At 35.9% G+C, this 144,179-nt stretch overlaps 1 protein-coding gene and 2 long non-coding RNA genes across 14 annotated transcripts in view; 2 read left to right on the forward strand and 1 right to left on the reverse strand.

Annotated features, from left to right (window-relative positions):
• Nucleotides 1–12,276: 12,276 nt before the first annotated feature.
• Nucleotides 12,277–76,365, forward strand: LOC144305726 (uncharacterized). 7 transcript variants are annotated; one of them, XR_013372790.1, is made up of 6 exons: nt 12,277–12,333; nt 13,269–13,312; nt 48,605–48,662; nt 50,058–51,186; nt 70,842–71,072; nt 75,684–76,365. It is a non-coding gene; the product is annotated as an uncharacterized LOC144305726 (long non-coding RNA). The 7 variants fall into 7 exon arrangements; XR_013372791.1 differs by having other exon boundaries at nt 70,842–70,964; nt 75,684–76,364; XR_013372792.1 differs by lacking the exon at nt 75,684–76,365 and adding an exon at nt 71,314–72,020.
• Nucleotides 76,366–92,356: 15,991 nt separating this feature from the next.
• Nucleotides 92,357–144,179, forward strand: part of ERBB4 (erb-b2 receptor tyrosine kinase 4) — a 1,106,505-nt gene continuing 1,054,682 nt past the window's right edge. For 3 of the 6 annotated variants that reach the window (XM_077885346.1, XM_077885344.1, XM_077885347.1), the window contains exon 1: nt 92,359–92,963. In XM_077885346.1, coding sequence (XP_077741472.1) covers nt 92,882–92,963 — 82 coding nt within the window. In that variant the 5' untranslated portion in view covers nt 92,359–92,881. Of the gene's footprint in view, nt 92,964–144,179 lie in introns of all 6 variants that reach the window. The other 3 variants (XM_077885343.1, XM_077885348.1, XM_077885345.1) reach the window with 2 other exon arrangements.
• LOC144305964 (uncharacterized) lies at nt 131,761–140,868 on the reverse strand. Its single transcript, XR_013372995.1, has 3 exons — nt 140,120–140,868; nt 139,661–139,835; nt 131,761–132,024 (listed from the first exon to the last, which is right to left on the reverse strand). It is a non-coding gene; the product is annotated as an uncharacterized LOC144305964 (long non-coding RNA).

Below are 144,179 nucleotides of genomic sequence, written 5' to 3' on the forward strand. Positions count from 1 at the left end.
TTTCCAAGTCTTTTGACATTTGCATTTCTGTTGTGTTTCTTTTAGCAGGCCACCTTAATGGAGTTTTTCCAAAGCAATTAAATTAGTTGTGTTTTTTTTCCCCCTAAATTCAATGGCTTTTAGTATATTCATAGAATTGCATGATTATTACTACAATGAATTTTAGGATATATTCAGTATTCCGAAAAGAATCCCATACCCTACAGCAGCCACCCCCATTTGTCTCTAAACACTTAGCTCTAGGCAACCACAGCTCTACTTTATATCTCTGTGGATTTACCTGTTTTGGATATTTCAGATAAATGAAATCATACATCCTGTGACTGTTGTGTCTGGCTTTTTCACTTAATGTAATGTTTTCAAAATTCATTCATATTGTCACAAATATCTGTACTGCATGCATTTTTGTGGCTGAACAATATTCCATTGTATGGATATACCATCTGCTATTTATCCATTTATTAGTTGGATTGTTTCTACATTTGACAGTTATGAATAATATTGCTGTGAGCATTTGTGTGAGTTTTTGTGTTAATTAGTTTTCAAAGAAGTAAGTCTTGCATTCTTATTTGTATAGTAGTTAACAGCATGCATGGGTTCTGGACTTAGATTGTATTCAGATCTGCAACTTTCTATCTATATGACTCAGGACAAGTTTCCTACTATCTTTGGGCCTTAGTTTGCTCATGTCTAAAGGGGGGATAATCACATCTACTTCAAGTTGTTGTTAAGTTATATAGTGTATAGAACAGTGCCAGGAACATAGCAACTGCTTTGTAAATAGTTGCTACTATTATTTATGTAATGATTATTAAATTATTTAATTCTAGTATCAGGTATACCTGGTATAACAAGGATTGGGAAGAAACACAGCTGATTCTTGATTAACTTAATTTGTGTGATCCCTACTAGATGGGATCAATGTGCAATGCACATTAGTCACTACTTTTTTTTTTTATTTATGATAGTCACACAGAGACAGAGAGAGAGAGAGGCAGAGACACAGGCAGAGGGAGAAGCAGGCTCCATGCACCAGGAGCCCGATGTGGGATTCGATCCCAGGTCTCTAGGATCGCGCCCTGGGCCAAAGGCAGGCGCTAAACCGCTGCGCCACCCAGGGATCCCCATTAGTCACTACTTTATAGAGGAAATGGAAATTGTTAATTAAAGTTAATCCAGTGGGTCACTTAAAGGAGGGCCAGTTGAGAAAGCTTCTACCATATTGAGATTTCTCACAAAGACAAGGTTAAAAATTAGGTCTTAGATAAAATTGCAGATGAATCCTTGCATTGCATCTTCATATACTTTATTATTTAATTTGGTTCTTCATTCAAAAAGGAAGGAAACATGCATTCAGGAAGGAATTGTATCTAGAAGCATCTAAGTTTCCTCATATTAAATAAGACCACTAATACCAACTACATCTATTTGAAAGATTGTTGTGAGGTTCAGTCAAGATGTGATGTGAAATCTGTCAGTGAACTGAAAATTACTTTTTTAACTTTTTTGGGGGAATAATTAGCAAATATAATTGTATACATGTAAAGTGTGCAACCTGGTGATTTGGTATACATATGCATATAGAATGATTACCAAGGTCAAGATAATTAACACATTCATCACCTCACGTAGCTAACGTAGATAACTTTGTGTGGTATATGGTGAGAATGCATAGGATCTACTGTCAGCCACATTCAAGTGTACAATATCATATTGTTAACTACATGGATAAATCTGGAGTACATTATGCTGAATTAAGCCAGAAAGAGAAGGACAAATATTGTATGGTATTTCTCATACATGGAATCTTAAAAAAAAAAAAAAAAAAGTGATATGGTATCTGGGTGGCTCAGTTGGTTAAGCATCTGACTCTTGATTTTGGCACAGATTGTGATATCCATCCGGGGCGTGGGATTGAGCTCCTTGTCAGACTCTGTGCTGTTGTGGAGCCTGCTTAAGACTCTCTCCCTCTCCCCACCAACCCCTGCTCACTCTCTCTTTTTCTAAAAAAATAAAAAGTGCTGATTTCATAGAATCAGAGAATAAAATGGTGGTTTCCAGGGGCTGAGGAGAGAGGGAGATATGGTGATCTAGGATACAGATTATCAATTATAAGAAGAATAAGTTCTGAGGTACAGCATGAGGACTGTAATAAATAATAAGATACTGTATATGTGAACTGAAAATTACTATTTGAGTTGTTTTTTGAATATTTGGGCATTTGTTTGATGTTTAAGTTATGTTTTGGTCATGAAAGCAGAAATAAGCCCTGGTATTATTTAGAAATAATAGAAAAGAAGTTTAATGTAGGGAACCTGGGAAGGGCAGAACGTGAGTGGAGCTCGACCAATAGTCTCAGCTGCCTGCAGCAACTAACATGGGTATTTTTTGGGAAGTTACCCAAAAGCCTTGGGCAAAACCTCATGAGCTCTCTGACTAGACCATACCTGCAGCAACTGCCACCTGAGAATAATACCTTCTCTTTCTCTCTCACCTTCCCCCTCTAACACAGGCTTCTTGCACCGAAGAACTCCAGCTCAGTCCTCCCTGGCAAAATAACCTGGAGATGTGGTTAGTAGGCTTTGTACCCCTGCAAGCTCAGAAGCCGGGGATGACACAGAATGTCATCAAGTAATTTTCATTTAGTGATTGGTGGTTTGATTTTGAAAATATTTCCACTAATGCTTTGTGCCTGATTATTATGCATGTTTTCCTATTTTTCTTGTAATGTGTGAATAGGTCAGAGTGCTAAAATGATGAGTGGGGAGCAAAGTTGTGGCTTCTAAGAACTGCATGTACATTTGAAAATTCCATTTGAGTGGCTTTTCTCCAAGATAATAGCTTAAAAGGTCAGTGTTTTTGGCTTAAGTGAGTGGAATCTTGCCCAATTTAGTGCCCACATAGAATTAAAAGAGATGTCACATAATTTTGAAGCATCTTGACATGAAACATTTTGAATGAGGCAAGAAAGAAAAAGTAGGAGGCTCATTTACAAGGCAAAGGGTGATCAGCTTACTGATAAGAATTTTATCTATATTTTGTAATTTATTTTAACATAATGTTTTTTTTAACATAATGTTTTTAAGAAGGTTTAAATTGATTAATAATACATTAAATTGATGTCTATAAAACTATATCTATTCATCTGTCTGTATATATTGGATAGACTTTTTTTCTCCTTCCCAGGATGGGCCAGGAAAAAGCCCAAAAGACTATTTGGTAGTTCTTGTCAAGGCAGAAGAAGAGATGCCAACTTTTTCAATATAAATCTATCCCTGGACTAATACGTAGTCAATGTCAATTGACTGTAGTCAATTTGGCAATGCCAGAACTCTAAGTGCCCTTGTGGGTCTTTTGACCTAAAAAGCCCAAGTTCATTTCAAGAGGAACTAGGAGAAACTGAATGACTCAGTCAGGGTGAGGCTGAGAGAAAGATCAGGAGGCCTGGGTGGATTGTAAAACAGAGCAGAAATATAGATACAAAACCATACAATGCCTTGTCCCAAAGAGTCACCTTTATACAGTGAAGGAGGGCACTAAACATCAACATATTACATATTTTTAAAGATATTTCCTAATTTTCTGACAAATTTTTAAAATATGGTTTAGTTCTATTAAACATTACTTTCTAAATAAAACTTTGTCCGAAACAGAACATTGATATTTACATGTTCAAAAAATCTAATATACATTGATTGTTTGAAAATTTGAAAAATTTTGAAATTTGAAAATTTGAAATCACATTCGCAAAATAAATGCATCTGTGTTCCTTAAATAGATGTATTCATTAGCGCCTTAGTCATATCTGTGTCATAGTAGAATGGAACAGCATGTATAATTTGTCATGCAGCTAACCTTGATTATTACAACCTGGTAGTACTACAACCAAGAGGCCAGCAGGCATTGCCGTCATCCTCCCACTATTCCAGATGAGGAGTCAGCTGTTCTAACCATTTGTGTCCAGGGGCCCTACCTACGGTCCTCTGAAGGAAAACATTAGTTATGTTGAATCTAGACAGATTTGGAAAAAGAGACCAGTTATTACTAGTTGTCTTTCAGGTTTATTTATGTATTAAAATAGGAACACATGAATGTCACCCAGTACTTGACAAAACCACATCTGTAGATGAGAGTACAAAGTAGAAACTTCCCAAACATGTTGTTACTCTGGCCAAATCTTAACTGGATTCAAGTGCTTGTTGCCTTATTTATTTGTGCAAATAAGGTGGGTCATAAGCAGGCAGACCAAGTATCTGGGTAGGAACATGAGAAAAGCCAGGTCCTCCAAACATAAGACAAAATTTAAATGTTAATTGTAAAGCCGATGCTTATTCATGGCTTACTGGGCACCTGGTACTACTCTAAACTCTTGACATATAGTTTAACTCTTTTAACCTCCACAGCAGTGCTATGAGGGATATACTACTGTTAACCCTCAGGTAAGGCACCAAGGACGCTTATTATTGTCCAAGTCACAGAATGAGTAAGTGGCAGAGCAGGAATTTAGATTCAAGCTGTCTGAATCTAAATCCGGGTTCAATCTCACCTCCTGAACGAAAGAATTAGATATTTAAGGAGAGAAGAAAAGTCATCTTGAAAAAAAAATAAGATCTTGATGGGACTAACAATTATCTTATAGCCTAGAATTATTTTAATTATCACCTTATCATGGATTTGCATAGGGAAAGCATTCATCTCTTCTGTGTTGGGATCTAGAGGTTTTTTTTTTAAGATTTTATTTATTTATTCATGAGACACACACACACACACACACACACACACACACAGAGGCAGAGACACAGGCAGAGGGAGAAGTAGGCTTCATGCAGGAGCCCGACACGGGACTCGGTCCCAGAACTTCAGGATCATACCCTGGGCCGGAGGCAGGTGCTAAACCGCTGAGCCACCCAGGGATTCCCGGATCTATAGTTTTCAATCTGATCTTGGACCTCACTCTTATGCTGTGAGGCCTTGGGCAAGTCTCTGAGCCTCAGTTTCTTGTTGTATATGAACAAGATGTAATAGGAGTGTCCTATAGTGGTGTTCAGAAGGAAAAATTTAAAATATTTGCACCATACTCTAGTAGAGTAGCACCTTACAAATACCGGACAAATGGTACCAATCATAGCCATTTACTGAGTAATTGTGAGGAGGTCAGCAATGCTCATATATTATCTCAAGGGACCATAGCTGAGACCATAGCTACCAAAAAGCACTATCAAATTTATTTAAGTTTGAATCCCCCTAATATGATTCAAATGTTCCTTTCTTTTTCCTGTTTTTTTTTTTTTTATTTGTTGGCAAGGTTTATTGCAAGACTTCTGAGTATCACAAAAGTATTTTACTTAATATACTTTTTAAAAAATTCCTAGATCTCTGACCCATAAGAAAGTAAAAGACAGTCCATCTGCACTTCAGAATAAAGAATAGAAACTTTGTGCTAGGAAGTACAAGTGGATAGTTTAATTCTTTCAGAATGTTTATGTCTGGTTTTCTTATTGTCTGGTTTCAAAAGGAATCTGTGGTTTAAGAATGAATATGTAGAAGTTTTGTTTTGTTTGAGTGATTTTAGTTTACAGTGAGATAAACATTTGATGAAAACAAATGCAGTTTTCGGAAGCACAGCTGACACACTTTCTTCCCAACCGATAGGTATAAATTAATGTAACAAAAGGCAATAATTTTTTAAGTCTTACATGAAATTGAGTTATCCAAACCTTGTTTCTTCTTGGAGTACCAGAAAAATCTATCTGCTATAATGCAAATAGTGCCCTGTCTTCTCCGCCAGCACCATTCTTAGAGCTTTGACATTTGAATTCGTAAGTTAGCTTTTATTTTTAACAGTTGTTGAAAATACACATTTTAAAATTCCAACAACTCAGAAGCAATTCCCCTTTTCCTAGCAATTGGCTGGTGGCATATAGTCCCATGGTTTTGCCTTCCTGTGAGCTGACATGATTTGGAAATGTTGTATATTGGGCAAAAGGAATTCCGTCATTTTTAATGGGTGAAGCCCCTGAGTGATCAGATCTAGAATATGCGCGTGAGAGCACATTTGTGTGTGTGCATAGACATAGGTACTTTCATTAAAGAAGCTAACTGTGTTGTTCAGCATCTGAAACAAGAAGATGTAAAAGCCAAAAGCTTTCACTATGAGCTTGTTGAGGATTCAGATGTAAATTATTTTACCTGGCAAAAGTTCATAAACTATAGATGGTATAGAACAAAAATCAGTCAAGAAAAGAATTACATTAAGCACCAGTGGCAGCACATTCAATTGCATTAGGATTGACAAGAGGGCTATCCTATGGTTTAATAAAGTACTCTCCAGGTGTCTGTGACCTCCGGGATGTATTTGCACAATGACTGCGGAGCAAGCACAAGACTGTGACAGTCCTTCATATTTGCATTAATGCCAAAGACTCTTAGGAGTTAATGAGAGGGAAACGTTAGAAAAAATTTCAAGGTCATTCTCATATATTTAGAGAAGTATTTATGTACAAGGTTATTTATTTAGCATGGGATTATATCTTAACCACAAGAGTACAGATGACCATGATTGATTTTTTTTTTCACGTCTCAGGTTTCCATTCGTCTTTCTTTTTATTTGTACTATATCAGAATTTCCATGAATACAGCATCTTTGCCCACCCCCCACCCTGCCATAGTTTTATTTTCTTTTAAACTGGAAGTAAATGGAAACACATATTTTTTTTTTCCTCTCAGAGTTTCCATTAGGTGATACACCTTGGATAATGAGGGTAAACATGAATAAATACTGTAATTGTCCTTAAAGAATTTTCCAATACACAGATGTGTGAATATGTCTCATGTTGGATAGTTTCATTCCATTAAATATAGTAGCCTGCTGAGTTTTCAGAGTTCATCATCCAGTGATGTATTTGTGTTTTCCTTTTAATTTTCTGATGGTATAAATTACATCAATCATTTTCCTAATAGTGAAAAATTCCTACATTCCCGGGAAAAACCTTACTTAGTCATGATGCACGATTTTATTAATACACCACTGGGTTCAACTTGCTGATTAGTAGCTATTCAGAATTTCTCATTAGTGACCATAAGTGAAATGAATCTACAGCTTCCCTTTTTGTAGTATTCTAAAATTAAATTAAGGTTCCAAAGTTTGTAAACTTAAGTATAGAGATGCTTTCAAAATGTTCCTGTGTTATAGAATGCTATCAAAATCATCTGTTCTTTGAAAGATTGACAGAACTTGATGGAATTCATCTAGATTCAGCATTTTTAATGCTAAAATAAGCCTTTTTAGTCTCTAAGTAGATCTTCTGAAGAACCCTAAGATCTCATTGAAATGCATTTCTTCACACTTTTGATTAACAAAAATTGACCCAAAACTTGAAATCATTGAGACCTGTCATTCATTGGAGAATAATTTGACTTTATTTTCTAAGTTGAATATTTTCGTGAATTGGACTTATCAGATTTCAAGAGGAACTAGTATAAACCAAAGAGGAGCCCTTGCATGTGTGCACTAGCAGACCTGGAGAATAATGTTCACAGCAGCACTGTTGGTAATAGCAAGAACTGGAAACAATCCAAATACTTAATGGGCGAATGAATATATAAACTGTAGTACATTCATTTTTATTATATAAAAGTGAAAATTAACACACAGAAACTTTGTGCATGAGTCTTAGTAATATTAGATTGAGTCCTATAGCAAGTACCAGAAGATTCCCTTTTGCAAAATGTTCACAAAAGTAAACAGTACTAGGCATACCTATTTAAGTAATGTCTATAAGTAAAATAAAAGCACAAAATTGAGAGTAGCAGTTATATATGTGCAAGAGAAGTGGCAAGAAGAGAAAGGAATAACACATAAATGTAATTGGTAATAGTCTAGATCTTAAGTTAGGTAGTGGCACTTAGGAATGTTCATTTTATTGGTCAAAAACAAATAAAATAATAAAATTAAATGAGAAGTCCATGCCTGACAATCATGTTTTATGAACAAAGTGTGAAGATTAATCCAGTGCTATGCACCCAAGATTTAATACGTATGTGTTTATATGTGTGTGAGTACATGTGTTATGTATATGTATGTCTCTTATTTCTTATAATAGTTCTGCCTCCATATAAGTCCCTTAATGTTGATCTTTTTTTTTTTTTTTCAGTGATGTTTTCTCCTTAATTACCTTTTGATCTTTCTTTGGCAACTTCTCTCAGAATGTGTGGGAAGCTTCAACACTGTTCTAAATCAGCTGTTGAAGTCTCTTAGAGAAAGATGGAAGATTTTTTTCTTTTTCTTTTCCTTTTATTTTTATTTATTTATCTTGTGTGTGTGTGGAGGGGAAGTCTAGCCATGCACATAGTTGAAGCATATTGGGAGACATCTCTTATTTTAAAGGCAAACAGGGCTCAACAAGACAGCTCTCCTCCATGGTTATCAAGTTAGTAGGAAATTACAATATCTTTGGAACTTTATACCAAGAACAAGCAGGACATGATCCCTCAATGCATCAAGGTGACCCATGTTGCTCAAAGAAATAACTTCCCAAAGCACTTGTGGAGTCTATTCTATATCAGAGCTCCAAAGGAAAGGCCAGATGTCTACAAATATATCTTTAGAGACTATACTGCATTCTAAGGCAGCTCTAATTTTTTTAGGGTTTTAAGTCAATGGTTTTAAACTTCAGTTGAGTGATAGAATCATCTGGAGGATGTTAAAAAAAAATTCCTGATGCACAGCCCTAACTCAGGCTGAATGGAATCAGAATTTTTAGGAGTGGAACCCAAGCATAATGGGTTCTAGATTTCCTCAAGTGATTCTAATGTTGAGACTACATTGATACCACAGCTTTAAGTGTAAGAAAGAACATAAGTAGGAGATTTAAAAATATCATCAAATCTCTGTACCCGCCCTCAAACTGTACTACTTTTTTTTTTTTAATTCTGGGCAGAGAATGATTCTATAATCATAGATATACTGGAGAGAAAAAGGAAATGAAAATGAGCTGGTCAAATTGATATAGAACATTTAAACAATTTCTTGCTAGAACAAGATTTCTATTGAACAGTTGAAGCCATCTTGCTGTCAGGGCACTGCGGATCCTGGCTGGAAGAATTTTAGTTCTCAGTGCTTCCACATTGTTTCATATTGGATTGTTTCATCTGATTACCTTATTGGCAACAATTACCACTTGGGTAACTCAGGGAATCTGATCAAGTTGAGTAATGGGAAAGTTCACACAAGGTTTTCTGCCTTCTTTCATTATTTTTCTTTTTCTCTCTTCCCTTCATTACCCCAGATCTGTTAGAGTTTAACTCTAATGATGAAATAGACACTCAGTACTTAGAGTTGACTTCTCCTTAACCACAAAAAGTTATTACAGTTCTGTTTGGGGACAAAATTTAAGCAATATGTCATTCACTGAATTGTGTTAATAGCAGTTACCATTTAGCAATGCTCATTGTGCATCACTGGACTTGGCGTGTTTATGTATATTGTCTCATAATTTTATGTAAAACTCTGTGAGGTCAATACTTTTCTCTCCATCGTAAAGATAGGGTGCTGGTGCTTAGGAAGGTTATGCAACTTGATCAAAATCAAACAGCTAATAGTGGAGAGACTACCTAAGATTTGGATCTAGGTTATCTTAACCCAATTCCCTTGCTTAAAATACTTAAACACTTCACTTAACTCCTTTTATTCTGTATGTAGAATTAGAATCTTCACTTGGGAAGGGACCTTAAAGATTTTCTTGCCTAACCTAATGCATAACTACTCTGTCTTTCAGCTCTTCTTGAACCTGCTGAAGGATGAGAACCTTACTTCATTCTGAGAGAGCTGCTTCCATTTTCAGAAAGTTCTACAGAGAATTACAGTTATTCAGTGCTGTACTGCTGTGGGTAGTGCCTGGTTCTACTCATAGATCTCTTATATAATTGTTTAATTTCTTGTAGAGAAGAGGTGTAGTAGCTAAGTCTGATGTATAAATATGAGGATTTTTTTCCAAGATTATTTATTTACTTATTCATGAAAGACATACAGAAGAAGAAGCAGAGACATAGGCAGAGGGAGAAGCAGGCTCCATACAGGGAGCCAGATGTGAGACTCGATCCCAGAACTCTGGGATCACACCCTGAACTGAAGGCAAACATTCAACCACTGAGCCACCAGATATTAGTCACAGTAAGGCATCTGACATTAAAATGTTGGTGAGGGTTAAATGAAACAATATATAAAAAATGCCCTGTACTTACATATTAGTTATAATATGTTATATATAAGTTACAAACTTAAAACTTATAAAACATGTTAGGATTATTCCATCAGAGCTCAAGTATTCCTTTAGCACTTTGGGGATTTCCCTCACCACCTCTTTCTGAAACCACAAAAATAAAACTTCAGATAAGTGAAAACTGGCTCTAAATAATGAACCCGTTTTAAGCTAGGCTTCTATTTCTGTCTCATCTTTAACCTTTGTCATCATTTGAGCTCTAAATATGCATGATCCACTTAGTCTTATTTATCGTCCATTTTTGTTATAGTCCTTTCAGGATACCAGCTTGTTTGGATGGCTCACGAGTATTGGTCCAAATGTTGACAGGTTTTGATTCGGGTTGTATTAGCTCTAAGTTCTGCAATCTGAAGCCAAGTGTTTCTGGGATCTGAGGCCCTAATGGTGTACTCTGACCTCACTGCCCCTGAGCACTTGACCTCTAAAATGTTCAAGGATAGTTATGTATGCCCTCTCTAGAATAAAGGGTACTAGTCCCATCAGTCAGTTCTTATATAGCTTAGTCCTTCCTAATCAGTGTCGTTTGTCAATGCCCAGATTTTATAGTCCAGAACTGCCCAAAATATTCACTATCATGAAAGTTAACGAATTCATTCTCTGTGTGACCTAATTTCCTCATCAGTTTTTTCTGTTCTCCATCTTGTGTGTATGTATGTAAAGAACTTTAGACCTTAACACAACTGTTGTCACTTAGATTTTCTTTTCCCAAATACCAGTATTTGAAGAATGCGGTTTCTCTATTTTTCTTTTCTTGGCTACTACTAAAAACAAGATGCGTTGGTTAAATATTTTCATGGTTCAAGGGGCCAACTCAAACTACCTTATAAGTTAAAAATAGGGATTGAATTTTGAGGGTCAGGAGAGATCATAGAAAGTATAGGAACCAAGGCAGCTCCAAGAACATCAGCAGTAGAAAATTATAGTATTTTCCTTAGAGTTTAGTTTCCCAGGGATTTGTTGACCCATTTCATGGTGATATAAATCTTACAAACTCTCTTTAGAATTTTGACAATTATTCCATTATTTTTGTACTTTATATGATAAATACATGGCTTTAAGTAAGATTTTTTGTTGTTTTGTTTTTCCATTCTGTGTATTAGTTGCAGTAGTGTCAGCCACTGTGAAGAGATTTCAAAAATTCAGTGAGTGTATTTCTCTTATATGAGATAGTTTGGGTCAGGCCTTCCGAGTAGTCAGGTGTCTCTACTCCATACAGTCATTCTATTTTTAATCACCCTTTAACACTGTATTGTTTTCTACAAGTTACAACATCAAAAATAGCCAAAAGCAGCATTCATGATTGATGTTTTAAAATCTTCAATTTTCTTTTTTAAGACATAAGGAGATCTTTACATTTCTATTTTTTTAGTTCTGAGTTAATTTGCCTTTCTTTCTAATAAATGAAAGACTATATACCGTCATTCTCCTGTCATCTCTTACACATATTTAATTTCTAGAGTTCTAGAAACATTTGAATATACTTGGTAAGAATAGGAATCAGATAAATTCAGCTTATAATTGGGTTGTCCATATATGCGTTTTCCAGTTCCTGACCTCTCACTTAGTGTTTAGCCTACACTCATTTGTCTCTGCCTCTATCATTCATAAACTTTGCTCTCACAGAGATTGCCAATGATACCAGTTTTGTAAAATCTAATGAACTTTGAAATTTTCATGTAACTAAATGTTTTATTACAGTTGACTACTCCATTCTTTTTAAAGCACTGTCTTACTTGGTATCCTTGATGTTACACTGTCCAGAATGTCATCTCCCTACTTGGATGCTCCTTGTTAGTCTTTATTAACTCCTGTTTTTTGTCCATTCTCTAAATACTGGAATTTTTCATCACTCAATCTAGAATACTCTTCTTTTCTTACTCTATATGCTCGTTCGCTTTAAATACCATTATCTATCTGAAACTCAGGTCTTAGATTCTGACGCTTTTCTGAGCTCTAGATATAGTTCTAATGGTTCTATATACTCTGAATGTCCACAGGCATATAAAACTCAATGTCCTGTCTGAAAACAACTTCTCCAGTTTTCCTCATATTAGTAAGTGACACCTGCACTGATTTATACTGGACATTCATTCAACAGTTATTTATTATTAAGTATCTGTTTTGTGCTAGGTGTTATTCTAGGTATGAACTTAATAGCACAAGAAAATCTTTACCTTTGTTCACATCCAAAAATCCATCATCAAATCCTGTCCAGTCCACTGCCAAAACTTTCTCAAATATATCTACTTTTTTTTTTTTTAAGATTTTATTTAGGGTTACCTGAGTGGTTCGTAGTTGAGCGTCTGCTTTTGGCTCGGGTCATGGTCCTGGGATCAAGTCCTTCATCAGGCTTCCTCAGAGAGTCTGCTTCTTTCTCTGCCTGTGTCTCTGCCTCTCTCTCTCTCTGTCTCTCATGAATAAATAAATAAAATCATTAAAAACTATTTATTTATTTATTTATTTATTTATTTATTTATTTATTTGAGAGAGAGAATAAGTGAAGAGAGAGCATAAGCAGGGAGAGGGCCAGAGGGAGAGGGAGAAGCAGATTCCCCACCAAGCAGGGAACCCAAAAAGGGATTCGATCCCAGGACCCTGGGATCATGACCTGAGCTGAAGGCAGATGCATAACTGACTGAGCCACCCAGGCACTCCTCAAATATATCTACATTTGTCTATCTCCACTGCTCCCTATCATAGTGTAAGTCACTCTGTATATTTGCTCATAGCACTTAGGAAAGTGGATTCCTCCCTACAATGCAGCAGGAGCCTCTTAGTGGCATCGCTGCTCCCATCCTTGCCATCCTCTTAGCCATTTCTACATAGAAGTCATAAAAATCATTGAAAATGTAAATAAATTCTATTGTTTAATGGTTCAAACCATATTTAAAATAAAATCCAGTATGTGTGTGTGTATGTGTGTGTATATAAATATGTGTGTGTGTGTGTGTGTGTGTATATATATATATATATTTTTTTTTTTACTAGGGGCAAGAAGAGTCTCTCTTTGCCTCTCTCAGTGCAGTTTTTCTGTGAGTATCATGCTCTAGCCACAAAAGTATTGTTGTCATTGTATTTTTGTTTTTGATTTTCCAGCCCTTTTTTCATTTCTTTTTCTGGGAAGCTCCAAATTTTCATCGATCTCATCTTCAATATTCACTTTTTTTTAGGGATGTTTTACCTGACTTCTTACTTATACTGTGTTCTTACTATATCTTATTCATTTCCTTCATAGTGACTACAAGAATTTATAATTGTATATTTATTTATATATTTATTTATAATCTCACCAACTAAACTATAAAATCCATGAGGGTAGAAATCTTCTCTGGTTTGTTTATTTTAGACCCAACTTTCAGCATAATGCCTGAAATATAGTAGTCATCCATTCTATATTGCTGAACAGATGAATGACTCATCTTAAGTAAATTTACAAAAATATCAAATTTTCTACAATCATCTAAAAAGAGGTTGTATTTATCCATGCTTCCTGTTTTTGTTTTTGTTTTTTTTTCCAAATTAAAATTTCATGGATCCCTGGGTGGCATAGCGGTTTAGCGCCTGCCTTTGGCCCAGGGCGCGATCCTGGAGATCCGGGATCGAATCCCACTCGGGCTCCCGGTGCATGGAGCCTGATTCTCCCTCTGCCTATGTCTCTGCCTCTCTCTCTCTCTCTCTCTCTCTGTGACTATCATAAATAAAAACAATAAAAAAAACAAATTAACATTTCAATCTTTATTTATGTAAGACTTTTAGAAACTATGGGTATAAATATTAAATCACCCAAGCCTGGGTGAAATTTGATTGAGAATACAGATTAAGGGAAACTGAATTTTTAAAGTCACTTTCTGAAGTTTAGATGGAAAGGATATTGGGCACTCATGAAAAAAATGATATATATACATATCAGTGTAGGTGCTCTGCTCACAGATTCATTTCCTATGAAACATAAGAGAGACAAACTTGGAGAATTACAAAGGAAGGAAAAATCCTAATCAAATAGAAACTGTTGTTCAAATAGAATATTAGCTAAAATGATCCAATCAGTTGCTTGAGCCAATTTTTTTTTTCTTTAAGCTATTCATGCCAGAACACAACCTTTCAGAGCATTAAGAATCCATATTACATTCCAAGTGTTTACCCAACAGATGGGAGGATTTGAAACATATTCCATGAAAATGGGATGAGGATAGTAAAGGTTACTGCTTAGTCACCAGTGTTAGCACAATTTACTCATAATGGGGCTATATTTCTCAGGATAAACATTATTTATTTGTATTCCAAGGCATGTTTGGCTGTTATATGAGTCAACCTAAAATAAGTTCAAATTGCTGGATCTTTGATTTCATCATTATTCAAGATTATACCATGGAATGCAACATAACATGCAGAAATTTTCCTAAATAGTACAAAAAGTAAAAAAACAAACAAACAAAAAAAACAAAACAAAAAAAACCCATCATGGAATAAATTAGACCCTAAGCTTTGTTTTCATATTTCTCTAATGACCTCAAATAATCAGAGTTTCATGTGGGTGATAAGTGATGCAGTTTTAGGTTTTCATTTAAAACAAAATCATTGGAACACCTGGGTGGCTCAGCAGTTGAGTGTCTGCCTTTGGCTCAGGGTGTGATCCTGGTCCTGTAATCGAGTTCTGCATTGCGCTCCCTGCAAGGAGCCTGCTTCTCCCTCTGCTTATGTCTCTGAGTCTCTGTGTCTCTCATGAATATATAATTAAAAATTTTTAAATATTATTGCCTGTCATTGTAAAACACAGTAGCAGATTCCATCTCAACACATCTCTGGCAAGGCTGGGCCAAGTTCCTTCCACAGTTGGGAGGAATTCCCCAATATGGCTGTCTCTTGGCTGCTCCAGGACAGGAGTGGGGTGGGGTAACCCCACTCCTGCCCAGGCACTTGGCTGCTAATGTCTTGCAATCGGATTTTGTGACCAAGTAGAATTTTTTTCCAGAAATGAAGTTGGGTTCGATATTAGGAAATCCGGTATATTCAACATATTAATAAACCTTATTCCTAAGGTCAGCATCTTATTTAATGGGAAAAAGACTGGTGGCATTTCCACTAACATAGAAGCAGGGATGCTATAGGAGTATTATGTTACCCCTGACACCCACTCTCCAGAACCTGCAGCTCCTCTGGCCTCCACCTAGTCCTGGCCTGGCACCAGGGTGTCCATGGAGCTCCAAACCCGAATCCCTGTGCCTCTCATCCCTACCAGCTGCTGGAGGTCCCCACAAGCTGCTGTGTCCATGCCCCATGCTTCCTGTTTTTAATTAATAATTCATCTTGAATATAATTCAATGCACAGTTGACCCTGGAACAACATGGGTTTGAACTGTGTGGTCTACTTACACATGGATTTTTTAAAAAATATTTTATTTAAATTCAGTTTGCCAGCATAGGATAACAGCCATTGATCATCTCGTTGTACACATGGATTTTTTACATTTACTGTAAGTGTGTTTTCTCTTCCTTATGATTTACTTAATGAAATCTTCTTTGCTCTAGCTTACATTATTGTAAGAATACAGTATGGAATATATGACGTACAAAGCGTGTATTAACTGTGTTTATTGCTTCTGGTCAATCATAGGCTATTAATAGGGTTTTGAGGAATCAAAAATTATAGATGGATTTTCAAATGTGTGGGAGTAGGTGTCCCTAACCCTCATGTTGTTCAAGGGTCAACTGTATAGCTTAGAGTAAAAATAATTTTAAAAGTGTAGAATAGTCAACCCCCCAGGAAAAAGGAGTGATGAGTTGACCGTAGGAAGACCCATGGACAAAGCATTGGACCCCTAGTGATGAGGCTTACTTGGTAGTTTTTGAACATCTCAGTCATTATGGCAGGCATAAGGGACCTAACTTCCTTTTCTTTTTTCCATCCACAGAAGTTTTTCAGTTGAATTGCTTGAGTTTCCAGTCATATAATTACGTCTTTTGAAATAATTTTGCTTTCTTTCCAATGTTCATAGTTCTGTTACCACACCCATCATTTCTGATTTATTAGAGAGTATTGACTTTCTTGAGTAACTAAACTCAGTCTCTAGAGATCCTATGATAAAACCAATTCCTTTAGGACATACTTCAGAATCATTTTTCCAACTACTTAATTGTAGCTTAAAAAAAAATCAAATCACATCTACCAAGTTTCCAGTCTTTGTTTAATATATGTTGATTAGTATAGTCTAAAACAAATGGGAAAGCACAGTTTCTATTTAGAACTTATAGTTTATGTGGTTACAATTTACTGTTTCAAATGGTCCATTTGAGTTTCATTGGCCTTTTTTATTTGTCAATTTGTTTAAGAACAGAATGATGGCTTCCTGGTGAAAGGAGAGAAGTAGTAAGGAAGTCTAATTTGTGAATTTCCAAGATAAAACCATTTTTTGATTCTAGAAAAAAAAAAGTGAATGGGAACAAATATACAGTAAATGACATATACTTCTTAAAATTAGAGATTACTAAAATTTCTTTTGAATAAAGAACACAGGAATGGGAGTATTTAAGGAAGACTGTCAATTTTTAAGAATGCTTAAACACTGACACCTTATACACACACACACACACACACACACACACACACACTCTCACAATTTGGCACCCAGGTGTCATTTTTCATTATGCAGGTGTGGCTGAAGTGATTGTCAACAGCACTGGCTTCCATCACTGCTTAACTAAATGGGCAATCTTTTCAGGTCTCCATCTGTTATTGGCAGGACTTTTCTTTCCCTGAAGGAAACATTTGCTTGAGATGATTAACCCTGTGTTTAGATACTTTTTGCCATTGAAATCTAAGTGCCACTGTAGGTCCCTAGCAGTTCAAGCTTTGTTATTTTAGACCTGGTCTCATACTTCTACTTACTTGGGATTTCTCTCATGAAGCTATGAACTTTGTTTACATATTTATCTTTTCCTTACCCTATAAAAACTTTAAGAGTAGTGACCACATTAGCTGCATCCTTGCATCCTCTTTAAGGCTTAATATGAGGTCTTATTTGCAGAACAAGCACAATAACATTTCTTTATTTGATTTTTTTTTCTGTACATATCTTGTCTCTGGAACTAGTTTCGTGATGACAAGGGCAGTGACTTACGTGGGTTAAAAAATGGTCTAAAGTTTCCTTTCACCCTTACAAAGTGGTTCCTATAAGACAAGAAGGGCTTCCAATATGTATGGCTATTTCCCATTAAAAATCCTGTACTGGGGATCCCTGGGTGGCGCAGCGGTTTAGCGCCTGCCTTTGGCCCAGGGCGCGATCCTGGAGACCCAGGATCAAATCCCACATCGGGCTCCCGGTGCATGGAGCCTGCTTCTCCCTCTGCCTATGTCTCTGCCTCTCTCTCTGTCTCTCTCTCTGCGACTATCATAAATAAATAAAAATTAAAAAAAAAAATCCTGTACTGGAGGTAATTTAACCTTTAGCCGTGCTACAGAAACTTACTTCCTCTGTTTACTCTTGCCGTGGATCCTGACCCACTGCCTTCTGCTCTCATTCCTTGGCCTGATGTGCTCTGATTTTTTCACTTTCAACCACAGTCCACTTGACCGAGTATTTATCTTTCTCAGTGCAGGCTAGCTTGAATTGTCATGCCTGAGCTGGAACGCTCTGGCACCACTACTGTGGCTTTCTCAGTCTTCACTCCTTGTCAGGGCTTCCTAGGCTAAGAGCTAATTAGTCTGACTCAGTCCCTGAGTCAACCACCCAATATGTGCTGATTGCCACAAAGTCAATATCCTTGCTTAACTCTACTAAGTAAATGGCATTCTCAGTGCTCCATTTTTCCTTTTGTCCCCAACCCTGCCTTGCACTGTTTTTTTGTGACACATTCCAGCAATTATTTAAAACACCAGCACCTAACATAATGCTATGTACTGAGAAGACATCCAATACATATTTATTTATTTATTTATTTATAAAAGATTTTATTTATTTATTCATGAGAGACACACAGAGAGAGAGGCAGAGACATAGAGGGAGAAGCAGGCTCCCTGCGGGGAGTCTGATGTGGGGCTCCTTCCCAGGACTCTGAGATCATGACCTCAGCCAGAGGCAGATGCTCAACCACTAAGTCACCCAGGTGCCCCAACATCCAATACATTTTAGATACAAAGAGGAAATGTTTACTCTAATGGTGTGGAGGCTGTTAGGGAAAAATCCTTCATCTCCCACCACTAAACTCCAAGGAATTTTTGTCATTCATCTGTGCTTTTTTGTGTGTGTGTGTGTGATAATTGTATTTACTTCCATTTTTGGTAAAAATTGGTTAGCTGTAACCTCCCCAAGCACACTTATAAATAATGGACATTATATTTAGAAGAATACATGGCAGAGTTGGAACCACCAGGCCATTTTTAGCAACGTGATTTTTGGGGGGGGAGCGTTTCCAGAAAACTCTGTAGTTAACCTGTCATTTTTTCAGCCAATTCTGCTCTCATAACTTCCATGGAAATATACTCTTGATAAATGAAGAAACATACTGTGTGGAGTGGGATTAGTGAGGGCTACTCTGATCACCCCAGGTCACGAAGAAACAGACCACTTACTCCATAGACTCTGGCAGAGCACCTGCTTATTCCAAAGTCAGCTTTTAGTATCATCCAGTACCTACATCCAGAGAGTTTTAAAATATACTGTGTGATGACCTCAAATTTGGATTTTGCCGAACCAGCATGAATTGGGATTGGTATTTCAAAAGTGATGCATTTGAGTCCCAGAAATTTGATGAAAACAAACCAACCCAGGGAGCTAAGGTCTCATGAGCATATAAGGCCTTTCTCCTTAAGAAAGGAAATGGTAGGGAGTAAAAACCAGAAAGAGAAAATTTAGAAGTAAAAATTGAAGGGACAGTGTCAGGTAGTTATATTGAGTTGATTACCCCACCATAGTCTGTTGATCCATTTCCCCAAGGGTTATTGTTTCTACTTGGTTTGGGTCAGCATTTCAGGACACTGTGATTCCCTTTCTGAAAAAAACAAAAAAAACCCGAAAAAACAACTAGAGAAAAATTAGCATTTTGCATCATGAAGGTAATGTTAGTGGTTCATCCAGCACTTGAAGTCATCCCAGGTCCAGGTAGTAGGACAGACAGTGGGGCAGCCTGTGGTTAGACTGTGTTTCTCTGAAGGACCTGGTCCAGTGATTGGTTTTTAAAAACTTTGGCATGAGTTTGTTATTCTGTAACATCACTCTTTTCATTCTTTCATTCTTTTTTCTTTTAAATTTTGTCAAGTTATTATAGATTCTTTTAGATCACATGTGCATCTCCTCTGAAATCTACCTTTCTTTGAACAAGTTATTGCCAATAGGACAGGGAGTGGTGAAATGCTTCTTGTTGTGGACAGGAAGGACACTGCTTCCGTCCTCATGTTCTTCTGCCTGGCATTTTTTTCTTCTGTACCATGTGTCCTAGCTTCTCAACTGTTTTTTTTTTTTTTTTTTTCTTCTCAACTGTTCTTAAAAGCAAGGAATCATCTGAGCTTTGCCCATCTCCAGCACTTCCTGCAAGGCCAGGCATCTTCCTGCAAAGACTTGCTGGTGCTCGGAACAGTTTTCTGATGGATCAGGGTCTCTGTTGCCTCTGGGATGCTGGCTTGGGCTTGGGCGTGGGGAGGGGGATCCTCACTCTTCTTGGATGCCTTTATTTTTACAACAGATTTGCAACATGTATAATCTCCTGCTGTGTAACTCCTGCCAGGAATGTGAATGGACAGTTTGTTGGCATGACAGTGGTATCACAAGGAGTTTCATGGTCCTCTTTTCCTTTTCTTATAGTGACCTGTTTAGTTCCTAGAACTCCAAATTCTGTATGTTCCAACAGAGGTAAGCCACTTCGAGGACATGTGTCAGTCTCCAAGTGCACCAACCCCCAAAGATGGATTTGTCTTCAAGAAACTTTCTTGCAAACCTGGGTTCCAGCACATGCAGAGGAGATTCTGGTTTCCCTCTCTGAGCTCCTGCTTCATGGTGCAACATATTGGCTCTCCTGCATGTTTGTGAGATAGGTAACTAGAATCCAAGTGACTTGAGACACAATTTTCTCCTTTCAAACTAATTTATTTGAGTGGAGTTCTATGTCCAGTGCTAACTTAAATGCACTAAACCTTAGTTAATCCTCTAGTAAAGAAAATGTTCAGAGAAGTATTTATTTTATATAACTACTACTTTCTTAACTTGGTTTTCTTCTTGATTTATCATTTTCATGGACAGATTGTTTTCCCTTTAGCCAATCCATTGATTTTTCATGTTTAATTTATCCACGGAGACACCACTAAGTTTGAGGGATGTTATTTCTTTTTGTTTGGTTCTGTTTATGGCACTATCAATGGCATTTGTTAGAAGGTTTTCTCTATCTAAAATTCACTTTCTGGGATCCCTGGGTGGCGCAGCGGTTTAGAGCCTGCCTTTGGCCCAGGGCGCGATCCTGGAGACCCGGGATCGAATCCCACGTCGGGCCCCGGTGCATGGAGCCTGCTTCTCCCTCTGCCTGTGTCTCTGCCTCTCTCTCTCTCTCTCTCTATCATAAATAAATAAAAAAAATTAAAAAAAAATTTTAAAATTCACTTTCTATCTTTGCCTACAGGGAAATCTTCTCCATATGTATTATAGAAGTTCTTCATATGAAGGGAGAAAATACCTAATTTGATTTGGAAGATTCCTTAGGAAATTGTGTCCATTGATTTATTGGGATCTTGCCAAATCCAGTCAATCAATGTTAATCACACATTGTAGTTATGAAGAGATTTGTTAAAGTTCTCCATTTTAAAGACTTTATAATCTAGGGACAATGACTTATCCAAATATCTATAATACAAACTATATTACATACTTCAGTTTATTTTTTTTTTTAGAAATTCTTTCATTTTTTTCTATTCCCATCTCTTAGAGACAATGTTGCCTTTAAAAAAATCTTACTCCTCAGTTTTTAGAGGAATATTATATGGAAGTTAATTTACATTAATAATAGTCTCTAAATTCAATTACTATTAATAATTTTGCCTGCATTTAGTTTTTAATTTCCTGTAATAGACTTTACTGTTTTCCAGAGTTATCAATCATTGGCATATTCTAAAATTTATACTTAGATATATAATGCCTATACACTAGTAAGGAAAAACTTGGGATTTGAAAACCAACTCTTTTGACTTAAAATTAGGTTTACCCACTTTACCATTGATACTTTTCGATGCTATATTATGCCCTAAATTAGTGGTCCTTGATATTTTTTTGGTAATACCTCCTTTTCTAATGTGATGCCAGTTTTGGAGGTTTTTTTTTCTCAAAACAAACAAACAAACAAACAAACAAAAAAACAGGGGCACCTGGATGGCTCAGTCAGTTAAGAATCTGATTCTTGGTTTAAGCTCAGGTCATGATCTCAGGGTTGTGGGATAGGGTCCATGCTGAAGGCAGAGTCTGCTTGGAATTCTCTGTCTCCTTCTCCCTCTGCCCCCATCCCTGCTTACACTATCTGTCTCTAAATAAATAAAAAAATTAAAAAATGCATATGTGAATATACACTTAGAATTTTGCATACAATTTCAGATGTGTTTGTAGACTCTCTAAAGCCCATCCATGAACTCTCTTGGAAGCTTTGCTATAAATTCATGTAATCAGCATCCTGAGAGGACAAAGTGGAGCCTGACATTAGAGAACGCATTGAATATTATTTGAATCACAAATCTTCCACATAAGTGCCAATGAAATAATGCTAAGAGATCAGGAATGAGATCAGTTTGAGATTTATAAGACAGGAGAAAGAAAGGAATAGTCAAAAGCCACACTAGAATTATTTGTAAAGGGATGTGACATGTGACACATTCTAGAGATGGTAAGAGAAGAGATTGTTTTTGAGAAGACAGATTTTTAAAGCAGTTTTTACTCTTATTGGTAATTCAGTATCCAATGTCGATATTAGTAACACAGCCCTGCATAAAGTGAAAAGGGGTTTTTTGATCATAAAAGAAGGCATTTAAAGCCCTCTGAATCAGTGAATCATTGAAACCTTTCAGAAGAGAGAGTTATAACTAGCAGAGCAGTAATAAAATTTCACTCTTATCAAAGCTTACCTTTGTTTAACATTTAATGTTCATTATGTATTACTATTTGAAGGATCATTGGATTTATTTAAGACATAAATACGACTAATTCAAAATTTATTCCACTACCCATGGATCTCATCACTACACACCCAAATTTCAAAGATTAATCACGCAAATAAAAAAAATCCACAATTTACCAGTAGCTTTTAAATATCACTTATAAGTCATAGCTTACATTGTCATATAGCTTCTGTATCAATAATGTAATTTTTTTCACTAGAATAATAGAATCCTCATGTTTTAAACTGTTTTCAATTTTATTAATTTTGATTTGGAAGCTTGAGGTGAATTTAAAGTATGAAAATTTACAGAAATTTATCAAATGCTCCTGATTTTAACCAAAGTATATGCAGATCTTCCATATAGAAATGACACTTAAACCAAGCTTTATAGGTTGTCATGACAACATGAATAGTATTCCTTGAGGAAGGATTTGAGCTTGATCATATTTGCAGTTGTCCTGGCAACATGACAATCTGACTTCATAAATGAGATGTCACTTACTTAGCCAGTTAAACAGGTTTTAAGTTGATTGGACTTCTGGTTTAGATGATTGGATATATATAATATATTATATATTTATATATAAATTTATTAATATTTATATAAACATATATATATTTAAGAAAAATGATCACTATTTTAAAAATAGATCCAAAAATATAACAGTAGAGGCTGAGAAGAGAGGTACATATCAAAGTAGGAAAAAAGATGTGAGAACGAGATTGGAAATGGAAGACAAGGAATAAGAGAAGGGAAAAAGGAAAAAAAGCTAATTAAATAGGGAAAAGGAGGGTGGTATTAATGAGTCAAAGAATTTCACTGTACCATCACTGGATAGGAAAGGTTAAATATGGGAGCAGAGGAGAGAGTTTCCATGGAAACATTAGGGCACCTTGACTTAACAAACAGGAGTGCCCCATTGTGTTTTAACTCTCTTGTTGTTATTGTCATTATTATCAGGAACATCAGATGGAATATCATTCTAGAATCACACCAGAAGCATTTACAGGTATCTGACAAAGGAGTTTTGAAGGAAACAGCTTCAAGCTAAATGGATTTGGTACAACAGAAAACAACTCTTTATACAATATCACTTTTACACATGGACAACTACAAATAAATCTCACATCAATCAGAGCAGTGGTGAATATAGATTTTAACTATAAATGGTAATAGTTACTGCTTCCAAACTACTCAGATATCCAGGTTGAAATATGAATTGAGTGATTTTACTTTCTTCAATGAGTATTTTTATATTACTGGAGAACTTTGATAAAATGAGACAAAAGTAAATGACAGTGTAGATTTCTGTTTGTGTATCTGTGTGTGTGTGTACACACGCACACAGATATGTGGGTAAAACTCTGCTGTCTTCATATGTTTTTATATTATGCCATACTTTTATTTTTTATTTTTATTTTATTTTTTTAAAGATTATTTGAGAAAAAGAAAGGGGGGGCGGCGATGAGCTGGGGGGAGGTGCAGAGGGAGAGGGAGAAGCAGACTCCTAGCTGAGCAGGGATCCCGATGCAGAACTCCATCCCAGGACCTTGAGATCATGACCTCCGCTTAAGGCAGACGCTTAACCAACTGACCCACCCAGGTGCCCCTACAATACCTCTTTCTGATGTGCATTATTATTTCCATTTTACAAGTGAGAACAAACAAAAAACAAAAACAAGAAACAAAACTTCAGAGGAAAAGTTATCCCTTGTGACACAGAAGGTGAGAGACAGACAAGGAATTCAATCAAACACAGGCCTCTGGACTCTAAAGTTTGTATACATTATGCTTTGGTAGGATACCTATGGAAGCTCTGTGATTTCATCTAGTTGTGGAGCTCATTAGTACAATTCTCTTTCAGAATTTTAACCCTCACCTCATTCCACCAGTCTTTATACCCATACATGCCTTGTCCGACATAGTGTCTTGGTAGGCAGCACAAACCCAGGCTGGATCTGAGCTGTTGTTGCCCGTGGTAACAGGCTGCCTCTGAGACTGGGTTCAGTTCAGATGTCAGATCACCCTGGAAACACACCGGGGAGACTTTGGAATTATTCATAATTACCACAAATTGAAAGTGATGAGAAAATTGGTGCTATTTCCCTATCAATCTCTAGAAAGATTATCATGCTATCTTCTTACTACCAGGTTTGGCTTTTTTTTTTTTTTTTTTTTTTTTAATTCTTACTGTGAACATTTCTTCCATAAGCATCAACATTAATTTTTGTTTTACAACAATCTTTGTTTTACAACACTCCAGTATGCCTCCAGTTATTTCAAGGTTTGCAGTAAAGTTCTTAATTTCCAAACAATATTAAATGTGGTTAAACTTTGCTTTAACTTTTCATTATGGAAGATCTCAAGCATATTAAATAGAGAAGAGTAATGAATCTCTGTGTACCTATTGATCCAGGCGTGTCAGTTATCAATAAATATCAAGTCTTATATCATTTATATTCTCTCCCACCCCTCCCTCATGCCCACCTAAGGAGTATTTTATAGCAAATGCAGCTATCGTCTCATGTGAGCTTGATTAAATTTTAGTTAAATTATAATGTCATAGGAACAATTGGACAAAGAAGAAAAATGAAGAAGAAAACATAGGAACAATACAAAAAAACTCAGCAAAAGGCAGTGAAACTTCTTGTTTTTATTTTGTTCCAAGGAGACAAAAGCCATGTATCTTTTATCCATTTTTATAACAATATTTATTTTTAAAGATTTTATTTATTTATTTCTGAGAATACACAGAGGAGAGAGAGAAGCAGAGACACAGGCAGAGGGAGAAGCAGGCACCATGCAAGGAGCCTGACGTGGGACTCGATCCTGGGTCTCCAGGATCAGGCCCCGGGCCCAAGGTGGCGCTAAACTGCTGCGCCACCCATGCTGCCCAATATTTATGGTTTTGATGATGACTATGATGATGATCACTTTGCTAAAATGTGTAGCAAATAATTCCTGAGTATTAGACACTGAGAGAGAGAGAATAGGTTGTAGCAATCCCCAGATGGTAAGAAACTGGAAATCAGTGATGAGTTTGCAATATAAAGCACTATTGTGTTTTCTATTACTGACCAAATCAAGGGAGCATTTTCTTAGTGTACTGGGGGAGATGTTTTTGGCAACAGAATATTTTTGTGTACTGTATATTATATTCATGACAATCTCTATAGTAGCCAAACAACTTTGGCATTAAAACTTCTGTTTTGTGACTGATAAAAGAGGTATTTTAGATTTATTTGCTTTTGTCTTTCTCATCAGTAACTACCAATAATAAAGCTGCAACTTTATAATGCTTCTTAATTATCAAGTTGTTGAAACACTTTTAATGTATTTCAGTAGTAATAAAAATACCCTATCTGCATTGCAGTTCTTACTTTGTAGGATATGTCTAAATATTTAAAAAATATTTCTGTTCTTAGTCATGCTGATGTATTGAAGACACATATAAATTGGTTAATAATTTGGCATATCAAAAAACCTAATAAGAAGATATTCAATATATTCATTGTTATTTTTTATAGTTCAGTTCAATTCCCAGTTTAAAATATCAGTGTTAAATCTGGACAAATTTATGCTTCATTAAAATCCAGTATTAATTTCAATGTTATGATAATATGAACCAACAGCTGTCCGTTCTTAGAAATGTACTAAACATGGGATCCCTGGATGGCTGGGCGGCGGTTTAGCGCCTGCTTTTGGCCTGGGAGTGATCCTGGAGACCCGGGATCGAGTCCCACATCAGGCTCCCTGCATGGAGCCTGCTTCTTTCTCTGCCTGTGTCTCTGCCTCTCTCTCTCTCTCTCTCTCTCTCTTTTCTCTGTCTCTCATGAATAAATAAATAAAATCTTTAAAAAAATGTGAACAAATCAGGCTGTACATCAGTTAGCCGATATAGAAAATAGCTTTTTTTTTTTTTTTTACATTTTATGGGAATTTTTCTAAATGCCTCAAATTCAATTCATAGTAATTATAATAGCTTTGGTTCAAAAGTAGTATCATTGATATTTGACTAAATATTTTGACTTTATAATTTAAAATGGCTTGTTCTAGATATGAACACATTCTATAATAAAAGTTTGTGTTTATCTTACAGCATTTTTATTTTAAGGATAATTTTATAAATCATATATGCACAACAGATAATTTGTATAAAGATAAATTAAGTAAAAATATATACAGTAACCCATGGATCTCAACCTGGGGCTCTCTTTTAGAATCACTTGGAGGGTTTATGAAAATACAGATCACTGGGCCCAACAACACAGTGTCAGTTTCAGGAGGTCTGTGGGGACCTCAGTATTTTCCTTTCTAATAAGTTTCCAGGTGCTGTTGATGTTGCTGGTCCAGAGACCACACTTTGAGAACTTCCACAGTAGACTAGTATATTCTAAGAATTGCAGGGTTAAAGTTGTAATAATTATGGAAAGGTCTTTTTAAAATGGGTTAATGCATGGGAAAAGATATAAAGACAAGGGTTGCCACTAATTCTAATACTTTCCCCAATCACCTCACTCCCTCTCTCTCCAGGGCTCTATTCCCCTCCTCTTCTCTTTATTACATATCTGTCCTCTTCTCAAACATTCCAAATCCCTTCATCTCTCCACACCCTTAGCTGATAATAATGCTTTAACTTTACCTGAGTTAATTAAGGAAATCAGAAGAGAACTTCATCCTCCTGCTACCATATTTACTAACTGGCTTACCCTTGGACTCATATATTTTAACTTTCATCTTGTTACAATCGATGTACTTTCCCTGTTCCAGTCTATGGCTAACCCCTTCACTTATATACTACACCTTACTCCCACCCCCCCACCCCCACAAGATTTTGCTCCCACACTTATTCTTGTCTCCTGATTTTCTTCTTATCTCACTTGCATTTCCTTCATAGTTTGCTTTGCTGAATTCTGCCCCCCCCCCTTTTTTTTTTTAATCAACCTCGGAGTTTAGACTGATTCCTAGATCCTAATAATGTACTAGGGCAGTTCACTTAGAGAAGAGAAGCATTTATCTCTTGGATCCCATCTGCATTAGTCAAAGGCTGCCCCGTGAATTCTCAACTCTCACTCACTCCAAGATGCAAGAGCTTGAGTGAGGAGTGGGTTACCTCAGGAGTTCCATGATGTGGTGTCAAAGAAGGCATTGAAGAAGGTAGATGGAGGCCCTCCCTCTGGGCCTGATGTGAGGTATGGTAAGGTTGCACCTGTGTTACAGACCTGTCCCTGCAGCAGTGGCTAGATAGAATGAGAAGTGAAGGTAAGAAGATTTGATCTGGTGCATGAAGGGAGTCCATTCCAGAACTATTCTATACAGACACTTCTGCTGGCTTTAATAAAAAAAAAAAAAAAAAGAAAGAAAGAAAGAAATTCTTCACAATTGATCCAGAGGCTGAGGCAGGGGCATTGATGATATCTGATACAGACAAACAGCCTACTTCATGCCATGCCTTGGTAAACTGTAAAAGCCCATTGTTCTCTTCAGAAATCTCTAACTAGCATCATATTAATTGTCACCCACAACTACCAATGAGTTAATTATTAGTCTTTATTGTACAAGTAAGACAGTTCTAATAGTTCACCTCTCTACAACCTGGAAATTAACTTCATTAAAGACCATTCACATTGTCATGTAACCCCTTTAAGGTTGTTAGGGGAGTTGAAAGAGTCTTCACAACTATATTTTTCTTTCTTTCTTGAGGTTCTCTCATAGTCAACATCCCCCCACAATTTAGAGTTCCAGTGTGAAGTTCAGAAATTACAACCTTCTCTCTCTTCCACTCAGAATCATTAGTAGTGCTCACATACTGAACCTATGTGAGAAGCATAACACACTGATACCATCTCATGCAGTTTTATAGAATCAATTAATATACTGCTTAGGAAAATGTGATGCTGGACTTTACTAACAGCCAAGGGAATGAAGGAAAATAACGGTAAGATACCTTTTCATATCCAACAGAATGGAAAATTTAATAATAATCATATTACCAACTACTGATGTTAGTGAAGATGAGAGGAAACAGGAACACTTACCTATTGCTGTTAGAGTATAAATTCCAAACACTTCAGAGAGCAATTTTACAACACAATAGCATAAAATGTTCATATTCTTGGGGCACCTGGGTGGCTCAATGATTGAGCATCTGCCTTTGGCTCAGGTCATGATCTTGGGGTCCTGGGATTGAGTCCAGAATCAGGATCCCCACAGAGACTCTGCTTCTCCCTCTGCCTATGTCTCTGCTTCTCTCTGTGTCTCTTGTGAATAAATAAATACAATCTTAAAAACAATATTCATATACTTAAACCCAGCATTTAATGATACTTAATATAGGGAGATATTCATATACTTAAACCCAGCAATTTCTCTTCTGGTGTCTATTTCTCACAGTTCTGGAGGCTGGAAAGTCCAAGATTAAGGTGCCAGCAGATCCAGTATCTGGTGAGAGACCTTTTCTTGGTTTGGAGATGATAGCCTTCTTGATCTATTCTCACATAGTGGAGACAGAGGCAAGCTCTTTGGTCTCTTCTTATAAAGGCACTAATCCCATCATTGGGGCTCCACCCTCCTGACTTCATCTAAATCTAATTGCCTCCCAAAGTTTACACCTCCAAATTTTATTGTTTTGGAGATTAGAGCTTCAACATGTGAAATTGGAAGGATATAAACATTCAGTCTATAGCACTCTCTGTATACTTTTCAATAAAAGTTCTCTATGGGAATACCTGGGTGGCGCAGCGGTTTGGCGCCTGCCTTTGGCCCAGGGCATGATCCTGGAGACCCGGGATCGGATCCCACGTCGGGCTCCCGGTGCATGGAGCCTGCTTCTCCCTCTGCCTGTGTCTCTGCCTCTCTCTCTCTCTCACTGTGTGCCTATCATTAAAAAAAAAAAAAAAAAAAGCTCTCTATGTATTTCACAAATACTATGTTTAGTTGCAAAAATATACAAACAATATAATTTATGTGTATGTGGTGGGGGTGCAGCAGAGGAAAGAAAGAGAAGAATAATGAGTGGAAGAAGAGGAGCACAAAAAGTCATACTAATCCCTATGGTAGATCCATAAGTGCCTACTGTATGATTTTGTTGTTTGTATGTTGATTTTTTCTTAATAAAAATATTTATTAAAAAAAACTTCATAATGCTAAGTTTACTTTTGCAAAATGGAAAAGGCTTCATTCATAAGTAGTTGGCTGCTATATTGCTACAGGGGTACAGATACTGATAGTTGCCAGAGGGAAGGTGAGTGGGTGAAGGGAAATGGGTGACGGGAAGTGGGAGATAGAGGCTTCCAGTTACAGGATGAATAAGCCATGGGGATAAAAGGCACAGCATAAGGAATACAGTCAGTGATATCGGGTAAATTGTGAGCATTCTGGTGGTGAACATAGCATAATGAGTAAACCTGTCAATAGCATAAGTTGTAAACCCAAATGGAACATTTCGTGTCAACTATACCAAAGGAAAAAAAAAGAAAAAAAAGTCTAAAGAGATCACTACTATAACACTATGTACATATGGTATTTGGGGCACTTAATTCTTTTATTTTATATATATGCTTATTCTAAATGTTCCCTTTCAAAGTTCAGGATAAGTTTCCCCTACTTTGCTGTCAGATGTTAAAACAGTGGGTGAGAATCACAGTTGGGGATCTTCTTCCCTTTTTTTTTTTTCCAAGATGCTGTGATATATCTCTCTGTTAGTTTTTTGTTAGGCCTGAAATGACAGAATGATTAGAGCACACCTTTCTTGGCTATAATTATATCAGACTTGTACTGTCTGAGGAGACTTAATGCACTGTGATTGGAGTTCACAGAACTCTACATTCATAGGATTGCTTAGTAGTATCCCTTATGTGCAGAACATTAGTCCAATTTTTGGAAGAACATCTAATTTCATGGTTACTTTTGAGGGGAGGAATAGTGAGTTGCCTCACTGTCTTTCCAATGTACTTATTTATTTTACCCAACTTGAGAATGTTTACATAAATCTTTGTATTCCTGGTTGAAATTTGAAAAATCATCTGCGAGTTTTATTCATTAGTTTTACAGTCACTCCCCTACCTGCCAAGAAAGTCTAGATGTCAAAATTATCTTTTGAAATATGAAATTTGAGAAGAGACTTAAATTATACTATAAGGACAAGGGAAGAAGGCAAATTGCCATTGTCAGGGTTCAATAATCACAGAAAAAGATTATTTGGCTAGGTAATTTTAAGCAAACAATGGTCTTTTAGTCTGGCTGAGAAGTTATAACTATCAGAATTAAGGAGGTGGGGGGCAGGGGAGACAACCCACCTGGAACAATGATCTGTGTCAAGAAGGCAGATAAAGAGAGTATTTTAGAGTTTTGTTAGTGTGGACAGGAAATTTTTTCTAGGAAGTCAATCTAAGTGTAAAATTTTGATTTCTATCTTTAGCAGCATAAAGCATAAAAATACATATGTACATACACACATGCACACACACACACGCTCACCACACTGGTCACCAGGGGACAAAAAAGTGGTGATCATGTTTGTATTTCCCTGGATAAAGTCATTATTCTTTGGTTTTGTTTCTTTTGCATGCTTATTTCTCCTGAGAGCTGTACTAGGCACACAGGAGAAAGACTTTGTCACCATATTTATTCAGTATTTAGTCTGAGTTTCCAAACTTCTCAAGGCCTTTTCATACTTTCTGGCACAGAAGTTATCTTTCAGTTCCCTAGGCAATGCTCCAAGTTCACTTCAACCACACAGGGATTTCTGATCCATTGCTCTGTCTCCTTTTCACTATCTATCCTGCCATCCTAGCCCCATTTCATTGCCTCACAAACCCCAAAACTAATTAAACCCATCTTTCTACTTGTTCTCCATCTGCATCTGAGCAGCTCTGTGTGGCCAAAGGACCACACATGGCTCCATGGACGGGTTATAGTTTAAAATGATCACAGATATGAGGCACGTCCTCAGTGGTGTGCAACAACTTCCCTGTTTCCCTCAGGTCAATTTAGTTCCGCAGCCAGTTATTTTACACCTTCTTTTTGATCCTTAAACTTCCAATATTCCTTCTTGCCTCCTTATTCTCAGCTCATTGTATTTGTTTGGGTTTTTTTCCACACTGAGAAAATACAGCAATCAAAAATAAGCTCTTTATTTTCCCACTTCTGTATCCACCTCCCCCCCCCCTTTTTTAAGATTTTATTTATTTATTCATGAGGCAGAGAGAGAGAGAGAGAGAGAGAGAGAGAAAGAGAGAGGCAGAAGCAGGCTCTTCTGCAGAGATCCTGATGTGGGACTTGATCCCAGGTCTCCAGGATCACACCCTGGGCTGAAGGCGGCGATAAACTGCTGAGCCACCTGGGCTGCCCTCCACCTCCCTTCTTACACCATTCTTTATACTCTGACTTCTTTTTGTAAGGAGATCTTTGACAATCCTATCAAAAGGCTCACCTTGACCCCATAATTCTAATTCTATCCCTTGTTTTATTTTTCCTCATGGTTATTATCATTATTTGGCAAATTGTGTATTTACAATGTACTCTACATGAATTCATCCACTTTGTCTATTTTATTTAGTGGCTTCTGCAACATATAATAAATGTTCAATAATATTTATTAGATGAAGAATGCAATGCTCTATTAACTTCATGGAATATCTACCCCAATTTGATTATTACTGACTCAAGGAGAAGGGTGTAGTGTGAGAATTAGGAAGTTCTCTTTTGCAACATGAGTCAGAACTTTGTTGATCCAAAATGTTCCACTAGCTCTTACTTAATGAATTTATTTTCCCCTTCACAGGCCAGTTCTTATTCACTTTATTCCCACTCTTGCCACAACATTCTGATGTTATACTTGATATATTATCTCCTGTTATGTAAATGCTTCACTCCATACATACATGCATAATTTCACGATGCTCAGCAAGCTTGACAACATTTTTGGTGTTGATTTTGTCTTTGATGAATATATGAAGGAAGCACATTATTTAAATATTAACATAATAAAGGGAACACCCTTATGTTAAAAGTCATTTCAGGCAATGATTACTTATACCTTATTTATTAATTAAGTGGGATGAATGTTAACCAAGGGGATTTATTTATTTTGTTGATAATTGATTTTTCTGGTAATTGAACAAAAATATGCCAAACAGAACATGAAACGTTTTTTCCATGATTGTGATTCTAAAGAGGTGTCTCATCCTTAATGGAGCAAAGATGAAAGAAGATGAAAGTCGCTCATGCTGCATAGCATTCCAAAAGTGTTCTTTTCCAATCTACTTATTGTCTTCTTTCCTTAGTGTATCCAGCCAGGACCCAAAATTTAGTGCTAAGTAAGTCATGGATCACAGGATGAATTACTTAATCTGGGCAAGTCCTTAAAGTCTTGGAAATGACCCTGGCATAGGAAAGCAGATTCTCAGCAAACGTCTAGGGAGTATATGAGATACTTAAAAGTCAAATAGTAGCCAGATACACTATGGGCTACTGAAATTCAAAGGCAGTAGTATCCATAAGCAGATGCCAAAGGTATCTCTGATGTCATTCTATTGCTCTACGTATATTTGGGTGTCATTAAGACTCCTTGCCATAGGAAAACAAAACAAATAGATAACTTAAAAATGCTAAGTAGTTTGAAAAAAGTACACCTTAGTCTGGTGTTTTTGGTTAAATTTTCTTCAGAACAAATTAAGAGCTAGGTTTTAGAACTTTTGCCACTTTTTATTTTTCCCAGTATAGTTTAGGGTTGGCATCTTCCAATGGATCTCTCCAAATGGGATTTTGTAGATTTGGCTTCCAGTCCCTCTTCTGCCACTCAAGGCAGCAGGACAGAGGATAACCTGGCCAGAGTCTTTGGACCAGTGATCTTTGGCCATGAGTAGCCTCCTCCATCCCAAAGAGTGCCATACAAAATGGCATGTGTTCAATGTTTTTCAGTGTGTTCTATGATATTAAAAAGGTTGGGAAACACCAGAATAAATTGGTTAATATGTTTATGCAAAAACAGATTTTAAATGCCTACTGTGGGAATTTGGGAACATAGAGGTGAATAAAACTCAACACCTTGACAGTCTGTGACACATCGTTTCTAGAATTCTGTCATGTATTTCTGTTACTTCAAAAAGACCAATTTTTGCCAAAAAGAAGTTTATCAAAGGAGGGAGTACAGTTGACTGAGTGTGGAAACTACAAAATATTGGGGCTTATGAGAGAAAATATTGGAGTTCTTGCTACAACTATTTATAATCATTTATCTCTTGAGGACACATGCCTGGTTTTGCTTTCCTTTTCTTGGCTGTCTTTCAAGCTGTTTCTTCACATTATTTTCATAAGGATTTTAAGTAAAAATTTTATTTGTATTGGGAGGAAAATTATGATTTTAATTATGAAATATAATCAGAAATTAATTCAAATGTAGGATGGCTCAATTCTGTACCAATGTCATTAAATATTGCAAATAAATTAAGTATCACAAAATACTTCTTAGGACAAAAACAAAAAAGTGAATGGGGTAATGACCTAATTGTTAAGATCATCCTTAACCATCTTCACTAAAATAGAAAACTATAGTTCTGTGTGTGTCCTCAGAGCCTCTATGTAACGTATTTAGCTATTCTTAGCCTTTTACTCCCTAAAAGAGAGTTCATTTATTGATACGATGCTTGGCAATCACAGCAGATACACAGGAATCATAAAATTTGGCAACAGATTGCAAAGTCTTAAATGAAAATATGGCCACTCTACTTGAACACAAGCTATTTCCAGACAATTAAAAGAGCACACATGTTTATATTTTACATACATCCATCAAAAATATTGAAAGCAACTTAAAGTAATTTTTTACAAAGTAACACTTTTTAACAATAAAAAAATAGGATTTAAATATGTATATTTTACTTAAAAATAATGAAATTATAGTTTTGAACATGAACTTCTTTTTCATGACAGTTCTGGGAGGTAAGTATTCTATTATACTATGTGTAGCAACAACATTCTCAAAAATAGATAGTGATAAACAGTATTTTCTTCCTCTTTTCATAGTTTGCTGTAAGATTCCTCACATATTTTGATCCTCTACTAAGTGGCAGTGATGTTGAATATATAGGATAAAACTGCTTAATGTCAGTGACACATTCATGAAAATCTAATACTCTGCACAATATACTACTGGTAGACTATTTCCCTTTTTATAAATATGTGAAATATTTTAATGTGTTACTTTGCTCACTCAAAGCCCTCAATCAGTGTTTTAAAATAAATAAGACAAAGTAAACTTGCCTATGTTTGAGGAACATACAATCCCATTAGGAAGTAAAATAATTAAACTATCAATTATTGATCACCAATCAATATGTTGATTCTCACGCAGTTGTTTATGTGGGTAGAAACATAGTATATATTCACTTTGTTGACACATGTCTATTTTCAAAAGTTCTTCATGTGATTCTGATGGCCTAACAATTGTATTTAGAAAGTAATTGAAGATTTTCCCCATGTATTATTTGGTTAGAAATGTAGCTAGTTTAGGCACATACATTGTTTCTTTGTAAACATCAGCCAAATATATTATTTTGAAAAATATGCCCACTCTATAAAATTTGAGTACTGCAGATAAAATGAATTCCTCAAAGAAAATGTTAACTTGAAGATATTCTGGAGGATGTACTATATTCTTTCATGTACTTTTCATAGCTTCCAGCAATTAGCCATTATTTCCCCACTTTCTCAGATAGAGTAGGTGAGGTTCAGAGAGCTTGAGTGTCTTGCAGAAGGTCTTTTTGTAGGCTAAAAGTGACCATAAACATTTTTATCATATTTTACCAAAATTTATTTTTTAGGTTATGTGTTGATATTTTCAGGAATATAGCGTGGGTAAACTATCCTATTTTTTTAAAGATTTTATGTATTTATTCATGATAGACATAGAGAGAGAGAGAGAGGTAGAGATACAGGCAGAGGGAGAAGCAGGCTCCACGCCGGGAGCCCAACGTGGGTCTCAATCCTGGGACTCCAGGATCACGCCCTGGTCCAAAGGCAGGCGCTAAACCGCTGAGCCACCCAGGGATCCCCAACTATCCTCTTTCATAAGGAATCTTCTTTCCCCAAAGTCTTTTCTAGTATTTTGTTTCTTGTGAATACTGAATAAATTATTTGCTGCCTACTATGTGTCCAGCCTCTCCAAAAAAGGGTGGAAAGGTGTAACTCTGGTTTGCACAGATTAAGAGAAAGAATAATTTTCCCTACTAGATAGAATATGTCTTGTCTTTGCTATATCTAAATTCAATCTAGTACATTATATTAAATCCATGTAATTTCCATATTTACATTCACTTTTTTATCTTTTAAATGTGTCTATATTAATAGTTTACATTCTCAGCAAATTTTTTCTTTTCTTTTTGTACCACATATCCTTGAACGATTATCACAAAAAGATATCACCTTATGTTGTGGCAAATGAAGGGTTTTCTTTTTCTCTGTTATTTAGTTTATGTGTAATTAAATAATTTCCATCAAAATAGAAAGAATCGTAGCATCCACCATTATCTGTCTGAACCAAAGGCATAGATCTATTATCATTCTGTTTCTAGAAACTCAATTTCCTAGATTTGTGTTGAAAATCATGATTACACAGTGGAAAGTCAATGTGAATCTTCTAATTAGTAGTGTTTTGTTTTTGTTTTTTTACCAGAAAACAGAGGAAAAATTGTCTTAGATTAGCAATATGGTTGATGACTTTAATCACATTTCTCCTTCCAAGTACCTGAGTACTCAAAACGAATGGCTGATTGTACTGACCTGCTAGCAACTAACCACAGAAGTGTTTATTTAGAGTAATGTCCCTGCATTCTCTGGAAATGCAACTGTTCAGGTTGGCTTTAAATTTAATCAGGACTTTTCACACATAAGCCTTGGTCATTCTTGAAGGTGTATTTAATATGCTAATTTTGGAAGTAGAATGTTTTTCCCTTTGCTAAAATTTCTGAAACTTTTACTTTTTCAGATGGCCCTAAAATGTAATTCTTTCCATCCTTACATAGAGAAGAGTATTTTTAGTGACTGTTTTGGCTCTTTTTTTTTTTTTTTTTTTTTTTTTTAAGATTTATTTATTCATGAGGGACACAGGGAGAGAGAGAGAGGCAGAGACACAGGCAGAGGGAGAAGCAGGCTCCTTGCAGGGAGCCTGATGTGGGGCTCGATCCCGGATCTGGGATCAGATCCTGAGCTGAAGGCAGGCACTCAACCACTGAGCCACCCAGGCACCCCAACTGTTTTGGTTCTTAATATCAAACTCTCATTAAGAACTACTAGTTGATTTCTAAGGTCAGAAATAACTTCAAATTAAATGTTTTTCCCTTTAGGAAGTTTCACCAGTGCTTTCCTACAAATGTCCAAGTGTCCATTATACATTTTTTCCCTTTGTATTTACTCAGAAGAAAAAATCTGTTGTTTGATTCCTTGTCTTGGTTCGTTGACTTTTAGTTCTGTGTGTCTGATCTCCTTTTCAATATTAAGTATTGGCAATAAATGCATCAGCTGTGTGGTCTGATGGCCAGATGAAACACTGTAGAGTCATTTTCTGTAGGCTTTCGGTGTATAAATCATCTGTACTCTTTTGAATGAAAAATCTCATTAAATTAATAGGTTCAATGTACAGAAAATTAGTTAAGTTGGTTAGTTAAGAATTTTGATGGTCGCCATGAATCAGTGTATATAGACTCTGCATAAGTCCATTTTTCCTCTTTGCCTTGACCTTTATTTTCTTTTATTCAATTGAATAAATATTTTTGAGTACTTACATTGGCTAGAAATCATAGGAGACAAAAAAATGAAGCCTCTATCCTGTCCGTTAGTTGCTGACTTCCTTAGAAACCTAAAAGTATGCTATTTCTTCTTTCATGGGATCCATTAGAATACTTTTCAGGTACTTGTGCTCCCTGCTTGTGGGATGTCCTGCTGACATCAGGTTCGCCAAATGCCTGGCCGTGGCTAATGCAGTATGAGTGAAAGTGACATGTGCCAAGTGGTATATACCAGCAGAAGCTTTAAGAGCCATGCTTTTCCTTCTTCTATGAGACTGCAGGGTACTAAATCAGGGCTACTCTTTCACCTTGGATCCCAGAATAAAACGATATGGAACCTAGTTAAAGCTCATTCTGATGAATGTGTGGTTTGAGCAAGAATGAACTATTTTTTTGCCTATAAGCCATTGAAAAATTGAGGTGGTTTATTATGACAGCATGATTTAGCTTAAACTCTCTGATACAGTCATCTACTCTCCTGCATTCCTTCCATTTATCTATCTATTATTTAAAATATATATTTTTAGCAAGGATTTAAGGTGATTTACAAAGACACATAAAATCAATAAAGGATCCTGAATTAAAACTGAGGTGAATCAATGAAAACAAATATGGTCCAAAAGAATGGAATGAAAGATGAAGCACCCCCCCCAAAAAAATAATACATACTTAAACCAAAGCAGGCCACAAAAATGGCTCTAAATTTTCCAAAATCTGAAAAAAAAAAAAAAGGAGGAGGAGAGCTTTTGATTAATTCTCTCATTTTTGGGTTAGTATTCTTGATTTTTCCCTCCAGAAGTTTTTTTATAAGATAAATAAAAACATGCATTCTAAGGATAATTTTAAAAGTTAACTACATCATATTGAAACACATTATTTAGGGATGAAGTGAGGGTTACAGTGTGCTACTCATTTGAAACCTGTCATATGTTATACCATCTTGTTTTCTAAATTATTAGTCCTACTTCTCTAAAATCATTAAGAATACTCTGGAGCAGAAAGTGGGGGTCTGATGCAAGTTTTCATATATCTTATGAATCTGAACACCTTTTACAGAGCTTTGGATGCAGAAGCATTCAGTATTGATTTATTGATAAGGAGAATATTAAAGATAGAGAAATGAAGAAAAAGATCTATTCATGATACATGAAAATATCTATTCATGATTGTATATCATTCTATCACAGATATATTTCTTTATTTTAGGAATTTGCCTTGTTGAATTTTCAGATTCTCTCTAGTTTTTGTTATTGCATGTATTACAATGATGAGTATCTTTCAGTGTAAATTGTCTGCATGTTTTATTACTCTTAAGTTAGGTCCCTAAAACTAAAATTACTCAATCAAAAGGAGTTATTTATTAAATGTTACTGACAATATTTCCAAACTTCCTTCTTGAAAAGATGAAGCCATTTATTCCTTTTAATAGTATTAAGGGTACCACTCTTATCATACCAATACTATTACATCTGTGCATTCAATAGAATTATTCTTAAAATATTTATTAATTTATAGGTGAAAAAATATCTTGTTTTAACTATGATTTTCTTGATTAGGTTAAACTCTAAAAAATGATTCATTTGTCATTTGTGTATTATTTATACTGCTGATTTAGTGTTTCCTTATCAATTAATATGGATTTTGTATTTTCTCAGATTTGTCACAAATATCTTTACCCCCACCTGTTGTATAGCTCTTCTTTTTTTGAGACTTGATGGCTTTTTGAAGACATCTAACCAATACTTTTTTTTTCCTCTTAACCACATGAATCAATTACTATGATTTCTTAAAATAAATGAAAAACAAACAAATACCCTGTTTCTCTCAGCACATAGGTCAATAACCATTATCTGCAGAGGCATCATTTCATTCAGAGAGAAATGGGTGAGTGACCACTGGTCAGCTAATCCAGGAAAAGACAATAATGTCATTGTAATTGACAAGATGGCCTCATTTGTTCTGGTGGTCTCACAGGACTACTGTAGGGGAAAAACAAATAATTTTGCAATCAAGATCCTAGAGGTTGGGAAATTTTGTCTAGTTCAAAAGAACAAAAAGAAAAGAAACTTCCTTGCTACCATTAGCAAAAATTGTAATCACAAATGAGTTAAGTGGATTATTTATTGATTCTGATTTAGTTAAGTTTATATTTCATCATTGAGGTTTATGTACGTAAAAGTAAATTTCAATAGGCTTATGGATCACTTGCTATTTTAATCTATGTAAAACTATACAAGCCTTGCACATATTAGTGTAGATAATAGTGAATATATTCTAATAGTAATAATTACAGCCATAATTTATTGAGTGCTTACTACGTGCTAGTCACTCTTCTAAATGCTTTACATTTAATCCACACTCTAAACAGTGATATAGTTGCTAATATCCTAAAATTGATGCATGGGAAGCTTAGGTAACTTATCTAAAGTCACACAGTGAGTAATTGGTGGTACCAGCATACTATCTTTTGTTAACTCAACTCTAGAGCCTAACATCCTATTACGTATAATACTATTTAGTTACACTGGAAAATAAAGTGTCAAACTATTCTCTCATCAGATTAAATCTAAAGAAATACTTACATTGATAATTTGATGTTTGTATTTTAACTTTCTCATTGGTGAGAAGATAACAGTAAGGTTTTTAAATTTAAAAAAATCACCAAAAAGTTCCCATTTAAGTTCCATTTAATTATATATATATAGAAATAAACATTACTTTCTTGCTGTTTTGTTTTAATCTTTCGGCAAGATTCATAGCTTTTTTGTATTTCTTGAAAAACAGAATTGCTTTCCTTGATTATTATCATGATGGAAACCTGCAGATAATTAATAAAGCTTTTGTGGTAACAAATATGAGACTGAAAGAAACCAGCTGGGGAAACTACCACCATCCTCATTCAGCCATTCAAAATGAAATTATAATTTTAATGAGCCTTAAAATTATCCATTTGGCTGTAGAGGAAATAAACCATACCTCACTTGGTATGCCTTTATGGCTGATGAACTCAGTATTGTGTAGGCAAAAACGAGCACATCATTTGTCTTTGATATGTAGACTGATGCATGTAGATTTCCAAGAGAATTTCAATAGATTTTAACTGTTTGAAAGTATCAGGAAGAGTGAAAAGAGTATTTTTTAAAAAGATTTTATTTATTTATTCATAGAGATGCAGAGAGAGAGAGAGAGAGAGAGAGAGAGGCAGAGACACAGGCAGAGGGAGAAGCAGGCTCCATGCAGAGAGCCTGACGTGGGACTCGATCCAGGGTCTCCAGATCACGCCCTGGGCTGCAGGCAGCACTAAACCACTGCGCCACCAGGGCTGCCCGAAAAGAATATTTTCTGATGTGTGACTCTTGATCTTTTAGTGACACTTTTAATCTTTGGTAACACAAAATACACAAAATAAAAATAAATCAAACCAAAAACAATTTTTGGAGATCTGAATTATTATTTGAAAGAAATAGAAGAAACCTCAGTCTTGAGAGGAAAATTCTGCATTGAAAATAGTCTATTTCAGAGTTAATAAACTATAATTCTCAATCTTATTCATACCGTTGACTCACTGGTCAAATCAGACTCTGGGCTTTAGCTACCTCACCTACAAAATGAAAGCATTAGATTAGATGATCTCTAAGATCCTTACTACCTTGGAATTGATCTACTACAAGGCATTTTGTGGTTTTCAGTGGCTCAGTTTTACTATTCTTCTATGGTACTAGAGTATCTGTAGTGGCATAGCTGAAATCACATTATTTAATTAGCAGTTCATATAGTGATATTACTAGCTATTATTTTTTTATTTGTCTCTCAGTACATGGTCTTCTGAAAATGGAAAACTAAATTAAGCATTTTATCATAAATTCGTGATAGGGTGAGAATTAACAAGATGAATATATAAAGTGCCTAGCACCGTCTATGATATAGGTGTTCTCTAAAGGGAACCTATTATTGTCATTAATAAGGACTACTCACAAAGTGCTGAAGAAACTTTCTGGTTATTGTTCTATCTCTGACAAAGAATAGTTGAGTCATTTCTTTGCAGATTAACTGATATGTTTAAAAGGTTGAATGTGCTCCTTAGAATGTTCTGGAAAAAGGATAATGACAATGCTTATTTCTTCTACATATTTCCTTTGCCTTACTTTCCTTCCTAATAACCCATTCATTAGTTGTTCATAAGCAACACTTGTTTAGGTCAGAAAAGAAATTTCAACGTGCTATTGGAACTCCAAGTTTTACTGGGTTTGTTCTTGAATATGCAACGTGTTCAATATGTTTATGAAACATGAAAACAGTCATGTGGTTATTTTAAGTGCACATACTAAATGATTTATAGGTCAAATTTATGCCGTAAGTTAGTACTCTAGAACCTAACTAAATTAAGCAGAAAGATTATAGACAAAAAAAAAAAAGCCAATTAGTTCTTATTTCATTCTTCTGAGAGCAAATCTTAAAAATGATTTCACAATTAGTTTTAAAACTTTGAAGCTGCACTTCCATTTTTTTGTTCTGAGAGAAATAAACATAAATCTGCCCCCATTATATTCTTTATAGGCTACACTGCCAGATGATCCTACTGATCTTTCAGAGATTTTCAGATTGGATGAATTTATACACAGTTTTAGCTTAAGAATTTCGCTGAAAGTAGAAGAGTGTCCTATAGAGGAATGTAGTGGGTACATTTTCACAGACTCCTGGGGTTTTTGCCTCTTATCTCCTCCCCAGGTGTACTCCTGGCCATTCTTTTCTGGGCTTGGAGATGAGATTTGCCTTTGACCAAGTGTCTTGACCCATAGGAGAATATCTGTAATTCCATTGGTGGACAGGAGTATTTGGGTCAAGTGAGGAGTCCAGCAAGAAAGAACCCATCAGATATCAGTGTTGCTGGGTTCAAGCACTTTGATTGAAAAGTGCAAGTGGATGAATGCAGAGAAACTAAGGGCTACAGCCCTATAAGAGAAAGTGTGTGTTCTGTAATTCCAAAATAAAATATACACGTTTTTATTCCTTCCCCATACCATCATTGATTTTGATGATTGATCATTGTTTTTAAAGTTTTTCATTAGGAACTTTTAAATGTTCATTCATTCTTTTTTTTTTTTTTTTTTTTCCTGGCAGCATCCAATCCAAAATTAAATTCATTTCCTTACATTCTCTCCCTAAGTGAAAAGCCCAAACTGTATGATAAGTTCACTCAAATACCCTCACTGAGACCTCTCCTGGTCGCCCATGGCATGCATCTTCCTGGCTGTTGCAAGGTTACGCACCTCATTTTCTTTGTTTTTCTTTTGGTTTCTGTGCTTTGTGTTCCTGGTGCTCTGTGGGCACTGAGATTTTACAGCATGGATTCTGAAACTTCACATGGCAGTTTATAAAGATCTTTATGTTGTACTCATGGAATGATGTCTCCCTTTGATACTTCCCTTTTAGAGAGATGTGTATCTTTGTGTGAATCAAAAACCATTGCTTCAGCCTTTTGCTACAGTCAAGAATAATGCTAGGTTGGAAATAATAATTCTCACCAGTCATCCTGTGAACTAACAAATACTTTCTTTAATAAAATTGTAGTTTGATTACCTCCTTTTTGGATTCCTACAAGAGACTGAATATACAAACAGACTGGCCAGACCATGTATAAAAACAGAATCTGCCCCACAGTCTTTAGCATCCATGCCAGGGAAGCAGCCCATCGTCCACAATGACCAGCCCAGGAAGCCAACCTATAGGCCAGAACAGAGTAAGACCACTTTGGCAATCGATCCAGGAAGCCAGTCAATAATCCCTGTAACAGTCAGTCTGTTCATTCATTCTAAATGTAACTTGGCCATGAGAAAAAAGAATCTTTACTCCTTATTCCCCATAGAACGCATTCTAAGGCTGAAGTTCATTTTCCAATAGAAATCTTTTGCCTCTTTTAACTTAGTCTTTTTCTAATGATTTGCATTTTATACATGAAAGTAGGGATACATTTCTATATTTTGACTAAACTTATCATAGACAAATATCCAGGGTTTTAGGAACATGAACAGGATATTTGGGTTTTAAGAGATTCTGTGTTTACTATAAAGAAAAATTTGAACAAAAAGGCTTAAAAACCTGAGAAAACAGAACCAATTAGGCAGGCACTAAACCACTGCGCCACCCAGGGATCCCCAACAAATATCTTCTTAACATTTGTTTTTGTCCATCCCTGTCTGAGAGTGAAGAACCTTGGGTACTTTATCTTCTTTCATTTTCATCCAACCCACATCGACCAGCAGAGAAATTTATAGCTAAATTATCAGATAAGTATGTGTTTTGTAACTAACCTCTGATCTCTTTCTGTGCTTCCTGCTTCTCTTGGGTATCTCCCTTTCAGGAAACCCAGCACTTCGTCCACCTTTTCCTTCTCATAGGCTTACAGGCCCATTTAGCATACATAGTTTGACTAGATTTCTCTTGAAGTCCTGGATGCATCTCTTTAACATAAATTTAAAGCTATGATGCATTAGGTAGCCTGCAAGCATAGTCACACAATCCCAAAAGGAAGTTAAGATCAGTGGAGAGCAAAATGAGAAATTTGCCCACCAAACATCTTAAGCTCTGTCTTTTCTAAATGACTTATTTACTTTCAAATGTGTATTGCTCAATTTATCAGACACATTTCTTAACTAGAGAATATGCTTTTTGAAGGCAGGAGTAGTGTATGTTTTTCCTTTGCCTACACCGTAATATATTGCAGAAAGTAGAGTCTCAGTAAATATTGTATGTTCACTAATTGATGTATAATACAAATAAATTCAAATTATTTTTGAAATCATAAAGATAATTTTGGGACATGGGCTGATTCTTAATTGATGAGGATATTGAGTTGAATATATTTATTAAACACCTATTCATTAAATAGCTTCTTTATCATGGGTCTCTGCTAGGTGTCAGAGATACTAAAGTATCAGAGATACTAGTGTACAAGACAGACATGGATCTTGGGTGTGGAATATATCACATTAAAAAATGATTTAAAATAAGGCAACACTTAAGAGTAACCCATGGTAGTAATTGACCAGATGCATTATTTTATGCTTAAAGTTTATTAGAATCTTATACAGCTGCATGCTGTACCAACTGAGCCATCCCGGTACACCTGAAACTGATATTACACTGTATTTTGACAAACTGGAATTTAAATAAAAACTTAGAAAAAAGTTTACAAGTACCTTTGACTTACTTTCACCTTTTTAAATTTCAATATTTCTAAATTAACATGTGCATATGATTTAAAATTACTTTGTCTTTCTGAAACTGTTGATATGACTTTACTGTAGAGATTTACAAATTTTTTTTGTATATTTTTTATTGGAGTTCGACTTGCCAATATATAGTGTAACACCCAGTGCTCATCCCGTCAGGTGCCCCTCTCATTGTCCATCGCCCAGTCACCCCATTCTCCCTCCCACCTCCCTACAAATTTTTTTTTTTAAGCAGGCTCTACATCCAATGTGGGGCTTGAACTCAGGACCCTGAAATCAAGAATTGCATACTTTACCAACTGAGCCTGCCAGGTATCCACACTGTAGAGATTTAATATCACATTTATACAGCATATTGAAACATCAGATCTGCATGGCATTATGGATTCTGTTTTGATACTTGTAATCCTTTATCTGAATATGTATTGGGGTATCTTTTTTGAAATCAATATTTATTGGGGAGGGGCATCTTAATTTTTTATATAAAGGGCAGTCACTCTGCATTGTGCTAGTATTTTCTTCCACATAATAATCCCTTTAGATTGAAAGTAATATTTGTGCTTGTTAAGGTAACTTCACCCTTTTTTTCTATATATAATCTTGTCCCTCTTCCCTCAAACACCTATGGTCACAGACTGTAAAAAAAATAATGTACCAGAAAGTATTTTTAAACTATGAAATGCTATAGGTTTGCTGCATATTATTCCTTTCAAATGAATACTGCTCTATGTCTGGACTAAGTGGGAAATATTGTGAAACATATGCATTGTGTAATCACACTTTTGTGAAATATTCATATATTATGGCGAGAGAGAGAGTAGGAAAGAGAATGTGAAACCAAGAGAAAGCAATGATTTAACAGCTGTTATTCCTAGGTGGTCAAATTACTGTAGAAAAGACTTATTTTCTTCTTTATATTTTTCTTTGATTTCTAATTTTTTGAACCAAAACAGTATAAAAGAAAAGAAATTAACTTCCAGACATCTCTGTCTTTGCAGTTTCTAGAGACTCAAGTTGTTACACCTGTCCAGATAGGTGGACATCAGCATTGTGTTGTTTGAGGAAAGAAATGAATGGCCCCCAGGAAAAAAAAAAAAAAAGCCACCCAAATAATATTACGTATTTATCTCTCTGTCGGTGTTTTAAAATGCAAATGCTTTGGATGATCCCAATCTTTTGATATCGGTTCAGACCCGATTTGTGACCCAGTATGTGGTCTATTCTGGAGAAAGTTCCATGTGCACTTGAGAAGAATGTGTATTCAGTTGAGTTTGGATGTAAAGTTCTGTAGATATCTGTGAAATCCATCTGGTCCAGTGTATCATTTAAAGCTCTCGTTTCTTTGGAGATGTTGTGCTTAGAAGACCTATCGAGTGTAGAAAGAGCTATTGAAGTCACCAAGTATAAGTGTATTACTATCTGAGTATTTCTTCACTTTGGTTATTAATTGATTGATATATTTGGCAGCTCCCACATTCAGGGCATATATGTTGAGGATTGTTAAGTCCTCTTGTTGGATAGATCCTTTAAGTATGAGAAAGTGTCCCTCTTCATCTCTCACTACAGTCTTCGGGGTAAATTTTAGTTTATCTGATATAAGGATGGCTACCCCTGCTTTCTTTTGAGGACCATTTGAATAGTAAATGGTTCTCCAACCTTTTATTTTCAGGCTGTAGGTGTCCTTCTGTCTAAAATGAGTCTCTTGTAGACAGCAAATAGATGGGTCCTGCTTTTTTATCCAGTCTGAAACCCTGCGCCTTTTGATGGGGTCATTAAGCCCGTTCACGTTCAGAGTTACTATTGACAGATATGAGTTTAGTGTCATCATGATATCTATTCAGTCCTTGTTTTTGTGGATTGTTCCACTGAACTTCTTCTTAAAGGGGAATTTTAAGAGTCCCCCTTAAAATTTCTTGCAGAGCTGGTTTGGAGGTCACATATTCTTTCAGTTCCTGCCTGTCTTGGGAGCTCTTTATCTCTCCTTTATCTCTCCTCTCATTTGAATGAGAGCCTTGCTGGATAAAGTATTCTTGGTTGCATGTTCTTCTCATTTAGGACCCTGAATATATCCTGCCAGCCCTTTCTGGCCTGCCAGGTCTCTGTGGAGAGGTCTGCTGTTACCCTAATATTCCTCCCCATAAAAGTCAGGGATTTCTTGTCTCTTGCTGCTTTAAGGATCTTCTCTTTATCTTTGGAATTTGCAAGCTTCACTATTAAATGTCGAGGTGTTGAACGGTTTTTATTGATTTTAGGGGGGGATCTCTCTATTTCCTGGATCTGAATGCCTGTTTCCCTTCCCAGATTAGGAAAGTTTTCAGCTAGAATTTGTTCAAATACATATTCTGGCCCTCTGTCCCTTTCGGCGCTTTGGGCCAGGGTCATTATATCATAAATATCTTTAAATAAATCAGATTTTCAAATCATGCTTTTTCATAATATCAAAATAGTGATTGGAAATTTGTGTGAAATAAGGAATGGAAATGCTTCAAGTTGTTAATTATCTATGACCTTGGGAAAGATCCTAAAATTCTGTGCCTAAGTTCCTTTCTCATATGTGTAAGATCAGTAAGATTCTTTCAAGCTCTAGATGTTAGTAATTCTGTAACTGTCCCAGAGTTTAATGCGTGTTTCTTTATTTCATGTGATTAGTCAGCTCTTTCTGGATGTACATCTAAGGTATCCAGACCAGGTTCTTTGGGGGTGGGTGAGAATTAGGAGAGAGACAGAGAAGAGGAAATTAAATTGCATTTTTACTCTTCTCCTTGCAATGAGTTTTACTTCTACTTCACAGCCACCCTGAGAAGCAGCATTATTTTCCTGTTTGAAAAAAGAAAAATGTGACTCCAGAAATTACTAAATTGTTAATGTTAGTGTGGCTAAAAAATAGTGGAGTTGGGAAATGGAACCCTGGCATACTTCTAGCTAAAGTCCCTGCCCTTTCTACCATACCAGGCTACCTCTCAAAAAGAAATCATAACATCTGGATAGAGGCAGGAAACTGCTTCCAAGCCAATTTTCTTTCCTTGCTGCTGGTCCTTGTGTCATTTCTAAAATGACAGCCTGCATTCCTGCAAATTTCTGGGGATGCTTTGAGAGGTGACTACATTGCCAGTAATTTTCAAAATACTGTAGCTTTGCCTTTCAACTCCTTTATGTCTCTCAGAGAAATATCAAGACTGATGTCCAAAAGCTAGAACCTTAGGGCTTGAAGATAATTAAGTACCTAGACACTTTTAGGAGAAAAGACTGCTAGAGTTTATAATTGGGATATTTCAAGACGAGGTACATAGATTTCTTTCCTGAAAATCTTCTCTAGAAGATTTCTTTCTTGAAAATCTTCTCCTTTGTGTTTCTCTCAACCCTAGAAGCAAGCATGAATTCAGCAAGCATGAATCTGACAAAGCAAAGCTGATGATTTAATACTAGCTCAGTAATTGTATTGCTCTTCAAACTGGATTTAGGTTTTTGTTTGGTGTGATTGCAAGCAACAGGAACAGGAACTGACTATAAGGAAAGGAAAAGGAAACTTATTGTAAAGCTGTGTGTATGTGGTGGTCGTGGTGGTGGTGGTGGTGGTGGTGGTGGTGGTATTGGTGTAGCAGGCTCATGGGCTCATGAGCTGGAGGGCCAAGCTTGGGAACATCCAGGAATTATAGGGGCTCTAGAGAAATCAGCTATGAGAACTGCAACAAACACTTAGTCTAGTCTATACCAGCATAATTCCTAAAGTAATACCTCCAGCAGTTCCCATATCCTTGCACCATTCACTCAAGTCCCAAAGAGTGTCCAGGTGATCAAACCCTAAATCAGCAGACAGAGAACAGAGAACAGATTAGGTTTTTTTTTTTGTGTGTGTGTGTGTGTGTGTGTGTGTGTGACCAATTATACCTTCAATATTAGGCCCAATGAGGAATTCCACAGAAGGTCGTCAGAGGTCCAACTCTGATATGCTTTTATTTGTGAGACAAATAAAAGAAAATTATATGTGGTTCACAAGACTAATTGAATATGGACTCACTCTGAAGAAACTGTGTTAATTTGGTTTTACTTGTGTAAAAATCAACAAAATCTTTCCTTAGATGGTAGAAACTTTTTTGTTTCTTAATAACATAAATGCTTAATTTCCCTCTCATTTTTTTCTTGAATTTTTTTTTTTCATTTTGATTTTATTCTTTGCAGAGGACACTTTGGGAAAATGTCAAAGAGAATGTCAGAGCTGATTTTTCATCAGACTTCAGTAGGTACAAATCACTACTAGTAATTTTGATATTGTCTGAACCAAGTAAAGCAGACTCAGATCTACATACAGTTAGATATAAGTAGGGAGATGCAATTGACTTCAAAACGACTAGATTTTATTTTGCTTAAGTGGAACAGTGACATCTAGTGCCTGCAAAATTATGTCACTGGATCTGAAGGAAGATTAAAATAGACATGCCATGAAGATGAATGAAGGATCATGTGTTACTTACATCTGCAGAGATTGGTCTGTTCTCTGTTTTCATGGGTACATGAAATGCATGCACTTCCTTCTAGCCATTCTCCTTAATTCTGGACCCACCACATACTAACATATTGCTCTTCTACTTACAGTTCTTTAAGGCATTCCTTAATTCTCTTCTTCCTGCCAATCTAATTTCCTATTATTTCCCAAAACACATGCTCAGTTTTGTCAGACTTGATTTCTCCACTTTCCAAAAACAAATCAGGTTATTTTTACATCCACAACTTGATTTGTATTCCCTCTGCCTGGAAGGTACTTCTCACTGTCTTGTGTCAAATTTTATTTATCTTTTAAGTTTCATTTTCTTGGCATGTCTTCTCTTTCTTTTGTCTTTCTAAACTACTTCTTATCTGAATTTCTGGAGCATTTACATTGTTTATAACTCCTTGATGTTTAGTCTGTCTTGAATTAATTACTATTGTCTCTGTTTATAGGATAATTTGGTCTCATCAATTAGACTATAAATTCCTTGAGTTCAGGGAATTCCTAGACTTCTGCCTAAATACCTTTTTCGAATTGTTTGAGCATGTCATTTAGTAATTAATACAATTTTTGACAGTTTTTTGAAACTTTCATTTTCTGTAATTTGTTATAGTTTATTTTGATATATTTTAATAGCTTTATTGTAATATTGGCTTCTGTATTGCAATAAACAGTATTCCATGAGGTAAAAAAGAGCCATAGGACCTTGATCATTCAGATAAAGAGAAATTCTTATAATTTATCAAATATTTTATCTGATATTTATACAAGTAGATTGGTATGTATATAAAACAAATCATAATTATTGTTCATTGAAGATACAACTGGAAAAAATTATTGAAGATAACATAATTCTTTTATAAATGAGGACATGCAGGCTTAGATTAATTGAATTATATCTGTGTTATATATACATGTACTCAGAGTATATTCAATAAAAATAAGGCTGCTTACAAAACTGTATGCAATATAAAATACATTTTTAACCATATGATAATAACGAAATATATTTATGTATATTTTATCTATTGAAAAATTATTGCATCTCTTGGCTCTTTTAATCTTTATGATCACATTATAAATGATTTTATCCCCATTTTACAAATTTTTATATACACTTATTAAACTATTTTTTGTGTCTGGCAGGTGCTGGGATACAAAGATGAGTATCACTTGGCTCCCTATCTTTGAGGGTTTTTCCATTGGGTCTGACAGATGAAACTGAAGCTGAAGAGCCTAGATGACAAGCCCACATCACATAACAATAGCAGAGATCCAGCAGTAGGACTGAACTTGTGTCTCAAAATTCAGAATTATTTCCAAATTATTTTGCTACCTTTGCTTATAATTATTTTGGAAATTAGGTATTTAATGACATCACATGTAACCTTACAAAGAAAACATGGCTCTCATTCATCAGGAAATGATTTTGCGATTTAATTTGCTGAAACAGAATAGCCATAGAAAAGTAACTTAGTAACTTTATCATTCTTTTTTTAAGATTTTATATATTTAGGGGTGCCTGGGTGGTTCAGGTCATGATCTCGGGGTCTTGGGATCAAGCCCCACAGGAGGCTCCCTGCTCATGCTCTCTCTCTCTGTACCTCTCTATCTCAAATGAATGAATACAAATCTTTAAAAAAGTGTTTATATATTTATTTGAGAGGGAGACAGAACAAGTGAGAAAGAGAATATCAAGGCGTGAGGAGGGTGATGAGAAGACACAAGGGCAGAGGCAGAGGGAGAAGCAAGCTCCTGATGAGTAGGGAGCGGGACTTTTAGGGCTTGACACTGGGACCCTGGGATCATGACCTGAGCTAAAGGCAGACCTGAGCTAAAGGCCTGAGCCAACTGAGCCACCCAGGAGCCCCAGCTTTATCGTTCTTAAATTTAAACCAACATGTCAATCTTTATTAGGAAATAGGTTATTGTTTCCCAGAAGAAATAGAATTTGTAGTACAGTCAGCACTCCTCTGGCTTTTAAGTAGAGAGGTTTGTACTTTCTTTGGTACCTCTTTTACTCTTCCACAGCACTGCTACCATTTCCACATTACCATCCCCCCCGCCCCCAAGATTACCCACCTTGAAAGCACAAAAACCAAGCAGTTGTCTTGGTAGCTGCTGCTGTTGTTTTTTCTTAATTATTTCCTTTCATTTTCTTGTTTATATTGTAGCCTTTATATTGAACCGCTCAATACTTCTCAGTGCTTCATGCTCTGCGTACCTGGGCACCTACAACATCACTTAAGCTTCTGGGTTAGGACTCCATGGACAGGTAACATGATGCCCTGGTGCTTTGAGAGGGAGGCAGATTTTCAGTTTGGGCTCTGAATACCCCAAAGAAGACCCCTCCTTTCCACTGAAATGAAAGTATTTATTTCTTCTTTGTAACCAGTTGAATAGCTGTGTAACATTTAGTGTCTTTTCTATAGCTTATTTGGAATATGATTGAAGCATTCAGAACTTAAAAGTCTCATTGTTCAGCCCCATCGAATGATACATAGGTACATAGGTACACAGTCTGTTTCAGGTGTTAGAAGCATCAGTTCTTGTTCTCTTTAAAGTTAAAAATGAAACAAAAAAATTGTAACGGCTCAACTTTAAAAAAAGAAATACTCTTTTACCTCACTTCCTAGATTTTTAAAGGCCACTATTAAAAATTGTTGTTGGGGCTGGGGTGGGGGGACATGTTTTACGGCCATCTCATTATCAAAATCGCTACATATTTCTAAATCTGCTTTTTCACATTTGAGGGTATGTTTCCAAACCAAATTTATGCACGTATAGCTTTAGGAATGCCTGGTGAGGGGATCCCTGGGTGGCTCAGTGGTTCAGGGCCTGCCTTTGGCCCAGGGCGTGATCCTGGAGTCCCGGGATCGAGTTCCGCGTCGGGCTCCCTGCCTGGAGCCTGCTTCTCCCTCTGCCTGTGTCTCTGCCTCTCTCTCTCTCTCTCTCTCTCTCTCTCTGTGTGTCTCTCATGAATAAATAAATAAAATCTTAAAAAAAAAAAAAGGAATGCCTGGTGAATAGCAGTAGAATTTGGCCAATTATATAATAAATGCAGGGATTTTTTATAGGTTAAAAAACATGCTGTTTTATCCACTAATTGTTTCATAGGTGTTACACATTCCAACTAGATTTCCATTTATAAGCCTAAGACATCATAAGTACTCAATAAAAGTAGATTCTCGGGGATCCCTGGGTGGCGCAGCGGTTTGGCGGCTGCCTTTGGCCCAGGGCGCGATCCTGGAGACCCGGGATCGAATCCCACGTCGGGCTCCCGGTGCATGGAGCCTGCTTCTCCCTCTGCCTGTGTCTCTGCCTCTCTCTCTCTCTCTCTCTCTCTCTCTCTGTGACTATCATAAATAAATTTAAAAAAAAATAAATAAAAAATAAAAGTAGATTCTCTACGACATCTAGGAGTACAAAGTATACAAATTGCTCAATGACAAGAATTACAGGTTTTTTAAGGATCAACGAAGGATTTCTAGAGATTATCTCTACACTTCCATGTTGCAGATAAGGATGGATTGTTATACTGGTTGTTTTCTAAACAGGAATTCTGTTTCAATTGCCTTTTCTCATTTAATTGCTAATATCAATAATTGAAAGATGGCAAAGATTGTTGAACCCATATAACAGATTGTTATGGTACCAATTATTTACTAATGGACAATATCTCTAGGCGCGTGTCATATAGACTATTGGAAGATTATTGCTTATAGATCAGAGTAAACATTACTGAAGATTTCTTTTTTGCTCTCCATGCATAACTTTCTGTGACAATGACTTAGATGAGAGGAACTTCATATTTACCATATAACATATGTTCTGTACAAACTTCAGAAAAAACTCTTGCTCCTGTAAATATAAAGATTGATTGTACAGAAAAAAACATAATTTAGTTTCAAGTTACAAGAAAGATTTCAGGATAGCTTTTTGAGTTATAAAAGAGATTTACTTATAAAATTAAATTGATATTGTCTAACAAATTTTTCTAGAAATGAAATTTCAACCCATAAAAAATAGAATAGTATTTTCTATTAATCTAAAAAAATCTGCATTTAGAATACTAAATTCATTTTCTTAGTCTCTTATTACAGCTGCTTCTGATTTCTCAGTAAGCCTGAAATACGAAACAGGTGAGGAAAAGCAAAAGAGGTCATATTTGGATCTTTAAATGCAAAGTTGGGAACAAATCAATATTTTCCCATGACTATTAAATCTAAATTAGAAGATGCATATATATTCATGTACATATATATGTATAAATAGAACCCTCTATAGACATCTAAATAAAACATTTAAGAGAAAGATGAAATTTGTTACAAAAATACTATGAAAACACAAAAATACAATCAATCTACAATTAATAGATGAAAACATTGACAAGGTGAGTGCTTAACACTACTAAGACCATTACCGCCAGCAGTTAATTGATTGTATAAATAAAATTGCATATAAAGTGGTTTTGTCTTACAAAGATGTCATCTTGCAATGCAGTTGGAGAGGACTTAAATACAAATAACACAAGAAATTATGACTTCTAAGCCAAACAAGTGATTCTGTAGTCTTTCTTTCCTAAACTGTGTATTACTCCATCCTAAATCATTTTTCTTTCATCTAACAGAAATATGAAAATGTCAATTGAATTTGAATTTTTTTCTCCTAAAGACCTTGTTTCCTGAATATTGGTGGCCAGCTGAGATAAGTTTTTGTCATCTTTCTTTGAAATTTTAGCTTATTTTACACTGTGTTTGATGATGTTAAATAATTTTAGAAAAACAGCTCATTTCTCAAAAGAAGAAATTACAGCTCCAAATACGCATACTAAATTGGTTGGATCACAAGGCAGGAAATGCAGTTTTATACATCTGAATTCTTGAGTATTCAGTTTTTCTGAGTAGTTGCCCTACTCTTAAGAGAAGCTAAGAAACAGCAGGGCTGTTTGAGATAATTACATAGTATACTTAACTCTAATTCATATACAGCCGTCAAGTTTTTATAGGTTCCTATTTGTGATGCTATAACTAAGGTTTTTTTTTTTTTAAGTTTTCAGGTTAAATTTCTATACTTTGGGGATTATAATTCAGTTATAAAATGTTTCTTGTAGACTGAAACTTGGTATACAAATTCTTGGTCAGTATAAAAACATTATTAGGAATTTCCATAAATATCACTTACATCATTAAAAATTATTTTGTAGGGACACCTGGGTGGCTCAGCAGTTGGGCACCTGCCCCTGGCTCAGGGCGTGATCCATGTCTCAGGATCGAGTCCTGCATTGGGCTCCCTGCCTGGAGCCTGCTTCTCCCTCTGCCCATGTCTCTGCCTTTCTGTGTGTGTCTTTCATGAATAAATAAAATCTTTTAAAAAATTATTTTGTAAAATTATAAAACCATATCTTTAGAACATATTCAAATGTAACTTACAGTTACATGTTTCTTATTTTCTTGTTATTTATGTACAAATATGTTCACCTACTTTTTAAAAAATCAGGTTTTTTATTATACCATTCAGATTATATTGTTAAATAAATTTCAGTATCAAAACATTGATTTTTCTTTACAAATACTTCAGTACCAAATTCTAATATATAACATATAGAGTTCACTCACTGCAAAGTTGAGTGTAGAGAAAAAACATTTTACATGATAAAATATGTTTATAACATGTATACACTCTTTATGTAGATGTGTGTGTGTGTGCGCATGTGTGTGCGCATGTGTGTGTATGTGTGTTGGTGTCATTTTGTCAGACTACTTTTCTGCCATGTCATTTATTTACATGTGAGAAAACAAAATATATTTTAGTTCAATTGTCAAACTGATCAATAATTTGTAGCCTAGGCATTTTAGCAGGCATGTTCAAAAGGAAGCAAATTCTTAGGCCAATGTCTATATTAAAAATAAGAATATTTTAAAAGAAGAAAAATTCATAACATATATGTCTAAAGTATTTCTTAGCCTTAGTTACAATTTAATATGTGATTGCAGGTTATATATTGTCTTTTCTATCATGAGATATTCTGTTGTCCTCCAGGAACCAAATTTTTCTTAGGACTTGAGTGAAAGTAGGATTGGATCGGCTATCCCTTTGTTTTAAACAAGGCCTATCAAATACAACAGACAATCCTGACTAACCAATGTTAAGCAAGCAATAAAACAAACAAACAAAAAAAAACCCCATTTGCTGCTCTATTAGTTGATTTGCTAAAATTAAATGGGCAAGGCATTCTATATTTTAAGATTGGCAAGAGCTAACAGTCTCTATGAATAACAAATAGCCAGGATTCTGTATAATAATTTTGGGTATAAACATTGATAAAACAATGTGAATGCAATTAACTTTACAGCTCATCTCATGAATCCATACTGGCATCTGTTCTGCCTCTCCTTACAGAGTTGTGTGCCAACGTCTACTCCCAAATTGCCCATGTAGACCAGACCAATGATTGCAATGCAATTAGACTGATGAGAATCAAGAGAATTGCAAAAAAAAAAAAAAAAAAAAAACCCAAAACCAAAAAAAACCACCATACTGATAACTCCTAACTTGATTTTATCTCTATAAGACTAAATAAAGCAATTGCATTTCAAATATATATATATATTTTTTTCTTTTGCTTCCAGGTTTTCTTCAGGTAATTAAAAAAAATTGTTTGTTTGTTTGTTTATTTATTTATTTATTTATTTATTTATTTATGAAAGACAGAGAGAGAGAGAGGCAGAGACACAGGCGGAGGGAGAAGCAGGCTCCAGGCAGGGAGCCCAACGTGGGACTCGATCCCAGGTCTCCAAAGGTGACCTGGGCCAAAGGTGGCGCTAAGCTGCTGAGCCAGCTGGGCTCCCCTTCAGTTAATATTTTTAACGTAAGTTAAATTGATAATTACTTCATTTAAAAATGTCATCTAATTTTAAAAACATGTATTTTCTTGCTGTGTAATTGAATTTGTGGAGTTTTCCATTCTTAGATGACAAGACACTTATTTATAAAACCAGTTACAAAAAAGGAAGAAGATGAATATGGCCAATTATTTTACTTTCATACTTCAAAGCATTGAGGACAATATACCCCATGAATAATCTAATCTTCAAAACAGATCTATTCGAGGAAGCAATAAAGTACAAGCAATAAACGACTTCCCTCCTTAGAGTTCTATATTATTTTCCTGATAAATTATATCGTTATGTCGTATTATGTAATATTATATCAATTAATCCTCAGAGAAAGGCAAACTATTGAGAACATACCACTTCTTACATTAGTGCTTATTGGTTACAGAGGCAATAAAGATTGAGCTAATCACTGATCAGGTAAGTGCTGTCTATATCTTTACAAACTACAAAAACAGGGTTGGAAAGAAAAAATTATGTTCATTATGATTGTGATACACTCATAAATGTCTCATGAATATTAGTTCGTTTAATCTGCATAATAGTCTTCTTTGGTAGCAGCCCTTATTATCCTCAGGGGCAGGGCAGTCAGCTGGTAGGTGTCAGAGCTGGGATCTCAACTTCCACGGTGGGGCACCAAATTCTGTACTTTTAATCCCTATGCTATGAGGCCACTATGGAATGTTAGCCTAAAGAGGAGTTCAGCGACCTCTGGAATTCCTGGATGCAACCTTCTTTTTTTAAACGATTGATTGATTGATTGATTGATTGATCTACTTACTTATGAAAGAGCGCGCGCACGTGGTGGGGTGGGGGGGAGGAGCTGAGGGAGAAGAATGAGAATCTGGTGCAGACTCCCCACTGAGCATGGAGCCCCCAGCAGGACTTGATCGCAGGACCCTGAGATCATGACCTGAACTGAAATCAAGTCAGTTGTTTAACCAACGGAGCCACCCAGGCAGCCCCTGAATGCAATTTCTGAATGTAGTTGAAATAATCCATGTCCCGTGAAAAGATTTTCAAGTTTTTACCAATAGGTGTTTGAAAGGGAACTTATTTTGACAAATAGAATCCCCAGAGATTATCACTTTCTTTTTTGCAGTACTTATGGTTTTCTATAAAACACAAACTGAAATTTAGAGAAATGTCATGAATAATTTCTACCAGATGCAAACTAGACATAATTCAATATTGTGTCTTTTACACAATAATTACATATTACAGAATAATTACACAACATTGTGTAACAAATAATGTTACCTAGAATACCTTCTTTTTGAAGATGATACATCTAAATTCTCATCCTAACTAATATTGAGTGCTTTATTTAAGAAATATTCCCCTATGGGGCACCTGGGGGCTTAGTCAGATGAGCATTGGACTCCTGGATTTGGCTCAGGTCCCGATCTCAAGGTTGTGAGACTGAGCTCTGCATGGGAGTCTAAGCTCAGCGCAGTGTGCTGCTGGAGATTCTCTCTCTCCCTCTCACTCTACCCCACCCCGCTCATGGCATTTTCTTTCTCTCTCTAAAAAGAATTGTCTTAAAAAAAAGAAAAAAAAGAAAATTTCCCCTATTAGTTAAAATGTATTTTTTGGAAAAAGGGCATTAATTTTCTTTCAAAATTAAAAATAATCGGAAGTCCTCAGAGAATATTTGTTTATATCAATTGTATTTTGAGAAGGAAAGAAATTTACAAACCATAGAATCTTTGAGCTGAAAGAAATTTTAGAAATCAGAGTCCCACTATACACAATATCTGCTGTTTTGGGCTGCCTGATATCTACTCTCTAGGTGCTAATACTCTGGTTTTCTTAGAAAATCTGCTCCCCATGCTCAGTCCTTGTAATTGAGTGGAACTGATTGTACTTTCAATCCCTTGCTTTGATATATGGCTGAGGACTGGTCAGTCATAATAATTCTCAGCAGTTTCAGAACTGCTGTCTGGAAAGTGAATCTCTGCCTCACTGGAGTGGCTGCAGAGTTTAGACATCCACTTCAAAGTGTTAGGATCTGTCTTTCCAACTTCAGAATGAGAAAGTTTACCTGAATAAAACCAACATGTAGGAAAGCAAAGCTGAGTTGGAAAGAGACCAAAGCTGGATGAAGTTGTTTAAACCCCAGGATAGATCTGTATGAGCTCTATCCATAAAGTCCACAGAGTAAATTCCACAATATTTATTGCTATTTAACTGCCATCTAATATCTGATTGAAAACTTCAAACTACAGGAGCATGTGCTTCAGAAGGACACCAATGCCATTTTCAGCATCAGTATGTTTTCAAATTTTGACTATATAAAACATAAATTAGCTTCCCTTCTAATTTCTCTTTTGATGGTCTACCTTCTGATGATGAAACAAATTAATATTTTTTCATAGGACAGTCCATAAAATACCTATAGCATCTATCCTCTCAGTCTTCTCTAGCTAAAACAGCTACAGTTGAGGAGATTATATTTTTAAGACGGTCAGTTAAATCATCCAAGAAAAACGATGAGATTTGTATTATTTTAATAACAATGAATTTCCATCAGTCATCCCATTCGTAATGTTTTAGAGACAGAAAGAAAAAAAAAATCACCTGGTAATTGCCTGGGATTAAAGAGTGAGTTTCTTAGATGCATGGGGCCCAACCTTACAATCAAGGTTGAACACATGTGATTTGAGGATGAAAAATCCACCTGCTCAATATCATCTCTTCAAAGTCATATTAATTAAAGTCAAAGGTTAAATGAATATCCTCCAAAGGATCTAGTTAAAATTAAGTTACTTAATTTAAGGTAAATATACCAACTTGCATTGATTCATTAATAGCTATTAATTCATTCTCAGCCATTGAAGAAAAGAGAATAGATGACAGGACAGTTTTAAAGAGACAGGGGTATAGAGAGGAGTTTCCCACATCAGATGACATCCTGAAGGGGACTTTCAGTAAAAAATAGGTGGGGCCTGCTGTTGAAGATGTCAGGATATGAGCCGATAATGTTAGTCTTACTAAAACGATAAACCTGCTGCTTATTTCCTTCTAGTGAAGGGGTCACAATTTATCTCCAAAACGTGTGTGTGTGTGTGTGTGTGTGTGTGTGTGTGTGAGAGAGAGAGAGAGAGTTGTCCTGCTTTCTCTAAAGGTGTTTTGGTATTGAATTAGTGACAATCTAGATCTAATTGTTATTTGTAATCCCCGAATAAAAATAAACCTAGAAAGGAGTTTTTAAAACATCTGTCTCCTACTGAATTGATAAAAAACATTTCTTTTTTTGTTTTCTTTCTTATTTTTATTGAAGTTTGATTTGCCAACATACAGTATAACACCCAGTGCTCATCCCATCAAGTGCCCCCTCAGTACCCGCCACCGCCACCGTTACACCATCCCCCCGCCCACCTCCCCATCTGCAACCCTCTGTTCCCAGAGTCAGGAGTCTCTCATGGTTTGTCTTCCTCTCTAATTTTTCCCACTCATTTTCTCTCCTTTCCCTTATAATCCATTTCACTATTTCTTATATTCCCCGTATGAGTGAAACCATATGATGATTGTCCTCCAACTAACTTCACTCAGCATAATACCCTCCAGTTCCATCCATGTCAAAGCAAATGGTGGGTATTTGTCCTTTCTAATGGCTGAATAAAAACATTTCTAACAAATATTTTCAGATGCAATTGTGCAGTATCAGATACGTTATATTAATAGCAGAAATAAAAGCAGTAATTTAAAGATGTGTGTTTTCTATTGCTGCTATAGTAAATTGCCACAAGAGTAGTGGCTTGAACAAAACAAATTCATTATCTTACGGTTCTCACATGGGTCTTTCCAGGCTAAAATCAAGCTTTGGTAGGCTTCGTTGCTTTCTAGAAGTTCTAGAGGAGAACCCATTTTCTTGCCTTTCCCAGCTTCTAGACCCTGACTACATTTCTTGGCTCATGCCCCGTTCCTCCATCTTGAAAGCCACCAATGGTGACTCTAGTCTCTTTCTTCCTGACTCTTCTTTTTCTACTTTTAAGAACTCAGTAATTTCATTGAATGCACTCAGGTAATTCAGAAGAATTTCTCCATCAGTCGATTTTCCATAATTTCCCTTTCCATTTAAGGTAAAAATTTTACAAATTCCAGGGGTTAGGGCATGGATATCTTTGGGGAGCCAATATTCTGCTTGCCTGAGTCTATTACATAGGGTATGTACATTCCTAAAAAAAACTCATTTTCTGTTAAGTAACACACTAAAAATAATAGGGCATGTAGGAAAAATGTAGGGTTGAAAGAGACAGTTCAAAACCTGTGTAGTTTAGTGGCCAGAACGCTGAAAATCTTTTAAAAAGTACCAATTAAAATGATATGCTAAATTTCTAACAAATATGTACTACTTTAAATATGGGACTTTACTTTAAAAATCGGGATGGGGAGAGATGTATCGTGATGGAAGCAGGTGTAAGGAATGGGTCAAACTACTGAGTTATGAAGTCAAAGCAAAAATGTGCAAAAGACAAGAGATCACATAATAAGCATTTCCAATAGTCACATAGCATATGGCTCAACTGACTCGAGAAGAATGATGGGTCAAAGGGCATGGCTAGAACACTTTATTGCCACCACTGCTTTCCATATCCAGCTGTGTTGTCTGTTTTATGTTTGGCCATTGTCACTTGGTAGGCCAAACTATTATTGTGCTGAGAAAGTTTTATAAGAATCAAGAGACTTTCTAGGCTGTACCAAAATCTCCCCTATTTACCGATTGCATTGAACTCATCCTCTAATTATATCTTCAAAAGCAAATTGTGTTTCAGTGCTTAAGCTTATTGCAAAGCTTGGAGTACCAAAGAAAGTCAAGGTTACTTCAAAGTCCCACGATATTAATTTACCATCATTGCCAATGACTCATGACTGTGAGTCAGTCATTACGGGCTTAATATATTTCACGGAAGAGGACAACTGAATTTCTGGCATTATCTTATGTATACTCCAAGAAGAAGTATTTTCGGAGGAAATATCATGAAGTCATTTCGTAATTTTCAGTCACCATGCATACTGGGGAGTCATATGTCAAGGAATTGGGAATGGATCCCCTCTGAAGCAGACAGACTATAACTTACGAAATCCGGTCACCTGTATCTAGAGGCCATACCAAAAGCAGTAATACTTAAAAGCCTAATAAAGAGGGGAAAGTGAAAGCTAAATTATAATGCCCTTTTGAAGGACAAGGATATTAAGAAAGTCAGAAAGAAGCATATTGTGAAAATTCAAAACCAGAAGGGTAGATCAAGAGAACTGACGATGTGTCTTTTTTTTGCATCATTGTTAGCTGAATGGCTACAGAAGCACCTTATTAAATGGAAAATTAGTATGAAATTATGAGACCATACCTCCACACGACCTGTAGTCCTGATAAATGATTTCTCTGACTTATTTATTCTTTTATCAGAATATCCAATGTTCCTCTCTTGTGTCAGGCACAGTGTTAAGTACCGAGGATAGAGTGGTGAACATTAGGAGGTAGTTTGGGCCCTCATGCATTTAGTGGGTAAAACAGACATTAAGCAAATTACCCCACTAATATAATTACAACTTGTGATAAGTGCTACCAAGGAAAAGGAACAATATTAAAGAAACACGTAAGAAGGATACATGGTCTAGTGGGGGGTATGGAGTTGGATAATTGAATTTACATTTAAATGATTATCACAAACCAGTGGCCCATGGGAATCTAAGTGAATGACGTTTCTAGTGCTCACAGCAATGGCAACTGTGGCTCATATTTTATATCTGTACCGAAGTTGAGTCAACTTCATTGATCTTTTGATTTCTTTTGCTTTAACAAATCGTGGTTGACTACCAATAACATGTGCAGACTATTACTATTTGAAAAATGGATGGTATTCAGGCACAATTTTAAAACTGACACGTTGATACATTAGAACTTGTGCTATTGAATTGTTTTATTTAAAACTTTGTATTTCTCTTTTTTGAGCAACTATTTTGCTATGTCATGTGGCCACTAGGGGGCAGTACTGCCCTTTGTTAGAAAGGCGTTAGCTTTGGCAAGCAGATTTTTCTTGTTCAGTGTTGGGGGTGGGGGAGGAAGAAGGGACAGTTTTCTCTAGTTTGGCAATGAAAGAGAAAAAAAAATAGAGACTTTTAAAATAAGATGGGAGTGCATATTATGTCAAAGGCCAGTTTTACGGAGGTTTATTAACAATTTGCTTTTATTCACTCTTACTTGAAAGGCCACACAAAAATACAGATTAAGAATACCTGATCATAAGTTTACCCTTGACTGTGTCACACTATGAGTTTAATTTATTTAATTTAAAATCGGTATTTTTTTAATCTGTAACCAAAAATATTTGAAAAGTTACGTGTTAGTCAGAAAGACCTACAGGTATTGTATTGTCTACCATATAAAATGAATTTGTACAAGGGGCTTAATAATTGTTAATGTAATTTCTCATTCTTATTTCAAAGAACAGTAATTTTTAAAAATGTGAATTTCAACATACATACTATCTTAATTTTAAAGGATACTGTAGAAAATCTAGGCTAATTTTTTATAAGGTATAAACAAGAAACAATTACAAATTCTGCTTTGTGAACAATTGACAAATATAATACTTGACTTTTCTTGTAGTGGCCTTAATTAGCCCTAATCTGCATGCATCTAAGAAAAACACCATTTGTTTCTGTGAACATTTTTATTTTACTTTTCTGATGTGTTCTACTACGTATATTTGCATTTTAGCCGATCAGATTAATTTAGGAAGAATGCACCCTTATATCTCTGATTCAAATCTTTTCACAGTATTTGACATTAATTATGTTACACTTCCTTTGCCATATTGTTTTTATCTCTTACTACTACTTGAGCATTTGCAAAGATGTGCACAATTATTTTGTACCTGATTTTAGATTTTTTTTTTTTGGCACAAAAATTAGAATAGAACAGATCCTTGATTGTATGTTTTAGGAACATCCATCACCACATTCATTAATCCATGAAGGTAATACGTTCTTGGTTTCTTCCCTTAGATAAAATACAAACTTTTACCATGGTCGTCACTTCAAGAATTGACCTTGAAGAAAGCCTTAGTTACTATATAGGATCAGGGTTGTAGTATTTCCATATGGGAACTTCCAGTAAAAATATTTGCATAGATCTTTATGCATTAATGCTGCTTAGAACAAACTGCAAACAGGACTGGTCTCATTCATTTGGGGAATATAAATAATAGTGAAAGGGAATAGAGGGGAAGGGAGAAGAAATGGATAGGAAATATCAGAAAGGGAGACAGAACATGGAAGACTCCTAACTCTGGGAAACGAACTAGGGGTGGTGGAAGGGGAGGAGGGCGGGGGGTGGGGGTGACTGGGTGGTGGGCACTGAGGGGGGCACTTGACGGGATGAGTACTGGGTGTTATTCTGTATGTTGGCAAATTGAACACCAATAAGAAATAAATTTATTATTAAAAAAATAAAAATGACTGGCTTATATAAGTACTGAAATGATTGCAGATCAGGAATAGGTACCATATGCTGGTTTGTTCCTGCCCTTCCACTTACCACTTTGGATCTGTTTTTCTTTCCACATGGACCTTCTGATTATAGCCCAAGAGAGATCAAAACATATAATTTAAAATTACCTGCAGTGATTTGATCAATAAAAGGTATTTAAATATATGACACTGACATACTATGGAATGTATGACATTCCCCAGTGGCAAGTTTTCTAGTTTCACAAATATGGCTATAATGCATGTTGTTATATTGTGAACCAGGATGATGTCTGCCTCTTGCTATTACACACACATAAGTGCTTGTTGAAATACTTCCAATTTCTGGGGCTCTAAAGGGGCATCCAGCGTTCCCCTTTCTCCTCTGCAGTTAAAATATGAAGCTGTTAGTAAAAGGGTAATGAATGTGCAGTACAACGAAGTATATAAAAGATATTTTTTTCCAACCCATTTAAAAAGCTCAGGAACAAAAGGAAGATGACTGAGGTTGGGTTTTCAATGACTTGTGTTAGAGTTGCTGGCTCTCCAGAAAGGTGTCGTTTAAGAAAAAAAAAAAAAAAAAAAAAGAGGTAGAAGATAGCCTTTAGTCATGGAGACTTAAAACAAGAACTCAAGAACAGTTGGCATAAGAAAAATTAGCTGTCCTGAGATGTGTGAATTAAAATAAAATGATGAAGCTAACTTGTAATAGCTTTATAAGTTCACATATTTCAGAAAAGAAAAGGTGAGAGAGTTTGTTATTTCCATATGACCTGTACAAGGGCTTGGCAAATTGCCAGCCCCTTCAGGAAAATGTTCTCTCTACAAATGCAAAAGTAAATATTTCTGAAACATTTTTTTTTTAGCTTTTAAGATTATGACCATCTGCGCTACTTCTGCATATCTCTGATTCACATATACATTAATTTACTGGATACCTTCTTCATACCAAACACTTAAGTAGGCACTTTGTGATCAGAAACCAGAAATACTGAATGAAATAAGACTTAAAAATGCCAGACTTACCTGCTTTTGAGTCTGCCTGCCTGAGCTGCCAGTCATTTACATTATGCCCCAGATGGAGGATGTCTACTCATTTTATGTACATTTTGTTCCCACTAACAACCAGTCCCAAAGTTATTTCATGTTGTTATGCGGGTTTGTTATTCACTATGGGGATCTTTAGAACAGCACAGGGCGCTTACTTCTGTATTCAAGCAGTATGTGGAGAATATTTCATGTATGTTGTACCTAAATCCAGAGTAAACTTGGGTCTTAACAAAATCCAATGCAAGGAGTTTTTAACTGTAATAGACTTGTTCTTCATAAAAAAAATGAGGAGCACCAAATTATTTGACCACATTATAAATGAAATACTGCTTTTTCTAATGGCATTCTCTCTCTCTCTCTCTCTCTCTCTCTATTAAATTTGAATTCAGTTAGCCAACATACAGTACGTCATTAGTTTCAGATGTAGTTTTCAATAATTCATCGGTTGCATATAACACCCAGTGCTCATCCCATCATGTGCCCTCCATAATGCCTACCACCCAGTTACCCCATACCCTCACCCCTCTCCCCTTCAGCAATCCTCAGTTTGTTTCCCAGAGCTAAGAACCTCTCATGGTTTGTCTCCCTTTCTAATTTTTTTCCCATTAAAATTTCCCTCCTTGCTTTGTGATCCTCTGCTTTATTTCTTATATTCTGCATGAGTGAAACCATATGATAATTGTCTTTTCTCCAACTGACTTATTTCACTCAGCATAATACCCTCTAGTTCCATCCCTGTCAATGTAAATGGTAGATATCCATCCTACCTTTCTGATGGCTAAGTAATATTCCATTGTATATTTATATACCATATCTTCTTTATCTACTCATCTGTGGAAGGACATCATGGCTCCTTCCATAGTTTGGCAATTGTGGACATTGCTGCTATGAACATTGGGTGCAGGTGTCCCTTCATTTCACTATGTCAGTATCGTTGGTATTCTGTCTTGTGCAATCTTTTAAATTATACTAAAAGAAAAGTCCTCTTTAAAAATCAGGATTGGATAGGCTGCTAAAGCTTAAGTAGTTACACTTGACATTAACATGTTCTTCTGTGACATCTTGATAGTTATTATTTAAATCAGATTGCCTTTATTCAGTGTGTTTAACTTTTGTTTCTGATACCTTATCTTGCAATGCTCATGGGTTTAATATTATTTATTTCCTGAGCTCTACCCTTTCACAACTGTTAGAGTTTTCTGATTGTTCACATCTGGTATTGCTGTTTGATTGAGCTTAGGGCATCTCACTCTTTAAATCTCAATTTGTTCTTTCCTTTCTTCAGTATTCTCTGCTCTTCTTGACTGTGGTCCTAGGGTTAGTTTGTTTCCCTTTTATTGTTTAATAAGCATTCCTTGTAGGTTTCTTAAGATTTTTAATTATGGTTCAGCAGTTTTTATTTTTTAAAACTTTTAAATATGATTAAGTACTCAAAAGTAGTTAAAATTATATGATTAGGTAAACTCTCAGAAATGCATAGAATTCTTATATTGAATTTTATATAATACATAAAAGTATAAGTGCACATGTTTAACATTACATGTAGAAATTCTAGACTTAATTATAAGAAGGCTAAGTAAATAAATGCTCCAAGACAAAATTCATATACAGTCACTATGATCTTGATGCCTGTCATTGTCAATATTTATAAATCAACAGTTGTGATTTTCACATAAACACTTGTATAACTTGAGTGATTTTTTTTTTCCACTGGATTTTCAGACTTTCCCACTGAAAACTTCTTGCTGTCCCTTGGAGAAAATATTAAAAATTATTTACAGAGAAATTATGTCTTCCTTTTTCTAGTCACCCACATTTTTTTAAAAGATTTATTTATTTATTTATTTATTTATTTATTTATTTATTTATTTATCTATTTATTTATTTAATTTATGAGAGAGAGAGGGAGAGAGAGAGAGAGTCAGGGAGAGACACAGGCAGAGGGAGAAGCAGGCTCCATGCCAGGAGCCCGACGTGGGACTCGATTCCCCGGGACTCCAGGATCGCGCGCTGGGCCATAGACAGGCGCCAAACCACTGAGCCACCCAGGGATCCCCTCCCCTTTTTTTAAAGATTTATTTATGTCACCCACATTTAAAACTTTGTGTCATCCTTAACTGTCTCTTTCCATTATCTTCTCCTTCAGTCACTCAATCCTACAAATTTCCTAGAAAATGACCTTAGCTTCCTTCATTTCCTTTAAATTTCTACTGAAACTCTCATTTAGTCATATCCAGATTCCTAGAAAAATGCTCCTCCCTCCTTGGCTGGACATTAAAAATACTCCACACTCTGGCTCAGGTCACCTTTCCAGGTTCAATTCCCATTGGCCTTCCATTTGAATTGTCTACATCATTTCTCTTGTCCACTTGTCATCGTTTTAACATGTCACATATATTTCTATAGCTGTATCCTTTCCTGCCTAGAATCTCCATCCCACTCCCTTTCTTTTCTAAGGCCTCTTCAGATAGTTACCCAATAACCTGACTGACACACATCTCATAACTGGCCACCTTGTGATTTATCTTTTTATGTTGAATCAGATCTATCTCTTTAACTAGGTTCCTGGACTCATATTTATCCCGTCTCTGTATCTCCAATTTCTAGAAATGCCTTTTATTTAGCAAATATTCTCATTGATTAACACTTCCCTATAAAGTGCCTAAATAATGATTACATATTTATTATTATGTCATCATGTCTCAGTGAAAATGTTATTAAATTTTCATGACTATTGTTGTTATTACAGCAATATTATTTTTCTCCATGGAACATTGCCATCACCTGGCCCTTTGAATGTAAAGACAATAATAACACAAATTTAATTAAAAAATGTTATGTACTCCCTAACCAAGTGGATTCCCTTTTCATCAATAAGACAAAAGCTCTATTGAATGTGTTATTGCACTGATAAAGTAATTTCAAAATTAGATTACGATGCAAATGAGTTGGCTAGGTTGTATTTTTATTCTTGGTAGAAATATGAGAGACCTGGCGTGTGATTGTGATGGACTTCTAGTTAAAACGGACTACTTCAGACTTCAGAAATACACTCTAAAAATGCAAGCTGGCCATTAGTAAGCTTAGTGTTGACTATGGTGCTTTTCTGTGTGGAGGAATACTAATTTGTTTTATGTCATGGATGAAGTAGGAAGAAAGCAAGCCTGGAAATTTACATGTTTTACAAATAGTGGCTGCAGGGATTCTTACTGATGTTACAAAACATGTTTCATTTCATATTAGATTTTTTTTTTTTTAAATTTTATTTATTTATGATAGTCACATAGAGAGAGAGAGAGAGAGAGAGAGAGGCAGAGACATAGGCAGAGGGAGAAGCAGGGTCCATGCACTGGGAGCCTGATGTGGGATTCGATCCGGGGTCTCCAGGATCGCGCCCTGGGCCAAAGGCAGGCGCCAAACCGCTGCGCCACCCAGGGATCCCTCATATTAGATTTTTAATGAAGAGGCACATGAACAAGAGAAAAGTCAGTTAAATGGATGCTAAGCCAAGAGTAAAGGCAAATATGTTTCTCAAAATTATTTTTGGTTTAAGAAACCAATGCATTTGTTTTAAAAGTCATATTATTTTTGCTATTTTACTTCAATGACAAAAATATATCAATATGCTGAAAGCTAAAGACATAATTTCCACAGACTCTTTACAATGATCCCTTTGTTGAAGAAGAAAAAGAAGAAGGGAGTAGGGGAGAGTTATTGTTAGTTAAACCAAAGTAATTTCTTTACAAAGTCATTGTCAGCAGTCTACCAGCTTAGAGCATCCAAACAGATTTTACCTTCCCTTCTGTTTTAGATTGAGATGGAGATTTTACGTACTATTTAGAAATGAAGGAGATTGTCACTCTTTATTTTAAAGATTTGCCATAATTTCAATTACCAAATATATGAAGTAAATGGCACAAAGCACTAACCTCAGCTCTTTTAAGAATGCAAGGCATTTTTTTAAATTTGGCATTTTTTTTAAGTCATAAGGAATACTATGCTTGCAAAACAATGACAGCGTATAACGAATAAAACTTTTGAAATAAAACATGATTTTTCTAAAACTATATGTATAGATGAAAATATCTAATAGCTTTTACATACCACCTTAGATTTGTTTCTGGGAATTATAAGTTGTTTTAAATTGGATTAAATTGCACAACACACATATGAGAAAAATATTTCATAAATTACATGGAGTAGGTGTAAATAATGTGCCAGGTTCCAGACTTTAAGATCATAATATCACATCTCTGAAGACATCTTACCAATTATCCTTTGAATTTTTGAAGTTTTGAAGTAATCACAATATAAACATAAACTAGCATGAATTCAATTTTATGAAAAAAATTACAACACATTTTAAAGACCTCTTTATACCCCAAATTGATATAATGATGACAAAAATCTTTGAAGTTGTATACCATGTGGTCTATTATCAGAATAAATTTATGTGAGAAAATAGAAAACACAAAGGAAGAGATATAAAAAAAATGTAATGGCAAGTGCCTAAATATTTCTTGGCTTGTAAGATCGCATGTGGCATTTACTGAAGTATATATTTGAGATTCAGGTCCTTGAAGGCAAACTCTTATCTTATGACAAGGCTCTTAAATTTCATGTTTGGTGCAACATGTAGCCGATAGTATATTTGTTGGATTCAGTTGAAAACCCGTAGCACCAACTGTTTTTTTTTTAAGATTGATTTATTGATTTATTGATTTAAGAGAGAGCACAAGCAGGAGGGGTAGAAGGAGAGAGACTCTCAAGCAGACTCTACACTGAGCATGGAGCCCAATATGGGGCTTGATATCACGATCCTGAGATCATGGCCTTAGCCAAAACCAAGTTAGATGCTTAACCAACTGTGCCACCCAGGCACCTCTGCAGCAACTATTGTAATAACTGTTGAACTATATGAGAGGCTGATATACGTGATCCATCCCCCCTTGGGAAAGAATTAGAAAACCAATTTAGCTCTTTCTGGAGCTATCTTAACAAACATGGGATGAACCTGATTATATTAATTCCATTTGATGTTCCCATACATAGAGTAACAAAATCTGCTTGGATTTCCATTTAAACATCTAAAATACAGACTTTGGAGAGCAAGAAATATCTTTTATTCATTTTTATGTCACCCCAATTTATCTAATAGAACTTCATACATAGTAGAAATTAAATAAATGTCTGTTAGACTGGTATTATATCTAATCCTCCAAATACAAATTGAAAACACTTTCTCAATGTGGTTTTCATATTTTTATTAAAGAATTGTATATATACATATCTATATAACTGAATATACACACATTTTCATATATATGCGTATATATATATGGTAAATAGATGTGAAAACATGTTTCAGAAGATGTGTCATTCTTACAACCTTTGGAGTTAACTTTTAGTTTGATACATAGATTGAAATAACATATTTTATGTGTTTTCCATAAGTAATCCCACTACAATTTTTGATTTAAATATAATTTTGATAAAGGAAAGAGTAGGAATTCAAGTAAAAAGAGATCTGCTTCACATGCACCATCAAGAGTCATTTCAATCATGTGTTTTTCTATATTGAGTTTTGGGAAAGGGCTTACAAGAGCTCTCTTTTGAAACCTTTTGATATTCAGCAAACATACAGTCAATGCAGTAGATTTTTAAATTTATCTTGATGCTTGAAGGTTGGTCTTGGGCCTGTTCTATTTGATTCATTTCTTTGTTAGTTTTCCAGGCAAGGATTAGGGAAATGTTAATCAAATATACTAACAGTTTTAAATGCATTGAATTAAGCTTTATTTGGTGGAGATAGGAATAAAATTCAATAAATTGCTTTCATAAATCATCTCACAAAAATCCATGGTTACGTCGAACACAATGGGAACTAGTATAAAGAAATTATCCTCTACTTCCACATCTCCCATCCCTTCCTAACTTCAGGTGGCTTCTCGGCCCCAGTATACCACTAAAGATGTTCTCAGTACCAACTTTCTATAGACTTATGGTTGCCAGGTGTATATGTCAGTGTTCTCCAGAGAAACAGAACTAACAGGATAAGGATGAGGAGGTTATTATACTAATTGTCTCACACAAGTATGGAGGCTAAGAAGTCCCATAATCTGAAGTCCACAAGCTAGAAAATTAGAAAGATAGAAAGAAAATTAGAAAATTCGTAATTTAGCCCAGTTCTGAAGGCCCAAGAATGAGGAACACTGATGTCCAATGGCAGGAGATGATGAAAGTCTCAGCTCAAGCAGATAGAATGGATTCAATTTTCCTTCACCTTTTTGTTCTCTTCTGGACCTCTAGATTGAATGATGGCCACCTGCATTGGTAAAGGAAATCTTTACTCAATTTACTGACTCAAATGATAATCTCTTTCAGGGATACTCTCATAGACACACCCAGAAATAATGTTTTGCCCACTATTTGGGGATCTTTAGCCCACTCAAGTTTGCACGAAATTATCTATCACGCTAGGTATGTTAGTTTTCTATTTCTGTTGCAGAGAAGGAACATCCAGCTAATAGTCCCCAGTGAGGATGAAGAACTGCCAAGATCAGCCCGCAGACCTCAGCCCACTGCATCTTCTATAGGTTTAGAGTCATCAAGGAGGCCTCAAAACACAAAGGTTGGAACAATGCTTTACTCACAGAAAGAAAAGACGCAGCACAATCAGCATATGTAGTGTGCATCAGTCTCCTGTGGACAGTGGGTCCCTCCTGATAGCCAGCATGAGGTGAGGGAGTGCAGTTGCCCCTCTCATGCTACAAGCTAATATCCCTTTACCGTGAAACAAGGGAGGGCAGATATACTGGTGGGGCTGGCCAGGTGCCATATAGTACACACACATACACACACACAGACACGAACAATACAAGGAAGTTCACCATAGCTAGAACTAGTGAATGATTTTTCCTAATAAGGAAGAAAATCTGGGGACAAGCAACACAGAGCTCCAACACCCATTTTCTGCACAGGGGAATGTTCCAGGCCTAGAATGCTGATTGCACAATCCTGGAGAGGGACAGCAAGTCTTCTGACAGCTGCTTCCCCAACAGTTGTCCTAATAAATTACTGCAAACTTTGTAACTGAAAACAATACAAATTGATTATCTCACAGTTCTGTGGTTTGGAAGTCTGGGCACAACATAGTTTAGCTGGGTTTTCTGTTGAAATCAAGGAGTCAGCAGGGCTGAGCTCTTACCTGGAAGTACTAGAGAAGATTCCCTTACCAAGTTTATTTAGATTATTGGAACAACTCAGTTCCTTGTTGTTGTAGGACTGAGGTTCCCAATTTTTTGACACATGTCCCTTTCATCATCAGTCTAACAACAGTACACGGAATCCTTTTCTTTGAATCTGTACCACCCTTTCTACTATCAGCTGGAGAAAAATCTCTGCTTTTCAGAGGTAGTGTGATTAGATTAGGCCTACACAGATAATCCAGGAGAATATCTCCTTTTTAAGATCACTTAGTTGGTAACCTTACTTATATCTCTTACACAATCTAATAAATTTACAAGAATAACACGGGAGATTGAAGGGCAGGGAGACCAAATTTTGTCTTCTACCAGGTCTAGTTGGTCCTCTATAGGCCTCAACCTCACTGGCCTTTCTGCAACATCTGACACTGAATTAATTATTCCTTCATTGAAGGTCTGCTTTCTTAGATAAAAAAATAATTTTATGTTGTTTCTTCCAAGGGATGCAGCTTTACCTTTTTTTTTTTTTTTTTTTTTTTTTTACAGTTCTTTATACTCTCCCCTTCCTGAGTTCATTCCCTTTTAAATATTGGTGTTTTTTCCATCCTTTCTCAGCATAAGTCTCTTTTTATCTTTCACTTGCTAGACTTTACCCATGCTCAAGATTTCAACACCACTTTTACTCATGATCCCCAAATCTGTCTCATCCAATTTAACAAGCATTTACTGAGGATCTGGATTTCCTGTTAGGCTGAATGTTCCAGAAGGGCAAGGATCAGAATAGTACTGTTCATTGGGAATTCCCAGCATCTATTTTTGTGTATAGCATGGGATATATTTTTAAAAATATTTATTGATTGATAAATGAATTTTAAAAAAGAATGAATAAATAAAGAGCTTTAATACAAACATAAAATGAGAATACAATGCAATAAATGATACAGTTAACAATGCCAAGGGATCCTGCACAGAAAATGAACATTTAAGTCAGTGTGAGGTTTCAAGGAACATTCCTGGAGATGATGATGCCTAGAGACTGAATGATGGACACAAATCCAAGATTAGAATTGTTTTCTGATTCCAAGCATATATTCCGGACATTAACCTCAAATGAAAGTCTCACTCATTCTGTAGAATTGTTGCTTTCCCTTGTATTCTCTTAGAGGAAGATATTGCATCAGTCTAGTCCCCCAAACCAGACCTTGAGATTCAACTTCTCCCCCGTCCCCTTAACTTTGCCCTGCTCTAACCAAGGAGTAGCTTCTATAGATTGTCTTCAACCTCTTTGAGTCCTTCCCTTAAGTACACATTCCCCTTGATTATCATAACAACCAGCTGATATCTAGGTCACTAATGTCACTCTCCTCTCATTCATTCTCAACTCTGTCATTCATGTGATCTTTCTGAAATGTAGATATTACCAGAACACCCCTGTTTATAAACTCATCCTACATGATCAAGTCTGAACTTTGCATGAGGCAAACCTGGTTCTGTCCTGCCTTTCCATCTTCTTGTTGTCCAGTGTACTCTACAGTCCATGTGGACCAAAATGCCTTCTAAGACACAAATATGCCAACTATCCACATATGACAGTGATGCATGCTGGTCCCTTTGCTTTAAATGCTCAAACCAGTCTCCTAGAACTATTGTTGCCTGGGAACTCAAATTCATCCTTCAAATTTCCTAGTAAGCTTTTACCTTCCCTGGGAGCCCTCTTTGGGTACTCCTCAGCCACCTCCACTTATTTTAGGTGCATACATCTCTCTTTTGTATTCCCAGGGTACCTTGTGCCTTTGTACTTTGAGCTTTGTAATTACCCACGTTTTTGGAAACTTGTGAATTACTTATCTGTCTCCCCCTGAGTAGGCAATGAGTTTCAGGTGGGCAGGAGCTCTCTTTTACTTATCATTGTATCCCCATGTTTCCTTAATAATATTGTTAAATATGCTATTTTGTCACTGTGCTATTCTGAGGATTTTACAAATATTAGCTCTTTTAGTTCTCAAACTAAACTGAGTACCATTATTATCCCATTTTGCAGAGGAGGAAATAAATACAGAAATTTTAAATAAACTTACCCAAATGTGTCTAACTGGTGACAGTGGCAGTCCTACCCCTAGCACTGGCCCTAGGCAGTCTGGCTCTTCTCTTTCTGCTCTTAATCTATATATTCTGTGGCCTTTTCTAGAAAATTTGCTATTTTCAAGTTCCTCAACTAGAATGTGAGCTATTCTGTAAACAGTGACAGGTTCTTTGTATCTTCTACCTCTTTATCCCCTCCCACTGCATATGCATAGAAACTCATAGCACCTAACATTAAATGAACATAAGCGTGCTCAAAAAATTGGATTTCTTTTTTTTAAATATTTTATTTATTTATTCTTGAGAAAAACAGAGAGAGAGGCAGAGACACAGAGAGAGAAGCAGACTCGCCACAGAGAGAGAGGCAGAGACAGAGAGAAGCAGACTCGCCACAAGAGTCTATCCCCAGGATGGAGATCACACCCTGAGCCAAAGGTTGACGCTCAACCCCTGAGCCCCCTGAGGGTCCCAGATTTATTTTTCTTTCATTAGTCTCCCATCCTTAAATTTTCAGTAAATCAATTTAGCATTTATTTTACTTTTGAAATCTCCTTCAAAATATTTCTTAGGCCACTTTTACTTTGTAATATTTTACTTCTTTCATATTTTAGCTGATTTTTCCTGATACTTGCTTAGTTTTTCCTACCAATTCATAAAGAACAAATGAAAAACCCCTACAAAAATGTTCAAAACAAGTTTCCTACCTTTTTTCCTGTTGTCTTACCAGTGATTCCAAAAGTGGAAACTCAAACCCTGCTATAGGCTTATTGTTTACTATGAAGAGAAGGAGGGCTGGCTTGAATCACCTGCTCAGACCAATGCAGTGTGTCAGTGAAGGTGTTTTTTCCAACAAGATTCAGGGTAGGAAAGGGGTCTCAGTGTGTAAATATTCATTATATCACTTTGAGGAGGAAACTAGTGGAAAATATTTATAGCTTTTCTTTCCCACGGGGGGTGTGAGAATCCTAGTATGAAGGAGACCTTCCTGTAGCCAGAGGCCGTGACTCGGTGTTTGGACTGACTCTGCAACATTAGCTTCCAGTTAATGGGAACTGTCAGCTACAGTGCACCAAGCTGTCACTTTTATAGTATACGTGTTAAAGCCAAAATGATGAAATGCAATTTCTCCTTGATATGCCACCATTCCCATCGCTAAAACTATCAGAAATTATGGAGGGATTCAATATCCAAGGTAACAGTTTCAAAGGAAAAAGAAAATGACCAGAGTCTTGTTACTGTTGTCAGTGATTCTATTATCATACTTCCATATTATGTTAAGAAGCATCATGGAAGTACACCAATGTTTAAATATTCATTTGTACGACAAAGGTAGATTGCTTTTTAAGTAAAAGAAGGAAGGTAGATGTGGTAAAAGGCAAAGTAGTAAAAGGTAACAGATTGATGGTTAGCAAAGTAAATATCTATTGTTGAATTTTTAAAAATACATCTTGACTTTTGTCTGGGAAATCAGAAACATTTCAGTGACCATTCCCAGAGGTTTTTCTCATAAATGTTGTATTTAAACAGATACAGTACAAGCTTCTGGCGGTGTTGACCTTGTGTAATATGGGAATGTATGAAATGGTGGCATAGATAGTTTTTAAAATGTGCTCCAATTTGGAAATGTTTCCTTTATTATTTCACTTGTTTTTCATATTTTAACTAGGGTAACCATTAACAAATTACACACTAGGAATAGTGAATATGGCTTATGCTTTGAATCACAAATTTGTTAGACTTTGAATTGCTACAACATGATCTACTTAGTTGAGTTAGTTGAGGAGCCATCAGATTTTTATATGGTGGTTAAATGAGAAGGAGTATAGATTCATATAGTTTCTATTATTGCCATTTTCTGTTTTGAGTCTATTTCAGACATTTGTTGAGAATAATATTGGGGGGCATTTTAGAAATTAAGCTTGTTAAGTAGTCCATACAAACGTTTCTTATATAAGTTTTTCCTTTATAATCTCTATATTTTATATTGTATTTCTTTTGTTGAAGCAGTATGCAAAAATTATAAATGTTAATTTATTCATTCTGAACCTATCTGATTTTTATAGATCATGGAAAATGATGCACAGGAAATCTTAAAGCTCCACAGTGACTTATGAGAATAAGAAATCAAATATAATGAAGATTTCAGATGTCTTTCTAGCCGGTTAATAATGAAGTTAAGGAAAATGTCATATTAACTATGTGGTATGATGGAATCAAACTAAATCAAGAATGTTACAGGTTCCAAAGCCATGTGTTTAGATTTTATGGCTTTTTTTTAGTTGGTTTTCTAATGTTAAATTTAAAATAGCTAATCTATTGGTCATTCTTCTCTTCTTGACTCACTTTTATGTTTGGGGAGTCATCTAGCTCTTTTTATGTTATTATTCATTCCAGATAGCATTTTAGTTGTTTTGTGGGGCTAGTGGTAGGGTAGTATATTGGGTCACTTGATTGGTTGGTTGCTGGGTCAGTTGGTTGGGATTTGATGTATGCCGTGGTAGCTTTGGTTTTTATATGCAGCTTTTGGTGGATTGGTTGGTTGGTTGGTTGGTTGGTTGGTTGGGGGCTATAAAATGTGGATTGAAACATCTTTGTTGGGGATCCCTGGGTGGCGCAGTGGTTTAGCCCCTGCCTTTGGCCCAGGGCACGATCCTGGAGACCCAGGATCGAATCCCACGTCGGGCTCCCGGTGCATGGAGCCTGCTTCTCCCTCTGCCTGTGTCTCTGCCCCTCTCTCTCTCTCTCTCTCTCTCTCTCTCTGTGACTATCATAAATAAATATATAAATAAATAAATAAATAAATAAATAAATAAATAAATAAATGAAACATCTTTGTTGGGGCACCTGGGTGGCTCAGCGGTTGAACGTCTGCCTTTGGCTCAAGGCATAATCAAGGGGTCATGGGATCAAGTCTCACATCCAGCTCCCTGCATGGAACCTGCTTCTCTCTCTGCCTGTGTCTCTGCCTCTCTCTGTGTGTGTCTCTCATGAATAATGATAATAAAAAAATAAACATCTTTGTTTTATGTGTAGGATATTAGGTGAGCTGCTTGGTTGTTTGGTTGGTTTGAGGGCATTTGCCGTAGACTGGGGTAGCTTTGGAGCAGAGGTATGAGAAGCAGTTTGGCAAGATCACTTTTAGTGGGACAGGGAAGATCTTTGTATAATTTTAGGCAAGACTTGAAATCTTTCTGTGATAGAACAAGCTGAAGATACTGTAGCTCTAAATGATAACAACCCTTATTATATGTAAAGTAAGGTATAAAAGCACAGAGTAAAATAACAGAAGATATCAATAATTTGAATAATTGTTATGTTTGTCACTGAAGTAAGTGGTTGCTTGAAGACTTCTAAGACTTTTCTTTGGGCATTCTTAGATGGTTTATAGTTGTGAAATAGCCAAATCAAAGACAGAATTTATAAACCACATTATGCAAAGCTTAAGGCCAAGCAACCATTTGTCGGGGTGTGTGCTAACTGAATGTGCAGTCTTCCTCCCTATCCTACCTCTCCAGACTTGTTTCATGCCAGTTTTGGAAGCCTTTTGGCTATATCTGGATAGTTACTCTGTAGAAAGCCCGCAGCACCCGCAGCACCTAGAACATAAGAAAGTTCATATGGCTGTTTCCCTTTCTGATAGGCAACTGAGAGGAGCTGTTAAAGTGTTTGCTTATGCAAAAGTCATTTCAGTCTTAAGTGTTTTAAATACAGAAACAATGCCAACATTACAGAATGAGGCATGAACATATTTATATGTTCTGAAAGAAAATAATTTCCGTGGAGTTGACACCTGAAGTTTTTCCCAAAAATCTCCTCTTTTCACTGATTATAGGATGGAAATAACATTTATTGAATCAGCTTTTGTGTCTTTCTTCTTAGGGCCAGCCTCTTTTTTGGGAGGGAGATGTTTGGCCATGAGTAAAGGTGTCCTTTATGAGAAAATAAGTGGACTGATCTTCATAATTGTGGCACTTGTAGAGAAGCCTTCTATAATTTGTATTTGGCAGAATCATAGTCTCGATTTTATGAAAACCGTACAGTAACCAACTGAGTTAATCAGGCATTAACATGTCATAAATAGTCATCCATTGGAAATCATAGTGATATGTAATTGTGCCATGCTCCAGATGTTAACCCTATTATGTATGTCCTATGGGGCAGTTTAATAAAACACCTAGCATAGCAGATGCCTAGATAATCGATCAGTAGTAACAATGAATTATAAGTACTGCTGTCATAAAATTATGGTGGTATGGTTTCATTAAAATCCATTTGATATTTATTAAATAAAATAAGTAGAGAGACTGTGTTGATACAGATGATGTTTTAATATCCAAAGCACTTGTACTGTAAAGTCTGAAAAATTAAGTGTCAAGTTCATTCTGATTGGGTTAAGGACCAAGGAAAACTACATTTTGACAATATTTTCTACTCAGGCACACACTTGTTAGTCAAGGCATAATTGCACTATATATGTAACAAGTTATCTGTATATCAAGGAACTCATTTCTTCTTAAGGGATATATTTAAGATCGCATAAACAATCCCAGCTCTGTCTGTATGTCTATATTGTATGTCTGTAAGCAAGAGTCCCTAAACCTTCTGTAGTTGAATTTGGCAGTTAAAAATCAATATCTCCTTCACCTGAATTCTGGTTTTGCTACTTGGGGACTCCTCTGAGGGCCCGGGAGTATAAAATGTCTGTAAAGATCCATGAAATTGAGCAAAGGACAGAAGAAAACAGGCTTCTGTGAAATAGAAAGATCCCAGGTCTTATTATTTAAAGACTTGGGTTCAAGTCAACTCTTAACTAGCTCTACCATCTTTGACAAGTTACTGAAGCACAACTAATTTTGGTTTCTTCATTTCAGAAAGTGATGGTAATCCGTAGTGTGATTATGAAGTGTCCAATTTATGTTCAGATGAGTTTACTACCTTGTAATTCTTGGGACCAATCTTGCCCAAACTGCCCATATTCTCTGTGTGTATGTGCGTGTGTTTGTGTGTGTGACACACACATAGTAATATGTTTGTCTGATATTGAAAGTCAAAACAGGCAATTCCTTGACAGTATGGTTTCCAGTTATATCAGGACACTGTCTTAAATCCCAGACCCCTTTAATTAGGATGTACCATCTTTGGAATATAACTCACCACCCCTGGGCTGAAGATAACTTCTTCAGTGGCAAAGAACACACCACTATCATTAAATCAGCATTTCCCCTTCTTCTCTTAATAGTGTTAGCTTTCACACTTGTCCTTAAAAATAGCTTCTCCAAAGAGATACCGTCACAGACAATCAGTTTATAATGCTAATCTTTTGAGGCATCTATCTTCATGTAAAAGCCATCCTCTCCAGTTATTTGTTATTTTTTAAGTGCTTAATAGTTTGGCAGTATAAATGAGTCCTAAATAATGTTTCAGACGCATTATAGCACAACACTCACACACACACACACACACACACACACACACACACACACAAATTCATGCTTAGCTATGAAAGTCTCCTACTATGTTGGAAATCTTTTCTACGCTACTAAAATAACAAATACATGAGCACACATACACAACAGGCACACACTCTTGTTCCTGAAATAAGCAACTCATTGTTTTGTAAACAAAGTGACAATAGGTGCTATGGGGACAAGCTGACTTCACAACCCACTTGTTGCTTCATGTGGCTCTGCCACTTGTTCTGACATCATCTCTTAAATCCTGAAAATAAATCTGATGTCAACACTGTATCCATTGTAGATCCTCTCCAGTAACTGCAGAGTGCAAGGAAACAAATCATACATCAGGGCATTTCGCTGCGCTGCTTGGAAGAGAAGAGAAAAGGAACATCCAGACTCGTAATTTTAAGCATCGTCTCTCTCCCCCAGCTCTTTCACAAAAAGACAGCAGAATTTGTTCCTGTATTTCTCATGTTTTGAAAATATTTATTGAGAAATTTTACATTCCAGTTTTTCTTCCAAGAATGCTGAATCACAGTTACTTTAATAGACCAAAGCAAGCTGACAGCTCCCACACAACCTGTTTTCAAGACACTCTTGAAAAATATGTTCTATTTCTAAATAGGCAAGAAACTTCTTTTTTTAAAAAAATTCTTTACCATAAAGCTCTCTCCAATTGAATTGCCCTATTCAATATAGTCCATACTTAATAACAACCACTTTCCCTTCAAGAGAGACTACAAGGGAAGTGCCTGTTTATTTAGCGGATCACTTACTTCTTTGTTGCCTGACATAGGGTTCCATTGTACATGAAAGGCAGAGAAGCAGTACCCTCATCCTGAATGATTTGTGCAGTGTTTTTGAAAACCTAGTAGCTGTAGAGTAAATTCCTACTTTGAGTTTCTTGCTTTTAGCCTGTTAGAATATGCTTTAAGCTTATATTACTTACTGAAGTAAAGTAGCAAGAAATTTTAAGAAGATAGCATAAATTTCAGATTTCTATAATGCTATTCTGTTTTAGGTAAAAAGCCACTCTGTTGGTGGCTGTTTGCTCCACAGGTGACATGGACAAAATAAATAGAATTCTTCAGTTGTAAACTCTATGATACCAGGGACCATTTGATCATTGAACTTTCTTATTCTGCGCTATAGTGATGACATTAGCAATGTATAGTCAGCACTGAGTAAAGGTTTGCATATTTCTGTACTCGTAAGAGAACTTCTGTAAGAAAAATGAAGTCTAGTCTTTAGGGAGAAAAATGCTGGCCAATGGAGTACCACGTTCTCACGCAATTGCTTTATTATGTGGTTAGTTTGATAGCTTTGGAGACTAATTTTGAATAAGAAAATTGTGTTTGCCTGAAGTGCTCTCTAATTCCCTTTTCTTCTGTTTTTATCAACTGTCACCTGCTTTTATATGTCACTGGTCCTTCCTCTTTATTAATACATTGAAAAATATGATGAAATAAGTTCATACTAAGGAATTATTGATTTAATGTATCCATTTCTATGGGCTATTCACATTTGAATAGATATGAAATATAGAAATGAATAACATAAAAATGTCTTAATAATAATGGCATTTCCAGTGGTGGACCATTCCAGAGTGGTATATCTTGTGGGAATAAAAGGGCTTCTTGGTCCTGCTGAGAAGCCCTCCTTCCTTGATTTAGGTTCTACCAAACCTTACTGTCCATTTCTTCTGGACATAATTAAGATTGTCTCCTTGTTTGATCTCAGAATGGAATAGCTTAGACAATTAATTGCTGCTTTCTGCTTTCTGGACTGAATCACATGGTGCCAATGATTCTTCTTGGAATTGGCTCAGCATTTTTGACCTTTGCGCCTTGGTCCACTGGTGCATTTCCAGCTGCTCTTGGACCGTTCTCTACTTGGTAGATCTTACACTTCATTCTAGGAATGAATGTTTTCCTAGCTCCACTGATCTCCTCAGTTAACATTTTGCATAATAGCCAAACATGTCTCTTGCTCAGCCTTGTTTGGATTGTGATGGTATACTTTGGTCTTTCAAAAAATCAATTATTTTTATTGAAAAATAATTATGTAGATTAGAATCAAATAATAACCTTGACTGTATGACAACCTGGCATGCCTTGGGAACGTTTTATAATAATTATTCTAGAAGTTGGTTTTTTTCTAATGTTTGTTTCATTGAAATATCATGGAGAGAAGTGAGAATTAATCTGTACTAAGGCTGGAAAAGGAGGAAGAAGGAGGGTGAGAAGGAAGAATAGTTGAGACCACCTAAAGCCTCATCCAGGTGGAAGTAAGCAGCTGAAATTCCAAAGAAACTTCCCCATTGTATCTACATGTGAAAATCTTCGACATAAGGCATTTTATCATTCTCCCCCACACCCCTCCTCCAGAAAAAAACGTCAGCAGGTAGCAGTAAAGGAACAAGAGTGGTGTCAATGCTATTATAAGTTCCTATCAATTCTAAGTAGGTGTGATCCTATTATATCAAATAAGGTAAAACAGAAGTGGAAAATGAAAGTGATACTCAGGTGTGTCTTACAAGGCTGCGTATGAAAAGTATTGTGATAAAAAAAAAAGTATTGTGATAAAATAAGGATTGGTACAATTACCTCTTTATGACTCTCCCTCTCTCACCGAGATACATTTCGTAGGCGTCCACCTCTCCTCCCAAGATGTTGCTGTTTCTTACACCTCACCTACTCTTTCCTGAATCAGACAGAGGCCTCCTGCTTCATAAGGTTCTGCTTAGATGCTACTGATTTGCTTTGATCAGGTTACATCTCCACACACTGTACTTCTCCTCATGGTTTGTCCACTTAAAAAAACATGTCATGAATCATACAGGTATCAGAGGGCATCATTCAGGACTAAGTATAATCAGACTCAGGGGGTAAGTACAGAGCATTTCTTACTGTTAGCGATAGTAGACTTTCTTTTGAATGTGAAGACTGCGACTTTGAATAGAGAGGGTAATACATATGAGCATTTTCTGTATGCCAGGCACTATTCTCAACATGTGAATGTGCTATTTCATTTAGAAGTCATTGTGATCCTAGGAGGCAGGCACTATTATTATCTCCTATTTATAAACAGGGAAACTGAAGCAACTCACCCTCAGTCACGCAGCTTGTAAGTGCCAGGGGTAGGATTTGAATGCAGGAAGCTGGGTACGGATGTTTTCCTTGCCACTTCATTATTAATACTTACTCTGGGCCAAAGATTGGGTTGGAAGCTTTTCATCGATCTCATTTAAGCCCCACAAACCACTGGAAGTATGTATCATTGGCTTCCGAGGATTCTTTGGGTTTGCCAGTAAGTGGAGGTTCTGGGGCAAAAATCCAGAATACAGTCATGCTACCACAATACCACCTTGATCCCAAATGCCAGTTAACGTGCAACAAGGAGGGGTCATATTTAGCTCGTGGGTTAGTTAGAACACTTTTGTTCAAAATGAGCATTGAATATGTTATCATCTGTGTTTTACAGCTTTTGATTTTGTGAACTATTTTTCATAGAATTGGTGTCTTGTTCATTGTGGGGAAACTTTCTAGTATATCAAGGTTATTGTTAATGGATTCAATATGAGGGTACACAGTAGACAGTTAATAGGAATCCTAAATTGACGCTATTCGGGGGTGTTGGAGAGATTGCCAATATTCAGTAGTCATTAGAGCCAAATCTTATGACCTAGGCTTGATTTAGGGTTGCTCTGGAAACAGAGGCGTTTGATTTGCTTTTCCTAGTAAATTCCTTTGTTTAGGCTAAATGTATCTGAAGCATTCAGCTCTGTCTGCCTGAACTGCCCATAACACTTTAATCATGGAAATAATTATCTGGCCACTGGATGCCACTGTTGCTCAACCAGAAGTCACAGAATGGGACTTCCTATGCCAATAGAATATTAGCCAGTTAAAGAGCATTATTGCTCTTATTGACTGTGGATTTATGCCTTCAGACTATTTTTCTTGCTGAATACAATCCCTCCACAGGAGTTGCACTTGCTGAGGGCAGGTAAAGTTGAAAAAAATGTAAATAAATGGTTAACAATGAATTTTTTGTTATCTTTTGCTTTCAACTACTCTGCTATAAAAATACTTTTTTTTCTGCTTAGTGTACTGTAGCTGACAGTCTCCATTAGTTATCAGCTAATGTTGCAGAGTAAGACCAAACAAGGTGTCATGGCCTTAAGCGATTAGAGGGGCCTCTTCATCCTAACCGAGACCCTGGGGTGAAAATAGTTTGCATGAACAGTCACTGGAATATTATTCAGACTCACTAAGTACTGCATTGCATATTGAAAGAGTTACATATCTTCTCCATTTTTACTGGGTGCAAATAATTAAAAATAACTGTATTGTGTACTTTTAAAAAGCAATAAAAATTGTGTGTGTTTGAAAAGATCAGACAAGGTTTGCGAGTAAAAAGCTGAAGTAATAAATAAACATGAGGTCAGTTTAGGAACAACCATAATTGCTTCCTATGACAAGATTTGCATAGCAAACACTTCTGATTAATGTACAGTGAAGGCCATGGGAGTGGGAATCAACTTCAGTATCTTTCCAGGATCTGTGCCTTCCAATCTTGAAGGTGTAGTTTTAGCCAGCACAATTAGTCATTGTTTACTGAAAGGCAGATAGAGCCACGGTTTCCTATTTAAATATTTGGAATAATTATATTTATCTTGCCAGCTATGTTGATTTTATTTGTGTGGTTAAAAAAAATAAAAGTGCCAATTTTATATTATTGGTAGGTTTCCATTCACTTCAAATGAATTTAGAAAACAGGCAAGGAGTTTCATTAGGATGACCTTTTTCAAGTCACAATTTTGAATATAAATACAAGTGCATATGTGCATAAAATATTTCACATCTCTAAAATATGTATTTTTAATTTTTATTTTAAAATAAAATGTTTTTATGATCTGTCTCTTGATTGCTTTTGTAGTTAACATTCTCCTCTCATTGATATTTACTGGCCTCATTTAGGATAGTGAAATTCCATACTCTAAGTATCATTTTCATTTTCTTCCTTCCTTCCTCATTTAAAGATAAAAGTATAATTATTTTCTTTCAAGAACAATCTCTTAAGGAAGAAAATTTGGGAAAGGGTAAAGGGAGGAGGTTATATATCTTAAAATATTAGAATTTTTAAGTGTCAAGTTCATACTAAACTGGAAAAAGGCAATAGAATACTAGGTATTTCAGATAGAAGAAAGTGGAAAATAATGTTTTTCATATTATAACAAAAATTGGGGTGGAACTATGGATTTATTCATATACATATATAAATGTTAGTGGCTAACATATATTCATTTTATAGCAAATAGTAGAAGGTAAGGTTTTGCTTAAATGTAATCGCATTAAGACAAAATGATAATTACTTTTGGACTTAGTGGTAAATACCATCACTGATTTATGTTCTTTAAGCAATATTTTGTTAGAGTTATGATTCAAAGAACTCAATGACAGCATTTGGAATACCACTCTGAAAAAAAATACTGGAGATGGAAAACATCTACAGTGACCATTATTCTTCAGTGTAATGCATAACCTCTTCTCCAGTGTGTTGAGGAGTTCCTGAATGGAGTGATAAGTAGATGCAGTAAGACAAGTAGTGATTCCATTTGTCTAAAAGTGTTCATTTAACAAAGTCACATTAGGCTGTATGAAGCAGACCTCTCTTACCCTCTCACTCTATCTAATAGACAACAATAAATTATCACAATTGTTTTATTTTCTTCCAGTATTTGATTAGACAAAGAACATTTTTCTTTTGCTATCAGTGTTAACCTGAAATGACTACACAGAAAGAATGTGGAGTCAGTATGTATGTATTAGCTGAGATAAATATTAATACCTTACATACTAATACCTGTTAATATCATGTCCTTAAAAATATACATAAAATACACAAGTTGTCCAGAACAATACATTATGCAGTGTAAACAATTATTACAAAATAGTATCTAGTGGGATGTTTCCTCATTCAACAATTTATACTGAATAATACCAATTGCTTCTAAATTAGTTTTATTTTAAAACTAAGTTAGTGTCATAGTGGAAAACCAGGACAGTATGTAATATGGCATCATATACTATTCATATAATGATTTTAAATTGACTGTATATTTGGGAAAGTTTGTGTTGTTTAAAAATTGTTTAAGTAAATGTTTCCAATTATACTTGGGTAAAAGTTTCACTGAGCAGAAAATATTTCCCTAACTTTATATAGGTTTAGATTTTTTCCTTATTAAAATTATTTTTGTAAAGGTAGATGTTCTTACCTCAGATTCAAAATATTGTTCAGCCTTACCTCTTTCCCTATCTTAATAAAATTAAATTGGATGCTATTTTTTTTGTACCAAGTTTAATATTATCAGCTGTTGGGCTATTAGGATCTTTCTTAAGCCATATTGCTTTGATATACTAGCATGTTACTAATATGTTTTTTGTATCAGCAGTTTAAATATTCAAAGGATGTGAATCAAACTATTTCAAGGTTGGATTTCTTTGAGATCTCGTAAAAAAAGATATACCAACCAATATTTGTTTTTCTAGAGTGTTTATAGATCTTTACAGCCGGTAAAAAGGAAAGACATTCATAGATCAATCATTGTAAGTTAATAACCATCCTTCTGTAGGAAATATATAAGAACCACCATATATCCTTTTATTAGTGCTTTTTTCCTTGTCATCAAACATGATAAAAAGTTTAACTTCTACCATTTCTTTCTTTTGTTTTAAGATTTTATTTATTCATGAGCGACATGCACACACAGAGGCAGATTCATAACATGGGGTGGGGGAAGCAGGCTCCCCACAGGGAGCCCGATGCGGGGACTTGATCCCAGACTTGGGATCATACCCTGAGCTGAAGGCAGGTGCTCAACCGCTGAGCCACCCAGAGGTCCCTGCCATTTCTTTATTATATTTTTTTGCTACTACTTTGTGTGACTTAATAATTCGCACAGCTTCACTGCTGGGCCTTTCCTACAGTGATTGTAGTTATTAAATGTTTTGGAATATGGGATATTCTCTCAGATCCAAAACCTAGGAAATTAGAAAATTGTGACTCATTTGGGGCTAAGACCAAGAAGAGAACCCAGTAGATGTCTTGGGCTTCATGACAGATTTTTTCAGGGATGAGGAGAGGTTTGGTAAGGGTAGGCACCAAGAGAATTGGGGAACTATTTTTTAAAAAGGGGGAATGGAGCTATTTTGAGAGGTAATTGATCAGGAGAGGAGGCACCAGGCTGTTAAAGTGTTGAAAGAAGACTCAACAAGTTTAGGGCCCTTTCTGAACTATTTATTAGATTCTTTTTGCTGAAGTTTTGAAGATTCATCCATCCCTATACAAATCTGAGGAAAAAAAATATGTGGTTTCTAACAGATTACGTTAGTTGACTATTTGGCAGGAATTCAAGAAAAATTCTAAGAACTCTTTGTGACCTTAGTCAGAATAACAGCCATTTTTGTGTGCATGGCAAATGTAACTTCAGATTCTTTGGAGAAATCTATGTATTAACCATAATATGATGATCAAGCTTTTTTTGCCAAGTTAGGTGTATGGAAAAGGGAAGTGCAACTTAAGAGGCTACCTGAAAAAGAAACTAACAAATTTTATCTTGGTTCAGACTTTAGGCCAGGTACAGTCATAGCCTCAATAAGTAACTTCACTAGTTAACTTATTTATAAATATACAAATATGCAAACATAGAAACGTCCCCTTTCTTCTTAGTTTTCAATAGGCAACTGTCACTGTCAGGTTTACTTTTATCTATAAGCTTACAAAGCAGTAGAAAAAGCTATGTGGGATGGGAGAACTTAGTTTAAGAAAATATATAAAGCAGATACACAACAGGAAAAGGTTTCACTAAGAAAATCATTTTTGCATAACTTTGTTGGAAAAGACTACTCTGTCCACAGGGCTGAAATTGTTTTGCAGTTTCAACCACAAACCAAAAAATGTCCGTAAGAACTTGGACAGACACTGATGAATGAACATAAAAGCAACACAGATTTAATTTATTTATGTTCAGTTCCTCCTCCTTAGCACTTAAAAAATTAAGGCTTAATCACACACATAGAAAATAACACTTCCTAACCAAAATGAAAATATTCTTGGGGAGGTCCTCTTTGGATATTCAATTAACTAAGGTCACAGAACATTTCTTTTGTTAATGTATAGTCATGCATTTAAAATATGTTTGGACTTTTAAATATCATTTTTTAGCCTTGACACATGAATATCACCAAAAATATCAGAGAATTTCAGAACTCTGATCTGAGAGTTAAGAACAAAAGATGTTAAGTGCTAGTTAATAAACAAACACCAACCAAAAACTACCAACACTGCATCTGTCAAACAAAAACTACCAATCTCCACTTCATCATAATACTGGATCTGATGGACATTTACCAAAATTTCTTGTTGGCTGATGGAATAGAAAGATTTAAAGACTAGAGCACTATACAGTAACATAGTGGTGAGCTTATTTGAATATTTTCCTAAGGCATTTTGCTGCTGTGGCTGTGTTGGTGTTCCAGATGAAGAGGTGTGTATGGGTGAGTGGGGAAAAGTAGGAAGGAATATGAGAAACAATTGAAGTCTGTGAAAATTATGACTTGTACTTAGTAGGTGATCAGTACATCACAGATTCCTGAAGTCTTAGATTTGGGACACAACAATCACTTCCTTTAAAGATGAAGCAAAGGGCTCAGGTATATGAAATAACTTGCTTATGACCACAAGATAACTTATAAGATGATGAGGCAGATGATGATGGGCAGGGGGGTGGAGAAGTAGAATCCTATAATATTTTTGAAGAATCAAGAGAAGACAATTGATTTACAACCAGGTCTTGTTTCTTTTCTTGGTTGATATTTGTCCCAAATTTTTATTTATGGCCAAGAGCAAAATGTCTAAAGCAGCAAGCCCTAATCATACTTTTAGAGAAGTCTTATAAACAAGATGAAGAGTGATTTATAAGATTCTGGGACAAAGTTATATATCTAATTCAACATTGAACTCTGAGATCAATGTGCCGCCCCCCCCCCCCCCCCGCAGAAGCAATATTCCACCAGTAGCAATCTGTCGTTCATAACATCAATACTCTCCTTGAATTCTTTTTTTTAAAGATATATTTATTTATTTTATGATAGACATAGAGAGAGAGAGAGAGAGGCAGAGACACAGGAGGAGGGAGAAGCAGGCTCCATGCTGGGAGCCCGACGCGGGACTTGATGCCGGGACTCCAGGATCACGCCCTGGGCCAAAGGCAGGCGCCAAACCGCTGAGCCACCCAGGGATCCCCTCTCCTTGAATTCTATTATTAATGGAAAACATGAACTAGGAAATGTGATAGGAGGAAGTAGAAAAAAACCCCCAAAGGAATCTCTATTTGGGGGTTATGGCTTCAGTCAAGGGAAATCATGAGAAACCGTGAAGGGAAATTAAAGAATTTAGGCCATGGCAAGATGTCTTCCTCAAGAGGCATGATGGCCTATATGATCTCACTGAAGTTGGATTCCTTTTACTTTTTTATTGTGTTCTGGTTTCAGGTAACACATATGAAATTGAACTAACTTAAGAAAAAGGAGGATTCAAATAACAAAGCCGTAGGAAAAGCTGGAATATTCTCCAGACCTTCAGAAAGAGCTTGTGCTCCTTTCAAATGGCAGCTTCATTCTTTCTTACTGAAGCCTGGTCATCCCTACATAGAAGGAAACATAGGTCAGTTCTGGACTTTTTTTTTGTTTTTAATCTCCAAAGCTATCAGCGAATGACTAATATGAACTCTTTCTTTCATATGCGCAAAAATCCCAGGGAATAGACCTGGTGAGAGTGACCATCTGTCAACCAGTTAACAATGACTGGGGCATTATGATTGGTCTAGCTTAGTACTATCAGTGGTCCAACTTGAAACAAAGGAGTTGGGGGTGTTGTACCATGGAGGTAGATCCAAGTTAAAAATGTAGAACTGAGGGAGGGAGAGTTCCTAGAAAGAATACTGAGCAGATAAATCCAGATGCAAATCTGTGCTTTTCTAAGTACTGGGTTACTTAGATTTGTTTTTTTCCAGGTTGAAATAATAGCAAAATATTTTTGTTAATCTGATAAGGAGTTATTCTAAAGATACATGGAAAAGTGAATATACAGATCCATTGCAGAAATCCTCTAGCAAACACAGAGGATTCAGTGTGTCCTTTCCACCTCATGTAGCAAATGTGCCCTACTCTGGTGTTCCTTTCTTATGATGACTTAGTTGAGATCAGAAACAAATGAGACCAGACACAGAAAAAATTAACTGTTGACTTTGGCTCATGGCTTTTACATTCTCACTTTTCCAGTTGTTCCACACGGGTACTACCTTCCTGTCCAAGTCTCTAGGGTCTCCTAATCAAGTTATAAAAACTAGATTATGACTGACTAGACCAGTCACCATTGAAAACATTATGAGATGCTTTTGTTGGGTAGAACTTTTATGCCAATTCATTTTATAGGCTGCTGGTCCGATAACCAGTTTTGGATGGGTAGCAATCATTGTTTCAATCAGAACCAAAAAAAAAAAAAAAAAAAAAGGGGGCCAAACAGAGTAAATTGAAAATTAGAGGCAAATCATGGGTATGCAAGGTAATTTAATTGGTAGATGTCCTGTACAGATTGCCAAGCAGCCCCCCCCCCCAAATTTAGACTATTGTTTTTTAACCAATGAATATTAATTGAAATCCCTCTTTGGCCAAGAGTTATTTTAAATGCACAGGTGAGACAAAGGTATATAGGAGAGTTCCTTATAGAAGAGCTATAAAATTGATGAAAAAGTAAAAACTATCACAATTTGAAAAACAAATACAACCCAAATTATTCAGGGTCTTTATTTTTTTCCTCAATTTAAGTTAAGTTTTTCCTTAATTTAAGTTAAAATACACAATCAATTTCTTCAACTTCTTAAAACTGTTATCAGAAACGACCTCTTTTATTTTTTAAAGATGTATTAATTAATTAATTAATTAATTAATTAATTAATGATAGACATGGGGGGGGCAGAGACACAGGAGGAGGGAGAAGCAGGCTCCATGCTGGGAGCCCAACCTGGGACTGGATCCTGGGACTCCAGGATTGTGCCCTGGGCCAAAGGCAGCCCTAAACCGCTGAGCCACCCAGGGATCCCCCGAACCTTTTTTTAAATATAGAAACTTAAACTTTCCTAAAAGCAGGAAGGTTTTTTTTTTTTATCATTTAAATTGTTACTCTGGGGATTGAAGGAAATTTTTAAGAAGTAGTTTTCATGGAAGAGAGGTGTCCTGAGCATCATCATAAGGAGCAGAAGGAGATTTAAGTAAAGGAGACTGAGAAGAGAATGAATGAAAGGAAAGAAAATGGGAGGGAGGGAGGATGATAAAAATAGAAAGCAAAGATAATCCCAAAGAGCAGCCTGCACAATTCTGAAGCAATCAGTACCACTCTGGTCAAGTCACCATCATCTGTTCTGGGCTTAATTTCTCCAGGCACTGGGCTGCTCCTGGGTAAAACAACATACTCAGCTTGTTTGGACTCCTCTCTGTGCCTGTTCCTTGCTGTGGGCCTAAGAAAGGGAAGGCTTCAGGTTTCTGGGATGAGGCTGCTGCTTCTCTCTGTTCTCAGCTCCATGAAAATTCTTTAGGGACAAGGCTATAGATAAAAGATGTGGGGGAGGAATGGGAAGGTCTCAAATGATGAGTGAGGTGGCTTGATTTTTAAGCTCCCCTGATACTTTTTATTTATATATTTTCTGCTTCTGGAGAAATATAAAAAGTAAAGTAATCCATACATAGAATGCCTGTGCAAATAGCAAACCAATAACCTACTACCCCCAGGAGGTTCTGGCCTCTGCCCAGGGTACCGTTTCAGAGCTGTAAAAGGCAAGGGATATGTACACTGATATGACCCAAATCCAGGATATTTTTAATCAAGAAAGGCACAGAAACTCCTATAGTTAGGGATATGGGGACTGGGGAGTGTGGACTCGCAGAAGGTACCTAAAGTTGGGTCTACTGTAGCATAAGCCTAATAATCATTTGTGTTGGCCATGTCCTGGTATGGCCTTAAGTTCTTTCACAGTAACAGCTGCGGAGTGAGAGAGTTTCTAGCCCTTTAGAACCATGGGATCCCTGGGTGGCGCAGCGGTTTGGCGCCTGCCTTTGGCCCAGGGCGCGGTCCTGGAGACCCGGGATCGAATCCCACGTCGGGCTCCCGGTGCATGGAGCCTGCTTCTCCCTCTGCCTGTGTCTCTGCCTCTCTCTCTCTCTCTCACTGTGTGCCTATCATAAATAAATAAAAGTTTAAAAAAAATTAGAACCACATTTATACCTTTGGACGAGAATCTGTTTAATGAGAATGAACCCCATACAAAGTTGTCCCAAGTCCAAGGAAAAGGTGAAAAAAGACTTATCAGGTCTGAAAAGCAAAGGCTGTAGCTATATAAACGCCGTCAGTTCGGCAGGGTGGGAATTGTGGGAGGGATGGCATAGTTGGAAAAACGGGTGATTGTGTTCCCAGGACCACCTAACCGGCAGAGCCTCCCAGCTCCCGAACCACCTTTTTAACTACTTTCTGAGTGTGCAGCAGCATTAGAGGTTGGAGAAGGGTGAAGGCTTTCTGCCCGAAGCAACGTTTTCTTTTCTTCTATTTCCAGCTCCAGTCTGTGGATGAGCACTGTGTGTGGGGCAGTAGAGAAAATGGGGACTTTCTGGTTTAAGGAAAAGAAAAAAAAAAAAAAAATCTGTGAGCAACCCTGCGGCGGTCTCCGCGCTCGCAAGCCGCTGTCTAGGGCCTCGGCGTCGGTCGGCTGGGTCGGGCGAGCCCTTTAAATCCAGCTCCCCCGCCCCCCGCAGCACGCGCCCGCTCCCAGACAGGTGTTTTCCCAACTCCTGAGACTGAGGATTTTGGGGAGAGTACGAGCCAATAAGATTCCCCTCTGGGGGGTGGGGGGCGGGGAAAAAGGCGGGGCCAGTTGGGTCAGAGCGGGGGCGGGGCTCGCGGCTGAGCCGAGCCAGCCCGGTTGCGTGGAGGCTTGTTTTATCCGCCCCCCCCTCCACCTTTTTTTTTTTTTTCCCCCCCTCCCGGAGTCTTATTAATTTCTCGGTGGGGCTGCAGCTGGAGACCGCGGAGCGTTGGAAATGACGCTCGGAGCTTTAATTACCGCAGCCGCCGGACAAGTGTGAGGAAAGCTGACGGGAAAAAGAAGGACAGGATCGGGGGAGAAGCGAGAAGCGCCCTCCCCTCGCCCCCCCCCCCCCCGCCCTCGCCCTCCCATCCCCTCCCAGTTGGGACTGGAGGTGCAAGGAAACTGAAAAGGGAGCCCAACATAGCCCGGCTGCGGGGAGAGGCCGGAAACCTACCGCCTCTTTGCAATCAACTTTTTTTGGAAAGCCTTTTCCCCCCTTCCTTTTTATTGTTGACCAACCAGTGCGAGAAAGTGAGGAGGGAGCGAGGACGCGGAGGCTCGCACGGGGGAAGCGCTGCCCAGTCCGGCCCCGAGCGGCACGCGCACACCCTCGGGCGCACGGCCCCGCGCACACCGGCGCGCACGCCCCTCCTCGGGCCCCGGCCCCGGCCCCGGCCCCCCGCGCCCCCGCACCCCGGCCCCGGCCCCGCCGACTCGGACTCGGACTCGGACTCGCACGCGCACTCGCCCTCGGCGGCTCCAGCTGGGAGCCGGTGCACCGCGCCCCGGGCGCGCCGGACTCGGGGCCCTCCTCCGCGTGCCCGACAGGGGAGATGCCATTTGGACATGTAATTGTCAGCTCGGGATCTGAGACTTGCAGAAAATGAAGCTGGCGGCAGGACCGTGGGTCTGGGTGAGCCTTCTGCTGGCAGCGGGGACCGTCCAGCCCAACGCCTCCCAGTCAGGTGGGTGTCCGGGGCTCCGCGCCCCCCGCGCCCCCCGCGCCCCTCCGGCCTCCTCCTCCTCGGGCTCGGCTTCCCTTCCTCCCTCCGTCTGTCCGTCCCCAAACTTAGCCTTTTTCGTGTACCTGCGTTTCACTTACCGTGAAATGTCACTCTGCGACCCTGTCCCCCCTCCCTTTTCCCCCCTTCCTTTCTCCCCGACCCCCTTTTTTCTTTCTTTTTTTCTTTCTCTCTTTCTCCCGCGTTTTCGGGGGAGCCTAAAAGCGGGATCTCTGCGGGTCCTGCCGGTTGTGCGGGCCGCGGGACACGCGGCTCCCGAGGCTCTCGAGGCTCCCGAGTTGGACGGTCCCGCCGTGCGGGCGCCCCGAGAGCGAACGCCTGGCACCGGCGCGCGGGGCTCGGCAGGGGCTGTCCCCGAGCCGGCGGGCGGCGCACCTGTGCGGCCGCGGGTCCCTCCGCGCTGGGGCGGCTGCGGGGCCGCGGGTCCCTCCGCGCTGGGGCGGCTGCGGGGCCGCGGGTCCCTCCCCGCTGGGGCGGCCGCCAGCCTGCGCGCCGCCGACTCGACGGAGCTCGCTGGCCCGCGGGCTCTCTCTAAAGAAAAGGGGGGGGGCAGGGAAGGGGTTTGACACCCTGAGCGGGAGCCCGGCCCTGCCGTCGGTCGCCCGGCTTGGCTCCGGGAAGAGTTCTTCCTGTAGTTCAACTTCTATTGGCCCGAGTCCCTCCAACTTCGCTGTTTACTGCCCGGCGCGGCTGCCGAGCCGACCCGGGGCGCGACCCGGTCCACCCCGAGGCGGGAGCGACGGCGCCGCCACCGCCTCCGCCACCGCCACCGCCTGCGAGAAGGCGCGAGCCCGGGCACCTGGACGGGCCCAGGCCGACCGCCCCCGAGGCCCGGGGTGGGCTGGCGTCCGCGGCGGCCAGGGCCACGCACGGCACCTGCAGGGCGAGGCTGCTCAAAGTTTTTGACACTTGAGTTTCCTGGGGATGAAAGCGGGGCGGGAAAGGACGGAGGCCGGTGGGTCTGATGCCGCCAAAGGGGGCCTTTTGCAGAGCGGGGGGGATCTCCGGAGCCACCCCGGGCTGGTGGCGGGAGCGTGGGAGGCAGCTGGGAGGGTGAAGCCCCCCGGGAGCGCCCGGGAGCGGGGCTCGGGCCGCGTCGGGCCCCCGGAGGGCGTCCCCCTGACCTCACCGGGAGCCGCGCGCCGCCTTCCGCGCTCCGCCCCCGCCGCTGCCGCCTTCCCTCCTAGCCTAGTAAATAACAAGTCGCAGGCGCCGAGCCTTTCAGAATGACCTTCGAGTGGCACCAGCGTGCGCCGTTGGTGCTCGCCGTTTGCACCCTCCCGATCCTCGGGAGTCCTTCATGCGCACCGGGTCGCGCGCTCAGCCGCCGCCGGAACCGCACCAGCCCCGGCCGCGGGTTCCAGGCGGCCTCTTAGATACGTGCCTTTTACCTCCTCCCTCCGCACTCCGAGTCCCTTCGTATTTTCCCTCAATGGGTTGATTATGCACATTGACCCATTCAAAAGCGTGTGCGACCGACATGCAGACTTAGGCGAGAGGGATTTCTCCGAGTCCGAGGCAGCCCACTGGGGGCTGTCGGTGCAGCCTCGGCCGCTGGGGGACCCGGCTCCGAGGGCGCAGCAACTCGGTATTAACTGTGTGGCTCAGGGGTGAGCTATGCCGAAAAGCCCTTTTCAGAATTTCTGCAAAGAATGCAATCCAAATTAGTTCTGCAGCTGTCCCCTTCCTCGTCTCCGGCGACACCGCCTCGCGCCCTCGCTGGTCTCTTCTCGCTTCCCCCCGCGAATGGTCAGACCCACAAGTGAGCCCCTGTAGAGCGCGGGGATTAGCGTGCCATTGTTGTTCTGTGTGTGACTCTGCACTTGAAATTCTAGGGGCACAAAGGCGAGCCTCACTTGTTCAAAACACAGAGTGATCCAGATGAAAGGGCCGCACAAAGAAAAGCTCTCGGTGCATCCCTGGTACAATTGCAACACGCATGCTAAGGTGATCCACTGGGAACTGTAAATGCCCCTGGGGACTTCTTTCTTCACCCTATTCCCCTCCTCACCCCCCCCCCCCCCACCACCCCTGCCGCACCTGGCAGGGAAAGTTCAGCTGGTTTTAATACAGTGCTTTCACGAAACCAAGTTACTGTGTGGAGTGTGAGTGAGGCTGTGTGTGTCTGTGTCTGTGTCTGTGGGGCTGTCTGTTCCCAAGTAAATACATACTGCGTGTCTCCCCTCTCGCGGTTAGCAGTCAGTAGCAGTTTGGAGGAGTTTGTTTTGGTCCAAATGAGAAATTAAGTGCGGATAAGTAAACTAAGCTGCCAGAGGGCGACAAGATGTTGAGTGAATTGCTTTTAGATGAAACAAATTAAGGAAACGAGGGAAGACAATCTGCTTCTCGCATTATTAGACACGCTTGGAGTTCAGGGGAAAGTGGCATATTTTTGAAATGCTAATTTCTTAAGCAGAAGGAATGCACCTTATTTACTGCTCTATGTGAACAGAATAAAGATATGGGTGGAGGGAGGATTCTGTTGTATAGATCTAAGATATTTATTAAAATAATTATAATGGGAAAGGACCTGTTTTTATTTTTTCTTCTCTTGCTTGGGAAAAAAATCAGCTTTAGAGAAAACAATTTTTAAATACGTCTCAGGACTTTGTCTCATTTCCAGTAATTCATTTTATCCAGAAATACTATATATATATGTATATATATATAGTATATAGCCAAAGGCCCTTTATAGGACTGTTATAAAGCCTTTTCTACCAAAAGGGATAATTTCAAAATTTCTGTTTTCCTGGCATGATTTAAAAATAGTATCACCTTTGTATTTAATTACAATATATAATATTGAAGTGATGCTCTTACATACCTCAATAGATATGGGATGAATAAGTTCAGTTTCCATTTCTTATTTGCAAGTAACTTAATTCTGCTTTTCATGCTATAGAATAACATACGTTTTTTCCTACATATTAAGATGTATCTTCAAACTTAGGGTTGGGGTTTTGTTTTGTACATTTGAGAAGGAAAAAGTTAATAAAACTTAGGTAGATAAAAAGATGTTCAATACACTAAAAAAAATCTTTCCTACATGTGTTTACTGTAAGCACACCCACAGGATACACGTTTTTTGTTTTTGTTTTTGTTTTTTTTTGAAATTCTTATATATGTCAAAGGGATCTTTTTAGGGGAAGGCATTTTTTTCTTCAGAATGCTTCTAAACAAGTTTATACTCATCGTAACTGTAAATAACTTGAAAATACTGTAGTATGGACTGTTACGATAAAATTGAATGGTTGGTTGTGTAAAAATTCCTCATCTTCTGATTTTTCCCTCTTAAACTAAACTGCTTTTATTTTAATCATTCATGCATATAAAGTCAAAGTTTTTTGAAAATCAATACTTAATCCTTTATATATTTTTTCATTTAGTCACTGGAAATGTGTCTTAATTAAGAAATTACATTAGAATATTTACCAGGGCATGCACTTCATGGAAGATTTATGTATTTTTTTACACTAACCTGAACACAGTAAGTTTGCATTGGCTGATTTTTAGAGTTTGCATTCACTTGAGGGAAAAATCATATTTCCTTCTTAAAGTAGATTCAAATATTTAGCATTCATGAGCTTTCATGCTTTTAGTTCTTAAATAGAAGTACTATTTATCATCTGTCTTAGGCATTCACCCTTTCCATTACTATAGATTCTTCCTTTACAATTGATTATTATTGTTTACACATGTGAATATATATATGTATATATATATATATTTTTTTCCCCCTCCACTACTAAGTGTATTCTTTTTGGTGTGTGCCTTTCCCAGCAATCTGCCACTCAGCCACTGCAGGAGTCCTCTGAGCCAGTTTTCATTCTTTCTTTCTGATAAATCTGATATGGCTGGTTGGCCGGACAATTGCAAGCCATTCCATTGCGCAGATTTATTCCTGAAAGAAAATAAAAAGGCATCGATCCAAGATCACTAGCACATCTCAGAAACCCTGACTCCAAGGCCAGATCTTTCCACAGAGAAGTCCCTTTTTCCCTATGTCTTTCCCTCGTTCCCCTCTTGACCAAGGCTGGAAGGTAGACTACTCCCATTTAAAAAATTACCAGGGATGCAAGGAATTGTGCTCTAAACATTCTCTGAAGCCTTGTGATTAGAGCTACCTTAGATTAATGACTATGCAAGGTGCACATTTTAGACAATGAATTGGAGTGCCTTCAACATTACAATGCTTTAGAGTGGTGCTATGTTTAGATTATTTCAGGCCAGTTATTAAGAAAATTTAACATATTAAAAATAGCAACAAGTTTTTGCTTTATTTTACAGCGTTCTGCTGCTGTTGGATATCTTTTTGTAATTTGCAAGTGCTCAAAACATAAATGAAGCAAATGATCAAAAAAGATGTTCTGTTACCTGCAACCATGTTGGCACTGTTTGATTTCACCCTTTTGAGAGATACTGCTTTATAAAGATGTTAATGTTTACGTTAAAATTAGCTTATACATGTTCAAGCCTACAGCTGTTCTACAGAAATTGTCAAGCATATTCCACTGTTATCTTTTACAATGATCTGAGTGTGTTTTCAGGGCAGAATCTAATTATATTATAAACTTTTCTTCAGGTTATATCATTTTAGGAATGTTCTACTATGTTACATTTGACCATATGGAACAAAATTGCATCTTATATCTAAAACTCATTTTATGAATTATTTTAAATATTGGGCAGTTAGAGTAAAGCCTTACTTTTCATGCTTTCTAACACAGTTGTTGACTGAAGTTTACAGTTTATACTGACAATTCCTTAATTTTCTTTATTATTATTTTTTAATGAAAAGGTCCTAAATCAATATTTCTTGAACCTGGAGCTGTGCTACCTAATTTGAAGGAGACACAACTGCCTATTTTGTGGTTAAGTGTGACATAAGACACAGCTAAGTGTTTTAAATCAGGATTTCTACATTGTGGGGACAAATTCCTCTAGTCTCCTGTTAATACCTTGAGCAACTTACTCCATGTCTTTGTGACTTGGCTTCTGTGCCTGAGGGGAAAATGCATGTAATATACTCTATTTCTCCATTGTCTAGCATTTTTCTGAAAAAAAAAATGGCTTTAAAGTCTTCTGTAATATTGAGTGAGATACATTCCAGTAACAAGTTAATTGATAAATTTAAAAATGTGTACACATATGTACATAAGTAACCATAATGTTAAACTTTCAGCAGACTGTCTCTATGGAAGAACACCTTTTGGTTATTAAACCAAAGTGTTTGTACTTGAAGGCTATTTTCCCAAAATACTACTTTTCTGAATTGCCCTGTGGACTTTTTAGATTTCATTTGTGTGTGGCTTTTTCTCTCTTTCTGAAGTGTTGATAATTCTGACATATTTATTACATAAATTGATTTATTTTCCAAATCCTTAATCAAAGCTTTAAAGCCAATCTCTTGTTTTCGTATTTGACACTTAAACTTAGTGGTTCCTATTTGTATTAATTTTTCAAGGGGGAAGGGAACGGTTGCACTTTTATGACACAGGTGAAATATATGAGGCCTAATTATAAAGTGTTTTTTGAACATATAGTAATTGTTTTCCAGTAGTTTTCATTTTAAGTGATTGCTCTGCAGGCCCGTTGCTTTGCACAAATCCAGGGGGCAGCAGCCACATAGAATTTAATGGGAATGGTGCACACCTGAGCTGTGGGTAGCAGTGCAGCAGCCCTGCTGTTGTGTGATCCTACAGAATAAAGCACCAGAATAAAAGTTAGAAGAATTGGATTCTGGGCATACAGTCATTTTCTATGTGATCTTGAGTTAGACTTCCTGCTCTGTGTCTCAATTTTCTGTATCTCTAAATGACTAACATCTTGAATTTTAAAACTGATTCAGTTAAACAGGAAAACAATGTTTAGATCTTTTAGAGGAATCCTTTGGTTTTTAATTGATTTTGTTTGTGAATCTCTTCTCAAATGAAGTCATGTGTGTAACCCTGGCATCTCAAAAGGCGAGAGGAGAGCTGCTTCTGTTAAAGCTGCAGCTAGATGCCAGCTTTGTGCTCCTCCACTTTCCTTTCACTCTTGCCTCCACTCTCCTGTGCTTCCTTCACAGAAATCTAGCACTAGTTAGAAGCTACTGATCTAGTGCAATCCTATCATTTCTTAAGTGAGGAAACTGGAAGCACGGAGAAGTGAGATGATATAAATTAGTTGGCAGCTTGTGACACCAATATCATTTTCCTTAATGCACACAGAAGTACTTAAAAAGTTGCAGACACTTAAAAAAAAAAAAGAAGTAAGTACAGGGCTGTATTGCTTTAAAAGTGAATTGCAAAGTTGGAAAGAGAACAAATGGATTGGAACGATAGGCCTATCATACTGTGAAGTTCTATTCAAGGGGAAGACCGTGGGATCATCATCATCATGCTTAATTTATATTCCAGAAGTAATCATTGATTGCGCTTATTATATATGATATTGACCCTGAACGTCAGATAAGAGCAGTCCATATTACTATCTGTGTACAATAAGCACCTTCAAGATTTTCTTTTACCTGGGACTTTATGAAGATGACCAATAAGTAGGGAATGGTTATATCTTTATTCTGTTTTAAGTAATATACAAGCTTAAATAAAAATGGCTTACCAGGAATAAACAATGAGTTATTCATTACCAGTTAGTTGGTGGGGACCCTGAACCAGCAAATCCATGGGAATACTTCAGATTCTCCCAGCCCCATCCTTGACCCAAGGTTCTTTATCTTTTCCACTGCCTATGCTGGGCCACCTTTCTTCAGATCTCTAGTAAGATCACAATTATAGTCTTTGAATAAGTACATAAGCTAAGCTTTAAGCACAAAGACTTTATAAATGTGTTTCTGTGGCACATTTGCCTCCCTCTAGTTGCCTTCTGTAAGATGCTGCCTGTGTGCCTTATTACTTCACAGTGTTGTTGATTTACCCTTAACTCTTTCTGATTGTCTTGTGTTCAGCAACAGAGCTTTCTGGGATTTGATCAGCATTCTTATGGGCCTTAGTGACAGAAGGGAGGTTAGAAACTTGTCTTGGCAGGAAGAGTCACTTCCTGTTAGGAATTTGAGATGAAAATGGACCCCCCCTTTCTCCCCTGTAAAACATTAACATAGACACACCATGAAACTTCCTGTGCAACATCATTAAACTTCTCCCATGAGAAATAGCTTGGGGTCATTACTGCTAATCACGTTATTTCCAATATTGTAGGGGTTAGTGAAGCATGCTAAACACCAGTAAGAATATGCAAGACTTAGTTTCTGAATCTAGGAAGTTAAAGGAATAGGTATCAAGGCTGTAGGAATGTTTATAGGTATTTCATTTGAGACATAGTCTAAGGTTGTTTAAAGAAGAGACAATGGTGCAATAAGCATTATGCTTGCTTCCCAGAATGATCAGATTTGTAAATAATCAGTTTCACCTACACTTTTACTACTCTTCTGTCCTTTACTGATGACTTATCCCATATACATCTGGTATAGGTGGACATTCAGATTTTAAACCGTAAGGATACAAGTGGGAATTGTAAACCTGCTTTAAATAGAGGCATCTGCTGGTCATCTATGGTCTACTAAGGATATCTCATGGCTAGGCTGGTTAGGACTGCCAAAAAAATTTTTTTTTTCCACAGTCCAGGTTCTGTGACTAAATCTAGTGTGGTTATAGCTTGAGTAATAAATACAATTCTCAATTTCAGAATGGATTGCCATCACTAGCAGGGGAATGCCTGAAACAGGTCATGGATGGTAGTGACTATTTTGCTTTGGGTGAGCTCTCCTTTTACTAAAATCTGTCTTTGTCATTATTTTCTATTCTTCCCTATAGGCTTAGAGAATATGAGACTATGAGTTTCTTTCTATAGGGACCTATGAAAACCAAATAAAAATAAAACAGAACAGTATTTCTTTTAGTCACACACTTCATTTTCAGGAGTTCCTTTCGTCCTCTCATTTTGTCTAGAGCTAAAGCAGTTAAACATGCTTTTGTGTTTTTAAAAGGGAATTCAACTATGTAGCTTGTCAAAGTTTACTCCCTAAGATTTTTATTAACTTCATCTAGTGTTTAAAAACCTCAGAGCAGGGCTATTGCAAGATCCACTGTACTGGTCCCCTTGTAGATGCCCTCTGCCTCCAAGACTTCCTTCTTATTGCCAGATGCTCATTCTAATATACTACTTTTATTATTCTTACTTTCCATTTTGAAACCTTCAATGGGTTCCCATTATAAAGTTCAAATCCTATTAAAATAGTTCAGATTTTACAAAATCCATTCTTAAGAGTTTTCTTAAGATGTACTCTAAGAACCACACCAACCTAGTCAGTATTTCATAACTATGCCTTGCTTGTTGTCTCCGCATTTGCTTACCCCTTTCCCTGGAATTCATGGCTCACTTGGTGCCTCTGCTTGTTCAAACCATTGAATCTTTTCAATTTTACATTAACTCATACCTCTTCATTACTTTTTTTTTTTTCCCACCGATTAGCCTATAATCTTTATCTATACCTCTTATCTGGCCTTTAATCTTAAACCGTAGAATAGTTTTAACTTTTAAGAGCAGGAGTTTTTAAGCCCCTGCTGAGACTAATGCAGTGCCACATATATAGTAAGCTCTTTAAAAATATTTTTTAAGTGAAAAAATAGCGTATATTTGCTGAAACAATTTTAAGCTCATTCATGGATGGCTATTATTTGTAATTAAACCATATAGTGCGCAAAGTAAGCTGTTCTAAAAACATAATTATAGAATTCTTAATAATAGATATTAGGCATGTTTACCCTGGGAATTTCTTTAGTTGCTTTCTTGAGCTTCCTAGGATATTTCTTTCAATGGATTGTTTCCAAGAATATATCATTTGTCCCCATTCCCATTTCTAGAGTCTGTTCATAATATGGTACAAAGTATTTCTGTTGGTTTTATTTTTGGTGAGTTAAATATATGTGAATACCATTCTTAAATGTAACTGTTTTAGTTGCCCACTCTTTTTTTATGTGTCATTACATTGCTATTTCTTATCTCCCATTTAAAATTGTAATAAGTTTTTAAGCAATAAGCATGTACTGATTCATCAGTGTATTTCAGGATAATGTTAGGAACAGGAGGACCTATAAGATGTTCAAGGTGATGTTTTTCTCCGTTCTTTTAAAGAGGGATAGATGAAACCAACGCATTTGCTTCCAGAGAGATGCTAATAAGTACTTCATGAAAAAAGGGTTCCAGAGCAGATGTGATATTTTCTACTCCTAGATATATGTGATAATACAACTTTGTTATAACTGAGACGTCTTAGTATCTTAGGCTAGATATATGCCTACCATTTAAAAAGTGTCCTAGAAAGAAAGCACTTCAGCACAACTAAACTGAGAGGTGACTAGGATTCTCTTAGCTGCTCTTTTAGATATATGATCCATTCTGTGTTCTGAAAATGGGTGAAATAATGATAGTATTTATAGAGTCAGATTCTATGAATGAAGGATGTTCTTCTAGACATTTTTTTCTTCAATTACCAGGTTCTAAGAAAGTCAGCCTTTCTAGGTCACTGCAGTGCCTTAATTGTACCTTAGTTTATAATGGCTTGAAGGAGTTAATATAACTATTAAAATTATCTAACAGTCTTCAGAGTAATCTATTAATGAGAGAATTGGACATGAAGACATTAGCACTTGTGTCTGACTTATTTTACAACTTTCTTGATTGTTCTTCCTCTAAGAATTCATGAGAAGAGAGTTTGAATCAGGGGTCATTTTTCCTACTTTGTAGATGAGGAAATAGAGACATAAAGAAGTAGTATGTAAGGGTAAAGCTTGACTAGTGCCTTGAGTCCTCTTACAGTTACTTGTCTGCCCTGTCCTGATAACCAGCTGTCTCGCTCTTCTGCTTAAGTGACAGAAGATAGGGATGCCTCTCAAAAGCATGACTCTTCCAGTGTACTTACCCCACTGTGTGAGAAAGGGATGCTTAGCACACCAGATCCTTCTGTCTTCAGGTCAGCAGTTCTTTTTGCTTTCTCTGTAGCCATGTGAAGAAACCTGTCCAATAAATCTATCATATAAGGAGTCTTCCTTTAGGTTATATTGTATTTTTCCTCCTCCATTGTATTCATCACAGTTCTTTTTATTTGGTATATTAAAGAAAACAATCATGTACGCTTTGTCATCTTGAAAAAAAGGTCCAAAGCAGAGGTATATCCGAAATTTTGGTCCTGCACTTACACAATTTTGGGAACTTCTTTAAAAACAATTCAGAAATAGAAATATGAATTAAAAACGGAACCTTGGAATGCATCAATTAAGACAGAGGCTTTGAAGCTGAAGCCTTTAAAAAAAAAAAAAAGGACTTTAAGGTAAATCTCACCTATGTTTAAAAATTACCTATTTTAAGAAATAACATCATTCTTCTTTCATGGAGAACTTTTGAGTGTCATTGTGTAATTTTAATGTTTTTCTACTACATGTAATTGGTGTCCACTATTCATGTAGAAAAACACATTGCTTCAAGAAAAGAAAAACTATGGAGTAAGCTCACACTTTAAAGCACTTCAGTATGTCTTTTGGTAAACATATGTACTACATAGAGACAATTTTTAGAATATTTTTCTTTAAATATGACCATGCCAAATTCAGGGATATATTTTCTTGATATCATATGGGTCATGTAATACTGTCTCTTAGACAGTTATATAGCTTATAATGTGTGATCTAAAGGAATCTTGAAGTTTTGTTATGTAAAAGTTGTATTACTAAGGCCCTATCCCTTGAAATCTATAGCTCATTGAATTTTTCATTGTTATTTAGCATGGGTAACAATCTGTATTTGACTTTTACCCTCTGGCTAAGTTAAAAGTGGCCATTTTAACTATAGTAGCCATTATTACTAACTATGAATAAAATAGTGCATCTAACTTAAAATCAGTATATATGGTAATATTTTGACTATTAACACACTTAAGTAACAAAAACAGGATTTGTGTTTCAAGTTACACTCTTACTATGTAAAAATATCAATTGAACGGTTAATAATATTTCCCAGTTGCTTAAACTTCAAATTTAGCAGCCCATTATCCCTGGTGATACATCAAAACCTCCAAGAGTGTACATAGAATTAACGGAAACTGAAGTGATTGGTATTCCGGTATCATTCTTTAGTGGACCCCCCCACCCTTTTTTAAGTACGGGATGAAATTTGAAAGTATAAAAAGCTCTAAGATAAATTGAACTAGACAAAACATTTTATGCAACTGTTGGTGAAAGGGGCATTCGTTATTTCTGTGCTTACTATATAGCTTGTGGCCAGAATTAGCACACCATGAGCCAGAGAAAGAGATAAGACAAACAATGGCATGCAGCTAATTTTGTTTAGCAAATTTAGATCTGATACATGCTATTTCACTCCTACAAACTGATTCAGTCACTCTTTGAAAGGTGCAGTTGAAGTTTGTCTCCCACAGTTTTAACAGCTTTCACTCAATATTTATAGGCTCTATAAAAATAAATTTCTGTAAGTACCATATTTCTCACTGGCAGAAGGAGCACTGTGAAGGTAGATTTATAAATGAAAAAAAAAAAAAAAGGAAAAACAAAAACATTTCAATTGTTCCAGGTCTCCAAAGAATAAAATATGTCAAGACATCCAAAATATCTTTGTTTCAAGGGCATATATAGAGAGTTTTGGGTATTCAAGGATTTTGACCACATGTGAGTAAGAAGTCCTGTTATTTTATGGTAATTTTGTGATTTGAATCTGGCATGTGGTGAGACTCATATTCTGGATCTAGTCATTCATCTGCTATATAAGCCAACAGGATAGGATCCACTGTAATTATCAGGAAGTGGTTATAAAACAAAACAAGAAACCCAAACTTTGTTCTTTATAAAAAAAAGTACCATTATGCAGAAGAAAATTAATTTCAGTGAAGTTTATTGGCTAATTTGTATGAAAAAATGTCACAAAATGTGTTACACTTGATGGAAACATGATTCTGGGAAAAGCCAGGAGTTTGTACAATGATATCCATAATTGGGGCTATCTCAAACATTTCTGAAAGTCTTTTGTAGCACAGTGAATTATAAGATATCTGAAGGTTATAATGTTATTTATATATCTGCTAGAGCTTTGTCATGGTTCAAGACTACATTCTCCATAATCAAGCTCACTATAGAGAATAATTGTCATATTCATGAATTGTTCATCTCATCATATTTCCAGTGGTTATTTCAAGGTTAATTTTTTTCAGACAGCTTCTCTCTTGATTAAAGTCTGTAGTAATTGTATATGTGCTGATATAGCACATGAAGGTTTTAAACTAAAGACATCTTTGATTTCATACCAAGTCAAGATCAAATGATTTTCAGTGCTTCCTACTCACATATATGAAAAATAACTTTAAAGTTTTTTCTTAATTTCAGCCTAGAATGTGGAGGCTTTTGTTCGGCATTTTAAAAATCCTACAACTCCTTGTATCCTTTAAGAGTATGAACAGAAAAGTATTTATCGTTACTAGGACTATTATTCAAATGCTATATTCCTTACAATTTTACTGATTGTTAAAATATTGAAATTCATTCTTACTTGATTGGCTTTCCTAGGTCCAACCCCCAATCCCTCTGGCACCCCTTTCTTAGACTTCCCAGATCAACCAAAGAATAAATATGTAGCACAATAATGGGCCTGCACATCTCTCTTCAGGCATATGCTCTGATCTATTCTGATGTTCCTTTTTGCCATTATAGTCACTAAATACTTTAAATGTTACCCTTGCACATTACAAAAGTTTTGCCATAAGTTTTTAGAATAATGGTATATGAATAGTATCATAGTAACTTTCCCAGAATTAAGTATTAGCCAGTTGAAAGAAGGCATGTTTCCAAGTTAAGTATATAATAGCATGGGTACTTTTCTTATTTGACTCAAAGTTTGAAAAGAAGAGGCTTACAAATGATAGACAAGATGTCATTTGTCCAAATATTGAATTCACCTAGGACAAAATCTCACAAGGGAAGGCCAAAGGATTCAAATAAAGTGGGTACTATGATTTTTTTTTTTTTCCTGAGAATGGATGTGGATGAGATTGTGTCATATGTGTCTATAAATTGGGCTGCTGAAGAATCACAGCAATTCAAAGTTGTGATTGCCATAATTTATGTGATAATATCCATACTACATGCTTATATTATTAATCAGAATGAATAGTTATCTGGCAAGGTGTCATCTGTCCCATGTGTGTATTAAGTCACTTAAGACATGGGACTATCCCTTGGTGGCACCATAACATACTTTCTTCATTTCTGGTGGATAAAGAGAAGAAAACACCCAATTTAAAATTTTATATTAACACAATTAAAATGTAATATCATGAAAGAAACTGTGAATATCAACTTAATTACAATACTCTTGGTAACTTAGATTTGGACATGTGATTTATTTATTTTTTGCAAAGAAAACTGTATTAGAACAGAATAGTGGAGTACCATTCCCCTTGAAGAGTGATTAAAGAAAGAAGGAGATGCCAAGTATGGAAAAGAGGAGGCTTGGGAAGAGGGCATGATAACCATCTTCAAAAGTTAGAGGGCTGTTACATAGTACAGGGATTAGCACTGTTCTGTGTAGCCTTGGAGAACAGAAACATTAACAGCTGTTTGAAATTGTAAGGCATCAGATTTCGATTGAACACCATCAAGGAGTTTCTCACAGTTAGAGCTTCCCAGTGTTGGAATGGTCTGTCCTGGGAGGTAGTGAGTTCCTTCATGTGAGGGGTGGTGAGCTCTGATTAAACCTTCTATGATAAGGAATGAATGAGGCAGCTGAGGAACAACTGGTCAGTGATGTTGGGGGGTGAGGCTTCGGTTCAGTGACTTCTGAGGGCCCTTTCCACCTATAAGGTAGGAAAGTACACTATGCCCAGATATCCTTTCTGGGTCTCTGAAAAATAGAACCAATGAAGCCCAAATTTCATGTTTCTTTGGCTGGGAATCCCACTGAAATGCTTTTTTTTACCATCCTACCTACCGTTCATAGAAGGGTGGATTTGTGAAGGACCTTTTAAAGATAGATTTTCTTACATATAAGATATTTTGCTTTTATTTTTTCTCAACAGTCTCTGTATTAGGCACTCACACTTCTAACCAATGTACTATCACAGATAATTCTCTATTTTAAAATTGCACAATGTAGAATAAAAGTATACACACTTACAATTATATATATTTCCTTGTACTCCTGGTTTTATGCCAGCAGGTATTTACAAGACTGTGTCTAACTAGACCAGAGGGAGAAATGCATAAGCAGGTGGGGGCATAGGCAGTGCAGGGAGTGAGAAATCTGTACCTCCAGTTGTGAGTGGAAGATGTAGTGTTGAGAAATTGCAGCAAAAGATAAGCACTTTCCTAAAGGGATTGAAAATCAAAAGGTGGCAAAAAGATGAAGTTTCATGTGCGTGCCTCACTTAGTTACAAATAAAGTAGATCTTTATTAGCTTAGGAAATGTTTTACTTCAAGGCCTTTGACATTTCAATCTCTTTTACTACCTCTTTTAGATCCATACTGTAAGACAAAAGCTAAATGCAATTTTCACTTTTTTCTTTTGTGCCATTCTTTTAACATTCTTTTAAGCTTTCCTGGTAGGAAAACTGTACTACTATCCTATACCACCTTCTGCCTTATGTTGTTTTGATTTACCACCTCTCTTCACTATCGGCAGTCTGTATCAATTATAACGCCCTCTCTGCACCAAGCACCGACTGCTGGTACTCTTAAGGCACTATCTTCAGTGTTCTCCAAAACTTGTATGGTAGGTGATATACACTCTATTTTGTAGATAAGGAAACTAAGATTCATTACATAATTGGCCAAAATCACAAACCCACTTCTCAGCGGAGGTGGTATTCTAAATAATACACTTGAATATTATGGAGAACACTTAAGATTTTGGTTACCGGGATCCCTGGGTGGCGCAGCGGTTTGGCGCCTGCCTTTGGCCCAGGGCGCGATCCTGGAGACCCGGGATCGAATCCCACATCAGGCTCCTGGTGCATGGAGCCTGCTTCTCCCTCGGCCTATGTCTCTGCCTCTCTCTCTCTCTCTCTCTCTCTCTCTGTGACTATCATAAATAAATAAAAATTAAAAAAAAAAAAAAAGATTTTGGTTACCTATCTTGAGACGATGAGTGAAGACAATACGCTCAACAAAAAAAAGTTTTTCTTAAACTTCTATCCAGTCATGGTCCTCTTAATTACCTTTTTTGTCTTGGTTACTTGATTGCTTCCTCTGTCTCACCACTGTGTAGATTATTTTGAGCTCTTATGTCTCTCTCACAGCTCCAGGCCTTCCTGTCATTATTGTCTGCTGAGTATCTTCACTTGGATATATCATAGTGTCTCCAACTCAAGCTGTCCAACATTTTACTTTTTTCTTTTAACAGTTTAGTATGCTTTTCTTAATTGGTATACATTAAAAAACACACATACACACAATTAACTCTTCATTTGTGAGAAGCCAAGGAATCATAATATCTAACCTTTGTTAAAGGCCTATATGACAGGAAGTATGCTAAGCACATCTCCTACAATACCTCACCTAATGTGTACAACATGGACACTACTGTCCTCATTTTACAGGCAAGGAAACAAAAGATTAGAGAGATGAAGTAGTTTGCCAAGTGGCACATACCTGTGTAGGTGATGGATCTGTGTAGGTGATGGATCTGTGATGCCTAAGCTCCTATTATATTCACATGGTCCGAATACCAGTATTTTATATATGAAAATAAAACTTCTAAGGATCTTGACCGTATGGATTAGTTTGTTAACTATTTCAGGCCGTCTACAATTTTATTTAGTGTCCATAATAGTTATTAATAACCAGGTGTATTTGTGAATATTTCATACTTAGAAACAAGATCAGATATTTTAATACAATATGCTACTTTTCTATTGTCAGACTATAATTTCTAATTATAATTCACGTTAAAATTTCTAATATTGTCACATAATTATATAAGTACACTTACAGTATTTAAACTAGGGTGACCAGTTTAGCCTATTTTTAAAAATGATAATATTAAGTAAAATATTACAGAGGTTTAATAGAGGAACTTAAGAATTAAATAGCCCAGGCTTGAATCCTAACCATGTAAAGATGGGTTAATTACTTTGGTTTTCTCATATGAAACTATAATACTAGTATCAACCTCATTGTTGTGAGGATTAAATGAGACAGTACATTTAAAGCAGTATTAGCCATACAGTAAATGCTCAATAAATGGTAACTATATTTTGTATACTATTCTGGTATTAATAGTATCATACTAAGGCAGTTAAAGCAAAAAAAAAAAACTCACAAATTTAAAGTTACAAAATGTTAAACATGGGAATACCATGGATTTTCTGAGACTTTCTCATTATTTAAGTTCTGTGCCCTGTGTTTATAAACAGGTATGCAATTTTGGTTCACAGAATCATTTGTGTGTGTGTGTGTGTATATATATATATGGACAGGCATGAGCACTATAAATAGACTATTTGGGAAAGAATTTGGTGCTCTCTGAGGGACAGTTTTCTCAAATCATTTTTCCTTCATATTCTGTTTTTATAGTTTTGGTATTAAAAAAAAAGAGCTTACAGAGACAGTTTTGTTTCAAAGATTTATGTTTACCTGGCAAACTCAAATCCTCTGTCCTTTCATCCTTATTGTTTTTTAAAGTGCTTTCAAGAGAAAATGGTTTTTAATCAAATTCATGAGATAACTTTTTATGTTATATTTTATAGGCATTTAAACTTTTCAAGATAGGCCACAACTAGTGTAATGTATGACTGAATGCATTTTTGGAGAAAAAAATTTCTGCAGGCTATAGCAAAATCTTCCAGATCTGTATACAAATACTGAACAGATTTTGCCACAGAGAAGAAAGTCTTTAGGTTGTGATTATTAAATGTTTTCCCTCTATCATAGTTTGGACACATTTATTTAGATAATTATAGAATCAGGTAAGGGCTATGCATGTCATCATAAAGTGTTTAATTCACAGGGCTATGCTAATAGTGCTCACTCACTGATTAACACTGGAACACCTCAAAACCTTACATACTGAGAAAAACTATTACAATGGGAAGGGCAGTTTTTGCTCTTCTAAAGTTGACTGCTTGCTTTCTTGAAATAACTGCAAACTTCCCACAACCATTGAGTTCAATCAGGAAAATAGTTATCTTTTCTATTTACCCATTTGGAAATTTTCAGGGATGCTATGAATTGCCCATTTTGACAAAAAAAAAAAAAGATATTTGTATTTAGGCTGTCACCTTTAGAGTAAGGGGTAGGTTGAAATTTAGCTTACAAAGCTCCATTACATGTTATCTTATTCAGCTGACAGGTGTTACTTCAGAATAATATGGGTAGTAAGAATGTATGATTAGTTTTCTATCAGAGTTTCTGGGACAAACCAACTATGAGTTATACCCTTGAAATAAAGACCTTTTAATATAGCAGTTGCTTATTAGGTACAGGTGTTGACTTTTGCTATGACCAAGATCTCCTATAGCTAAACTATACTTTTTACTTAAATGCAAACCAGTAACCTGGAATATTAAACCATAACTCAAGCCAATATCACTAATTTTCCTCCATTGATTTTGTTATTTATCATTAATATGACATTCTCTTTAACCTATGATTGGTCACAAATTTAGAGGACAGATGTGTTATCTGCATATTCAAATACAAATAATTTAAAAAGGTACTTACCCAATGAAGATATCCTGATGTATTTTAAGCAAAGATACTATGAGCAGATGAATGCATTTTGTAAATGACAATGGTAGTTACTATGGTAACCCTTAACCAAGTATTTGGTGGTATAATTTGGATTAGTTCTATTCTACCAACAGGGTCATGAGGTAATAGAAATAAGAGTAATTAATAATCAAGGCTTGAGTTTCTAAAAAAGATGATGTGCTGAGTTTATGAGAGAAGCAGGGATATTGAACAGGGTAAATTAGGCTGCTAGAAATGAAATGACCACCACATAACATTCAGCCAGTCTCCCTTTATCTCACTCCATGCTGGCTTTCCTTTTAGATCCTATTGTCCGCCACCCCTGAGTGGTTCTAATTGGATCCATGAATCAGGAACCAACTCATTCTGTTATTACAAAGCAGTCTTAATCTTTCACTGCCAGTCAATATCCTACTTAAGAACCAGTCTAGAGAGTGCCTTTTCCATTAGAAAGAGTTTTTAGTTTTGTTACAAATTTTGATTTTCTTATTTAAAACATCATATAATTTTAAAGTACTATGGGATTTGTTAGGGTTCCCTGTGAGCTAATACCCAGTCCCAGCCCTTAATACTAAACATCGAATATTCTTCTTACTGACTTGTACATTTAGGGGTATTTACAAAAGTGTTAATTGTGTCACTTATGATTTGATATGTGGTCTTAATCTATGTGTAGCACTTTGGATTTTTAACTTTGATGTTTAATTTTATTTTATTTCAAATTATTTTGTACCCTTATTTAGTTTTCACAAAGATACTAAAGTGGACTGTCTATAGAAATATCTGCCTGAAATGAATATAAATCAATAAAATTATTGATTTTTTAAATTAATTATTTTCCTTGGATGTTAGTGAGGCCAATTTCAAATAGCCATTTCATTTACCCTTTATCATTTCAGGCAGATTCTTTAATATCATCAAGGTCACTATCACCATCAATATGTTCCTAAAAAAGAACACGGTGATTTGTAATTCTTTCCAAAAAGAGAGAAAGTTGTATGTATTCTATGATTACAGTTTGACATATTTATGTTTCATCAGACTCCTTGTAACTCATAGAATAAATAATATTTCTCACATTTCCAATAATATTTTAAATTATTCCAATTAAGTAGAATTTATTGTCCTTTTTAAAAAAATTAGGGATGAATGATCTATAATACAGTATATTGCTAAGAAGAATAGTAGCAAACACTTGGAGAAATAAACTTTAGAAAAGCAGTTTACACTTCATAGGTTTTCCATTCTTCTCTACTGGAAGTCTTGATTAGGAACACCAGTGCATATGATTCTGGGAACACACATGAAGAATGACAGCAGTGGTAGGTCCCAAATAACTATTTTCAGAGGAGGTTATAAGCAGCTGTCCCTTTGACTGTGATCCCCGTTTGGAATAGTCCCAGAACTTGTGAAAGATATCTTCTCTAGGATTATTGCCTGACATGCAACTATTCACGTCCTAAGACTTCACATTTATCCCCCACGCTCTCCCCTGATCACTGCTTCTCCAGCAGGAGTTTGATGTGGAGTTAGAGTCTGGGCTAACATATTATTACGTCAGAACAGTCATTATTCCCTTTACCAGTTCTCCCTCCTATTCCTATGAACAAGTTTATTTTTTTTATTATTATTTTTTTTTTATGAACAAGGTTAATGAACAGTTTTAGCTCTCTATTCTCTAGCATATTTAGAAATTAAGTCTAAGTGGATTGCCAAAGTTGTCCTTCACAACAAGGATCAAAATTATACCTAGCAGGGGCTTATAGTGCCAGAAATGGTTTATTTTTATACAAATATTTTGATTCATAGTGGTTTCATGCATCACTGCAATTCTCTTAGCACATTATGATATGCTATATAGTTTTTACAAGTATGCAAACGTTGAAGTATATTTAATAGCCCTGACACTATTAAATGTCCAGTTATTTTCTGAGATTTTTAGGTGGGTCTTAGGAAATTCTGAGATGAAATTAAATAATTTGTAATTGAGAAATAACATTAATTCTTGAGTAGAAGGAAGACCTATTTGATGCCATATCTCTGGTTGAGATCAGAGGCAATGATGAGAATTACATTTTCTCAAATTATTTTTCCAGGCACGGACTCTTTTTATTCCTTGAAAACTATAAACTGAGATGTGCTTATCTAGAAAATCAATTGCTTATCAATTAATCTGTTATCACATTAGACTGATTTATGGGCAAAATTGGTCAGTGATATTGTCCCCCAAAACTATTAAACAAATTGTGCATGTGTATATATATCTCTATATCATTATGATTATACATGTTATGTATAATGTAGCAGAGAACAATGAAAACTGCATAGATATTCTCAGTTAGTGATACACTTTTAAGTTTTCTTTCCTAAGTTTTTCCTTATTGGAATAATGTATTAATGTATTTTCACAGGTCGAAAATCGAAACAGCTCTGCACTGTAGGATTGTGTTATGCTTTCTTTCATACATTGTGCAATGTTTTAATTCTTATAATAACAGGGTTGTTCAGTTTGCCAGCAGGAGGCCCTTCAAAGCAAGATGATGCCTCTTGGTTAGCAGATTTCTGTATAAATAAATAACACCCTGCACATTCCTTTCAAATACCCGAGTAAGTGAGATAATGCTATATAACTTTTTTCATTTAAAATATAGCTGTATTGTGTCAGTGACCTATAATAAATAGCACTGCAAGGAGAAGCAACAGCCTCATTCACCTTGCATCCATGCAGAAATAACTGAGCTCTCTTTCCATGGCTGGAGAGAGAAAAGGAAAGAAGAGAATGAAAGAAAAGAACCGACCTTGGATTGCAGTTACTCTCATGTTAACAAGGGGGAGTTTATACAGACTATTTTTACTAGGTTGAATTCACCACTCAACGCACAGTAAATACCCCTGGATACTGAGGATTTGGAAAGTTATTGATAATAATGATGTGGAGGATATAAACAGTCTAATTCCCTGAATTCGGTATGTTTTTCCGTTAACTTTTCATCAGTTGGCAAAATATTGAACTGAAAAAATTTCATTGATTGAACATAATGATGCGGTGACTGCAAATAGTTTTTGAACAAGGGTGACAGTCCATGTTTAAGCTTTTCTAATTAAAGACGTGATAATATCATTTCTTTCACATTGTCCTCAAATCTCCCTAAAAAGTGTCATTGTTAGCATTTTGAAATATTTAATATTACAAGGAAAAATAAGCCATATGCTATAGAACAAACTAAAATGATTACTTTTTTTTCTTAGTGAAATTTTGAAAGATTTGTTGATTTTGAATTTTATATTGTGATTCGCATTTAGTTATTTTTAGATTCCTTAATCGATATTACACAGGCAGTATAATATATGCAGTGATTGGGGGCCTAAATTTAAAGCCTTGGCTCAAACTTGTCTCACATTAAAATTTATGGAAATCATGCAAGCATAAACTTCAATGAGATTCAGTCCATTGCAATTATTTATGCATCCTGCCACTCATATTGTCCAGCGCCTAACAGACATTGCCCAGCAGTGGAATCAAACAGCCTGATACACAAAGACCAAGGCTAAAAATATTTGAGCCTGGCTTCACAATTAGACTATTTCAATCTACATAAAAAGTCAGGACTACAGGACTTTAACATATTTGCCATCCAGGAAAGAACATCAGTAATGATGCCACATGATATATGGAGAACCTCTGGGTAATTTTTATTAATAAGCAAATAAATTCAGCACATTCTAGTGAGGTTGCAGATTACTTTGGCTATTGTAATATTAAATACATTTTGATGTTTGCTCTGTTTCTAATATATATAAGACTTGAAATTGTTTACAAGAAGAATTCTTAAAATCATTTTTTTCCAGTTATTTAACAGAGAATGAATTTAGGACTCAGAGTAATTATAAGCATCCAGGCATTGGAAGAAACTATTACAGGTTAAATTTGCAGGGAGTCAAAAGTTATAAGCAGATTTCTGATTGTAGTAGAGGTCAGTCTCCTAACTCCCACATTCTTCAAGGGTCAACTGTATTTCCACAATTTCAATGCAGAAGATCAACACAGGGGCTCCTGATGGTGAACAAACATGGATTTCAATAAAGAGAGAACAAAGTTGGAATAAAATGCTATTGTCTTTTCATGTCTGTAGAAATGATTTTTTAAAAATTTCATTTAAGCATGAGAGACACAGAGCGAGAGGCAGAGACATAGAGGGAGAAGCAGCTCCCTTCAGAGACCCCATTGTGGGACTCAATCCCTGGACCCCAGATCGCGCCCTGAGCTGAAGACAGATGCTCAACCACTGAGCCACCCAGACGTCCCTAGAAATGGTTTTTAAAAAATTCCTATAAAGTTTAGTTGTCTTAGAGTTTTCTGAAACCATTTCCAATTAAGAATGGATAACAGACCAGGTAACATATGGAGAATGGTCTGTTCCAGGATATAATAACTAAAATAGGAACCTTAGGGACTAGGTTTGGGAGTTACTAGCTGTGTGATCTTGGAAAATTTAACTTCTCTGTGTCTTAGTATCTTCATCTTTCAAATGAGAGAAAATACACCCCTGCTTCTGGGATTGTTTGGATGATTACATAGGAAAATGTATATAAAGCACTTAGCATGACATTTAGCTCATGGTAAGTACTCGAGAAATATTACTATATTTTTATAATCAAGATCTTTTTCAGATAATTACTTTTAATGCTCTTTTAAAAACTATTATGTTAATTTCTAGAAGGTGCTTTGTCTTTAGTATTCCATTTCAGAATACTGAATATACAAAACAAAATTTATTTCATTTAATACACATTTATTGAGTAGCTACCTCTGTTCCAGGAGTAGAATCAGGCACATGTCAAAGAATCTAGTGAAGAAGGCAGATGTAAAAATAGTTACTCTCAGTATTTTATGATAAATGGTATGCAGACGGTACTCTGGGATGAAAAAAAAAAAAAGGAGCATTTAGCCCAGCTTCAAAGTTGGAAAGATTTTTGAGGAGAGATGTTTTCTGAAATGAGTCATGAAGATAAATAAGAATTATTCAAATGCAGAATGGTGAGGAGGGTGTCTCAAATAGAAGAGTCTACCACAGACTTAAAGGAGCTGGAAATTATAATGGAAAGTATAGTGTGATTAAAGAATAAATGTCAGGGATGGGCAAAGGATGAGACTGAAATGTAGAAAGAGGTCATTAGGAACCTTTTATCTCTAATTAGGGGAATGCTTGCTTGTTTGTTTGTTTTTGTCATAATTGATGAGGTTTATGTGGTGGTTTGATTTACAGAATTATGTAATTAAAAAGTGTGTATGTATGATTATGAATCATGGGTACATAACCCACTGTTCAAATGAATAGTATTTGGCAACTCTGATATTTAGATATAGTAGTATACATGGAATGAAATAGTCAAGTAAATGCCAAGTAGAAGACCTTTAAACTTGAAAATTTTGAAGACAGAATCAAATTTAGGTCATGTGTCTTGGAAAGCTACTGGACTTTGTTTATAGGATGGAAGGAAGTGAGGCAGGGCATTGAGATCAAAGGAAACATTAAAATATTTTTTGGTCTACACTGTATATCAGGCTCTGTGCCAGGTACTTTCACATAAATTATCTCTATATTTCTGATAACACAGACCTGTTTAAAATATCTATATTATATCTGTATTCGTATCTGTATTTTTTAAGATTTTATTTGAGAGAGAGAGAGAGAGAAGAGAACAGAGGCAGGGGGAGGGACAGAAGGAGAGGGAGAATCAGGGAGAGGGAGGAGCCCTATGAAGGACTCAGTCCCAGGACGCTGGGATCATGACCTGTGCCTAAGGTAGACACTTAACCTACTGAGCCACCCATGTACCTGTATCTGTATCTATTATATATCTACATCTATACTTATCTCTTAAAATAGGTGAAATAATTATATAAAGTTTAAAAGTTTGTAAGCTACAAAGTAGGGATTTAAGTCAAATTTTCCCTGACTCCAAAGGCATGAGGTAGAAATTAATAGTTGGTATTTCAATAGTGACTTCTTCTTCTTATTTCTTACTAACAGAATAACACTTAGTTGAGTTGTCCCCCATTCCTGAGGGGAGGATCATAATTAGTTTAAACTAATTATCATTTCATTTCCCATCCTAGTGCTTGATTCACTTACTGAAAATGGGATAGTGAGAGGGGAAATGAGGGGGGAAGTTATGACAGGCTTCAAGAAAAAGGTTTCCACTAATGAAAAGGGATACCCAGGGGAAGCATTCATCTTTTTGGCTAGTCGTCATTATGTCACCATGTGACACTTGGAACTGTGGCAATCCATTCCATGGTCCCAGGTGAAGATATCAGTGATAACCCAAGAAAGGTAGAGTGGAAAGACAGAAAACACTTGGATTTTCCATAACCTGGTTGAATCCCTGAACCAACCCTGAACTATCTCTATCTCTGGACCTTCTATATGCAAGAAATTAAGTCCTTTATTTTTTAGGTCCCATTTATAGCCCAGCTATTTTAATTGGTACAAGACCTAAATCTTTAAATACAAATACCAGACTGACTTATTCCATTATGTAAGTAGCAGATTCATTCAAATGTCTTCTTTGCTTTGAGTTTCTCTTTGTAGGCATTAGGAATAAATAGGTAAAATTTGAAGGAAAAAATTAGGTGTCCACTAGGGGCACCTGGGTGGTTCAGCTGGTTAAGTGTCCAACTCTCAATGTCAGCTCAGGTCTTGATCTTAGGGTTGTGAGTTCAAGTTCTATATTGGGCTCCATGCTGGGCATGGGCCGACTTAAAAAATTGTCTACCAGTGGTATAATCCAGGTCTGAAAGAGATGTGAGAATGGTGACTGACAACAAAAAGGAGGTTTCCTCAGAGTTGTTAGGAACACAGTTATAAATTCTAAATATCTATTGTATAGATAATTGCAAAATTTTAGTGTTTTAAATTTGTGGTAAATTTTGTAATAGTTATAAGAGAAATAGTATCCTTAAGTATCCATTATTACCTAAACACTTAAACTTTAAGGTTATTTAATCCTCATGAACATTTTGTGTTTAAGGTAGAAGTATTTTTGCCTCCCACAAAGTGTTGCCTTTGGAAGTCCAGAATAGAATGTTTACCAGCTTTCAGAGAAAGAGCACACTGTTTGCAGAAGTTTGAGAGGATACATTAAAAAAAAAAAATTAACCCTAAGGTGGCATCTTTAGTTCTATGTCTATGTTAAGTCAAACTGTTTAATATAATTTTCAGGTAGAAATATTGAATTTGGAGGAAGGTCAACTATTTTCTTCCCTCTTAAAACTATCTGTAAAACCCTGCCATAAACAAGAAACTGGACTAATCCTTGATACTTAGTTATTGCATTACATTTAATGTTTTCTTCCTAGTAGTTTGTTATTATTTCATTGGCTATAAATCGGAGTCTCAAAATAATAAAGTCATTTGATACTACTGGTTATTCCACATATACTTGGAAAATAATTTTACTCCAATTCTCTATTAATTAATAGGCATTTGAACTGCTATGACTAATGACTATCAGCTTCTTCCAGATATTATTTTTCCAGATAGATATTTTACTAGTGGAATATGAATGAGTGTCATGGCATGTTAACAAATGTCCCACTTAAAATATTGAAGACTGACATATGATTTTAGGCTTTTCAATCAGATAAATATAATCTAAAAAATATGAATTGCCCTGATAGTCTACCTACTGTAATTATGTGGTCTCCTATTAAGGGATTCCATAGTCTGATAATTCATTTTGTTCCTAATATGCCATAATATTATTTAAAATCTGTTTCTTCTATAATTTTTCTAATGTTTTAACAAATAGTGTCATTGATTATGAAAAACCTTTAGATCAAAACCTATTTGTGAGTTAGGACCGGATGTGAGGTGAAAAGGTCACTAAGATCTTAGTCTTTAAAATATTTTAAAACTATAGACTTTTCTAAAATAAAATGAAATTAGAGAGGGAGACAAATCATCAGAGACTTACCTATAGGAAACAAACTGAGGGTTGCTGGAGGGGAAGTGGGTGGGATTGGGGTAATTGGGTGACATGCATTAAGAAGGGCACATAATGTAATGAGTACTGGGTGTTATATACAACTGATAAATCACTGAACTCTGCCTCTGAGTTCATAATACATATGAATACAGCCTCTCATAATACACTATATGTTAATTAATTGAATATAAATTTAAAAAATGGGAAAAACTATAGACTTTCCTCCTTCTGTACCTTGTCAAACCAGTTTATATTTTACATTAATATGTAGACTTATGTACACTTCAGTTTTATTTATATTACACACTAATTGTATTGGAATGTACCCAAAATATCGTTATCCAAATCTATTAGATGAGCGTAGTTATATAATCATCATATTTGTAGCTAAATTTTTATGCTTTTGTGTCATGTCTAGTCATTAAGAGTTATGTAAATAAATATATTTGAGAGTAAAGTGAACTGAAATAGTTTATGTCATGGCTTTTCAGATTTAAAATGTTTCTAATAGAAATGCTAAATGTTTATCTAATATTACATTTAAATGTTTCTATAAATGCATGATACATGCTGATATTTGGTAGTGAATTCTTGGGATAGTTCATTGTTAATTACTCATTGAAAGTATTCTAACAGTCCTATAATTAGTAAATTACTTCATTAGGATCAGATAATCTCTAATGAAAATGAAGCCTATACTGCATATATCAACAACTTCTAACTTACCTAATAATCAGTTTGTAGTATCATTAATAATAGTTTTCCTGTTGTTCCTAAAATGCATACTATATGTCAGGCTCTGTGATGGATGCTTTAAATATTTCATGAGAATATGAAAAATATCCTGCATAGTAGGAACTTTTATTCGCATGCTACCAATGAAGAGGTGAGGATACTTAGAAGACAATAATTTACCTACGCTTACCTAGCTAGGAAACAGTAGAGGCATTATTTAAATTCATGTTGGTTTGACTCCAAAGCTAGATAGAGTTCTTCCCATTGTAACACTGAATATTGGGAATGTGGAACATAAATTTATTTAAAGTAAATTATTTACAAGTAATCCTAACAGTGATGACATGATGATAAGCCACAGAACACTGTGAAATGATTTTTATACAAAATTAAGGAACCATGTTAAAGTTTTAATTTCTTGTGATGCCAGACTGAGGAAAATATTTGAATGTTGACCAGTAATAACATCAATAAAATTTGATATTGTTGCTATTAAGACCTTAGTATTATTTATATCAGAAAGCATTTTTCAGGATCCCTGGGTGGCTCAGCAGTTTAGCACCTGCCTTCCGGCCCAGGGCGTGATCCTGGAGGTCTGGGATTGAGTCACACGTCAGGCTCCCTGCATGGAGCCTGCTTCTCCCTCTGCCTGTGTCTCTGCCTCTCTCTCTCTCTCTCGGTCTCTCATGAATAAATAAATAAAATCTTTAAAAAGGAAATAAAGCAGTTTTATGAAAAACACATATTAAATGAATACAAGAGTTATAATAAAAGAGAAATTGTAATATGTTATGAAATGGTATAGTAAATCTCTATTTTCATTCTGAGATTTTGAAAAAATATTATTTGCCTTTGACTTGTCATGCTCAGGTAACAGAGTTTTAAGGCAATTACTTATCATCATTTCCAAAGGGATTGGCAAATATTACGAGCAAAGTTTTATGTAGGCAGATCCTAGCTTCTACTTTTAGGGAAACATTCTGAAAGAAGAAACTAAAATTTCAGAATATATAAAAAGATATAATAAACAATGATGCAAGGCCTAAGAATATTAGAAAATAAATAATTGTCACTTTAATTGAAAGACAGTTTTTCAGAGGTTCTTGGCAGACTTCAGAAGTGCAGAAGCAGTTGATTATTGAAATTGGCAGGTGACAAAGAAGAAATTTGGAGATGCAATGAAAGCAATACTGGAAAAATCTCAGAAATACACTCATTTTTAAAGCTCAAGAAAATGCTTGAGGGAAGACCATATAATTGCCATGGTGAATTTTAAGAGCCTTTTATAAAGACTACCAAAGAAAATGTCCTAGAATGATGAAATTAGTATCATTATCCATTATGATACCTATATATATTTAAACATATATATATTTAAATGCTCCTAGATTTCATATATCATTTAAGAGATTAAATTTATGGTTGTCTGATAGCATTCCATTGTTTGTGAACTCTGTGATTATTTAAGTATATAAAGAACCTTATGCCTTCAAATATGAGTTTAACTTCTTTGTATTCATTTTTTCCAGCTTCATTGAGTTAGCTGACATATAACATTATAGGATTTAAGGTGTACAACATAATTATTTGATGCATGTATATATTGTAAATGAGCTTCTCTCTAGAGAGCTTTGAATTTGTTCAAGAAATCAGAAAATTAAAAAAAAATTATCTAGCTAATTGACCTATGAAATGTGACTGTTAAATTATGGCACCATGCATAAGCTCGTAAGTAAATTATGTGTAAAAGTTTGTACTTATATATTAACCAGTCATTTTAATGACATTAAAGTTAACCAAACTTAATTTCTGTATAATAATAATGCATATTTGGTCTGGGGTTTGATTTTTTACCTTGCTTACACGCTAATAAGTAGCTTTCTACTATATCATAAGTGGTGTCAGAAGAAATGAGACTCTTGGGTCAGAAACAAAGGGCTTTATTACTTATGCCGTATTATTATTGTCCTTATTAGTCTGTTATATATTCTCTATAGTTTTCTTTTTGGTATAACTTTTTATATTAATGCTGACTTTGGAGATTAAAATATTTATATTCAGGTAATTCTAATGCATATTAGATATGAGTTTACTTTAAGGGCTGAAATTTTCTATTTCTTTAAGGAATGAACTGTAATAAAAATATAATTGTGTTTTTTTGGAAGCAGTAAATATATTTAAAAATAAGACTTAATAGCAATTTATCACTCATGTACTATCTTCCGATCTCTGAGGACTGTATACTTTCCTGAAATTTGATAGGACTAGAATTTGGGTTGATTGCAGTGCAAGTCTCTAGTCAATCGGGGAAGAACATTAAAGTAGTTGAAATAGGAGTTTAAAACAGTTAATGGATTAGGAGATAGTCTCCTTCCTGTCTAATGACAACCATGACCAATACACACACATACAGGTCAGTTGTAGAGCTAATATTTCATAGATGGCAATTTCCGAGGTGCCTGAATATACATACATGTTTAACAACTAGTTTTGTTTTCCGAGTTTTCTTTCAATCTTTCCCCTTAAACTTGTTTACGGCATCAGCATTCTTTTCTCAGGGTGCCTGAAATCTCTCAAGATGTAAATTTGGCCACAACTAACAAAAATCAAGACCTTCAAATATCAAAAAATACCCACATTAAGCACCACAAAGCAAGCTACTTTTTGGCTTTTCTCTAAAGGTCACATAATGCTTTGTGTTTTCTGCAACACAGCATGACAGAACAAAGTAGTTACCTTTTGTACTTGTCAGCATTGTTATATCATCTTCAAATGATGAAATACTTCTGAGTATGCTGTTACTTTTTCTTTCCTTTGGGGGCTTGCACAGATTTCTTTAAAGTACTAGGTGAATCAAATAAATCATTCATTTATTATCCTCAACACCTGAATTTGCTAAAAGAAAGTATCTAGACATCACTTCAAAACTACATTTAGATGCTGTTTGCTTTTGAAGTGATAAAAATATAATTCATTTGGATTTTCTGTCTTTTAGTTACCATTTTTACTTAAGATCTGTGTTTCCCAGTAGGAGAAGAGGTCATATTCTCCCTGGATGTTTTCAGGACAAAGTTTAGACTGTTAGAGAAATAATTTTAACTTTTAATTGAAAATTTCAATTAAAAATGCACCAGAGTCCTATTTTGACCTATCAGGTGACATAAGTTTTATAGGCTAATACCAGCCAATAGCACATAGAATCCTTGTATTACAGTGGCTTAACCTACTAGGGCTTATTTCCCAGGATATAACAGTTCAGTGCAGATATTTCTGCTTGAACTTCTGTTTAAAGTCCTACCAGTTTCAGGTAATTCTTACTGTAGGCTGGTGGATGACTGCAGCCAGAGAGGTGAAAATAAACTGGAAGGTTACATGTGGCAAGTTTCTATGAGCTAAGCCTAGAAGTGACAACACTATTTTTGTCCATATTTTTTTTGGCTAGAATTTAATTCATTGATGTACCCAACTCCAAGGGAAATACGTTCAAGCTGTATGCTTAGAAGTGGGTTTGGTAAATAGCAGACTCTGCTCTCAGAAACTTAATGGGGAGATGTACTGTAATAGTGGAGATTTAAATTTGAGGTCAGGAGGCTTATGATAAAAAATATAGCTCAGACATTTATGAGCTGTGTAACCCTGGGCAAATTATTCATCTGTTTGCTACAGTACAATAAATTATAGAATAGGAAAATAACACCTACCTCAGAAAACTAGTATAAAGATTAAGTAATATAATGTGTAAAGTACCTAGCACAATGTAGGGAAAATTATACACACTTGAAAATGATAGTTTTTATTAATTTATTATTAATTTATAGTTGTTAAGTAATGCTATTTATTCTATGATGATCCATAATAAATGATTCCATCTGACATTAGCTTAGTTAATAACAAAGTGATTTTTCAAAGTGGAATTATTTTATGTATGATAAGATTTCTGGATTATTCCGGAAAATTGTGCGTTTTAGCAGCTGTCCAAATCAAATGAAAACATAAATATTTATTCAGCAGACCTAATTTTGGGGGCAGATAGGACATAAACTCAATATATAATTGGTTTTCTTTGCAGGCAGTAGATGCTAATTCTGAAAGTTTTAATGGAACAACTTTGCTTCATGGTTGAATTTGTTAAGGAAAGAAATTGTAAACTTTTAGAATTGTTAAAAGTGTAAAAGTGTGTGTGTGTGTGTGTGTGTGTGTATGTGTGTTAGTCCATTTGGGCTATTATAACAGAATATCATAGACTAGGTGGCTTAAGCACCAAATATTTATTTCTCATAGTTACACAGGCTATGAAGACCCAAGATGAAGGTGCCATAGATTTGGTGTCTGGTGAAAGCCCACTTACTGGTTCATAGAAGTCCATTTTCTCATTGTGTCCTTACATGGCAGAAGGGGCAAGGGAGCTTTCTAGGGTCTCTTATAAGGGCATTGATCGTATTCATGAGGGCTCCACCCTTGTGACCTAATCACCTCCCAAAGACCCTGTCTCCCCATACTATCACATTAGGGATTAGGTTTCAACCTATGAATTTGAGGGAACACAAACATAGAGTCTGTAGTATATGTATAAGTGTATATATGTGTGTATGGATATATATCTATATCTATATGTATGTATACACACACACAGAGGGAGATTCCCTGTTTTGTAACGTCTACCCTATGGTCATGTCTCTCTTATAATTTTAGTATTTTTGTATCTTATATATTCAAGTCATTTAAAATCTAGTATAGTTATACATTCATAAAGAAGAAAAGTGGACCATATACTTGAGTGTCTTGGGACTTACAGTGTAAATAATCCATGAGAAATCCACTTTTAGAACAAGTATAGTTTTCGATTAATTGACAGAAATAGTGTGATTTACATGCTACTCTTCTTTGTACATAAAAGAATGTAGAAGAGAAAAAAATGTTAAGACTAAGTATACTACACTTTTAATAATAAAATAAATTTATATTTCTCTTTCAGAGACCCCAGACCCTTAGCCACTTATGTTTTTAGATCATTCATTTATAGTTCTATCTATATATTAAAAACTTTCCCCTTCATCTTGCTTCACAAAATGGCTTCTTAAGTAGTTTTTCTTTGCATTTGAACATAAAAACATCGTGTCATCACCAAGTCTCTAAAATACTCTACAGTTTATATCAGGTTCTGTGACAAAAATAAGTAAGACTGAGCTTGATCTTTTCATTGTACTGGGCAGTGATTAATAGGGTTTAGAAAAAGTGATTCTTCCATCTTAAGACTGAGGCAAGTGTTTCAAGATTGGTATGACTTTCAGAGTGAGGTCTTATTCTTGTTACAGATACATGCATACTAAATCTAAAATTCTGAAAATATCTTATTTCCTGTGATTGTCAAAGAAGTATGTGATTGGGAGGTATGTCCCCCCCCACACACACACACACATTCATTGCAATTCTGTTTTTCCCTTAATTTGTTAGGTAGCTATAGAGCTAGTTTGACTTATCAGGTATCATAAGTAATTTCTACCTAATCAGTTGATGAGCATTTACATGGATCAAGGTTTGACCTTGCCTAGGACATCATCAGTCCACATTTAAATTCAGTCATACATTTAATAAGACCTACTGCATGCCAGGAAATAGATAAACCATTCATCCCTGAGATGTCAGAATAAGTCAACATCAAGGATTTGGCAGGGAGGAGGAGTGTCATTCTTTTAGTTCTAGGAATGGCTTTGGAGCAGCCCGGGTGGCTCAGTGGTTTAGCGCCACCTTCAGCCAGGGCCTGACCCCGGGGTCCCAGGATTGAGTCCCACATCGGGCTCCCTGCATGGAGCCTGCTTCTCCTGCTTCTCCCTCTGCCTTTGTCTCTGCCTCTCTCTCTGTGTCTCTCATGAATAAATAAATAAAATCTTTAAAAAAAAAAAAAAAAAGGAATGGCTTTGGGAAAGGAATATGTGTTCATGCTATTTTTGTCTACTTTGTGTGATTAGATGTGTGACTGTGTATCTTTGTTTTCTTCTAATTAATACTGTAACTATTACTTGTATGTTATAAGAAAGATAGTATTGCAGCAAGACTTTATACAGAGCACAAAATCAGATTATCCCCTTACGTAATGTCTACTGGTGTTCTTTTCAAGATCTGTTGATATTTATGAATTCTCTTTCTCTTTTCTCATTTAAATACAATGACCCTTTCAGGAAGGACAAAGTTAAGATCTTTCCTCAATATAAATAGGTGTACTTTAAGGATTTTCTAGCCCACTGGACAGGTACTAAGAATCCAGGTTGCTTTTTTTAACTTAATTTTTTTTCCTTTTACTTCTACTTTCCCAGAAGTCAATGTATTGTGTTACATGACAAATTTGGGACTTCTCAGCTCTATGGATGGATTAATAAATATTTTTATGTAATTTGTTCTAGCTCCTTGGTTCAATGATTATGTTATTCACTGGAGAGCAAATACTTTGTATAGCTAGGGTGGACGTTATCAATATAACTATGTCTATGTTGGGTGGCAAAAGTTATTACCCCCTCCCTCATCAACCCTTGAATACATTTCCGTACTGTTTCCTAGAAAGAAATTGGTTGGTAAGTCAACAAAATGGAAAAAAAAAATTAAATGCTAGGACCACTTTTATAATGCCTAAACTGTAGTCATTTATATGTTACTATTTTACAGTGACTAATTTAATAGACAGATGGTAGTTCATATTACAGTATGAGAATGGGGCATTTCCTTAGGCCAATGATTACCCAGTTTTCAACTAGAGAAGACTGCCAATTATCTGGAGTGGTTTTATTTTAATTACTGGGTAATTAGGACAGCTAGGTAACCAGCCTGGAGGAAGGAGAACTAAACCGTGTGTGTGAATCCTTATTATGCAAACTCATAAAATAAATAAAGGCCATGCAAAGAACCTTTCAGTGAAATGGTGGATAATTTACCTGAGGCAGTTTATATTCCCTTACTCATTTGATCAATAAAGAGTGAGTTTAAAATGCTAAACTAGCTGTTTGTGAACTAGATATTGTGACTGTAAGAAAAAAAAATAATCCAGAGGAAAGGAAGTAGATGTTAGCAATCAGTATCAGCATGTTAGATACTGTTGTATTCAAATATTTTGATATATTATTCATTATGAGAAGTCACTTGTTGAGTGACCTTTGCCCCCAAAATATAGCTGAGACTTGAGGCAGAAATATAATATGAATAAATACCTGTTTTTCTCTTTTGTGCTTATCTTCAGCTTTTTTACTCAAATTCCTTTTCTAAATCTCCAGTTAACCTCTGAATATTTCCAGTTAAGTGTTTCCCGTCAAGTTAACTTCAAGAGATCGAAACCCATCCTATTTCTTCTCCAAACAGGGTTCTTTCTCAAACTTCTGTGTTTCCGTCTCTGCTAACGGAACCATTACTTTAACATTCCTTCAGATGTGAATGGTTATAGTTATCGATTCTAGCAATAATCTTCCCTTTTTTGTTAGTCATGCTTTGAAAAATGTCTTAAGCTAGTACCTCTGTCATCATTCCTATCCAGACTTAGGGCTCGCATGTAAGGTACTGCAATAGCCTTTGCTGATCAAATATTCTCATTCCCCTTAATAATCCTTTGAAAAGAAAACACTGGGTTTACAACAATTTCATTCCCTTCACTTAAAAATATATTTGATTGACTCTTATGTCAATTATAAAATACATAAACTATTCTGCCTCAGTTTTAAGACCTTTAGTACTTTGATACTAACTCATAGGAAAGTATCAGTTATATAATAGCAAATGGCTGATATACTTTTTAATATTTCATGTATATTAAATCCCCTTTCATTAATTATAGACTTATTGAAGATGGAGAAAATTTCTTAGGAATTCACTATGGCATTTGATACAAATTTTTCATAACCAACTAAAAGTTATATAAATGAACTAAGCAATGCTGTTTAAATATCCAAATAATTCAGGAGAAGACTTTTTTAAGGTTATTGCTTTTATTTGGGCTAAGGCTCTCAATCCTACTGAAAATTAAAATCACGTGGAGAGTTTTAAATAAAATACCATTGACAGAGCCCTGTTCTGAGAGATTCTGATTTATTGATTTACTCATTCCCTTGATCAGAATCCCCAAAGATACAGCCTAGCCATGTATTTTTTTTTAAGGGCCAGGTGATTCTAATACTTAGTCAGTTTAGGGACTTAACATTTTATGTACTTTGTTCCATATACCTTGATTAGTTACCACTACTAATTAAGATCTCAAACTATAGAAAAATGTGTGTGTGTTTTTTAAGTGAAATGGGTAGAACTATCAAGGTTATGAAATGTAGTTTTAAGAGGACTCTCAAGTATCTTGATGGATTTCCAGAAATTTAAATATTAATGCATTATCATAAAAATACTATCTCATGGGACGCCTTGATGGCTCAGTGGTTGAGCTTCTGCCTTCGGCTCAGGGCGTGATCCTGGGGTCCTGGGATCGAGTTTCACAACGGGCTCCTTGCAGGGAGCCTGCTTCTCCCTCTGCATATCTCTCTCTCTCTCTCTCTCTGTTTCTCATGAATAAATAAATTAAATATTTTTTAAAAATACTATCTCAGTATATCTTGGGTGACTCCATGAGTAAAAGAATATAATTAATCATAATAGCTTAGACTAAATATATTAGTCATGGTGAAACTCTTGGCCCTAAAATGGACTTATATACATATATATACACATATATACGTGATATATATACACACACATATATATACACATATATATACACACACACACATATATATATGTGAAAATAATAGAAGTCAACTAAAAATATTGAACTGTTTTTTTGTAAAAGAGTATATCTGAATTCTTTGGAGAGTCATTTAGAGATTAAAAGGAATTCATATTTCTTTATATTGGCTATAGTGTATTCTGATAGGTTTTAGGATTCAAATAGCTTAAATATAATGGTAAATGAATAAATTGAGAAACACGACACTCTCCAACAATAAAGAAGCAAAATGAATTAATCCCCTATCTTGACTTAGTAAAACTGTAGCTCTTTTGATTTTTGATTATTTTTATTTGAGACACTGGAGGTTCAAAAAGATATGTGCAGGAAGTTGGGAAAGGAGGATATCATGAAATCCTTATTATAATCATCAGAATTCTCATTGTGCAAGTGCATGCACACATACACCAAAATTATGAAGGAATTTGTTTCCCTGTAGAATAGAATGATTGGCTGAGTGCAATAACTTAAGGAGGCAACAGGGAGCGTTAAGGACTCGAGAGTACAGGTCCTATCTAAAGGGGATGACTTTACACAGTTCCAAATGAATTGTTGTGGTCTTATTAATTTAAAAAAATATTTAGAAATATTAAATTTTATGTAAATATACCAAACTTTAAAATGTTCATGACTTAATTTTTAATTGTTATGCAGGAGAAATAGCATGGTTTCTGGTGAATTTTGTCACTGGCCTTCAATTTTCAGTCTGGTATATCATACCCTTAGATATACATGGAATCATGTAAATGTCAAGAGGATCTTTTTTAGGGCAGCCCTGGTGGCTCAGCGGTTTAGCGCCACCTTCAGCTCAGGGCGTGATCCTGGAGACTGCGGATCTAGTCCCAAGTCAGGCTCCCTGTGTGGAGCTTGCTTATCCCTCTGCCTGGGTCTCTGTGCCTCTCTCTCATGAATAAATAAAGTCTTAAAAAAAAAAAAAAAAAACCTTTTGCAGGTTTTCTAGTCATTCTTTTTTTTTTTTTTAAAGATATTTTCCCCCCTTTATTGATAATTTCAGTCAACTTTGTTAGAGAAATAGTTCCTTTGTGAAATAGAGCTGGGACAAACAGCTTGTACATACTAAAAGCATATTGAAACTAGAGTGGTTGGCATTCTTGAACCACATCTAGATGTATCATTGTCAAAGAGCTTTGGTCAAAAATGCCGCACTTTGAATCCATCTCTAGCATTTACATGCTTATTTTTGTACACTAAAGTATTTATACATGTTATGTCGTAAGGAGTTCATGTCTAGATTAATGAACAGAAATTTTTGAGTTCAAGTATACGAATTCTCAGTTTGGATTGAGTCTCATTTTGATTTAAAAAAAAGAAAATCAGTATTTAAAATATAGGGTCATACTCAAACAGATATCTCTAAATATAGTTATTTTTAAAAAACAAAGTATTTGTTACCTGTATGTAAAAAAAAAAAAAAAAAAAGGTGAAAGTGCAGGAGATAGAATTTAAGCAAATTAGGAAAACATTTTAGTAAATTGTTTAAACTATATTTTTTTTTATTTAAGTGATTTTATAAAGTCATCATGGAGATAAATATTTTGAGCATTTGGGGAGGTAAGTAAATTGTTTAAAGTTTGGGGTAATGAAACCTATATCAAATACTTATCAGCGTTTAAAAAAATAAATAATCAAGGTTACATGAGGATAGAATTTTATCTAATAGTCTCTCATTATAGTGTGTTGGGAAAAATACTTTGAGCTATATAGTTCATCAAAATTTTGGGTTTACAGATATCTCACTCTGTATATAGGCAAGTGAGTTTCTATTATGATTTGATTTTCTGATACTTTTACCAACTAGCAAAGATAATATTTGCAAATAGTGATATGATGCATTTAAGATCCTAGAGAACTCTTGATTGGTGCCTGTGTATGCATGTGTGTATCTGCATGTGTCCTCACACACATGCATGTAGAGTATAAGCTACAGAATGTACCTACTTTTTGACAGAATGAACTGACAAGAGGTATATTTTATCTTTTCCATTTTCAGACTTATCTTCTATTCTGGTTGTTCAGAAAATTTTCAACCCTCCTAAAATATTTAAAGTGAAAAAATAAATCCATCAATTTTGTGTGTTTAACATTCTCTGTATCCCTCTATCATAAATTAGGCAGCTGAATCTCATGTTCCAAGACACCAATATTCAGAGAAACATTAGTTTTTTGACTACATTCATTTTTATACATAGTTTTAAGTCATATAATTGTAAAAATTGTAACTCGGATCTTTGGCTATTATTTTTATGAGGGGAATCAGCAACAAACCAGATCTGTGTAAATAAATGCAATAGGTAGTAATTTATATTATACTATTACATTTACAAACCATATGCTTTACAGGTAAAAACTAAATGCTAACCTTCCATTTGTGTACCTGTGCGACACAACTGTAAGTAATATAAGGGATCTTGATTTTGTAGGAAAGATGGTATATGCTGGAGCTGATCTTTACTGAACGCTGTAATTACAAGCTATGGCTAATGTTAGGCTTCAGTAGGGCTCTCACAAGTGCTGTCAGGTGAGGCATAACACATGATCAGTCAGGTGGTTTTCTACCATGGCTAAGTAATTTATTAACTTAAATAGTTTCACTATATGCAGCATGAAAACTGCTACATTTGTCAACAACATCTAGTAGACCAGATGGTTTGAGACAGATACTATGTTCCTTTAATTAGCTGCTAGTAGGGTTGAAAAATGCCCCCCAATAGGCTGATAAAATGGTAGGCTTACAATTTAAGATAACTTCTTTTTTTTTTCCTTGAGAAAGAATGGGTGCTAAAATTTGCCAAGTTTAATCTACTCTGAAACAAGTAAGTGATTCCCACTCAGGAAACTTGTTTGCAAACTCTGAGTCATAGGGCATAGAAAAAAGGCACAACGGTGAGAGGAGGAGTATTTTTTTTTAATAGTTCTTACATAAAAACAGTACTGTTTCTTGTTTTTATTTTAGTAGGGTTTTAATGAGGAAAAATAGGTTAACAAACATAATGATGTTAAATAAGTATCAGAATAACTAATTGGGGAAATTAGAATAACCTTTACCATGGGCTAGATCTCCTTCTTTGAAGGCAGTTTGAGGTTATATTATACATCATGTCCCACAAATCTTTCCATTCTTAAATTTTTATATGAATCTGGTTTTATTAATTTCAACATTCAAGGTAAAACAAAAGTATGATTTTCAAGGAGAAAAAATTAGTCACTGGTAAGATTTTATTACAGTTTAAATCAATTTTGAATGCTTTTTAAATATACATTTTGCTTCAATAATACAACAGAAAAACACACATTGTTATAGTGTATTAACTTGAACACATTTCCTACTTGGGTTCTCCTAAAATGTACTTACCACATGAAAGCTATATATATGTATATATGTTTTACACTATATATATGTATATATACATATAACTTTAAAAGTCTTGCTAGAATATTAAGATTCCATGTAATTTGTAATGTAAGAATTTTTAAAGTCCGTTATTTTTAACCTAGCTCAACATAACTCCCTGAAAGAGAAAAAATTGACAACTTATTAGCCATAGGTTCAAGAAACTTGGGCTGCTCATTTGGCAAGATTAGAGGTATAGCTGTTGTCATAAACCCCAAAAGAAATGCAGCCCATGCATCCAAAATGTCAAAGGATGGCAAAAGGTCTCTAACCTGGGAGAGAGGAAACAGAAGACCTGCCTTTTGCTCTTCAGTGACCACATGACTCAAGCTAGTTCCTTTGCTTCTCAGAATGTCTCACTTCTTCATCTGTGTAAAACAGGCATTGGGTTAAATAATGTCTAGCTTCTTTCCAGATCAAGATTTTTTAAAGTTCTAATTCTACACTTTCCACATAAATATAAAACTGAAAACATTGTATTTTTATGATCCTGAAAGCTACAAATAAAATAACTGCATCTTAGCAAATCTTTTTTCTACTAAAATTTGGAAAAAGGAAAGAAAATACAACCCTACTATTTTAGCATAATTATTTCACTTTTCAATATAGTATAATTCTTTATTATAAATTGACATAATTAAACTATACCTTTTTATAGTCCCATGATTAGAAATGAATTTGTCTTTATGTTTACCTTTGTTGGGAAATAATTGACAAATATAGTTGTATATATTTAAAGTGTAAAACATGGTTATTTGATACACATATACATTGTAGGATGATTACCAAGATCAAGATAATTAACATATCTATAATCCTACGTAGCTAACATAGATAACTCCATTCTATATGTGACAAGAATGCTCAAGACTTATTCTCAGCAAATTTCAAGTATGTAATATTGTATTGACTATAGTTACCATGTTGTTCATTAGATCCTCAGAATTTATTTTTTCTTATGATTGAAAATTTGTATCTTTTGACGTATATTACCTCATTTCTCCTGCTTCCCAGCCCCTGGCACCCACCATTCTATTCTTATTTCTATAAAGTCAGATTTTTTTTTAAAGATTCTGTATAGAGGTGATACCATTTAATATTTTTCTTTTTTTAAAATTTTTTAAAAATTTTTATTTATTTATGATAGTCACAGAGAGAGAGAGAGAGAGGCAGAGACACAGGCAGAGGGAGAAGCAGGCTCCATGCACCGGGAGCCCGACAGATTCGATCCCAGGTCTCCAGGATCGCACCCTGGGCCAAAGGCAGGCGCTAAACCGCTGCGCCACCCAGGGATCCCAATATTTTTCATTTTTAAGGTTAATTTCACTTAGCCTAATCTCTAGATTGATCCCTGAATGGCAGGATTTCCTTTTTATGGTTGAATAATATTCCTCTGTATGTGCATATATGTGTGTGTGTTTTATGAGACATTTTCCATATCCATTTATCCATCAAAGGACATTTAGTTTGTTTCCATATGTTGACTATTGTAAATAATGCTGCAGTGAGCTTAGGCATGCAGGTATCTCTTTGAGCTATCAATTTTAATTCCTTCAGATATATACTCAGAGGTAGGATAGCTAGATCATATGGTAGTTTAGATGTTGATTTTTTGAGGAACTGCCGTAATATTTTCCATAATGGCTGTAACATTTCACATCCCTGCAACAATTAATAAGGGTTCTCTTTTCTCCAAATCTTCACCAACATTCATTACCCCTTGTCTTTTTTATAATAGCCATTCTAATAGGTATGATACGATATCTCATTTTGGTTTTGATTCTCATTTCTCTGATGATTAGTTATATTGAATACTTTTTCACATATTTGTTGGCTATTTGTATGTTTTCCTTAGAAAAAATTCAGATCCTTTGCCCATTTTTTAAATTGGATCATTTGGTTTTCTGCTATTGAGTTATAGGAGTTATTTATATACTTTGGATTTAACTCATTATCATATATATGGTTTGCAAGTATTTTTTCCCATTCTATAGGTTGCCTTTGTAACTTCTTGTTTTCTTTTCTGAGAAACACTTTAATCTGGTCTCATTCTTTTATTTTAGCTTTTGTTGCCTGTGCTTTCGGTGTTTTGTCCAAGAAATTGCTGTCAAAACCAATGTTAAGGCTTTTTTTTTCCTGTGTGGTGTTGTAGTTTTATTATTTCAGGTCTTATGTTTAAATGCTTAATATGTTTTGAGTTAATTTTTGTGAGGGATGTAGGATAGGGGCTTGATTTCATTCTTTGACATGTGGATGTCCAGTATTCCAAGTACCATTTATTAAAGAGACTGTTCTTTCTCCATTGTGTGTTCTTGACACTTGTGTTAAAATCCACATGTATAGATTTATTTATTTATTTAAAGATTGTATTTATATATTTGAGAGAGTGAGAGCAAGTGAGAGAGAGACCGAGCACAGAAGCAGGGGTAGAGGCAGAGAGAGAGGGAAAAGCAGACTCTCCTCTAAGTAGGGAGCCTGACGTAGGGCTCCATCCCAGGACCCTGAGATTATGACCTCAGCTGAAGGCAGCTGCTTAACCAACTGAGTCACCCAGGTACCCCATATATGTGGATTTATATCTGGGCTCTCTGCTTTGTTCTGCTGCTCTATGTGCCTGTTTTTGTCAGTGCTATACTGTTTCAATTACTGTTGCTTTGTAATATAGTTGAAATTGGGTATTGTGATGCTTCCTTCTTTGTTCTTATTTCTCAAGATTGCTTTAGCTATTTGGGGGCTTTTGTGTTTCCACATGATTTTTTGAATTTTTTTTTTTATTTTTTGTGAAAAAATGCCATTGGAATTTTGATTGGAATTGCATTGAATCTGTAGATCACTCTAGATAAAGTGGATATTTTCACCACATTAGGTCTTCCAAGAATACTGATTATTTATTTGTGTCTTCAGTCTCTTTCATCAACGTCTTGTGGTTTTTAGTGAACAGATTTTTCATCTTCTTGGTTGAATTTATTCCTAAGGATTTTATTATTTTCAATGCTACTATAAATGAAATTGCTTTTTAATTTTTCTTTCAGATAATTCAGCATTGGTGTAGAAATGCAACTGATTTCAATATGTTGATTTTGTATCCTGCAACTTTACTGAACTTTTTTATTAGTTTTAATAGTGTTTTGGTGGAGTCTTTAATGTTTTCTAGATAGAAGATAATTTCATCTGCAAATAACAAAAAATTTACTTCATTAATTCCAATTTGGATACCATTTTTTAAAAAAGATTTTATTCATTTATGAAAGACACAGAGAGAGGCAGAGACACAGGCAGAGGGAGAAGCAGGTCCTCCACAGGAGCCCAAAGCAAACTCCATCCCTTGATTCGGGACTCATGGATCACACACTGAGCTGAAGGCTTGTTGGGATTCTCCTGCTCTCCATTTCCCCATGGGGTGCAATTCCTCTAAGGCTATTCCTCCTGACCCCAAGCTTCTCTAGACTGGAGGATGAGGTAATACAGATAAGAGGCTTCCTGAACTTTGCTATGTTGCCATTCCTCAGTATTTGAGCTTTGCAGGTTTTGTGCTGCTGCTTCATTGTAATCCAGAGCTTTTCCTGAGCTATTTTCTCCAATTTGAGGTTATTTATTGCCTTAGTTATTTTTGGTGGGGAGAAAGCATTGGGATCTCCTAGTCTTCCATCTTGCTGACATCACCTCCCCATTCTTAATTTTCAGTGTACATTTCGGAAATCTGAAACTGTATTTTTGCAAGGCTTTTTTGATCTGCAGGTTTGTTTTTTGGAAGCTTATAAATAAAAATCTTTCTATCATGTCATATCTGCATTAACTGCATTGTAAAGTTAATTAAGCAATAGCTGGGCATTTCATAGGAATTAATGACTAACAGGGAGGAGTGAATGGTTCAAGGTACAGCCAAGGACCATTAACATCCGCTGGCTATTAATTGTCAGAAAATGCCCAGCATCAAAGTCATTATTGCTATTATGAACTGAAAATGGGAAAGAAATATAGGCATATGGGTTTTTTTTAAAGGTGATGCAGTTTTAATTGATATGTACAAGGCATTCATGGAGAACTTAATTTTTGTACATTAGCCAATCACATTGCCGCTCTCATCTCTCATGGTTCCATTTGGGTTATAATTAAGCAGTAACAATTGTAGACCTGGGTATTTCCTGGGAATTAATGAATGGCTGGGTGGAGTTAATTGCCTAAAGTATAGTTTCAGGCCATTAACCTCAGTTGGTCACTAATCTCTAGGAATTTATTTTAACTTAGGTCATTTTTTTTGTAGTAAGAAGAAAAATGTATTCAATTATTTTAATATTAATTCTAGTACATTTGTGTTTTCTTGAAAGGTATCCAGTAATGGTAGCAATCTGTGGAGTCTTTCGTGAATGTCCATTTCAAAGTTTCCTCCTTTTGAATGTAAACACTCAATGGGTGGGGAATATACCTGTGATACTTATATACTTATTAGGGAGCCTATTTGATGACCTCATTGATTCCTATCCTCATGGAAGTAATCTACTTTTTACAATGGTTAAACCTGGAAAAAATTGTCTTTTCAATTAGTTATCTATAAATAATATTTTTCTTCAATATATATATTAGCTTATTGGCCAATAATTTTATGACACATTTTTTCTTAATAAAATTTCCCCTGTGTTTCTGTTAATGGTATATTCTAACAATAATACCAATTTCTTTGTTTCTGTTAATGTGTTACTAATTTCTGCTTTCCTTGAGAAGTCAGAAATTAAATAGGTTTATTCAGACTAACAGGACAATCAATTAACAAAAATTCTAATATTACCACTTAAAATCCTATTTTGTGGGATGCCTGGGTGTCTCAGCAGTTTAGTGCCTGCCTTTGGAGTGATCCTTGGGTCTCGGGATCGAGTCCCACATCAAGCTCCCTATGTGGAGTCTGCTTCTCCCTCTGCCTGTGTCTCTGGCTCTCTCTCTGTGTGTCTCTCATGAATAAATAAATAAAATCTTAAAAAAATACAATTCTTTTTTTAAGGAAGATATAAAGAAATGAAGAGGCCTAGAGTTACAAGAAAAAAGTTTTAATGAATGTCAACACAAAATTTGCTTGTGTCATGACAGAAATAATTCTGATTAGATTTAGTGAATTTTAATACTAATCTTTGGCTTTAAAGAACATAAATTTTAAAATGTTAATAGTAAATTTGGTAGCAAATTTGAACTGTGTATGTAAAAAGTAATTGCTAGGGGTCCCCAGGTGGCTCAGTTGGTTAAATGTCAAACTCTTGATTGTGCCTCAGGTCATGATCTCAGAAGGATCCAGCCCCTGTCCCTTGGGTTCCATACTCAGCAGGGGCTGTGACTCTCTCCCTCCCTTTTTTGCTCCCCCTCCCTCTCTTTCCTCCCTTCCCCCACCACTCATGCACACGTGCTGTCTCTCAAATACCTATCTTTTAATTTTTTTTAAATAATAAAAATAATATATAATAAAAATAAGGTAATTGCTAAGTACCCTTAAATATGACGATATTGAGGTTATTTTTTATTGTAAGTAAAATAATTGATATATTTATAAATTTATTCAGACTATGCAATGCTTACAATTTCCATTTTGTAATAATTAGTATGTTTAGAAGTCCTGGAAGTGACAAAATGAATATTATCTTATAATAATGTAATACTTTATACTTATCTATTTCTTTGCATTAACTATTAGTAACTATAATCTGAGTATTATAGGATACTTTCATTATAAAAGACACTGAGGAATAGCATGTGTGTATGTATGTATATACAACTAGACTTTTATAAAAATAACTTCCAATAAGAAAGCCATGTTATACATAAACTCCAAGCTTCTCTAGACTGGAGAATGACGTAATACAGGTAATAGGTTTCCTGAATTTTGCTATATGACCATTCCTCAGTATTTGAGCTTTGCAGGCCTTTTTTTTTTTTTTTTTTAAGATTTTATTTATGAGAGATACAGAGAGGGAGATAGAGAGAGAGAGAGAAGCAGGCTCCATGCAGGGAGCCCCACTCTGGACTCAGGACTCAATTCTAGGTCTCTAGGATCACACCCTGGGCCCAAGGCAGAGGCCAAACCGCTGAGCCACCCAGGTGTCCCTAGCTTTGCAGGTTTTGTGCTCCTTCTTTATTGTTGACTTATTTAACTAATTGCTTTGGCTCTTTATTTTTACAAGTGTGGGTAGACCTAAATTTTAAGAAATACAAAAATAATCAAGGTGTATTTAACACCATACATTCATTAAAATAATTCGACATTAAAGTTAAAATTGAAAAAAGCTAGCAATAATCAGTAATAATTTTATTTGGAACTAGCTAGCTATTATAGTAAAAACTACTTTATAGAAGAAAATAGTCACCTCTACTTTATACTAACAGCTTATTTCCTTATATTCTGTGTTGTATAGTCTGTGAAGTGCTTTTATATGCCTTAGCTCTGCCTTAGCTCTTTTGTGCTAAAGAAAGTTATTCGGTTTTCAGTAAATGGCTGACTCAAACCATTGAAATTAAATGACCTATTTAAAGTTCTAAAATTAATAAATTGAGAAGTAAGCCTGAAGCATAGGTTTTCTTTCTCTAAACCTGACACCTTTATCTGTTCCTGCATTTCCTAGATGGAACATAGTGTTAGTAGCTACGTTGGGATGCCTTTAAATTTCACTTGTTTAGCGCTTTTGCACATAAAGACATAGTCACACTCTTCTCAACTACGTGTAAACCAGTACCTACTTATAAGATTAGTAATAATATTAAAATTAGGTAGTTAACTTTCTTTCTTGCTGGAAGAGCATTTGATACAAGGATGTATAGGATTAAATTTTTATGGAGTTTTTAAATTATTATTTGAAAAATTTTTTAGGTTTGTGACCATAATGCAATTAATGTTGTGATAGGTATTCAGAAATTCAAGTAAAATTCTCTTTTTATTGTCATCAACTACTGTTGTGTTATATTTTGGTCTGTTACTTTGAAAATCCATTACTTAAAATCCAATATATTACTCTCATTTAGATATACACATTTCAGTGAAGATATAGATAATCTTTGTTTAGGTGTATGGCTTTTAACCTCCTACCTATTGCTTTCTTTACCTTAATACATTTTTTTGAGATTCCTATTTGTTTTCATAAAATCTATTTTTTGATCACACAAAATTTACATTATCTTTGCTTCCTACTACTGAATCTCCAATATATGTCTATTTGTCTCTATATGAGCATGCCAAAAAAAAATTAAGTAGTCCTTCAGTAATCTGCTTGAAAATGTCTTTGTGTGCAACATTTGTATACAACAAAGAATATTTGTTCTTGTGACAAGGAGAGTATTCAGGAATGATGTGAAATGGACAACTAGGGTCAGAAAATTTATGTAATCTAGATTTTATGTGTTCTTTGGAATGTCAATAGTTATGAATGCTCATATTGCTAGAGTGACAGAAGAAATCATCACATCTAAGTTTGTAAAGTAGAAGATATTATAGAAACTGAAGAATGAGTTTGTCAAAAATAGTAGATTCTATGTAGTAGGAATAAAAATAACTTTCTAGACTATAATTCCAAAAGAAGAAAATTGTAGATGGCAAATTAATGAAACATAGTAATCTACTTTCTCCATGTAGAGAAATTGAAAGTTCCACTGAAATTATTATCTACCAAGATAGTCCTAGTCCAAGCATAATGTTTTTCAGAGTTTTTAAAGTAGTAAATTGCATCTTTAACCTCTATGAAATAACTTCCTTTCTTTATATGCTGCCAAAGAGAAAAATACAAATTAAGCAACGTGTTATTATACCTATAAGAAGAACCTGCCACCTTAAAGGTGCTGGGGATCCAGAATTATAAAGGCTCTGACTTTGTGTTATCCCTAAATTTGTTTCTGTGAAGTTAAATATTAATAAAAAGAATCCAGAAATCAAAATAACTTTTTATTACTTTTTAAAAAAAGTTGATATGTGATAGATTCTCTACTCATATAAAACAGGTTCTAGATGTTCTTGGAAATAACTGATTTGCAAACCTCTTGTGTTCTAGGGTTAAAACAATGCAGATATTTGCATCTTTTCTTTTGTTGATGATTATTCCTTCTCATTTAAGTAGAGAGCCAACCTCATTTAGGTCCCAGAATATGCTGTATCACCTCCCCTTTAATACTTGACTATCTTCTAAAAGGGAAGAAGATAGTATAGCAGCAGCTGTAGGGAAAAAAAATAAAATCAGAGTGAAATTTAGACTGATCCTAAAACAAAAAGAAACTGTGTCTATTTCAAGAACCAAAATAATACTAACTTTCAAGGGTACCAAGATTTTCTAACATTTTATTTTTAGAAACTGTAGTAGAAGGTTATCTGGTTTAATGCAGGACTTAAAATCAATTACTGATGACTAGAAAGAAAAGCTACTTTTTGGCTGTTTCTTAACATAAAAAAAAGTAACAGACTACTTGAAGCCCAAAGTTAATCAGCAAGAAAAAATTTACCTGCAAATCCTGAATACTGTTGAACTTCATTGTATTTCCAGAACTTTTGGGCTGCTTTTTATGTTTTAGAGCACTATCACATGTACAAATCAAATTGTTTATAGAAAATATCTTTTGTATGCTGTGCAGATTGTATAGAGTACATTATTAAAAAAAAAAATTCACTTTGAATTTGCATTGAAACTACCTTCCAAAACTGTCGGTAAATAGAAAACACTCTGGTCAAAAGTTATATTTTTACTAATAAGAAACAGATGTAAAATTTCAGATTAACTCTCTGGTTAGAATAGGCAGAAATAGACAGTGTGGCCCTGAGATGTCGAAGTGAAACTAGTAAGAGGAATGAAAAGCAGAGAAAAGGAGAAACAGTAAGAGATGCTATTAAATCGGTATTTCATCTGTTTTTTCTTATATATTTGATTGTTCACCATGTGCCAGACACTGTGCTAGAAGCTGGAGATGTAATAATGAATCAAGTATAGACTTCAACTGTTATGACAAAATATGGCACGTAAGCTAATACAAATGTGTTTGTGAACTAGAGATAGAATGAAGTGAATATAAGATTATGCCCTTCATCTGGGGACAGGTAACAAAACTTCACAAAAATGCTTTTGTAAAATATTTAAGAGTTAGAAGATTTAAGAGATGGGACTAGAAATGCTGTCTTTGGCTTAAGGGATATCTATAGTAGTTCAGTGTTCTTAGAACATAATGTTCTTAGAAATAAATTGGATGAAAAATGAAGAGTATGATAAAAGAAGAATCTAGAATGTTGGTGACAGCATTCTGACCATTTAAGGGAGCATGACAAAGTAATGAGATTTGGTCTTAAGTTATAGAGGAAGTTTTACATTTATATTTTCTTAAAGTTCTGTTTATGAGTAGCTGACCTTAGATGAATTAAAAATAAAAACATATGGCAGGTAAAAACCATACATAATTACTGTTCTAGAGAATATGTTTTGCCTTTATTCTGAAGAAGAGGAGTCTTAGCTATACAGATCTTTGAGGTTTAGATGTAATTATATTTTTATTTAAATGAATAATATAATTGATTTTTATCGGCTCTCATGATCTGGCCAGATGAATGTTTTGATTTCTGATTTTGATAAACCGTTCCTGTAGGATAAAGTTGATGACCCAAAGAAAGAGATAGCCATCTTCTATCTTATTTCTGATTTAATATATTTGAAGAAAAGTATTTAATATGCTGTTAATATACTGTTAATATTACTGTTAAGTAATCTTGTTGTATAGCTCAGAGTTTGTGGGAGGGGCTATAGGAGAGTAATACAAGGGATTTGAGTGTGTGTCCCACTTAATTTAGATTTAGCTTTACCTCACCTCAGCCTTAACCTTGTCATCTATGAGGAAAAGGAAGGAAACTGCAAATGAGCTCCCAGGGAAGAGCAAGTCGTGTTGGGTTATTAATGTGATATTCATATCTAGTCATATTTAACTTTCAGGAAAATACCTTTTTTTTTTTTTTTTTGGAAAATACCTTTAATCATGAGCAACAGATCCATTTAGGGGATATAAGAGGGAAGGATAATTTGTGCCAGTTATTATTTTTAAAGATTTTATTTATTTATTCACGAGAGACACAGAGAAGAGAGATAGAGGCAGAGACACAGGCAGAGGGAGAAGCAGGCTCCATGCAGGGAGCCCGACATGGGACTGGATCCCTGGTCTCCAGGATCACGCCCTGGGCTGAAGGTGGCGCTAGACCGCTGAGCCACCAGGGCTGCCCTGTTTGTGCCAATTCTAATTCTGTCCATTACACCTAATAATTATTCTCGTAAATTTATAATGCCTTGTTTTGTTTTGTTTTTTTATTTAGCTTTAGAGAACTTAATTCAGTTTAGCCATATGGACTATGAATTGGGATTTACCATTCATCTACTTTTACGGTTGCATCTTAAGAAAAATTAATAGCAAGGAGTTGTACTCTCTCTTTGTCCCTGACTTATGTGTGATCAGTTACTTCTGCTCAAGACTTAGATTTGGGGGAGTGACACAAACGGGAAGGATCAGTAAAATTTTTTCAAGTATTTGATATGAATTTAAAAGTTCAGGGATGAGGGGAGTGAATGTCTATTCACAAGTTAGTGCCCAGTGCCCATTATGATAGTGGTGGAATTACATGAAGAGTATTTCGGTGGTGGGAATTTGTATGAGCCTTGCCTTCTTTACATCCTGTTGGAGCCTTTCTGTTGATTCAGTGATTTATTTGGTAAAATTTTAATAAATTATTCTCTGCTCACGTTAGCTTTCCAAACTTTCTGTTAATTTAGTGACTTATTTGGCAAAATTTTAATAAATCCTTCTCTGCTCACGTTAACCAGTTTCTGTCTTTTGTAACATAGATCCTGATTGTACAGCTTGCTAGTGTGATTGGAAGAGACTATAAATTATTTGTTACACTATAAACTCTTCCCAAGCTTAAATGAACAAGTGACCAGATCAGATTTGTGAGTTAGAAAAATCACTTGGGCAACAATATGGATGAAACAGTAGGAGTGAAAGCTACAGGGATGAACATAATTGAAAGGCTATTGTAATTGTTCAGGTGAGAGAGAATGAGGATTTGAACTCATAAATGGTGATGAAGATTAGCAGGAGAGATAGGAATTCAAGACCTACAGGGATTATTTCAGAATTACAAAGCGAGTAAGTACAAAATGGGGTACCCCCAGTTGTCTTCCTTGGATGGCTTTTAACATACAGGCAAAAGAGATCCTAGTGAGGGACTGAGTAAAAACTGAAAACAAGTAAAAGGAAAAGCAAAGGAAGGTTACAAACAAAACAATTTCATGAAAAGAGGAGCAATACAAGTGTCAAATAAGAATTAAAATTAGAAATTAACCAGTTTGGCAGGTTGAAGGTTTTCAATGAACTAGAACTATGAAGGTAAAATGGCAGGGTTAGAAACCACATATCAGATGATTGATTTCGCAGTGAGCAACTTGACAAAATCAATGCAGATTCCTTTTCTGATAAACTCTACCAAAAGCCTAAGAAGGGAATAATTTGGAAAATAAAGAAACCGTCACTTTAGGGACACAACACGCAGAGAACTCAAAGAAGCTAGAAAGTGGAGAAAAACCATGAGTTGAAACAAATTATTTCTCTGAATCATACCTAGTTTTCTCATTGGTAAAACTGGAATAATGGTAGCCACATCTCATGGTGTCTATGAAGATAGAGGTAATGTTGGCTAAGCTTGGTGATTGATATTTTAGGCTCCCCATCTTCTATGCTATCACGGTAATTGACATTTGCTATTTCTCTAGTTCCTCCTCTAAACTCTGACCTCTTTCATGGTACGTAATATGGATTATACCCACATTTGTATTCCAGCCCTTGGAATATTAATAAATGAATAAATAAATAAATGAATGAATACCTATCCTAATGAGAATATAGTAAATATTAATTTCTTCTTCTCTAAAGTGTTTCATCTCTGTAGAAGAAAAGTTTGCCAAAGTCAATTATACATTCCAATAAGGATTTTAAAATGCTTTTCCATGAAGTAATACATAAAATTTACTTTCCATTTATTACAACCATAAGGGAAATAGCCATGGGAGGCAATATTTGATAAATAGAAATATGACAATAAATAGGATATGCTTTATATTACTGAATTATAGCTTTATTTATTTATTTATTTTAAATTTTTTATTTATTTATGATAGTTAGAGAGAGAGAGGCAGAGACACAGGCAGAGGGAGAAGCAGGCTCCATGCACCGGGAGCCCGATGTGGGATTCGATCCCGGGTCTCCAGGATCGCGCCCTGGGCCAAAGGCAGGCGCCAAACCGCTGCGCCACCCAGGGATCCCTGAATTATAGCTTTAAAGAGCATGTTTAATGCTCTTATAACCCTTCCTTCTCTCTCCCCAAATAAAGTAAACCAAATATTTCTCGTACACTACTGTCTTTATCATTGTAGAGTAAGAGAATTATAAGATATATTGAAAGATTATCTTATTTGGTAATTACCCCCCAGCCCATGCTGTTTTTCTTTCTTTCTTTTTTTTTTTAAAAGATTTATTT

The sequence above is a fragment of the Canis aureus genome, chromosome 36 (genome assembly GCF_053574225.1).
Source record: "Canis aureus isolate CA01 chromosome 36, VMU_Caureus_v.1.0, whole genome shotgun sequence".
NCBI classification, from domain to species: Eukaryota; Metazoa; Chordata; class Mammalia; order Carnivora; family Canidae; genus Canis; species Canis aureus.